This window comes from Myxine glutinosa, chromosome 5 (assembly GCF_964187855.1).
Source record: "Myxine glutinosa chromosome 5, kmMyxGlut1.1, whole genome shotgun sequence".
In the NCBI taxonomy this organism is placed as follows: Eukaryota; Metazoa; Chordata; class Myxini; order Myxiniformes; family Myxinidae; genus Myxine; species Myxine glutinosa.
The window spans coordinates 84,757,453-84,889,952 of record NC_136265.1 but is presented as its reverse complement, the minus strand read 5'-3'; the positions used below and the strand labels follow the sequence as shown (position 1 = coordinate 84,889,952).

Genomic DNA, 132,500 nt, shown 5'->3' with positions numbered 1-132,500 from the left:
TCAAGCTTGGTACAGATATGGAAAATGATGTAAAGATTAACTGGTTCGATTTTGGGGTCCCAAGCTCAAAAGCCAAATTTCAGATGTCATGTCAGGTAAAAATGTGATAACATGAGAACAGCTGAATGGATTTAAATCAATCTTTGTACAAGAATCTTTTTGATGTTATGATGTGGGCGCAGGCATATTGGTCGACGTCGTGACATCGAAGAGTGTCTGTAGTTTTTATTGCATTATTATCGTGCATTTCCTTTATTTGTCGTGTTTGCATGGTGTTGGTTTCGGAATAAACACACACAGAGACAGACAGACAGAGAGAGAGAGACAGAGAGAGACAGACACAGAGAGAGATAGAGACAGAGACAGAGAGAGACAGAGACTGACTTGACTTTTAAGGTCTTTTATTACAAAAGTATAAAAAAGCACAACAAACCAAGTAATTCAATCGCAGTCAACAAAATAATTAATTCAAGGAATTGAAAAACATGACATTAATGATAATTAGAGCAGCAAAAAAAGTTCATCTCCCTCCACCTTACACAGGATTTCAGCTTTGCACCATTTTTGAACAAAGTGATCAAGCCGAGAAGTCTCTCGGTAAAAATTAAATTCAATTTTAAGGCGGGCAGACACAAGGCCTTTAAAGGCTAACAAAATACTGCATTCCGGTGAGCTTGTCCCAGAGACCCGACTCTTCCGCGTAATATACATCGCGAGTTTCGCCACGGCAAGTAAAAAATTAACGATTTGAGAACCGACATTCTCGTTAGACACAGGCATGCAGTGCACAAAAAGATAAGAAGAAAAACAAAAACCGAAATTCTGGAAGACATATTTCAGGAGTTGAAAAAGTGGAGCCAGCCTTTGGCATCCGACATATGCATGGAAAGTGTCCTCGGAGTGATGGCAAAAAGGGCAGTCATCAGATATCACGAGGTTCAGTCGTTTAAGAAACGCGTTGGAAGGCAAAGAATAGTGTGCAAGCCTCCACTGTATATCACCGGCACGTTTAGACACAGGTAACGCGTACATCGACAACCAGGTAGGAGAGGATGGAGCCCCTGCAGGTAGAAGCTCTTTCGAGTGGGTGGTCAGAGGGCTATTGGGGTTAGCAGAGATGACAACATTAAGACATTGCACGTACAAAGTAGCCTTTGCACAGGCTTGTAGAGGCTTTGTGGAAGGAGCACCAGAAAAACAAAAATCAGGGAAGTCAGGGTGCATTGTTTTTGTGTTCTGAACATCATGCAGTAGAGGCCATGATAAATTAAAAGAGATGAACACTTTAACAATTGAACGAAGAAGTTGTCCAATTAGTCGGGCTGAGGTAACGTTGCATACTTCCGAAATCTGGTTGGGGGTCTGCCATCCAGAATAAGTATGATTAACAAAATCCTTGACAAGAAAAAAACCAAATTCGATAAAAGATTGAATTAGGGACCTACTTTGGCAATCATGGCAAAATAGGCTGTTGTAGAAAACGGGTTCACACATTAAATTCCAAAATTTATATGTATCCTTGTTTCGTACTGGAAGGAGGCACTGACCGGCATTAACGAGACTTCGATAAAAGGAGGGCAGCAAGGAGATGTCTATTCGCTGCAGATCGAGTAGAAAGAGCTCGGGGCCACACCTGAGCTTACCCGCTTGCTGCAACAAGCAAGAAGCCAGGGGCCGCCAAGACAGGACTTCCTTGTAGAGAAGTTGGCGCAAGGTGGTTAGTCGAAAAGCCAGTATTTTACTGGTAATGTCCACAAGTCCTTGACCTCCTTTATCCAAGGGGACACTTAGAAGATCAGCTCGGAGCCGGTGCATGCCGTTCCAGAAAAAATTAACAAGGATACGCTGCAAGTTAATGACTAGCGATTTGGGCGGTTGTAAGACAGTCATCCGATGCCAGAGTTTGGAAGCAGCCAAGTTATTAATTATCAGCACTCGACTTCTATAAGACAATAGGCTGGACAATCTTTTCCAACAATTAAGGATATGGGAGATGTGATCAACCATCTGATCCCAGTTCTTTAAGGAAAAGGTCTCATTTCCAAGAAACACACCGAGATGTTTAACACCATCATACCTCCACTGCAAAGCATTAGGCAGGGAAGGTGGGATAAATAACCCAGAAGGACCAAGACACAAGGCTTTACTCTTACTCCAATTGACAGTAGCAGAGGATGCCAAATTGAATTCACATAGAGCACTTGTGAGGGCAGCAATGTCAGACTGAGTGTTAACAATCACACACAAATCGTCAGCATACGCAAGCACCTTAACAGGTTTAGCAAGAGGTGTCACCAAGAACCCAGAAAGTTTGTGGCGTAAGTGAATCAGCAAGGGTTCAATGGAAAGTGAATACAGGTACCCGGAAAGAGGGCAGCCTTATCTAATACTTCGCTGAATAGGAAAAGGTGAACATAAACTGTTGTTGATGTTCACCAAACTAAAGTTGTTGTGATACAGCAGCTTGATACAAGAAATAAAGAAGCAACCAAACCCAAACCCCTTCAAAACTTCAAGTAAATACGAATGGTCAACACTATCAAAGGCCTTTTCCTGATCGAGAAAGATCAGCCCGGTGTTAACATTCTGACAATGACAGATCGAAATCGAATCACGAACAGAAAAAATATTGTCAAATATCGATCTGCCGGGAATACAATAAGACTGGTCGGGGGATACAATGTGCCCAATTAAGGTCTTTATGCGATTAGCGAGTAACTTAGACAGGATTTTGTAATCGGTACAAAGTAGAGAGATCGGGTGCCAGTTCTCAACAAGTTGAAGATCTCCCTTTTTAAGGATTAATGAAATGATGGCACGTCTGCAGCTCAAGGGAAGTTCACCAGTTTGTATGCTTTCTATGAAGACAATTAATAGACATGGTCCCAGCAAATCCCAAAAGGTGCTGTAGAATTCCATTGGCAACCCGTCTAAGCCAGGTGCCCTGCCGGTGGGCAAGGTCTTTAAAACACTAGCGAATTCATTCAATGTTATTTTGCCTTCAGCAGTCAAATTCTGGGCCTCAGTAAGTGTAGGCAGGGATGCGGTAAATGAATGTATATGGTTTGGGAAAGTGTGCTTGGAGGAGTAGAGGTGAGAAAAGAAAGTCTTAATAGTAAGTTGAATGTCACTTGGATCAGTCAAAATCCTTCCGTCAGCAGAACGCAAGGACAATATTTGTTTTTGTTTTTTTGAGGCAGTTTCCAGCTTGAAGAAAAGTCGGCTCGGGTTATTTAGTTGTTGCAAATGAGTCATTCTCATCCGAAGGAGTGCACCTTTTGCACGTTCGGCCAGTAATTCATTTAACAGGGCTTTCTTTTCATACAACACCTGCTGCTGCCCATTATTACTAGAGGAGGACACTTTGTTTTGCAAGTGAAGAATTTGTGTCTTCACCAAATCTATATTTACATCATGATCCCGAGTACTGTGTCGTGAAAATTTTTGACAAAAAACTCTAATTTGAGCTTTAGCGTTGTCCCACCACTGACGTAAACACGAGAACTCTTTGTCCATCGTGATGTAATGTGCCCAAAAGGTCCTAAAGGGTGCAACAAAGAATTCATTTTGAAGAAGTGTTGTGTTGAACTTCCAATAAGGGCTCACCACCTTAATGAGTAGCAACTGAAAATGCATAGTAATGATGTGGTGATCGGAAAACCCAGATGGGAGAATAGAGGTGTTTAAGACTAGGTTGAGGAAATGATCAGAAACATACAATTTATCAAGTCGAGCTAGCGACACTAAATTGTTAGAGCAGCGACACCAAGTAAATTGTTGCTGCATCGGATGTTGCAATCTCCAAATGTCTGTCAACTTGAATCTTGAGATTGAGCGAACGAGAGGTCTTGTACTGGCTGCATGTGGCTCAGCCCCATTCCTATCAAGGGAGGGGTTAAGTGTGCAATTGAAATCTCCTCCAAGACATAGACAGTGATCAGGGGGAACACCAGTCAGATACGAGTCGAGACAGTCAAAGAAGGAAGATCTTTCAGCATTTGTACTTGGTGCGTACACATTGATTATTGTGAAAAGCTGCTGACCAACAGAGAAAGTCAGCAAAGCTAAATATCCCTTCACAATTTCTTTAAAGGAAACCAAAGTCAAAGGAAGAGTTTGCCGAAAGAAGATGGCTATCCCAGCAATTGGGCTTGATAGATTGCTAAAGAACCAATGCCCTTTAAGAAACAACTCCCACTCAGCTGAAGAACCTTCAGTAGAATGAGTTTCCTGCAACAACAAGATGTCAACCTTGTTGCACTCAATTAGTTGTTTAACTTGCACTTTACGAAGAGACGTACGACCACCGTTGATATTTAGGCTGGCAATGCGTAGTTTCATTTGTGGTGAGACATCGGCAGGACATCAGCTATGGTCTTTGAGTTCGCTCCGAGCACGACTTAGAAATTTTCTTAACCGGTGACGTTGAGGGTCTGCAACGTTGTACCGAGCTGCTCTGGAAATCATCAGTCAAGCCACTTGAATGAAATCTTCTCGGACTAGAAAATGATCTTTAATCTCGACCCCCTTTTTGCGAAAACCTTTGTGTAAGAAGGCGTGAACGGCATCGGGAGATACTGAGGAATCAACCTCAAGGTTGTGAGGAGGAACATCGCTGCCTGTGTCACTTAAGGTCGAAGCAACAGAAGATGTTCCATCAGACTCGTAACCCATGCTGTCAACCACAAGTTCCCGCGGTTCTTCAGTAGCAATTTGTTCAGATGCTGCAGGTACAGCCACCTCCAGATTACAATCAATTTGTACATCCGGTGCATCGATTTTAACTGTGGCATCTGTGCATGGTGGGGGTTGGGAGAGGGTCTCATCAACTCCACGAGGGATCTCCGGTTCATCAAGCACAGTGGGAGTAACAGTTTCATGTGCACTCACAACAAGAGTACAAGGCTGCCCAGGAGGTGAGTCCGTGGGAATGGGTTCAGGTGATTGTTTGGCAGGTGTTTTTACTGCTTGCGCATAGGAAGGAGACCTCTTGGGTTTCACTTGATTGTCTAATTTGGTATCAATTGCCCGCTTCTGTGCTTTATTCTGGGTTACAACCGTGAAGTCATCACCTGCATCATTCGTCTCTCCTGGGTGAGCATTTTGTGAAGGAAGTGATTCCTGTCCCTTAGGTGAAGAAGAAGAATCCTGTCTTTCAGACGTAGGAAGAAATTCCTGTCCTTCAGGTGATGTGGTGTTCTGATTGGACGCTGAATTAGCATCAGGGAGATTATTCGGACAATCCCTTCGCAGGCGTCCATGCTGATTACAGGCATAGCACGTCAACACCTCTGTTGTTGCATACATTTGATAATTGTAGTTATCATGTTTTATCATGAATTTAACATCAAGGTCACGACGGTTCTCGTTCAAAATCAAAAACAATTAACGTCTAAAGGAATAAACGTGTTTATAACGATCGTCACGGCACCGTAAGGGAACCATTGAAATGCGGGACATGACTGTGCCAAAATTACGAAGAGCAAGCTCGACTTTTTCGTCCTCCAAAAATGGTGGAATGTTGGAAACCAGAACTTTTACTGATGGCGAATGAAACTGTGAAACTGGGATGAAAATATCGGTTTCGACAGATAAACCCGATTCCACAACACTCGCAACCATAGCTTGTTGTAACACGAAAACAACAACTTTCTTGTTCATCCTCGGAGCTGCGAGGACATTTTCAGCTCCGATAATTTCACCGACGGCGATAATAATCGCTTCGACCGCAACATGAGCTGCAGGGACACATGTGAGGCCATGCTTCCTGCTTAACGATCCGAACGCAGTACTGCGAGAATGGACGCTCATCATGCCGGGCCCGGGGCTGTGATGAGTATAGCGACGGCAAAGGGAAAAAGTAATTAATTCAAAAGAACAGTTCTCGTCACTTTACACGAAGCGATAAGAACATGCGGATGCAATGGAATGCAACAAACTCACTTACCATCACCCACCGCATGCGCTCTGTCTCTCTCTCGTCTCAAGGAAGGGAAGGGAGGGAAAAGATAATACAGGGGAAAGGTTCGAGCACAGGGGAGGAAACACGAATACTAATGAAGAAATGATGTGAGAACAACATGGGGGGTCGTGGGGGCGAGGGAAAGGTTGAAACAATGAGGGAAAACAGCCGGAACACTCGACAGCCAGAGCAACTCACACCTCGCTGAACTGCACAACCGCCACCTTGCCATGCCCAACACACGAACGGCCAGCAGAGGGCGAGAGAGAGACAGACACACAGAGAGAGACAGACACACAGAGAGAGAGAGAGACACACAGAGAGAGACACACATAGAGAGAGACAGAGAGAGAGACTTCGACTTTTGAAGCTCTTTTATGGTAAAGGTAAGAAAAACACACAGGTCATACAAATAATGGTAAAATCACTGCAATTCCAAACACGTGCAGCCCAACAACAACAAAAAGCCGTTTTGACACTAAAATAAAACATTTAGCACGCCATTATCAAATTTACAAAAACCACCCTTTACACACCATCTTTTCGCAAAGGTTTACAAATCATCTTTCATTTGACATCAGGAAAATTCCACACGTAACCTTGCCATGACAAGACCCTGAAAAACAATTACTACATCACATAAAATATCAGCATTTGCAAGGAACTTTGCTTTTCTTGTCTTATAGGTTGCCAATTTTCCAGTGGAAATCAAGAAATTAACATGAGCAGTCTCAGAGCTCTTTTGCCACAAAGTAGTATCCCAAATATAAAAAAACGTGTGGAGGAAGAAATGTTCAAACGATGAAATAACGGTGATTTTTAAAAAAGGGAGTGACTTGCGCAACCCACATATGCGTGAAAAAGGTCTTCAGAAAGCGCACCAAAAGGACGTTCCATTGAATTAGCGCCATTAAAACAATGTAATAAAACATTGGAGGGCAACAAAGGGAGAGTGACGGAGAGAGTGACGTGTGTGACAACACATGAGACACACATGACAACACATATGAGAGTGACAGATTTTTTTTGGGCCTTTTATAGTTGTAGATTTACATCAATATAATTTTTTTTTTCTGCTGTGGAACAAATCCGTGTTCATGCACATGTTTGGGTGCATTTGTCAGGGCATGTGAATCTGATTTCTTTCTGCAGGTCATGTGATGTTGTATTTACAGGTGAATCCACTGAATCTACAAGGGAGACTGCACCTACTTTGATGAACAGTGCAGACACACACCTGCAGGACTCGCCAACTGAAACAAAGAAGAGGACGTTTTACAAACAAGACAAACCGAATGAAGAAATGTCTTCACTGCATAATTGTCACTCAAAGAAAGATGAAAAATGCCGAAGCAAATGCCCAGTTTGTGGAAAATCTTTCAGTCATTCATCCAGCTTTACAACACACATGAGAATTCACAGTGGAGAGTGCCCATACATATGCAGGAGTTGTGGAAAATCTTTTAATCGGCCATCTCGCCTAAAATCACACATGGTAGTTCACAGTGGAGAACACCTGTACAAATGCACAAGTTGTGCAAAAACATTTAATCGGCCATCCACCCTTAAAACACACATGGTAATTCACAATGATGAACGCCCATACAAATGCACAAGTTGTGGAAAATCATTTAATCAGCCATCCACCCTTAAAACACACATGGTAATTCACAATGATGAACGCCCATACAAATGCACAAGTTGTGGAAAATCATTTAATCAGCCATCCACCCTTAAAACACACATGGTAATTCACAATGATGAACGCCCATACAAATGCACAAGTTGTGGAAAATCATTTAATCAGTCATCCAACCTTAAAACACACATGGTAATTCACAATGATGAACGCCCATACAAATGCACAAGTTGTGGAAAATCATTTAATCAGCCATCCACCCTTAAAACACACATGAGAATTCACAATGATGAACGCCCATACAAATGCACAAGTTGTGAAAAATCATTTAATCAGCCATCCACCCTTAAAACACACATGTTAATTCATAATGGTGAACGCCCATACAAATGCACAAGTTGTGGAAAATCATTTAATCAGCCATCCCACCTTAAAACACACATTAAAAGTCACAATGATGAACACCCGTACAAATGCATCAGTTGTGGAAAATCTTTTCATTGGTCATCCAAACTTAAAAGACACATGGTAGTTCACAGTGGAGAATGCCCACACAAATGCACAGTTTGTGGAAAATCATTTAATCAGCTATCCACCCTTAAAACACACATGGTAATTCACAATGATGAACGCCCACACAAATGCACAAGTTGTGGAAAATCATTTAATCATTCATCCACCCTTAAAACACACATGGTAATTCACAATGATGAACGCCCACACAAATGCACAAGTTGTGGAAAATCATTTAATCAGTCATCCAACCTTAAAACACACATGAGAATTCACAATGATGAACGCCCATACAAATGCACAAGTTGTGGAAAATCATTTAATCAGCCATCCACCCTTAAAACACACATGTTAATTCATAATGGTGAACGCCCATACAAATGCACAAGTTGTGGAAAATCATTTAATCAGCCATCCCACCTTAAAACACACATTAAAAGTCACAATGATGAACACCCGTACAAATGCATCAGTTGTGGAAAATCTTTTCATTGGTCATCCAAACTTAAAAGACACATGGTAGTTCACAGTGGAGAATGCCCACACAAATGCACAGTTTGTGGAAAATCATTTAATCAGCTATCCACCCTTAAAACACACATGGTAATTCACAATGATGAACGCCCACACAAATGCACAAGTTGTGGAAAATCATTTAATCATTCATCCACCCTTAAAACACACATGGTAATTCACAATGATGAACGCCCATGAAAAAAAAACCAACACGGGAACTTTGCACAAGTTGTGCAAAAACATTTAATCGGCCAACCACCCTTAAAACACACATGAGTATTCACAATGATGAACGCCCATACAAATGCACAAGTTGTGGAAAATCATTTAATCAGTCATGCACCCTTAAAACACACACGGTAATTCACAGTGGTGAACACCCATACAAATGCACAGTTTGTGGAAAGTCTTTTAATCAGTCATCCACCCTTAAAACACACATGATAATTCACAATGATGAACGCCCATACAAATGCACAAGTTGTGGAAAAACATTTAATCGGCCATCCACCCTTAAAACACACATGATAATTCACAATAATGGTGAACGGCCATACAAATGCACAAGTTGTGGAAAATGTTTTAATCGGCCAACTCACCTAAAATCACACATGATAATTCACAATGATGAACACCCATACAAATGCACAAGTTGTGGAAAAACATTTATTCGGCCATCCACCCTTAAAACACACATGATAATTCACAATAATGGTGAACGCCCGCACAAGTGCACAAGTTGTGGAAAATCTTTTAATCAGTCAACCAACCTTAAAACACACGTGAGAATTCACAATGATGGTGAACGCCCACACAAATGCACAATTTGTGGAAAAACATTTAATCTGCCATTTGTGCTTAAAAGACACATGATAGTTCACAGTGGAGAACACCCGTACAAATGCACAAGTTGTGGAAAATCCTTTCATCGGTCATCCGACCTTAAAAGCCACATGGTAGTTCACAGTGGAGAACGCCCATTCAAATGCATCAGTTGTGAAAAATCCTTTCATCGGTCATCCGACCTTAAACGACACATGGTAGTTCACAGTGGAGAACGCCCAAACAAATGCATCAGTTGTGGAAAAACATTTAATCGGCCATCCCACCTTAAAACACACATGGTAATTCACAATGATGAACGCCCAATCAAATGCACAAGTTGTGGAAAAACATTTAATCGGCCATCCCACCTTAAAACACACATGAGAATTCACAATGATGAACGCCCATTCAAATGCACAAGTCGTGGAAAAACATTTAATCGGCCATCCAACCTTAAAACTCACATGATAATTCACAATAATGGTGAACGCCCGTACAAATGCACAAGTTGTGGAAAATCTTTTAATCAGTCATCCAACCTCAAAACACACATGATAATTCACAATGATGGTGAACGCCCACACAAATGCACGATTTGTGGAAAAACATTGAATCTGCCATCTGTGGTTAAAACACACATGATAATTCACAATGATGTTGAACGCTCATACAAATGCACAATTTGTGGAAAAAACGTTTAATTTGCCATCCAGCCTTAAAAGACACATGTGAATTCACAATGGTGAATGCCCATACAAATGCACATGTTGTGGAAAATCTTTTAAACAATCATCCAACCAAAAAACACACCTGACAATTCACAATGGAAAACGCCTGGAGAAATGCACAATTTGTGGAAAGTCTTTCATTAATCCCTCCGCCCTCAAAATATACATGGGAATACACAATGGAGAACATTCATACAAACACACAGTTTGAGGAAATCATTCAATCATTCGTGCAACCTCAAAGTCCATTTAACAAGACCGATAGCCCAACAACGGTGTTGCCGGGCTTGGATCTGCCAAGTGGAAGACCAGACATGTGACCAGATCCTCAGCTTTGATTGGTGGACATTTGTGAATGACGTACAGTGGACGGCCGGCCAAACGCTGTTCCAGATGGCATTGCCCTGCGGGCTCCGCTGTAAAATGGCCACCAAACAACTTCACCGATGACATCATCACAAAAATTTTGTTGACCAATTTATCCCTACATCATGCTCAATAAATTTCGTGCTGATCGGATCAAGCATTCTACTTGTCGATTTATGATGTCATAATGAAGGAACCTATGACATCATTAACATATGTAATTCCCCATGGGGAGTACTTTACAATGAGACATCTTTCAATTTTTTTTCCATGTCGTGGTTTCAGAGATGTATAGGTGCAAAGTTTATCATTTTTTTCAGAGATTGCACCTGTACCACATGACTTATGATGTCATAATTATCATTCAAAAAAATTATACAGGGGGTACTCGTGTGGTGAAAGTGTTGTGTCAATCGGACCAATGTTTGCAGAGAAATCGAATTTTAAGGGGGAAAAAATCCACAAAATGCCAGCGGAACAACATACATTCATACTGTTATGAATTTTGGGGTAGGCATGCATAGATTTAGGTGGATCTGCATAGGTATCATGCTTCGTCTGTCGTGCTGGAGAATCTTGATGTAATAAGTTCTGTGTTTAGGCGGTTTGTCGGATTAAGTGTGTACCTGTGATCATATGTCGATGATCCGGTGATAGGTAGAATAAGGATTAGGCTAATTCCCACGTGTGTGAAACCTATGATCTTCCCTTTGTCCCGTATGGCAGCTCATCACATACATTAGCAAGATCCATTAGTGCACCACATTAATTAATTCCCCCGCCGCCACAGGATTTACAGGAAGAACAGGCAGGATGCTAGTTCGGGGCACCGCCGATGCAGCTGCAGCCAGTTGCATCACCACAAAGAAATACATCGACCAGGCCGGCTGAGAGCCACATCCAGGGAGGACTCGTGATTGGCCAGGGAAGAGGCAAACAAAGAGCAGGCCACCGATTGGCAGAGCAGGGAAGGACATGTGATTGGTCAGGGAAGGGACAAAAAGCTTCCCTGTGATTTGGGGTAAGGAAGGTGAAGGAGCAACACACTGATTGGCCACCGACCGATGACACCATGGCCAATCAGTGCGGAGGGCGCGAACGAACTACCAACAAGCTACGCACTGGTTGGAGGAGAAGCGCCGGTGAAGTAAAAAGGCACGAAAGGTGATGAGTAAACGAGGCACTGGTTAGTGGAGGGGGAGGACTGACGTCACACCACGCGTGACAAAAACGACTCGCTCGCCGGCATTTTCTTCCTCTCGCTTTGGCTTCTGCCCTTCCCAGACCTCCCTTCTGCCCTTGCCTTTCGCTCAGTTTGGACCCTTCTTTCTTTTGCGAACCACGAATTACCTGCTGGGCGACGGACGTTGGAGCGCCATCGATTCTCCTCCCTGGCGTTCACGTGCGAGCGAGGCTTGCAACTGGAGCGGGCGAACGGGGGCGCATCGAGGCCTTTCTTTGCGCCAACCGGAGCGGCGTTGGACGACTGACGCTACACATCCAGAGAGATAAGCATAGACGCGCAAACAATGGTTCTTTTGATTCATTCTCCCATCGTGTGTATTCGAAGTCTGTGTGAAAGAGCGCTCATTAGGGGATTTAGTTTCTGGCGCGTTCTTTGTTATCGGGTCCGTAATAAATATTTCTTGTTTGTACATTTTACCTCCGTCTCGGGCTGAGTTAATTTTCAGGTTGAAGACATCGGACCGACAGGTAAGCGCGGCATTCTCCCCCAACCCCCTTCTCGTATACGATCCGCCATCAATTGGGAAACGCCTCGTTAAGCTCGATTCCATCCGTGGCGTACTCACGGTTTAATGAGCCAGCCAAAGGACAATACATACATGCATACATGCATACACACATACACCGGACAGACTGACAAACGCTGTTCCAGATGACATTGCCCAACAGACTACTCCGTAACAAATCACAATGGAAAACACCCATAGAAATGTACATTGTGTGAAACTGAATTCGGTTCCACTCTTCGGACAGCTAGAAAAGAACATCTGTCCAACCTCAAGATGAACTGTCAACCTTATCTTCTTTCTTTAAAACCTGATGGCACCTTGTTAGTCTGCCTCCGGAATATGGTCCCCCTCCATCCCTCTCTTCAAATGACCCCACAGCCGATTCCGCTCATGAGAAGGCTGAATGCCTCAATTTTGTGTTTGCTTTCAAATCTTGTATCCCCAATGCATCACTCCTGGTTGGAAGGGGACCATCCCCATCCTTCCCTGCCGTATCAAACTGCTCCTGGACTCTGTGTCTTTTGCACTTGAGAAGGTGGAGAAGGTCTTCCAACCCTCGACTCTGACTCTGCTGTTGGACCGGACGGCGTCAGCTGACGTGTCCTAAAAACATGCTCTGCTGCTCTTGCGCATCCTCTCTCTGCCCTTTTCACCTTGTCATTTACAGTAGGTCAGGGTCGTTTCCCAAAAATAATCATTTATTCATTTCATTTGATGAAATCCCAAGAGTTTCATCTCTGTACATACATATATGCATACATTCTGTCAAGTCCGTGGCCGATGAACACCAGCCTGAGACTGATATAGCCGGTCGGTCTTACTCGGGGCGATCAAACCGAAAATTGGCGGTCAGTTTGGCGTGCCCGAGTGAAGGAACAAGGTTCTTACCTGCACAGAGGCCAGGGTATTTATACACGAACCCACAAACACAGAAATGAGACAAGGAAAATCAACAATACAACAAATGAAATGCAACACATAATGGTTTAATTAAATTAATCGATGCAAAGTAAAGGCTGAGGTAAAACAAATATTTGCAACTTTGAGGGACCCTCCACGCTGACACAAAAACACACAAGCAGAATGACAAAAAGAAAAGAAATGTTTTCTTGTAAACGGCCGGCCTTGTCTGTCTCGAAAGGGGTCTTCAGCGAGTGGTGGTGATGGCCAGGTTCCGCCCTCCCGTGCCTGAGCGAACAAGATGACACGGCCGACAAAGGCATGAGGCCTCTGTCGAGATACTGCCGGCACAGCAAAAGCTCCATTTCGCTCCTTCAAAATCGCTCCCAAAACCCAGCCGCATCCGAGAGCCAGAGACAAAAGGTGACCGCCTACACCGAAAGCCAGCATGAGAGAGAGAGCCTGCCTGATTCTTCCTCTTTTCCTGCCTGAACATTCTCACTCTGACGTCATCCCGACCAATCGCCGAGTTCCACCGAATCGCCCCATGGTCGGGCTCGACCAATGACGAACTTTGGGGCATTGCCTTTTTCCTTGCTCGATTGGTGGGCGGGGTTAATTGTCTATCGAGAACGTTCTACTCTGCTCGGGAATGTTTGGGTTTCTGTCGGCAGTTGTTGGTGTTGGTGGAACGAGGGTTTTTATTTCCGGCCTCGTTATAAAAATGTTGGGAAAAGCCACCTGGGGCAATCGCACACTGGGGGAAACTAATCATAACCCCTATCTACTTAACACAGCTTCACCCCCCGTGCGAAGACGCATAAACAATCTTAAGCTCCAGTTTCCCTGCTTAAATACATCAACATTGGCTTCCTATGTGCCCACGGTCCATGCTGTACCTATACGATCCTGCCTTTCCTATGGTATTACATCATCTACCCCTACAGACGTAACACAGTCCCACCCCCTCCCCCCAGAACCGTAGCTCCTGCAAGGTTCAATGCAGGCATTACCATTCCAGCCCTTCCACTTACCGACTCGTACCAAATTAGCCTCTGAAATAAATTAGGAGGGGCTGTGGGAAGGGAGCCGTAGCTAACTTACCTGTTCTGCTTCACATTATATGCCCCTTAAACCAACAATTCAAATATGTACAAAACTATTTTTGTTCCTCGCTCCTATCTCCTGGGACGGGATGTAAATGTTAGAAATCCCAACAACCTACCTTAACAGACAAAACCCTAACCAAAAATTCAATAATATTTGTACAACCCCCTGCTAAAGACCACATACCCCAATGAATGCCACAATACCCAACATTACTTGCAAAGCCATCCCAATTTACCTCGTCCAAATTTCTGTGGGCCCTGTCCTTCCAGTACAGTTAAGGGACTGGATCAGTGGAACTTCCCCCACACACTCATAAATAAACCCAATAATCCAAAGCACGCATTCCAACCTTGCAAGACCATGTCTTAAATGTCATTACTCACATGTGTGATCCTCAATTAGGCAGCGGGTAGGTACCGTACATCCAAGATGGGAGGGGCGCTTCAGGCTGTGGTGCCTGCAGTCCAAAAACAAGTCACTCGACTTCCGACTTCTTCACTCACCCCTCCTCCTCCCGCCCCCCCCCCCCTCCCTTGAACTATTCGGTCCCTGACAGCCAAACAGCTCCTTTGCTGTACGTCCTGCTGGGGAGGGTCTCTGCACTATCTAGGCTCTCGGCCTCTCCTGGGTCGCCAAGGTTCCCCCCGCCGTTGGTCACTCAACCAGACCCCCCTCCGACGGGTCGCCATTTCCATTCTCGACTGGCTGCCATGGACAAATTACCTCAAGGGGGGCCGCAGTCACCATTCCTCCAGAGGTTAATCCATTCCTGTGGACACACACACCTTCCCCACCCACAAAATCCAACGTGTCATTTCCTCCCCCGCTGTCATTCAATTCTCAAACACTGTAATGCAAAAATGGTGATTGTGTTCCTCCATTGCCATGGCCTGCATACATGTTATAATACACACATTCACTCCCCAAACACAACTCAATCCTTTTCACATAACAAACATCACACAAGACATTTTTGGTTCCTAAACCGATCCAGTTACTGACCTGGTCACTCTTGCTCGCTCCCATCCTAATTACCCATGTCCCAATTTATAAGCAAAACTGAACACCGAGGACAGTAAACATCAAGGCACCTTACCTTAAGTGCAGGTCATCACAGGTTGGTCGGGTCCATGAGTGTCATCCACCACTCCGAGTTTCCCTTTATCCCAATGGGCCAATCAATTTCCACCAAATTTTTGCTTTTATCAAGGTGGACTGGCAAGCATGTGGATCCGCCTCCTCCGGTGACTTCTACCACACTACTACACTTGCCTACGACAGCTCCGCCCCTTACCGTGCGGGGGCTATCGGATTCGTTGAACAGCCGGACATAGGCCCATGAGGATGTGACCCACCATCAATCCTTCAGCACCCTGTGAGGACCATGGCTCCACCAGCCCAAGCTGGGCAATGTGGTGAGCACCTGCTGCCAATTCTGCCATTACCGCGGTCTTGGACCTGGGAGGCATGGTCACAGTGTGTGGCACCTCCAGCCACGTCCCCTGCACCTCTATGTCTTTGGGGGCAGAGGGGAGGTCTCCTCTTGCAACCATGCAAGCCATAATTTTAGGCAACCAGGGCCCGTATTCATAAACGTTCTTATGTTAAGTACACTTAAACTCCAAGTGTGACATTTACCTCGGACTAAGACTTATGTCGGTATTCATATATGACCTTAAGTGTTACACCTCACTCAGTGTGACACCTAAATATAGGCATAACACCTAACCGTTTTGACTGGCCGTTGCTAGGGTTAATGATCACATTTCTTGCACGATTGTGTCAGTTGCTGTGGTTTGGCTGAGTGCCATGACATAAGGACGGGACTACATAACTGGGTTCAAAACCAAATGCTATTATTTAATGCTGTTGTAAGTCGCTAGGAAGACCTTAGGCATTCTTTGCACCCTTCATCATGGCAGGGAACACTACGTCTACGAAGCGAAAGAAAAATTTCACTGATGCTGAAAAATTTGGGCTGTGCGAAGAGTATGAAAAGCATATTGGTGTCATCGTATCAAAGTTTTCTGCCGCCGTTTCGAACAGAAAGAAGCATGACGCATGGGTTAAGATAACCGAGGCCATGAATAGAAGAAATCCTACCGTGGTAAGGAGTGACAAGAACTACCAGAAAAAATGGCAGAACATGTGCTCAGTTATGAAGGATGAATACCACACGCACAGAAAATAACTTGCTGGAACAGGTGAGAATGGTTTCAATCTTCTGTTATGCCATTTTTATTCAGTTGGTTTCTGTGTTGTAGTTGATTTTACATTAATTGCAAAATAATTTTTTATTGTTACAAAATCATTTTCCCTTTTATAGGAGGTGGACCAGCACCAGCGGAGCCGTCCCTAATATCGCAGAAGGTCGGCGCGATCCCAGGAAATGACGATCCAACTGTACACGGTATAGAAGGTGGTGTGGACAGTTAAAGAAAAGATGCAGGATATGCCTACCACGCCAAGTCACCAGATGTTCCCTTGACACCGAATTCTCCTTTGTCACTGGATGCTCCTTTGACATGGGATGCTCCTTCAAAATCGACATCGGCTGTTCCCAGTACCATTCAAAAGTGCCGGTGAGTGTTGATTTGTTTATTCTACAAATCCCCCCCCCCCCCCCCTTCCTTACTCGCTTTAGAGTGTGTTGCTGCCACTTGCCGGTTGTCCTCTTATTAGAAATTACAATATCCTTATATTAGGTATACTTATACAAGGTAGTTGTCCTATTTGGTGATATGTACAGTGGTAGAATGATGTAGGCTATATGATATACCATGGAATGTCCTATGATGATGGTCGAGTTGACATAAGGTATTTGTTTTACAGTCAATCAACAAACAGTGACACCTCCATGACATGTCTCACAGCAACGAGAAGCCGCAAACCGCCTGCAACATTGCTTGCCGAATCCATGCCCACCTTTGGCCGAGGAAACTGAAAAGAAAACGAAGCGCAAAGCTAATGAAGCCGGAGATATCACAGAGATGCACAAATATCTTTTGTCTCTTGAGAAGACTCGAGCAACATCAGAAATTGAAAAACTGCGATTGGAAAAGAACAAGCTGTCGTTAGAAATAGAGGTATTGCAATTGAAGAAGCAAAAATTAGCTTATCCCGGAAATTTCATGCCGGCGACCTATGGAAGTAATGATGTACCGCTTCTGCATGTCTTCACTAATGTTTGATTTAATACTGTAATGACGAAGGTGAACATGTGAAATACATGAATGAATGAGCATTATTAAATTTGTTTTATGCTTTTCATTTCACTTGCATCTATCAGAAGTGAGCATTGACAATTTGATCTCTTCTTGCAGCCCCATTGTTCCTGTCCGGTAAAACAATTTGATTTTCCGGGTCATCTTCGGGTTGCGGCCGCAGTGCGATTCAATAGTTTCATCGATGTGATTTTGTTGTTGTCAAACCTATGTTATGTCAGACTTTGTAGCGGCTACCGCTGGGTTTTCACAATCGCCTTGCACCTATCAAGGACGCGGAGCGATCACCATGCCGGGCTCGTCCAGGACGCCCGGGCAGGCCCGCGCTCAACTTGCCAGGCCTCGGTCGGGACGCCCGGGCATGCCCGGGCATGCCCGGGCAGGCTCGCCCTCAACTTGCCAGGACGCTGGGCCACGCCCCCTCTCGCCTTTCCTGGGCAAACGCTCCGGGATAATATGTATATATATTGCTGCCCGATAAACGGGCTTTTCAGAGTGCCTGAGTGTTTGGTTTGATTAAAGCAACTCGGATGAATTCCAGCTTTTTGTCGCGTCCATTCTTCCGATCGACGTGGGAGCCCCAGCTCCTTCAACAGGAACATTAAGATCTACTGTTGATAAACTGGTGGTAGCTTAACATGCTTTCTCGTAACCAAACTACAGCATTTCTTTTATTAACTGGTGGTGTGATAATTATGCCTCAAACTTGCCATTTATATGATACAAACACTGATGTGTTTGCCAGTCTCAAAGATAGATAAAGAGCTATAGTGATATGTGTCAGTTCTTGGCTTGACAATAAGTAAGAAAAGTCACTTTGTTTTCTGTAAGTTATCATAGAAGTACCCTTTTGTAACACCGAGCTTCGTAATTTTTCCTTGTTAAGTTTGTACTAATAAAGATTTTTTTTTTTTTAGGTGAGAGAGCCAACCCTGCGGCTGTGAACGTTTATTCGGGAGACAGCAAGCTCACAAGTATTTCAAAGCAATTACATTTCAGGGCTCCTGCATCCAGTTTTATTTTCGTCACCGAAAATGCCACCAAATATTGTTTGTAGTCACCAATTCCCCACCAAAGATCCAGATTCCATACACTCTTTTTTTTCTCTAAAAAAAAATCATATCCCCAGAATGTTGAGGTCACGAAATGAATAGTTTGTTTTTCTTGCGATTGGCAACTTCACGACGGATTTGCATGAGCCCCGCATTTGTATCATTGAATGTAAGTATGGTAAAGAATCCATACAGAAGTGAGTTGAACCAAAACAGGTGTATATAAATTACAACTTCAAGTCATAAATATTGGTATTGGCCTTATTTCATGTTTAAACTTCCTGAAAAGTCTAGGAATATTCCTTTAAAATTCTTTTATTTTTCTCAGAAATCCACATAAATTCCTTTAAATTCCTTTATTTTTCTGACAAAAAATTCCTTTAAATTCCTTAATTTTTTTGGGAGGGTGGTATGATGCCTGCGATTGGGTCTTCATCAAAATCAGGCAAAGCTGACGGCATCAGCCCACGGGTCCTAAAATCCTGTTCTTCCGCTCTTTCACTCCCTCTCTCTGTTCTCTTTACCCTCTCTTTTGCTCAAGGTCATCTTCCATCTGCTTGGAAATCTGCCCACATCACCGCTTTGCACAAAAAAGGTGCAAAAACAGATCCCAGCAACTACAGACCAATCAGCCTTCTCCCAATTATCAGCAAAGTCATGGAATCCATCATTGCTTCGGATATCAAATCCTTCCTCTTCTCCAATGGCTTGATCTCTGATCATCAATTTGGTTTCAGACCTAGTCACTCTACTCTGGACATGCTGCTTCTGCTTTCTCAACAATGGATGTAGGTCCTCAATGCCAAACAGGAAATTAGAGCAGTCTCCCTTGACATATCACGTGCCTTCGATACGGTCTGGCACCCCACATTGCTCACCAAACTCACCTCTTTTGGTATCCATGGAAATCTCCACGCATGGCTGGAGGACGTCCTCTCTAGTCATAGTCAACGTGTGGCCCTGAATGGGTTTCTCTCATCTCCTCTTCCTGTTCAGGCTGGAGTTCCCCAAGGCAGTGTTCTGGGCCCTGTGCTTTTTCTGGTCTTCATCAATGATCTCTCTGACTCTCTTGAAAATCCTCTCTATCTCTTTGCTGATGACTCTACTCTCTGTCGCTCCATTCTTCATGCCTCAGATCGGCAGTCTGCAGCCTCCTCACTTTCTGCAGACCTGGACAAAATCACAGACTGGGCAAACAAGTGGAACATGTCTTTCAATCCTGACAAATCTCACACTCTTACGATGTCTCTCCGAAAAGACCGATTGGACAACCCTCCCATCCACTTTCTGAATAATCCTCTCCAAGAAGTTCTGTCACTCAAGCTTTTGGGTCTCACTATCTGCCATGATCTTTCCTGGGAAAACCACATTTCAAATCTGGCCTCCAAAGCCAGTCGCCGACTGGGCATCCTCCGTCGTGCGAAGTCCTTCCTTGGCACACCTGAGCTCCTCACCACATACAAGGCTTTCATCCGCAGCTCAATGGAATACTGCTCTCCCCTCTGGGCTGGTGCTCCTGCCTCACACCGAGCTCGTCTTCACGCTGTTGAAACCAAAGCATTCAGAATCATTGGAATCTCCCGCGATGAAGCTAACTCCAAGGACCTCTCACTCACTCTCCGCAGGCAGGTTGGTGGTCTTTCCGTCTTCTACTGACTCCTCTCTGGCCTTGTCCCCCCCCCCCAGCTCTCTCTGGGCTCTGTCCCGCAAATATTCCTACAGGTCGCACAAGATCTGCCTGCAACCCTCTTATGGTTAAACTGCCAAAATCAAGACTCTCTGCTCACCTTCACTCCTTCATTCCTCTTTTCTCCCGCCTCTGGAACAAACTCCCTCACTCTCTTCAATCCCACTCCACCCTCCACGTCTTTAAAACAGCTGTTCACCACCATCTCTTATCTTCCCCCATCCAAAACCTTGATCTTTTCTACCCCCACTAATTTCACCCCAATTCCACTTTTTTGAAATACCAACTTCTGTCCTGGAAGTCCTTGGTGTCCTTGTGTTTTATACTTCTCCCTCCCCCCCCCCCCCCCCCATTCCCACGCCTCCTCCCCCCAAGCCCTCTCCCTTCCACACATCTCCCTGCTCTCAAATGTTGTGTTTGTGTGCTTCCCCTTCTCTCCCCATCTTGTCTTCCGCTCCCTCTTTTTATATATTTTGTTTGTCTGGTTGATTTGTTTGTGAAGTAAATGTTAGCTCTTTCACGAGCCTCGATTCAGTATCCCCCAAAAAAAAGAAAAAGCTCTGTCAATTGCAATATTGTGAAGAAATGCACCCTCTGCAATGATTTCACAAGATTTTTGTGGCGAGTATCTCAACATCCCGTGAAGACAATGAAAGGGTCTTTTCCACTGTCCCATTCCTCTTTCCACCAAACACCTTGTTTTCTTGTGAGCTCTATTGTATCTACGTTGCTGCGGCGTATTTGAGTTGAGAAATGGCGTCATTAACCATGGTCGCACTGGGTACCCACTGTCACCTAATAGCACTTCATCACCATTCAGTTCCTCGAATATTGTGGAAAGTCCACTTTCCCTCAGAATAACTGAGGCATGGGTACTTCCTGGCCACTTGGCAACGACATTGATGAATCGGTATCTTGCATCCATCACTACTTGACTGTTTATTGAATAATAGTTTTTCCGGTTAACATATCGCCAATCGTGCTGGGTGGGACTTAAAATCAAACGTGTGTCCTGGCATCGCGGCCAAGAACACCGGGAAAATTTGCAATTTCATGAAACTCTTCAACTATGGTGGGAAAGCCTCGATCCTTTGGAAATTTCACGACAGCCTGCAGTAAAGGAAGCAATGCATGGGTGACTTGAGAGACAACTCGACTCATCGTTGGTTGTGATACATGCACTGTATCTCCTGCTGTCAGCTGAAAGGCTCCGGTCGCATAGAAATGTATAGCTGCCAAAACCTTAAGTTCCCTTGGCAATGTGTGGTTTCGCAATGTCAATGGATCAAGATTATCACCAATAACATCCAAAATCGTTTGCCGGTCAAGGCGGTATCGTTGGTATAGTTCGACATCATCGTACTCATCTAGCGGATGAAGTCGGTCACGAAATACTCGTTCTCGACGAATTGCACGCCGTCGAACCAGCCGTTCTTGTGCTATCAGAAGCAATGCAGCCATTCCTCTTCGCTGTCTGGTCGAAAGTGGACAGAATCTACAGTGTAGCCAACTTACGTTCACTTAAGACACCCCTGGAGGTGTCTCAAATATAAGCATGAAGTTGAGTGTAATACATTAGGTAAGTTGCATATTGAATCCAACCTGTTCATAAAACCTAATTTAGGAGGTACTTAAGTGTTATACTTCGATGTAAGTATGTTTATGAATACGGCTACTGGGCTCCATGTCTTTTGTACCTGTGAAGGTGGAGAAGGTTCTTTCAACCCTCGACTCTGACTCTGCTGTTGGACCGGACGGCGTCAGCTCACGTGTCCCAAAAACATGCTTTGCTACTCTTGCACATCCTCTCTCTGCCCTTTTCACCTTGTCATTTGCAGTAGGTCAGGGTCGTTTCGCAAAAATAATCATTTATTCATTTTACTTGATGAAATCCCAAGAGTTTCATCTCAGTTCAAACATACATACTGTCGCGCAACTCCGATTAACACCAGAGTTGCGGATTGCCGATCACAAAGGCTTTAACTCCCGAAGCGGAAACTCAATGGCGGATTCCAAAACCTAAAACACCCAAGCGCACGGAATGGAGGGGAACGGCGAGAGCCCTGCAGCCTTATCGATTGAAATCAACCACCCGGTAAACTGGTTCAGATATATGTACAAAAATAATATAAGGGTTTATTCAGGAAAAGGCAAAGAGAGTAAAAGCATGCGCCGGTAATGAAATAAGGCACTAAATTGGGATCCCACACACACAGATATCAAACACAAACAGGGGGTGTGAATTAATAAAAAGAACATGTTATGTTAAATGTATACGCGGAGCTTGGCTTATCTGTCTTTGTCGTCTTCTTCTGCTGCTGTCCAACACCAGCCCGCTCGGCCCGACCGCACACCACGAGGTCTTGCTCCAAGCTCCGATCCTCTCGCCGCCCACGAGGTCCGTGCACCAAGCTCCAAGGCACCCAACGCAGGCCAGTGGCTCCACACGAGGTCAATCCCCACACGAAGCACGAAAAGACAGGAACGGAGAGAACGCAGGTGTGACTGCACGTCTCGTCCTTCCAACTCGCTTCTCAACTGCTCACCGCCAACTGCGCACTGCAAAACCAACTCTCGACCACTCGACTGCCGTGCACACAAACTCCTGCTCAACTGCGCACAGGAACTCTCGATCCAACTGCCAACTCTCGAACACTCAACTCTTGCTCAACTGCCAGCAAAGGCGTCCGGTGCTGTTCATATCTCTCGCCGATGACGTCAGCTTTGGCGCACTGTCCTGCCAATCAGAGCCTCCACCGACTTGCCGGCTCGTCCAGGGGCACGCCCACAACGCCACTCTCACTCCCGCTCCTGCTCCTTGTGTTCGTAGCACGTGTTATGCGAGGCGGGTAGGCCTCTCGGAGGTGCAAATGGTGGCGGCCATGTGGCAGTGTTCTGGCCTGATTTCTTCCTAAGTCATGTCAGGGGGGAAGGGCATCGTTAGTGTTGTGCTAAAGGGATCCCAACCAAGTGTTTAAGTGGTGTGCAGTGCCAAAATGGACAGAGGTTTGATTACCAGGTGAGACATACAAGGGCTCTACTCATTAACCCCTACACTACCTAACACACGAATCTCCTGGTAGATTCACAATCATACACCTGAACCAGACAAACGCCTACACATGACGTATTACAGGTAGATTCCCTATCGCGACAGTCGAAGCATGTTACCTACTCAGAACTACTCTGCTCTGCATAAAACACAACCCACATTCGGAACACAGCCCCCCCCCCCCCCCCCCCCTTGGAACCGTAGCTCCTGCAAGTTTCACTGCAGGCGGTACCATTCCAGCCTTAACACTTACTGTCACACACTTAATTAACCTGTGAAATAAATCAGGAAGGGCTGTGGGAAGTGAGTCGGATTACCTACCCACACTTCCTTAACAAGTAAACCCCTTAACAGCCATGCAAGTATGTACATTCATTGGTCTTCTTTCCATCGCTCCTGTGGTGGGAGGAATAAACAACACTCAAAAATCTAACAACGACAAACTTAACCAACCCAAATATTCCAAAACTCCACCCTTTGTACATACCCCGGTCTACAGACCACGTCCCCCGGTGGATGCCACAAGACACAACCTTACCTGCGGAGCCATCCCCAATGCGCCCCAAAATTTCCACTGGCCCTTTCCAGATGTTACAGGTGAGTGACATGGCTCGGTGGATTTCGCCCTCAGTCAAACAACACAAACCCCTTATCCACTCACTCTCATTCCATAAGTAATCACACTACACAAAAATCATTACCAAAGCATGGATTTCACCTCCCCTGCAGGACCATGGCATTTATGTCATATACCTGTGTGTATTCCTCAACTAGGCAGCGGGGAGGTACCGCACAAAAATATGGTGGGGGCGCTTCAGGCTATGGTGCCCGCAGTCCCAAAACAAGTCAACCGACTTTCAAGTTCATTTCCCCCCCCCCCCCCCTTTACTTCTTGGCCCCGTGACAGCCCAAGAGCCCCTTTCCGCCGTTACCTCGCCAGTGAGGGTCTCCACACACACCAGGCTCCTCCGCGGCCTCCTGCTCCAGCGCAGCAACACGGGTCACCAGGGAACTTCCTCACCCCGCGGCGCCCAACCAGACCCTCCACCGACTAGCTCCAATTTCCAGTTACCACCGGCTACCAGGGGTAATTGCAACAGAGGGGGGTCGCAGGCATCGCTCCTCAGAGCTCGATCCGTACCTGCGGACACACACACCTTCCCCACCCACAAGATCCCCAAAACACACTTCCTCCCCCGCTGCCATTCAATTCTCAACACAACACGGCACAATTCCATAGATGGTGTACAAGATGTTCCAAAGCTTTGCCATGGCCTGCCACATGTGAAATCCCATTCACATTTAAACCATTACACATTTCCATTTCCAAAACACATTTCAAAACTCAATAATCATCACTCGCTCATATTTCTCCAACCTCACGACCACATGAAAACACATCACCTCTACACATAAACACACGCCACCCACAAGACACTGTGTGGCCCCCATTCCATCCCCTCACCGGCCAAGTCATCACTCTCACCCGCCTCCCAACTCCAAATTACATGTCCCCAAAATTTCCACAAGCAAGTCCTGAAGCCTGGGACAGTACTCCTCAAAACACTCACCTCAAGTGCAGGTAACTACCGGTTGGTCAGGTCCAAAGTGCAATCCACCCATCACAATCCCAAAATTTATCATTGGTTTATTTTTTATCATCGCCTACCAAATTCTTCCAAATTTCACTTTTGTCCCCACTACACTGGCAGGTACGTGGATCCGCATCCAACGGTGATCAACACTACACAACTACCTGTGGCCACGACAGCTCTGCACCTCTACTGTGCAGAGGTCATCAGGACAAGGTGAGCAGTCAAAACGCCAACATGGCCCATGAGTGCCCATAAGGGTGCGACCCACCATCCATCCTTCGGCCCCCCTGCGAGGAACACAGCTGCACCAGCCCCAGCTGGCCAATGTGGTGAGAACTTGCTGCCACAACACACACTACCGCACACACAATCTCGGCCCTGGGGGAGACGTTCGCAGTGCGTGGCATTCCCCTCACGTCACCTACGCCGCCCTCTCGTCCCCCAGTCCACAGATCCGCAGCCCCCCAGTGCTCACCCACACTTGACCACACAAAGGTCCAGTCGACAGCCATGCTCCACCAGGAGACCCACCCAGAAGACATGGTCCACACACCTCAGACACGCCCAGCACCACGTTGACCCTCAGGCTACACAACTACATCCCCATGATCCCGCGTCCAAAATATCAGCACAGTCGCCCCCGCAACCAGTTGAAAGCTGTGGCTTGCTGCCCTATCAATTTTATCACATCCTCCAACACTTTGGTCTGCACACCTGGATCAATAACGGTGTCACTGTACAGTGTCCACCATTTCTCTTCACAAAATACACCCTTAAATTTACATCTAACCCACAGATTACCCATGCCAAACATTTTTCACATTTTACTAAACTCACCAAAGAAAGATGCTTTGCCATACACATGCCAGCCGAGCATGGCCCATATACTCGGCTCGTTACAAATTCCCGATCAACACTCCTATGGCTCTCTTCCCAATCCGAGAGTCCATAAATCATAACGGAGCATCTGTGGAAGGTCACTCTCACCATCATGTTCCACAGATGCCCCAATGGTTGTCCGGTAGGCTATCTCATTCCTGTCCATGCGGTTCGACCCGTGTCCATAGACCAACACGGCATGTCAGGTCACCACATGCCGGCTGTCCCAGAATCTCAGGAGGAGGGTGCCAGGCCGCATGCCTGGGTGGTCACCACATCAGGCCCAAGTTGGCCGTCCGCGGTGCCACCACCAAAGCGCGACCCACAACACCTCCCCCTAGTGGTCCTCAATATTTGCCATCCCAGGCTTGAGAAACCACCTCTGACCCCCGAAGGTCTTAACCCCCAACAGGGTCCGGTGACCCTGTCAGCTCGTGCCACACACCCGGACGGCGCCCCGACGGACAAGGGACACCACACTCCACCAGACCCCCCATGGGGCCCAGGTCGTATCATGCCACCCATGGCTGGACCCCACGTCCAAATCTCGCCAGCACAGCCTCCCAGCTGGCTGGCATCACCAAATTTTGAAAGGGGCAACTTTTGCCTGAGGCCATCACCATTGACCTCCCCTGGACCAAATCCCGCAGCCCGGGGACCAACTCTGTCCAAGGCTGCTCCAAATCCAACTCCCATTTAAATGTAATTTTCTTTTTTCTTTTAAAATTTCTCACCACCTGTTCCAAACCACAGCTGCAGATAACAACTCCTATCACAGGTTGTTCTGCCCCTCCCTGCAGCTGGTCCAAATTCCCTCCGGGGACCAAATCTTCGGAGGCTCTATCCCCCGATCCTCCAAGGTGCAAATCCAGCCCGTAGTCAAAACACTCCCCCAACTGGTTCTGTAATTTTGGAGCCTCTGTTACCAAATCGTAATGTACGGTGAGGGTCTCCACGGTCACCACAACCACCTCCTTGGACCGACTCACCTCATCACCCAGGCTCCTTTGGGCCCGGTCAACCTTGTCCTCCATGGGACTGTCCCAGGTCCCCAGCCGCTGAATCACATCATCCTCATCATCATCCCCCATCAATTCCGGCTCCGACAGGTCTTCCCCAATATCCCCAATAAATACCCGGTCCGGGTCTATTGCATGGACCCCCAATAACTCTACCCCCTCTTGCTCTGCACCATCGCCCTGGTGCTGCACCAATTCCAATTCATCCCCTTGTTGAGGTGTTGTGACATCCACCCGGTCCCGACAAACAACCAGGCCACCAGGTGGGAAACACTCCCGATTACAATTTTCACATTCGGTCTCCCCATCTACCTGAGCGCACTCCACGTCTACCTGTAGGCATTCCCCGTTTCCCTGTGGACACTCCATGTTTACCTGCAGGCATTCCCCATCTACCTGTTCACATTCCCCATCCACCTGTGGACATTCCCCATCCACCTCTGCACCTGCAGTCTCTCCATCTACCTGTGGGCACTCCACGCTCACCTGTACACATGCCACAATTGCCATTCCCGGTGCAATTCCCAATTTTGCCATTCCCGGCTCCTGAGCCCCGTGCACATCTGCATGGGCCGTACTCGCTGCCATTCCCAATTTGGCTTCCCCCCGTTCCGATTCAAATCCTGCCACATTTGGCTTCTCCTGTGCCCTACCGGCACCATTCGTTCGTCCTTCCCTCAATTTATTCGTACATTCATCAATTATATTTCGGGCTGAGCGGTCAGGCTGAGCGGGCTGGTGTTGGACAGCAGCAGAAGAAGACGACAAAGACAGATAAGCCGAGCTCCGCGTATACATTTAACATAACGTGTTCTTTTTATTAATTCACACCCCCTGTTTGCATTTGATATCTGTGTGTGTGGCCCTCTGTTTCACCAAAAGCTCCACCAAAAGCCAGCAGGTTCACAGAGAGAGGATGTGCAAGAGTAGCAAAGCATGTTTTTGGGACACATGAGCTGACGCCGTCCGGTCCAACAGCAGAGTCAGAGTCGAGGGTTGAAAGAACCTTCTCAACCTTCACAGGTACAAAAGATATGGAGCCCAGTACCCGTATTCATAAACATACTTACGTCGAAGTATAACACTTAAGTACCTCCTAAATTAGGTTTTACGAACAAGTTGGATTCAATATGCTACTTACCTAATGTATTACACTCAACTTCATGCTTATATTTGAGACACCTCCAGGGGTGTCTTAAGTGAACGTAAGTTGGCCACACTGTATATTCTGTCCACTTTCGACCAGACAGCGAAGAGGAATGGCTGCATTGCTTCTGATAGCACAAGAACGGCTGGTTCGACGGCATGCAATTCGTCGAGAACGAGTATTTCCTGACCGACTTCATCCGCTAGATGAGTACGATGATGTCGAACTATACCAACGATACCGCCTTGACCGGCAAACGATTTTGGATGTTATTGATGTTATTGGTGATAACCTTGATCCATTGACATTGCGAAACCACGCATTGCCAAGGGAACTTAAGGTTTTGGCAGCTATACATTTCTATGCGACCGGAGCTTTTCAGCTGACAGCAGGAGATACAGTGCATGTATCATTGTATCACAACCAAAGATGAGTCGAGTTGTCTCTCAAGTCACCCACGCATTGCTTCCTTTACTGCAGGCTGTCGTGAAATTTCCAAAGGATCGAGACATTCCCACCATAGTTGAAGAGTTTCATGAAATTGCAAATTTTCCCGGTGTTCTTGGCCGCGATGCCGGGACACACGTTTGGATTTTAAGTCCCACCCAGCACGATTGGCGATATGTTAACCGGAAAAACTATTATTCAGTAAACACTCAAGTAGTGATGGATGCAAGATACCGATTCATCAATGTCGTTGCCAAGTGACCGGGAAGTACCCATGACTCAGTTATTCTGAGGGAAAGTGGACTTTCCACAATATTCGAGGAACTGAATGGTGATGAAGTGCTATTAGGTGACAGTGGGTACCCAGTGCGACCATGGTTAATGACGCCATTTCTCAACCCAAATACGCCGCAGCAACGTAGATACAATAGAGCTCACAAGAAAACAAGGTGTTTGGTGGAAAGAGGAATGGGACCGTGGAAAAGACCCTTTCATTGTCTTCACGGGATGTTGAGATACTCGCCACAAAAATCTTGTGAAATCATTGCAGAGGGTGCACTTCTTCACAATATTGCAATTGACAGAGCTTTGCCTGATTTTGATGAAGAGCCAATCGCAGGCATCATACCACCCTCCCCAAAAATAAAGGAATTTAAAGGAATTTTTTTTCAGAAAAATAAAGGAATTAAAAGGAATTTACGTGGATTTCTGAGAAAAATAAAGGAATTTTAAAGGAATATTCCTCGACTTTTCAGGAAGTTTAAACATGAAACAAGCGTTACGCCTAGGTCCCCCGTCGGGGAAGTGATGTGAGTTGACAAAGTGGAACACGCAGAAAACATGCTATGATATGATATTTCGCTCACAAGGGTCAGACATACATGGACGCGGCCATCTTGGATTTTGATGTGGCGTCCCAATTTTCAATAGCGTTCTTCCTTATGCCTAGATACACCCACACACCAGAAGGTACTTCGCTTATCTTTCAAGATATTCTTCTCACAAGATTCAGACATACATGGCGGCTGCCATCTTGGATTTTGACGTGGCGACCCAATTTTAAACAGCGTTCTTCCGTGTGCCTAGATACACCCACACACCAGATTAGAAGTTGGTACTTTGCCTATTTTTCAAGATATTTCGCTCACAAGGTTCAGACATATATATGGTGGAGGCCATCTTGGATTTTGACGTGGCGACCCAATTTTCAATAGCGTTCTTCCTTATGGCGAGATACACCCACACACCGAATTAGAAGTTGGTACTTCGCTTATTTTTCAAGATATTCATCTCACAAGGTTCGGAGATGCATCGTGGTGGCCATCTTGGATTTTGACGTGGCGACCCAATAGATACACCCACACACCAGATTAGAACGCTGCTGCCAACTCTGCCGCTTTTGCTGCCTTTGCTAACCTTTCCTCCTCTTCTATTGCTGGCACCCTTCTTCCTAGGAAGAAGGGGTATCTCCCATCCTCCTTCGCCTTCTTCGATTCCGAATTCATCTGCCGCTCTCCCATGGTCAATGTAAGCAACATTTGGTAACCACCCCTATTTTTCCCCTTCTCTTCATCATTCATATTCAACCATTTCGTCTTATACTCCTCCAATAGCTCCTTCACCTTTGTCACTTTTGCTTCCTCCCTTACCCTTGCTACCCCATCCCCTTCCCCTCCCCCTACTGCCTTTGTTATTTTTCTTCCATTGTATTATCAATCCATGTTTTCACTCCTTCCCACCTCTCCTCTGCCCTCTTCTCCGCTTCTGCTTCCTTCATCTTCTCCAAGGCCCCCTTCATCTTCTCCAACTCATCCTTCATCTTCTCCAAGTCCTCCTTCATCTTGTCATCCTTCTCCTTTCCCTCCTTCTCCAACTTCTCCTCTCTCTTCATCCTCTCTTTTTGCTCTTAGAGCATCTCCCCAGAGTACACCATACATAAAATCATCTGGATTTTGAGCTAATCTAGTAGCTATAATTATTTTTCTCAAGATAGGGAACCAATAGGATTTCTTGACAGTTTCTAAAAGAGCTTTATATTTCATAACTTTGAGAAGCTCATTTTTATTTCGTATTTTAAACAAGTCTCTGTTTGTTGGTTTTGTGATGTCAGAATATGGCCAGTTTTTTATTACAAAATTTCCCTGTTTGTGCTCTAATTCATAGGGGATTAAAAAATTTACTCCTTTTTCTTGCAAATAGCCCTGAATACAAAAATTAAAATCATTTTGAAGCCGTTTTCTTGTCATTTTTAATACTAGGGCATGCCCGTACTATATATATATCTAAAATTATATCCCCCCCCTCTATTTACATGAAATGGTTTGGTCCAAAGCGAACGGCTTGCGAGTACGGTGACAATCCCCCCCCTCTATTTACATGAAATGGTTTGGTCCAAAGCGAACGGCTTGCGAGTACGGTGACAATCCCCCCCCTCTATTTACATGAAATGGTTTGGTCCAAAGCGAACGGCTTGCGGAGTTTGGTAAAGAAATCGCCATAGCGTGCACAAACGCGCAGGAAAGCGAAAGAATCGCAAATTAGTTTTAATTAGTTTTAAAACATAGTTGAACGCCAACATAGTTTGCCAACGTGAAATAAATGAATACGCTCTCAAATGTGCCATCCGAGGCAGAGTCTGTTCGGCACGTTCGGCACACGTGATAGCTCGCTGCTCTCTGATTGGTTGAATCGTTTTTTGGACATAGCTCGGTAACTACTTGTCCGATTAATATGAAACCTTGAAAAGGCACATCCTCGGGTCCCCAGCAATATACCTGGCAAGTTTAAAGTATATCGGACCCGTGGTTGTCGAGAAACAGCGGTCACAGACATACAGACATACATACACACAGAGATTACTGGAATTATAGACAGACTAGGGCATGCCCGTACTATATATATATCTAAAATTATATCCCCCCCCTCTATTTACATGAAATGGTTTGGTCCAAAGCGAACGGCTTGCGAGTACGGTGACAATCCCCCCCCCTCTATTTACATGAAATGGTTTGGTCCAAAGCGAACGGCTTGCGAGTACGGTGACAATCCCCCCCCCTCTATTTACATGAAATGGTTTGGTCCAAAGCGAACGGCTTGCGGAGTTTGGTAAAGAAATCGCCATAGCGTGCACAAACGCGCAGGAAAGCGAAAGAATCGCAAATTAGTTTTAATTAGTTTTAAAACATAGTTTAACACCAACATAGCGGAAACATAGTTTGCCAACGTGAAATAAATGAATACGCTCTCAAATGTGCCGTCCGAGGCAGAGTCTGTTCGCCACGTTCGGCACACGTGATAACTCGCTGCTCTCTGATTGGTTGAATCGTTTTTTGGACATAGCTCGGTAACTACTTGTCCGATTAATATGAAACCTTGAAAAGGCACATCCTCGGGTCCCCAGCAATATACCTGGCAAGTTTCAAGTATATCGGACCCGTGGTTGTCGAGAAACAGCGGTCACAGACATACAGACATACAGAGATTACTGGAATTATAGATAGATAAAATGTAAAAAAAATAATTAACGTGGTGTTGTCGGGTGGGAAAAAATTACTTCCCGAAAACTGAAGTCACTTTACAAGCAGTTGCACAATATTTCCCTGAAACGAGACACTTCCTCAAAACAGAAGCAGCTGTTTGGTGTTGACACAATGCTTTCACCGAAAACAGGCCAATACTTCCTCAAACCAGTCCGTAAAAGCCAGGGATTTTAAAACCTTCCACACTTGCTTTGGTGTAGCCCCCGGGTGAACATTTTGCTTTTGATGGTGGTGCACACCTCCTCTGGTGAAGAAGATTTTGACCTCTCTCAATATTGGTGAGTTCAGATAATGTTATACTTTTTTATTGAAAGTCTTGTCTATAATTGATGATTTAACTCATTATTTATTTTTCTTTTTTTATTCCAACATTTCACCTTTCCTCATAAGTGAAACAGATCATTGTGTCGACGATCTTCATGAAGAGTGGCTAGACTTAAATGCAGTGTTGGATGAATTCCATTTTGTTCGTCAAGCCCTTCATAATGATTTAAATTCCTGCATTTTACCTCCAATGTGGAAGCCGTTATCCCCAACGAAGTTACCCAATGATTCCACATTCTTACAAAACTTACTTGAAAGGTAATGAATGATAAGAGTGTTTGTCACCCCCCACAGTTTTACTGATGAAGTCCGTGTGGATGTGTCTCTTGTTCAGGACAGCAATCAAAGACCGTCCCAGGTAATTAATTATTCAACTCCCTGTTTATTCATATTCAACTCCCTGCACATGTGAATGACACTAAGTACACGTGAATTGAGATTTTTTAATTTATTACTAATACGATATAATCCTATGTGTGTGTGTTCATTGGAGGGAGACACGCTGCCGTTTCAAGACCCCTCCCCCTCTCACCCGCTGCCGTTTCAAGACCCCTCACCCTCTCACCTCCTCTCTCCCCCTTTCAAGCCCTCTTTCAAGGCCCCTCACTTTTCAAACAGCCATTATATCATGAAATATGTTGCAGATATGTGTAATAATACAATGTATGTTTTAAGTATGAATTATTTTGCCTTTTGTTACGGATTCGTCACTTCCGTCATTGTGGTTTTCATCCACTGTGAGCATTTTTGGTTCCATGTACTATTATTGTTATCGTTTAAGTGAAATGGAGATAACTGTTTGCAAAAGGTGAAAAATTTGTGTTTTAAAAGAAACCGGAAACCGGATCGGGAGAAAACCGGAAGAAGAGGAGGAGGAAGCAAGAAAGCGCAGCAAGGAGGTCGGGAGAGGACAAGCCGAGCTGCTTTGAGGTTTTGAGCAAACGCTGGTGAATGTGGGTCACGAGCGAACTTTGGTTTTCCCGGGAAAGGGATTCCTGTGACAGAGTTGTGATCGCTGTGACAGATAAACCTGCGTGACGGGTTTTGCGGTTGATTCCGGAGAGAATCGTTGTTAGAGAGCATGTACGCCTCCATTACGGGCCCGCCCGCCATTTCGCCTCGCTCCCGCCATTTCACATCGCTCCAGCTTTTTCACCTCGCTCCATCAATTTCACCGCACCCAGCCGTTAGCCTGGTTTGCGTGTGTAACGTGGATTTCGAGTGGGAATTTGTGGTTCTCCGTTTGGGAGCCGTTGAACATTCATACCCAAAGGTGTGATTTCCCAGTCGCCTTTTGGGTACACCTTTGCGCCTCTTTGGCAGCATTGACTGTCAGCCGACCTGGATTCTAGTCTCGATGCCACATTTTTCTTGCGATCACCGGAGCGTGGATCGACTTTGGCTTGGTGCCGGGACAGAGATTTTGGGGAATGTTGTTTTCGCTCACTTGGAGCACAGTGAGTTATTGAGTAAGAAACTGATGGTACCATCATAGGAATGATATAATATTTGTTGTACAATGATTAATATTGTACTTGTGCTGTTATTGTTGTGTGACATTAATACAATACTTGTTTATTGGTAACAATTGGTTGGTGTGGTTTCACCATTGGTCATTGACACACAGAATAACACATCTTTCTGCCGTGACTCCTTTCGGGGCTCGGAGGTACACCGTGACCGGGGTTTGGGGAGGAGCACGTAACATAAATTGGGGGCCTCGTCCGGGATAGAATTCCTGAACATTCACAAAATTCCCAAATTTGGAATTTTCTAACATTCCCAAATTTTTCAAAAATTTTAAATTTTTGTGTGAAGGTTACCAGGTGCTAACTAATAGTCACCATGGTGTTTGACGCAGAAAAGTTTGCAGCGTCCCCTAATGAGGCACAGTTCCAGGCATTAAAAAGATCGGAACTCATGATATTGGCCAAATATTGTAACTTGGAGGTCCGAGTTAGTATGAAGAAAGCAGAGATTCCGACATTGGTGGCAGAATCTCTAGTGGGACAAGGAACATGGGAAGAGGTAGCCTTGGATTGGTTACCAGAGGAAAAAGGAAATGTGGAGCTCTGGAAAATGGAGATGCAACTGCAGAGCCAGGAAAGGTTAAAAGAGTTGGAATGGAAAACGGAAAAGGAAAGAGCAGAACGGGAATGAGAACTCGAGGAGAGAAGAGCAGAGGAAAGGAGAGCAGAGGAAAGGAAAGCAGAAAAGGAAAGAGCAGAACAGGAACGAGAACTTAAGGAAAGAAGAGCAGAGGAAAGGAAAGCAGAAAAGGAAAGAGCAGAACAGGAATGAGAACTCGAGGAGAGAAGAGCAGAGGAAAGGAGAGCTGAAGAGGAAAGAAGAGCAGAGGAAAGAGCAGAAGAAAGGAGAGCCGAAAGGGAGTTAAAGGAACGGGACATGGAGTATCAGAAGGAACTTAAACTAAAGGAGCTGGAATTACTGGGGGAACGGAGGGAAGTAGTATCCATGCCGGCTAGTTCAACAACCAGTCAGAACTCTTGGGATGTTGGTAGGCATGTGAGGCTGGTTCCACCCTTCAATGAAAAGGAGGTAGCCAAGTTTTTTTTACACTTTGAGAAGGCGGCTCAAATGTTAAAATGGCCTGTGGGGTCCTGGACTATGTTAGTACAAAGTGTTCTGGTGGGTAAAGCTCAGGATATCTATTCGGCTTTTCCGATTGACCAATGTGCAGATTATGAGATAGTGAAGAAAGCCATTCTCAAAGCCTATGAATTGGTCCTTGAAGCTTACCGACAAAAATTCCGGAATGCCAGGAAGAGGGAGAGTGAGACCCATGTGGAGTTTGCCAGAATGAAGGAAACTATGTTTGATAGGTGGTGTGACTCGAAGGAGATTGGGAAAGACTTCAACCTTTTACAACAATTGATCTTGGTGGAGGAATTCAAACAGTGTGTCCACGTGGACATTAAAGTACATCTGGATGGAAAAAAGGTCCCGGAGTTGTATAAGGCAGCAACAGTGGCAGATGACTATGCCTTGACACACAGGATGGGGTTACACAAACCTAACTTCCCGCCTAGAGTTCGCCAGGGGAGTTATGGTAAATCAGGATCGGAGAACAAATTTTCATGGAGGCGGCCTAGAGAGGACTATAGGGACAAAACTGATACCGTGACTTTTAGGGATCAGAAGACTGCAGTTCCAAGACAGACCTATCTTCCGGGGGGCCCGAGGCAGACCATGAGTTTTTCCTCCGGGCCGACTTGCGCTTTTTGCAAGAAACCTGGGTATTTGATGTCCCAATGTTATGCCCTGAAAAGGAAAAATCAGGAGCGGAGTCAGACTAGTGCAACTCCGAATGCATTAGCCAATGCGAGAAATCGTCCTTGGAGGACAGTGCCTTGTGAAGGTTCCCGCGCCAAAGTTACGGCATCACAGAACGACCTTGTCCAAGAGGGTTACAAACCTTTTATTTCCGAGGGGTTTGTGTCACTGGATGGGGACTTAACGAACCAGAGACCTGTTAGGGTATTCAGAGACACAGGAGCACATCAATCTTTGATGCTTGAGGGCATGTTGCCATTGTCGGAGAAGACGGGAACTGGTGTTAGTGTTCTTTTACAGGGGGTTGGTGGCTATGTTAAAGCTCCTCTTCATGTCATCCATTTAGAGTCTGATTTGGTGTCAGGACCGGTCACTGTGGGGTTACAAGCCACTCTTCCTGTAGAGGGAATCTCTTTTATTATCGGGAATGATTTGGCCGGGGGTCGAGTTTCTAGTAATCCGATGTTGGTTGACAAGCCCAGTATGGAAAATAACACAACACAGTTAGAGCAGGAGAATCCGGGTATCTTTCCATCCTGTGCAGTGACTCGTGATATGGGTAGGAAGCGCTCTGAGGAGAAGGAGAAGGAAGGCGATGTGGATTTGGGTTCCTTAGAGGTATTGGAGGAAAATTCTGAAAGAGATAATAGGAAAGGGAGTGACATCAAGGAACCTAAGGACAAGGTGGCATCTGGACCAAAAGAGGAAATGGAGTGTCCGTCAGAGACATCTGGGAACGAGGCTGAACAAACGGTGCTTGTCCGAAAGAGACTTGTTGAAGAACATCACAGAGATTCGGAGCTCCGGAGTTTGATTGACAAAGCCATTACAGAGGAAGAGGCTATGAAGGTACCTGTTGATTACTTCATGAAAGGGGAAATACTCATGAGAAAATGGAGACCACCAGAGGTGCCAGCAAATGAGGAGTGGAAAGTTAATTACCAAATTGTGGTGCCACCGCCGTACCGGAAGGAGATATTGAGTTTGGCGCATGAGACACCTTTGGCCGGGCACCTTGGAGTGAACAAGGACAGAATATTGGTACATTTTTTCTGGCCAGGATTGCGATGTGATGTGGCGGAGTTCTGTAAATCTTGCCATTCTTGCCAGTTGGTGGGAAAACCTAATCAGAAAGTCCCATCTGCACCTTTGAAACCAATTCCAGCTTTTGAAAAGCCATTCAGCCGTGTCATTATTGACTGTGTCGGTCCTTTACCTAAAACTAAGGCTGGACATCAGTATTTGCTGACCATCATGTGCGCTTCCATGAGGTTCCCAGAAGCAGTGCCTCTTAGAAAAATTACTGCGGCAGTTATTGCGAAAGCCTTGATTAAATTTTTCACTTTGGTTGGCCTACCTAAGGTCATCCAGTCTGATCAGGGTTCCAATTTCATGTCAACACTTTTTCAGCAAGTGGTACACCTGTTGGGAGTGGAGCAAGTAAGATCAAGTACTTACCATCCCGAGAGCCAAGGGGCCTTGGAAAGGTTTCACCAGACATTGAAGAATATGATCAGAACGTATTGTTTTGAATGTGACAAGGATTGGGATGAGGGAATACCCTTATTGTTGTTTGCTACGAGGGAATCTGTTCAGGAGTCATTGGGATTCAGTCCTTTTGAACTTGTGTTTGGACACGCAGTGCGAGGACCATTGAAATTGGTGAAAGAACAGTGGCTGCAGGAGGAGTCACAGTCAACAGTGGTAGAGTATGTGGCAACGGTTAGGCACAGATTGGCAAAGGCTTGTGAAGTTGCGAGAAGAAACTTGAAAGTGACACAGGATAAAATGAAAGTGAGACATTACAAGAAATCTCAGATAAGAAATTTCAGTCCTGAGGACCGGGTGTTAGTGTTGCTTCCTGTTCCAGGTCAGCCACTACAGGCTAGATATTTTGGTCCCTATGCAATCGAAAGGAGGGTTAATGAAACAGATTACGTGGTGACAACTCCCGACCGACGGAAAAAGCGGCAGCTGTGTCATGTCAACCGACTGAAGAAATATTATGAGGAAGCCTGTGGAAAAAATGGTTCCTGTTTCACCTGTCGTGCCTGTAGTCGGGGTGCAAGAGAATACAGAGGTTGAGGCTGGTGTGAAGTTTGATAACATTGATGTCCAGGCTTGTCCCAGATTGACGAACACTGAAGTGTTGAGTCATTTAGATGAGAAATTAGGTCATTTGACGAGGGAACAACAAGGACAACTATGCAGCCTAATTTTTGAGTTTGCACATTTGTTCACAGATGTACCTGGTCGTACTGACTTGGTATATAATGATATTGAGGTGGGGGAAGCCACTCCTGTGAAGCAACACCCCTATCGGATGAACCCTGTGAAGATGGAGTATCTTCAGAAGGAGGTTCAGTATATATTGGAGAATGACATCATCGAACCAAGCAGCAGTGAATGGAGCTCACCATGTGTGTTGGTTCCAAAACCCGATGGCAGTTTTCGCTGTTGTACGGATTTAAAATGGGTTAATGCAGTGACCAAGACCAACTCATATCCCATCCCGAGGATTGATGACTGTATTGATAGAATAGGCCCAGCTAAATTTGTAACTAAGTTTGACTTGCTGAAAGGGTATTGGCAGATTCCTCTTACTGATAGAGCCAAGTAAATCTCGGCTTTAGTCACACCAAATGGGTTGTATCAGTACAAGGTTCTTCCCTTTGGATTGAAAAACGGGCCTGCTACATTTCAACGGCTGATTAATAAGCTTATTGCAGACCTTGAGGGGGGGGAGGCTTATCTGGATGATGTCATCATCCACACCATGACCATGGAAGATCATATGAAACAAATTCATGCATTTTTCAAGAAACTGACCGAGGCAGGGTTGACCATCAACTTATCTAAGAGTGAGTTTGTAAAAGTACAGGTGGTGTTCCTCGGCCATGTAGTCGGTCAGGGTCAGGTGCAACCGGTGACAGCCAAGATAGAAGCCATTGATCGCTTCCAAGTTCCAAAAGGGAAGAAGGAGCTTATGAGATTCTTGGGTATGGCTGGTTGGTACCGGCGGTTCTGCAGGAATTTTTCTGATGTGGTAGCCCCTTTAACGAATTTGCTGAGGAAAGAGACGAAGTTTGTTTGGGATGACAAATGCCAGGCGGCCTTTGCCCACGTCAAAGCAATATTAATGAGCTCTCCTGTCCTAGCAGCGCCACATTTTCAAGAACCTTTCAAGTTGGCCATTGATGCAAGTGATGTGGGGGCTGGGGCAGTTCTATTACAGGAAGATGATGATGGCATGGATCACCCGGTGTGCTACTATTCGAAAAAATTTAACAAACACCAGGCAAATTTTGCCACTGTGGAAAAAGAGACCCTTGCTCTCCTGCTAGCGCTTCAGCATTATGAGGTGTATCTGGGAACTACTACCTTCCCTAGAAAAGTCTTCACTGATCACAACCCCTTAACCTTCATTCAAAAAATGAAAAATAAAAATCAGAGGTTGATGAGATGGAGTTTGGCTTTGCAGGAGTTCAACTTGGAAATTGACCATGTAAAGGGCAGGGACAATGTCGTTGCTGATGCTTTGTCCAGAGTGAACTAACTTTGAAAATTCCTGTAGGGTGTTTTTTGTTTTTTTTGTTTTTTTTGTATACAAGATCGAGGCTCGTGAAAGAGCTAACATTAATCACACAGAAAGACAAACCGACACATAAAACATATAACATCGGGAGCGGTAGACAAGATGGGGAGAGAGTGGGAAGGACACAAACAACATTTGAGAGCAGGGACCGAGAGACATCGAGAGATCTGTGGGAGGGAGAGGGCTTTGGGGGGGGGGGAGGCATGGCAAGGGGGGTGGGAGAGGTATAAAACATATGGACACTGCCAGGACTCCCAGGAACGAAGTTGGAATTTCAAACAAGGTGGATCTGGTGTGAATTAGCAGGGGTAGAAAAGATCAAGGTTTTGGATGGGGGAAGATAAGAGATGGTGGTGAACAGCTGTTTTGAAGACCTGGAGGGAGGAGTGGGATTGAAGGGAGTGTGGGAGTTTGTTCCAGAGGCGGGAGAAAAGCGGACTGAAAGAGTGAAGGTGAGCAGAGAGCCGAGATTTCGGCAGTTTAACCATCAGAGGGTTGCTGGCAGATCTTGTGCGACCTGTAGGAATATTTGGGGGACAAAGCACAGACTGAGCTGGGGGAGCAAGGCCGGAGAGGAGTCGATAGAAGACAGAAAGACCACATACCTGCCTGCGGTGAGTGAGTGAAAAGCCCTCAGAGATAGCTTCATCACGGGAGATTCCAATGATTCTGAAAGCTTTGGTTTCAACAGCGTGAAGCCGAGCTAGGTGTGAAGCAGGAGCACCGGCACATATGGGAGAACAGTATTCCATTGAGCTGCGGATGAAAGCCTTGTATGTGGTGAGGAGCGCAGGTGTGCCTAGGAAGGAATTCGCACGACGGAGGATGCCCAGTCGGCGACTGGCTTTGGAGGCCAGCTTGGAAATGTGGTTTTCCCAGGAAAGATCATGGCAGATAGTGAGACCCAAAAGCTTGAGCGACAGAACTTCTTGGAGAGAATTGTTGAGAAAGTAGATGGGAGGGTTGTCCAGTCGATCTTTTCGGAGAGACAAAGTAAGAGAGAGATTTGTCAGGATTGAAAGACATGTTCCACTTGTTTGACCAGGCTGTGATTTTGTCCAGGTCTTCAGAGAGTGAAGAGGCTGCAGACTGCCGATCTGAGGGAAGAGGAATGGAACGGCAGAGAATGGAGTCATCAGCAAAGAGATAGAGAGGAATTTCCAGAGAGTCGGAGAGGTCATTGATAAAGACCAGAAAAAGCACAGGGCCCAGAACGCTGCCTTGGGGAACTCCAGCCTGAACAGGAAGAGGAGATGAGAGAAACCCATTCAGGGCCACACGTTGACTATGACTAGAGAGGACGTCCTCCAGCCATGCGTGGAGATTTCCATGGATAACATAGGAGGAGAGTTTGGTGAGCAGAGCAGGGTGCCAGACCGTATCGAAGGCACGTGATATGTCAAGGGAGACAGCTCTGATTTCCTGTTTGGCATTGAGGACCTCCATCCATTGTTGAGACAGCAGAAGCAGCATGTCCAGAGTAGAATGACCTGGTCTGAATCCAAATTGGTGATCAGAGATCAAGCCATTGGAGAAGAGGAAGGATTTGATATCCGAAGCAATGATGGATTCCATGACTTTGCTGATAATTGGGAGCAGGCTGATTTGTCTGTAGTTGCAAGGATCTGTTTTTGCACCTTTTTTGTGTAAAGCGGTAATGTTTGCTGATTTCCAGGATGCTGGCAGATGACCTTGAGCAAAAGAGAGGGTGAAAAGAACAGAGAGAGGGTGAGATAGAGCGACAGAGCAGGATTTTAGGACCCGTGGGCTGATGCCGTCTGGTCCAGTTGCAGAATCAGAGTCGAGGTTTGTCAAAAACTCCTCCACCTTGTCAGGAGAGAATGACACAGAGTCCAGGAGCAGTTGGGTTCGACTGGGTAAGGTGGGAACAGAGAGAGATGGGTTTGGGACACAAGATTTTGAGGCAAACACAGAGTTGAGGCATTCGGCTTTGTCACATGCGGTGTCAACTGTGTAGCCATTTGAGGTAAGGGAGGGGATGGAGGGCGAACAAACACCAGAAACGGATTTGACCAGACGCCACCAGGATTTGGAGGAAGGAGACAGGTTTGAGAGTTCATTCTTGAGTGTGGAGAGATAGTGCTTCCTGGCTCTCCTGAGGGTGGACACACACTTGTTTCGGGCTTTGTGAAATCAAATGAGATTTCCTTCTGTTGGATTTGCTTTCCAGGAGATGAAGGCAAGTTGTTTCTGGGCAACTGCCTCACCACAAGATGGACGGGAGGAAGGGTATGACAACTGAAGACGAGATGGGATAAATCTGTGCATGAGAGAGAGCAATTTACTTTGGAAGTATTCCCAGGAAGAGTTGATATCAGAGGCGATAGAGATGGGAGACCAGTCCAGATGATTGCTGGCTGCTTGAAGACCGTGCCAGTTGGCCTGAGTGAAATGCCAGACTCGTTGACGCTGAGGAGGCTCCCTGAGAATGGTCAGAGAGATGTCCACTTTAACAAGCACATGATCAGATGAGCCGATTGGAGCAGAAGAAGAGCAGCAGACATTTTCAGGGAAGTTAGTCAGAACCAAGTCCAGAAGAGAAGATGCTCCATTGACTGAGACCCGGGTTGGGAAATTGACAGATTGTGTCAGTCCCAGTGAGTCGCAGAAGTCCTTTGCTGAGGAGCCATGGCTGGTGAGAGAGGTACCCACACCCAGCCAACTGGCATGGTGACAATTGAAATCACCACATATGAGGAAGAGAGAGTTGGGATGAGGCGATAGAAGTTGGTCCATATTATCAGACAGCGGGATGTAGATGGAGTCATCACTGTTTGGTGGACGGTACATCACACATATGAACAAAAGGTGGGAGCGAATGGGAAGCCGTAGCCAGAGGTATTCCTCGGGGTGAGGTGGAGAGAGGGCAGTGCAGGGCGAGTGAGAAAGAGAGTTTTTGATAAAGATAGCAACCCCACCTCCAGGACGAGGCTCCGGTCTATCATACCGGAGGAGGGAGTAACCCGGGAGGGATACTAAGGAATCAGAGACATCATGAAGGAGGAAAGTTTCTGTTGAGCAGATCACGTCTGGTTTGTCAGAAGCAACCTGTATGGAGAGATCAGTTAAGTTTGAACGAAGGCCCCGGATGTTTGAGGTCCATACCGTTAATGAAGAGGAAGGGGGAGCATCTGATACAGAACAGGAGGAGGGAGGGGTAGGGTAAGATGTGGAAGAGGAGGAAGAGGTAGGGAGAGCTGTTGAAGGTGTGTCAGAGATTTCAGAATAGCTCGGAGAAAGGGAAGGATGCGGCGCCGGGGCGGACAAAAGGTTTGATGGTGATTAGGTGAGGCACAGTGAGGTGTTATTTGAGGAGGAGGAAGAGCGAGGCAGAAGGTTGGGGGAGATGGAGGTGAGAGTTGGAAGGGGGAATAACCGGGGAGGACGCTTTGAGGATGAGGGGTGAGAGGGGGGAAATGGAGAAGAAATTAGGGTGGGGAGATTTGAAGGGGAGGAGCGAGTGGGGAGTTTATGACGGGAGGGGTTATGGGGGAGTTTAGGAGGGAAGGGACAAGGGGAGGGATTTGAAAGGGATGGGAGATGGGGGAGATTTGGAGGGGAGGGGTGAGGAGGGAGTCTCGGAGGGGAGGGGCGAGGGGGATTCTAGGAGTGGAGCGGTGTGGGAGAGTTTAGGAGGGAAGGGGCAAGGGGGGAGATTTGAAAAGGATGGGTGATGGGGAGGATTTGAGGGGGGAGGGGCAAGGAGGAAGATTTGAAAGGGATGGGTGATGGGGAAGATTTGGAGGGGAGGGGTCATGGGGAAGTTTTGGAGGGGAGGGGTGATTGGGAAGATTTGGAGGGAAGGGGTGAGATTGGATTTTGGAAAGTGTACGATTAATGGGAAACGAACATTTATTGCAAAATTAGTTTCTTGTGACCTTCGAGTCAAAAATACGTTTCAGGACGCTGGAGTGGGGGTGGAGTGCAGGTGAGTTTCGGGAATATATGAAAGAGGCACTGTAAGAGCTGGAATTTTTTTTTTTGGAATGAATAGATTTGGTGAGCAAATCGAAAGCAACCTTTTAAAGAAGAAGAAGGTGTTATAATATATGACAGAGTACAGTACTTCAGGGGAAAGTTTAAACATTTTAAAGTTTAACAGTGAAAACTATCTGGGGAAATGGGGAAGAAACACGTGGTCGAAGAACGAATGAACGAATAAGAACAACGAATAAACAAATAAGAACAGAGAAGGAAATGTTTTTTTTTATTTGTTTTTTTTTTGAGTTGAGATTTTAAACAAGGAAGTATGGGGTGAAAAGACTGGGAAAAACAGAGAACGAAAGTTATTGGAACCCAATCGACGGACCACTGAGAGAAAAACAAAGCCTCAAGGTCGGACACGGTACAAGGCCTCAAAAGACACGACACTAATTAACACGATTTTCTATACAGGTATGAAAGATTGACACCGAGAATTGTCAATTGAGATGACAATGGTCTCTAACCTTTGGTCCCCCAGTATTTTCCTTCCCATCAATTTTCTTCCCACAGATATGACAGATACAATTTGGTTGGTTAAATTCTGTTTTTTCTTGTTTTGTTAGGGGGTTCATCGGTTTATTGATTAATCTTATTATCCTTCTTAAGCGACGACAGTCCTCTTCTAATCGTTTTATCAATTCAGAAGCCGCATCTTCTCCTCTATAAAGTTCTTGTTTGTTGTATTTGTCGCAAACAGATGATTTGATATAATAACAGAAACCACAAGGAGTGTGTTTTTGATATTTATTCGTGGATGTTAAGTTTGGTTTTGAAGAAGTGTCGTTTATCTTTTCAAGAATACATTCAAAGTCGGCATATATCACGAATGGGTGTTTTATAGTTTTATCAAAATCTTTGAATTTTATGTTTGAACCTTCTACCGGCATATTAATTACGGTGGATTTATGTTTAACACAGAATTCTAAGTGTTTATCTAATCTTTCTTGACTATTAAAGAAGTTGAGACATCAATCACAGATGTGTTTTTTAACATGATGTTTACTTGCTCGTGAAGAAACTAATTTTGATAAATTTTTAATGTAAACGTAATGTGAATTTTCACCTGAGTTAAAGAGGAGAAGATTAATATGAGTTTCTTTATTTTTATAGTTATCAGAAATTTGCAAAGGATAAACATTGTTTATATCCGTTAGTCCATAAACATTAACAGATAGATTATTCATTTTCTCAAATTTAGGAATATCTTTCAATGGCATTGGAAATGTTAACCCGGTAACATTTAACTCATTTTCAAATTTCTCATAATGTGATACCCTTTCAGCATTCCATTCAGGAGGATGTAAGTGTGCAAGAACACCCCACAGGAAACATTTTGTATCTTTGTTTTGAATATTAATGATCGCCTTTTTAAGTTTTATCTCTCTTGGTAAATTGATGTGAGAAGAAGCTTTTCGGGGGTCTGATTTTAAAACGTGTATATCGATGTATAATATTTTATTAATTTCATATCCATAATTCTTATCTTCTTCATTCTCTTCCTCTTCTTGTTCTATAAGTTTATCATAAACGTTCGTTGATAAGAACCCCTGGAGTGATGTGATAAAGTAAGGTTTTGTTCTCATATAGAGGTTTTTAATAAGAGCCTCTTTTTCAGTGTTCGATTTTTTCCAATTCCATTTTTACTCCCATATAAAATTTAAGGGGTTTAATCTCAGCCAACGTATTCTTTTCATCGCTTTCAATGGCGGGTTTGACTGTTTCAACCGCCTCAGCTATTGATTTTGGTTCTGGGGGTTTTAAATAAAACATCCTTACTCTAATTTACTGACTTACTGCGTCGAGCTTGCTCGGCATTCCATGACACGTTTCTTCCATTCATCTCTGTCACTCATGGCATTAGGTAGTTCGTTAACCAGACACCCAGTATCATTTGTCAGCTGATCGATATATGTTTTCGCAGGTCTCCCTGGTGCCTGTTTGCCTTGAGTTGGTAACCAAAGTAAAACATTGCTTGCGAGCTCATCTTTGTTTCTCCAGCAGTGCCCAGCGAATCTTAATCTACGTTGACGTATGGTTGCACTGATTGGTGGGATTTTTGCATACAATTCATATTTTGTGGGGTGCTCTTTCCATGAGATGTTAAGGGCTGCTCTGAGCATGCGAGTGTATGCACCATCCAGGGCCTTTTCTAGTGATGATGTCAAGGTCCATGTAATTGCCCCATATACAAGAACTGATTCAACAGCTGCTCTAAAGAAGTTTCGTTTCAGCTCTATTGGAAGCGCAGATTTCCAAATCTTGCCTAGACTGTTTAAAGCTCCCCAAGCCTTTCCAAGTCTGATGTCAACATCTCTTATTGTGGAGGCGATGTTGCTTCCCAGGTATGTGAATTCGTCAACCTTTTTGATGTTTTCACCAGTGAGTGATTTTATGTCTACAAGTTGATCTTGATTAAGACTGATGTACTCTGTCTTCGAGGCATTTATGTAGAGACCAATTTGGCTGGCTACTTCTTCAATCTTGTGTAGTAGTGTCGCTGCATCCTTGTTATAGTCTGCTAGAACCGCAAGATCATCTGCATAATCTGCATCTGTAATCTTCTGGGATGGGTATCGCCGACTTTTCCGTTTACTTAGGGTAAATCCAAGTTCATTGTTGGTGTCTATTGCTTTGCGTAGCACATAATCGAGACATATTATGAATAAGTAGGGAGCGAGGGTATCACCCTGTAAAACTCCTGCCATGATGTCAAAACAGTCTGTATCGCCGTCAGGTGATCGGACTATTGCATGCGAGTTCTTATACAGCATCATGATGGCATTAACTGTCTCCTGAGGTATCCCGAATGCTAGCAGTATCTCTTTCATCTTACCTCGATGGATGGAATCGAAAGCTTTCGAGAAATCAATAAATAGGAAAACAGCAGGAAGATTTTTAGCTTTAACGCCTTCAAGAAGACGTCTAATAGTAAGGATTTGCCCGGAGATCGATCTACTAGTACGAAAGCCATTTTGATTTTTTTCGCAGAACTGGTTCTATACGCGGTCTGATTCTGTTTAATAACATCAGGTTGTATATTTTGGCCGCTATTGATGTTAGAGTGATTCCTCGATAGTTTTTTGTAAGCCCTAGGTCGCCTTTTTTCTGGAAAGGCAATATACATCCTTCTGTTCATCTATCTATTGGATTTTTATGGTATACAGCATTACATAAATTCAGTAAAATCTCATCGAATTCACCTAGTTTCCAAATCTCGGCTGGAATGTCATCTAGACCACAGGCTTTCCCGTTTTGAATGTTTTTAAGAGCTTTATGGAGTTCATCTATGGTGAAGGGACCTTTTTTGATTTCGAGTTCATCTGAAATCACAGGAGTTATTACTTCATCCTTGATTGTAGGTGGCTTCCCTAATAAGCTTTGGAAATGCTCTTGCCAGAGTTTCAATCGTTCTTCTTGGCTGGATGCTTTTAGTTTGGATTTGTTTACGCATTTCCGTCCGCTTATCTCGTTTACAGTTTTCCAGGCCACAGCAGATTGCTTGTTACTCGTAGCATTATTTATCATATCAATTTTTCTCTGGAGATAGTCAATCTGTTCTCTCTCATAAGAATCGGTAAGTGCAGTTCGTGCTTCGTTGTAATTCCTGATGTTTTCCATTGAAGGTGCAGAGTTTTTAATTTCTGACATTTCCGTACATTTTGTTGCTACATTATGGGATTTCTGATTACATGGATGCACACTCTCAGGACATTTTCAGGCTGCTGTTAACAATCCACTACGATAAATTAATTCCTTTACCCACAATCAAATAATTAGTACAAATTGAGGATATTATCCCTATCACATTCTTTTATAGATTCATTATGTTGGATCTAATTTTTCCCAATAATTTTCCACTGCTGTAAGGAAGAACAATAGCTCTCATAAGTCTTAGTAATATCGTACTTAATTTGCCCAGCATCGAATAATTTATTTACTTTCCTTTCTCATCTGTTAACCAGTGACTTTGTTTGAACTCCAGAACTGAAAACCCACAATAGTTCAAACCAGCAAAATTTTCTTTACTATTTTCCCATATCATCTATGCCTAAACCACATCCATACATACAGCACAATTTATATGCTGATAAAATTCAAGTTTATATATATAAAAATCCATGAGCAGAGTACTCTGGGAAGTCAGTGTAAGACCTCTCCAAAATTTGGCTAATTTTGTACTCCCACATTTTTATGAAGCTCATATCCATAAATAGCTTTGATTCTCATATAAATTCGATCACAATGGAATCCCAAGATTACTTCCAATTTTTTTTATTAATGAATAGCTGCTCATAACTCAGCAAATCAAATCTTTATTCTCCATATCCCTTGACAAAGTGATAATTTTCATAATCAAATTATATTTCTATTTTTTTTAATGAATTCTCTCGATATGCGATCCCATCCCCATGGAACTATCTATTTTTCAGACAAGGCACACTGTCGGTGTCAACAATCTTGTAAGATTGATACACAAAAAATAAACAACAAACACAAACATTGATACATAAAACACCCACACACGCATGCATTATGCATATTTGTTTGCATTGGAACCATTATTTACAGATCAGGTTGGGTGTCCGTTTTGTTTCATTTTCATAAAATTTGTCCTTCAATTTTATAAATGCTAATACGCAAATGGCCCAAAAAGTTTTTTTTTTTTTTTTTTTTTTTTTTAAACCCCTATGATGTCACATTGAAATTACCCTTTCAGTTCCCACCATAATTTATCCAAATTTGACTACCCACCCATTTGCATGTCAGTCGACCACTGACCTATCAATCATGCGGAACACTAGTCCGAAATTCCCACCTGATCATCATGTGACCCTTGTCACTTGGTTTCAAAAATTTGCAAAGCAATTGTTCCAACTTTGTAAATTTAAAATTGTGTGCCCAACATAAAAGATCCAATTTCGGCATTTGATCAATTAATTACTAATTTGCTTACAAGCAAAAGAAAAAATGAATAATTCTTGCTCCGAAAACTTTTCAGACCCAAGAATCATCGACAGTTATTCATGTTTGTCCAGTAATCTAATTTGTTGAGGCCAATCGTCATTTGGGATTTGTCGCAATGAAGGCCTAATCATTGTCTGAGGTATCGGTCAGCACTGGTACCCTTGATCTTGGTTTACCCTATTAACTTGTCTTCCTTTTGGTATACGGACATCCTTTTTTCCAATGTCCCATCCGTCCCCACTTGAAACACCGGTTTCTGTCGTTGCCTGGTCTGTGCACCTGTGCACTTGTATTGCTGGGCTGCATCTCTACATCCCTGAGTTGCCACTGCAATCTCTCGTTATCTCCTGAAACACGAAAAAATTCTCTGTACCGTCCTTTTTGGGGAGACAACTGGAAATCAGATGGGACAACTGTCACTTTCATTCCTAATTTCGAGGGCAGTTGTGCATTTGTCTCCTCCACTGTATCCTGTATCCTTTTTATTTTAAGTTCTAGATCCGTTATCCGTTCTTGCTGTTCCCGTTGTCTGGATTCACCATCCCAAAGATGGAATGCAAGCCAGTCTACCGTTAGATTCTGTCTCTTCCTGGCTTTCAATCTTTGTTCCAATCTTTCCAATCGACTTCGCTCAAATGTACCATCTCTTGGAAACTCCTCATCATGTCCCTTTGTCCACAAATACCAATTCTCGACCTGCCTTATAGCTTCGGCACCATAACGGTCGTACATATGATGTGTACAAGTACCTTTTTTGTGGAATCTCTGGTTGTCCTTGTGTGTTCTTGCAGGCTCCATTTCCCATTCTGCCTTTTATCAAAGTAGCGTTGGATGTGTTGTAGTTGGTTCCTCTAAAGCTTCACTCGTACCTCCAGGAAGGATCTCTCCACCTGTTCAAATGGTGATTTCCAGAGAATCTCCCTCACCTGTGGCTTTTGCACAATCCAATCTCACAGATCAGTATTTGCAGATGAGCCGGAGGGTCAGTATGAAATGGGTGAATCCTCAGGTGTCCGCTCTGTTGACGGGGAAATCACACAATGGTAACCACACATATATATCTGTATATAAACTCACCACCTTGCTCGATTTTCCAAGGTTGTCTTCACATTGATAATATCTCACAAAGATATCAAAGCTTCTTTCTTGAGACCGCATTTTCATCCATCAAACAATCAATATATTCAATTCAATTTATTCAGTTCAATTTATTCAGTTAAATTTATTCAATTAAATTCAATCAATTAGATTCAATCAATCAACAATTCAATCAATTATTCAATTTCAATTAATTCATCAATATTCATCAATAAATCAAATTAATCATTTTGGATGACTCCTTGCATAAGCCCTTTCCCCAATGATGTCAGGACAGGTCCATCCATTGACTGAGATCGAATCTCATCGGTCGTCACCTCTGGTTCGTACCTCATGTCAATTGATGAATCACCGTCCTGTCCTAGGGTCATATCTGACATATTTCCCCATTTTGCCTGGTCTCCACAAATTTTCTTTGCAACCACTAAAGGCAACTCATCCTTCATTCGTGAGACAGCCAAAATGGATGGCAGATATTAAAGTTCATTGGGAAAAATATCTCATCATTTTTTCTTTTAATAGTACCCAAATCTCTTGGCAATATAAATTTCGTAAAACTCCTGAAATAAGACTGTAAAATTCCTTCAATCATGCTAAATTTTGAAACTCCATCGCTTGTAACACCCACTTTATCCCATAGGGCTTGAAAGTTCTTTCCCAAGTTCATGCAATCATTCTGCATTTGAACCCTATGATATCATTCATAATAATCATCATGATTTTATAGTCATGGTCCTATCATAATCATCTATTTAAAACGAACATTTCCTTTATCACCACAGCTATGTGGTATAATCAACAATAGAATAAAACTGTACATAGCAACAGGCTACCTCATGGCCACTTAGTATACCTATTGACAATAAGTCATAACAATATCGAATAATCATTGAACAATTCAAAAATCGCTTCCACTGCTCCAGCCACAGCATTCGTCATTTTGTCTGCTCATCCGCATGACCAAAACGAAATAAAGGGAGCTCAACCATTACACAGCGCTTTTAATGGCGCATGCCATAGGACCTCAACGCAATTTCGACTCGGCCAGAAAACGAGCAAATTTTGCAGGATGTTAACTGGAATTAGTCGTGAAAATATATCCAAAATACACAAAAATACACACCCACAAAAATAAACAACAAACCCAAACAAACCCAAGGTCGACCCTCTTACACAGTAAATTACATCATTTCAGCATCGTATTGATTGCTGAAATATTCCAGGGTTTATACACACCTTAAAAGAGGTATGCGTGGTGTTGCCCCCTCCCACGTTTATTCCAGGGTTTATACACACCTTAAAAGAGGTATGCGTGGTGTTGCCCCCTCCCACTTTTAATTCCTCATTAAATTCCTCATTAAATTCCTCATTAAATTACTTATTAAATTACTTATTAAATTACTCATTAAATTACTCATTAAATTACTCATTAAATTACTTATTAAATTACTCATTAAATTACTTATTAAATTACTCATTAAATTACTCATTAAATTACTCATTAAATAACTCATCAAATTACTTATTAAATTACTCATTAAATTACTTATTAAATTACTCATTAAATTACTCATTAAATTACTCATTAAATTACTCATTAAATAACTCATCAAATTACTTATTAAATTACTCATTAAATTACTCATTAAATTACTCATTAAATTACTTATTAAATTACTCATTAAGTTACTCATTAAATTACTCATTAACTTAACTTACATAGTTTCAGCATTGTATTGATTGCTGAAATATTCCAGGGTTTATACACACCTTAAAAGAGGTATGCGTGGTGTTGCCCCCTCCCACTTTTAATTACTCATTACATCATTTCCATTAAAAACATCGCTTCGACTGCTCCAGCCGCAGCATTCGTCACTTTGTCTGCTCATCCGCATGACCAAAACGAAATAAAGGGAGCTCAACCATTAAACAGCGCTTTTAATGGCGCATGCCATAGGAACTCAACGCAATTTCGACTCGGCCAGCAAACGAGCAAATTTTGCAGGATGTTAACTGGAATTAGTCGTGAAAATATATCCAAAATACACAAAAATACACACCCACACAAATAAACAACATTTATTCCGTTCAACAGAACAAACATTTCCTCTATCATGACATGCATGTCTTCAAAATTATATGACCAAGAGAAAAAAGTAAAACTAATTAACACTGCGGGCAGTGATGATCCGGGGACCATACCGCTCCATCCTGATTGGACGAGTGCGTGCTAGAGTCGTTAACAACGACAGTCCAGATCCGATTGTTCAAAATTTCAACTCAATCGATCGAAAAATGAACGCAGAATTGCATTTTAAAGGTGCAGTGGCACTAACTGAGTTGCCACGAATATGGCCACGAAATTGCCAATATGGCCATCACAAAATATTTTCCTTAATCAATTGGCTCATAGCATAACCAATCTGCAAGTATCTCATCCGAAGATGTATCTCTGAGGAATTTTAATTAAATAAGTCATTTATAAATCAACGAGTTAATTTATTAAACTAGGGCATGCCCGTACTATATATATATCTAAAATTATATCCCCCCCCTCTATTTACATGAAATGGTTTGGTCCAAAGCGAACGGCTTGCGAGTACGGTGACAATCCCCCCCCTCTATTTACATGAAATGGTTTGGTCCAAAGCGAACGGCTTGCGAGTACGGTGACAATCCCCCCCCTCTATTTACATGAAATGGTTTGGTCCAAAGCGAACGGCTTGCGGAGTTTGGTAAAGAAATCGCCATAGCGTGCACAAACGCGCAGGAAAGCGAAAGAATCGCAAATTAGTTTTAATTAGTTTTAAAACATAGTTGAACGCCAACATAGTTTGCCAACGGGAAATAAATGAATACGCTCTCAAATGTGCCGTCCGAGGCAGAGTCTGTTCGCCACGTTCGGCACACGTGATAGCTCGCTGCTCTCTGATTGGTTGAATCGTTTTTTGGACATAGCTCGGTAACTACTTGTCCGATTAATATGAAACCTTGAAAAGGCACATCCTCGGGTCCCCAGCAATATACCTGGCAAGTTTAAAGTATATCGGACCCGTGGTTGTCGAGAAACAGCGGTCACAGACATACAGACATACAAACATACAAACATACACACAGAGATTACTGGAATTATAGATAGATGATTAATCAATAAATCAAAATTTTTCTTGACAGCCACATCACTTGGTCAGTGTCATGTCCAAATATCAGCTTCCTTACTCAAAAGGTGCCTGAGTTAATGTAATGTAATTACTGTAATAAGATTACTGCAATTACTGTAATGATTACTGTAATTACCAGAACTGTAATTACTGTAATTACCTCAGGTAATTACTGTAATGTAATTACTGTAATGTAATACGAAATGTAATTAATTAAATAAGTACTTCCTTAATCGCTAATAATTAAATAACTCGTGAATTCTTATCCGATTTACTTAACATTTGAGTGTCCCCAAAACGTTGGAGCAAAACGTTGCAACAACGAAAGTGAAACGTTGTAGCGACGTTGTGGAAACGTCAGCAAAACCCAACATTTAAATGTTCCCAAAACGTTGGAGCAAAACGTTGCAACAACGAAAGTGAAACGTGGCGACGTTGTGGAAACGTCAGCAAAACCCAACATTTAAATGTTCCCAAAACGTTGGAGCAAAACGTTGCAACAACGAAAGTGAAACGTTGTGGCGACGTTGTGGAAACGTCAGCAAAACCCAACATTTAAATGTTCCCAAAACGTTGGAGCAAAACGTTGCAACAACGAAAGTGAAACGTTGTGGCGACGTTGTGGAAACGTCAGCAAAACCCAACATTTAAATGTTCCCAAAACGTTGGAGCAAAACGTTGCAACAACGAAAGTGAAACGTTGTGGCGACGTTGTGGAAACGTCAGCAAAACCCAACATTTAAATGTTCCCAAAACGTTGGAGCAAAACGTTGCAACAACGAAAGTGAAATGTTGTGGCGACGTTGTGGAAACGTCAGCAAACCACAACATTTGAATGTTCCCAAAACGTTCCAACAACAAATGATCACAAGTAATTATCACATTGCAATGACCTCTAAACATTCCTAAACCAATAAGCTAGTCTGGCGATGCCAAATACCCCACACCCCTGTCATCCCAGAAGTCACTGTTTGCCACAACCATTATTTGGAAGTCTTTTGCTGTCAAAACTCAATTTCTCTGCTGTCAAAGGCCCAAAACCCGGCCTCTGTGACTTCTCCGCCAATTGTCACTTTCTCTTGACAAAAACAAACATCTTCTATATTTATCCCATTAAAATCCCATTAAAATCCCATTAAAATCCCATATCTTGTCACCCTTTGCATTGTTGAAAGCAATTAATTCCATAACTCAATATTACCTCACATCGTTACATCCTTACATCCTTACATGTAGGGATGGGTTCTTTTTAGGATCATGTTGCATCGAGCATTATTTTCCAAAACAGTGTGAGCATTAAACTACACCATTACCTCTGGCATCCCACAATTAACATTAGCTTTCCCATGATGTCGCGATATGACCTTATAATCCCATAAAACTCTTTAATACTTCAAATTTTCCATTCCTTCCCTTCCTGATCCTTAGATGTAGGGATGGGTTCTTTTTAGGATCATGTTGCATCGAGCATTATTTTCCAAAACAGTGTGAACATTAAACTACACCATTACCTCTGGCATCCCACAATTAACATTAGCTTTCCCATGATGTCGCAATATGACCTTATAATCCCATAAAACTCTTTAATACTTCAAATTTTCCATTCCTTCCCTTCCTGATCCTTAGATGTAGGGATGGGTTCTTTTTAGGATCATGTTGCATCGAGCATTATTTTCCAAAACAGTGTGAACATTAAACTACACCATTACCTCTGGCATCCCACAATTAACATTAGCTTTCCCATGATGTCGCGATATGACCTTATAATCCCATAAAACTCTTTAATACTTCAAATTTTCCATTCCTTCCCTTCCTGATCCTTAGATGTAGGGATGGGTTCTTTTTAGGATCATGTTGCATCGAGCATTATTTTCCAAAACAGTGTGAACATTAAACTACACCATTACCTCTGGCATCCCACAATTAACATTAGCTTTCCCATGATGTCGCGATATGACCTTATAATCCCATAAAACTCTTTAATACTTCAAATTTTCCATTCCTTCCCTTCCTGATCCTTAGATGTAGGGATGGGTTCTTTTTAGGATCATGTTGCATCGAGCATTATTTTCCAAAACAGTGTGAACATTAAACTACACCATTACCTCTGGCATCCCACAATTAACATTAGCTTTCCCATGATGTCGCGATATGACCTTATAATCCCATAAAACTCTTTAATACTTCAAATTTTCCATTCCTGATCCTTAGATGTAGGGATGGGTTCTTTTTATTTTTATTTTTTTTGAAGCTTAATCGCAGATAAATCTTTCACCTTTCAATAAAATATTTGTACCAACCAAATCTGCGAGCATGGGGCGCAGAGAAAATACACAAAAAAAACAATAACCCTGCAGTAACAACTTCAACCTAGGTTGAGGTTGTGGTTTCACACAAACGCTTTGCTCCTCGCAAAGCGTCCGCCAATGGGAACTAAAGGGAGGGAGAAGGAGCGGGAGCAAGAGACAGGGTGCGGGAATGGACATGAGGGACAATGAGGGACAGTGAGGGAGTGTTGGTATGCAATTTTCATCCAATCGCCATCTTTCACAATAATTCTGGACCGGCATGAGGTGGCGTTGTCTGTCATGAATTTATTTGTTGATCGAACGAGTTTTAGACATGGCGGGAAAACTGAAAAAAAATATTTATTTAAAACGGGTGTACACGATTGTACACGTGTACGGACCTTACCGAACCTTACCGAACCGGCAAACAAATCGCCTCATGGTGCACTTCATGAGCCGATTTGCCTGCAGACCAGAGCAAGGCTTTTAATACCCAGCGTATAATGTCCTCGCAAGCTCACGAATAAATAGAATCATTTAAAACGTTCCATCCTTGGATTACCTATGGACAATCACAAGTCCCACACACCAAATCCTCCATGTATATACACATAACTATTCCCAAGTTCGTAAATCATACTGGACAAAAACAAGACACACTCACCTTTAAAGGTCTTGTATGTGTCCAATTGATCTCAGCGGTGCCTCCAAATTGTAGGGGAAATGGTGGGGGAGACTCAAGACTCCAATGACCGGACACAGGTTTTACAAAAGGTCATGACTTTATTATTAACTGGTTGTTCACTTTCATTCCAATACCAAATAACTACCGTTTAACTCAATGGACCAGGTCACTCTATCCGCATGGTCCTTCTCGTTCGGCCGATGTTCCTCCGCCATTCCCGTCGGGCAGAGGTTCTGAGTATGAGTGCTCTCTCTCAGCGCTGTTCACAGGGTTCCGTTACGTAGGTCAGAGCTTCTGGTCACAAGTCTCCTGACTCATCGTTTGCTCTGGTTTTTATGGGCCTTGCCGCGCTAATCCTTTCTCCGCTAATGCCCCGAGGTCATGCATGCACCGAGTCCTGGCATCAGCTCGCTCCCCTCCTGCTGCGAGTTCCGTTTACCAAACGATAGGGGGGTGCTCCAGCCTGGGGCTGTGACCAGGTGGACAAGAGATTACCATGTTCGTGCACATTCTTGGCATCCATTTACGAAATCGTTACCAGTCTTTAATCAATGAGTTACCAGTGCCAATCAATAAGTTACACTGAGTTACACTTCCACAGTGGCATGACACTAACTTTCAGTGGTGCACACAAGGTTACAGTCGACCGAAAGGTAACTGCAATGGCATCGGATGCCATTTACAGCGGCACTCATGGTACCGTAAAACCACATGGTACCGATGTCAGCATCGACCTCATGGTACCACAGCTCATCGTTGTTGCCAAAGATTAAATACATCAGGTTCTATCTTTTTTTTTCTTTTTTTTATCTCTACAATCAATGAGTAGAAGTGTTTTGTTTTCATGTTTAAAACATTGATAGCATTTTCAGTTGACATTTCTATAAATTGTTCCCCTGACTAATCCATACCTGTTTCAGCAGTGTGCAATTTATCCAACCATGATATCGGAAACGCTTTCTTTAATATTACGAACTTAAAGGGAAATAATAGTTTCGGCAACATGTTACATTAAACAGATAACGTCAGCGTCTTTACAATACCCACGACAAATGACGTGTTATACCTTACAAATCCCTGCTTTTCCCATGACTTGAAATAAAACATCTGATTTTCAAAAGTTATGTTGCTGTTATTCCATAGTATTTTATTCTCAATTTTATTCTCATCAGGTTAACTCTCGAGCTGATCTAGCTCAGTTTTGGGGTGGTGGCATTGGGGTGTCTGGCGGGCACACCCCACCACTGAAACTTGTCTGGCAGTGGTCATTCATGATATCTGGGACTATGCCGAACATTTTCCAGTAGGTTTCACCGGGTTAACTCACGAGCTGATCTAGCTCAATTTTGGAGTACCGGTTATGTAAGTCTGGCGGGCACACCCCACCATTGAAAATGTCTGGCAGTGGCCATTCATGATATCTGGGACTATGCCGAACTATTTCCTGTAGGTTTCACCGGGTTAACTTATGAGCTGATCTAGCTCAATTTTGGGGGTGGAGGCATTCATGGGGTGTCTGGCAGGCATAACCCACCACTGAAAATGTCTGGCAGTGGTCATTCATGATATCTGGGACGATGCCGAACATTTTCCAGTAGGTTTCACCGGGTTAACTTACGAGCTGATCTAGCTCAATTTTTGGGGTGGAGGCATTCAGGGGTGTCTGGCAGGCATAACCCACCACTGAAAATGTCTGGCAGTGGCCATTCATGATATCTGGGACTATGCCGAACTATTTCCTGTAGGTTTCACCGGGTTAACTTACGAGCTGATCTAGCTCAATTTTGGGGGTGGATTCATTCGGGGGTGTCTGGCGGGCACAACCCACCACTGAAAATGTCTGGCAGTGGTCATTCATGATATCTGGGACTATGCCGAACATTTTCCAGTAGGTTTCACCGGGTTAACTTACGAGCTGATCTAGCTCAATTTTTTGGGTGGAGTCATTCAGGGGTGTCTGGCAGGCATAACCCACCACTGAAACTGTCTGGCAGTGGTCATTCATGATATCGGGGACTATGCCGAACATTTTCCAGTAGGTTTCACTGGGTTAACTCATGAGCTGATCTTGCTCAATTTTGGGGTACCGGTTATGTAAGTCTGGTAGGCACAACCCACCACTGAAACTGTCTGGCAGTGGTCATTCATGATATCTGGGACTATGTCAAACTATTTCATGTAGGTTTGATCAGGTTAATTCACAGAGCTGATCTAGCTCAATTTTGGGGTCCCTTTCTAATGGCCCTTTTGACCACACCCACCAGAATGTGCCCGGCAGACGTCCATTTCCTTATATGGACATGCACATGGACCATTGCTATATACATGAAAATTGGTTAACTTTCCAGCTAGGCTGACCCCCCTGGGCTCCCGGTATAAGTGGTCATTGGGTTCTTGGTCATCTCCCTGACCAAGCTCCTTCTTGCCCGGTCGCTCAGTTTGGTCAGATGGCCAGCTCTCGGAAGAATCTGGGTCGTTCCATTTTCTTTCCATTTCCTAATGATGGAGCTCAATGTGCTCTTGGGAACTTTCAACACTAGAAATTGTTTTATACCCTTTCCCAGATCTATTCCTCCTCACAATGTTTTCTGGGAGTCCTACGACCAGTTCCTTGGACTTCATGGTTGGGTTTGTGCTCTTACATGCACTTTCAACTGTGGGACCTTATATAGAAAGGTGTTTTTCTTTGTAAATCATGTCCAATCAATTGAGTGGGCCACAGATGAACTCCAATCAGATTGTAGGAGGATCAAAGCAGGATGAAAGGAAATTGGATGCACCTGAACTTAATTTGGAGTGTCACAGCAAAGGGGTTGAATACTTATTGACTCAAGACATTTCACCTTTTCATTTTTTATTACTTTAGAAAAATCTGAAAAATAAAAATTCCACTTTGACATTATGGGGTATTATGTGCAGACCAGTGACAAAAAAAATCGCAGTTTAATCGATGTTAAATTCAGGCTGTAACACAAAATGTGAAAAAAGGCCAAGGGGTGTGATTACTTTCTGAAGGCACTGTATGTATGTATCTATAAAATATCTCTACTGTATCTGTAAAAGGAGCCATGTGTGTGTGCGTGCATATGGGTTCCATGCATTGGTTGGACAGTTCACCTGACTCAACCCACAATTTCTGTACTTGGGCCGCCATGTTGTTGATGCGAGGTCAAAGTCGTCACATTCACAATCGCCATGCCCTCCTGATAAGCCTTCCCTTCAGTGTAGAATGACGTGACATTTAAAAGGATTTTGAGCCGCTCGGTGTCATGGGCCTTGTGAAGATAGGCCTCAGCGATCAAGGCAGTCTTCTGTTATTTATACACCGCCCAAATAACTCTGTGGCATTCTCTCAAGCAGCATTTTTAACGCAGAGGTGATATGGGTCCTTGCTATTATTAACATTATTTTGTCTTAAAATTGCGAGTTTTCTGTGAAGTCGGTGATAGTATGATAGGGGAGCAGAAAGTGTTAAATATTCCGCTGTTTCGATGTAGGAATGCCCATTTTGATTTTATGAGCGTGAGTATAGGATGAGAATCGATAGACATGAGAGGGGGTGGGGGGGGGGGGGGGAGTAAACATAGGACAGATTTGGAAGGGGGAGTTGAGGAGTTGTGGTGGGGGAGAGGTTTGAAGGCTTGAAGTGGAGAGGGGATTGATGCCTTCGGGTTGGGAGTGGGAGGATGTGTGTGTGCTTGTGTGTTTTAGAGTGGGATGATTGCGTGAATGACTTTTCGCAAATTGCGCATCAGTGTGGACAATTGTCTTGTGTGAATTATCAAGTAATTTTTCACATGCTTCTTCAGTTGGGATGACCGATTAAAAGATTGTCTAAAAATTTTATTCTGGGTCCAGTCCTATTCCTGAGCTTCAGAAATTTATCTCTCTTCTATATCTATCTTGTCCACCCTATGCATCCTCTCCTGCCTATCATTCATCCCCACACCCATTGTTTGTCCTCGTCTGCCTCTATCTCTTCTGCAAGCCTCGACTACGTATAAAAAAGCAAAATGAAAAAAAAAAATGGTTTCATGAGCTCACATGATTTAATGAAGGTCTTTCCACAAATTTTACATTTGCATGGACATTCTCATTGTTGGTAATCTCCTTGTTCTCTGTTGTGCATTTCCACGTGCTTTTTCAGGTGGCATGACCGATCAAAATATTCTCTACAAACTGCATTTGTACAGGCAACCATGTTGGTTGTTATCCCCATATGTGGGTTTTAGGAGGTGGGAGGAAGTTCTCCCAGAACTCAAAATCTCCACCTCCTTTTTCGGTAAAGGAGCATTATTCATGAACCAGATTGTGAAACTTCGTTCTCATAGCTTTGTTCCAAGGACTCTTTTTAGAATCTTCACTGAACCTCTGACAGCCTCCACCTGCAGCTCCTTTGTTCCCCGGAATGCTTTTTAAGTGATTGGTAAGGGTTTTCTTGATCATCCCTGTTGCTCCGACTATCATTGGTACAATTTCAGCTTTCTTCAATTTCCAAGACCTCTTGACTTCGTTTTTCAGATCCTGGTATTTGAGCATATTCTTGGTTTCTGAAACTTTCAGTTCAAAGTCATTGGGAACCAAAACCTCAATCAACAGTGCTGCCTTTCCTTTTTGTGTTTGAGCTCAATGTCCAGACACAATGTCTACACTTGATGGAATCATCTTGGCATGCGTGAGCACTCTGTTCATTTTTAAGGATCAAGTTTGGTTTGTGTTTCCATGATTGTTCTGGAACCAGAATATTGAAATGTTTACAGATGTGCCAGTGGATTACTCTGCAGATGCCATCATGTCTTTCTGTGTACAACTGTTCTGATATTAGCTTCTTTTTTTTATCCTGAAAGGAGGTGACTGGTACTTTCTGTTTCTACTCCACAAAACTCCACAAAGTCAGAATGGCTCAATCGCACAATTTTCTGAAAGCCATTGATGTCATGTCCCTGATCTTGGGCATTTACGACTTGTTCTCCATCCCAATTAATTTGACTTCTTCTTAGCCATTCCAACGAGCATTCCTTGTTGATCCATTTTCTGTCAAACTCTTTTTTGAATCTTCCTGCTCTTTTCTCATTCTCCCATTTGTCAACGTATATCTGCTGATATTTCTTTTTGTAATTTTCCTTTTTCTTCTTTGCGATCATTGGGGCTGTATTTGTTTCTGTTTCGTTTTCGTGTGTAGTATCCTGCACTTGCACGTGTTTTTGAAAGTTTGTAGCTAAATGGATTAAGGATCCCTTTTCTGATTTGGTGTTTTCGTGCTCGTGCACAAATCTCAATCGATAGTCTGTTGAGCTTTTCACATACTTCGCCAGTCCTACACATGCTGTTCTGTGCACTTTCTTACGCTACATCAGACCGCCTTCTCATTCACGTCTCGGCAAGTAAAACCTCAGATTGTATTGGTTTTTGTAGAATATCTTGTGAATAGTTAGAAGTTTCGTTGTTTTGGTGTCTAAGTTGTTGATCTCCAATTGTGGCCAGTTTATAATTGTACAGCTATACTGGAATACCGGTATTGCAAGTTCGTTTATAGCTTTGATTTTGTTCATTGGACAGAGGAATGACTTCAGAATTAGTCTTTGTGTTGTGTTGTGTTGTACCTGTGGACCTTCTTCTATTCCGAGCTATTTGTATGATACTTCGTTTTCCATTTCCTGTATTGTTGTACTTTCATCGATTGAGATATTGTGTGTTCTTTTTGTTTTACCAGATAGAAATGTGTATTTGGTGCATTTGTCAAGACCAATTTCCATTTGAATGTCCTCCAAGTACAACTTAACAAGTTTGAGTTGATCTGCCAATTTGTTATCATTCGGTGCAGTTTTAGATCGTCCTTTCTGTTGCATGTTAGATTGTATCCATGTCCTTGTTCATCGAGGTTATCCAGTTGGTCCAGTGCCAGACAAAACAGGAAGGCTGTCACCTTGTAAGATACCACGTCATATTTTAACCACTGGGATTTCAATCTTTCCTTCAAAGTGGATTATCTATTCTCTATTGCGAATTATCATGGGTGTTTTAAAGTTTGGCTGCCTGACTATAAGATTTTCCAGAAATTCAGCATTTGTATTGGAGCTCACCATTGTGAATTCTCATGTGTGTTTTAAGGTGGATGACAGATTAAAAGATTTTCCACAAACTGTGCATTTCTATGGGCGTTCACCATTGTGAATTCTCACGTGTATTTTAAGAGTGGATGATCGATTAAAAGATTTTCCACAACTTGTGCATTTGTATGGGCGTTCACCATTGTGAATTGTCATGTGTGGCCTAAGGTGGGATGACTGATTAAAAGATTTTCCACAACATGTGCATTTGTATGGGCGTTCACCATTGTGAATTCTCATGTGTGTTTTAAGAGTGGATGATCGATTAAAAGATTTTCCACAACTTGAGCATTTGTATGGGCATTCACCATTGTGAATTGTCATGTGTGGCCTAAGGTGGGATGCCTGATTAAAAGATTTTCCACAACTTGTGCATTTGTATGGGCGTTCATCATTGTGAATTTTCATGTGCCTGGTAAGGCTGGATGATCGATTAAAAGATTTTCCACAACTTCTACATTTGTATGGGCGTTCGCCATTGTGAACTGTCATGTGCCTAGTAAGGCTGGATGATCGATTAAAAGATTTTCCACAACTTCTACATTTGTATGGGCGTTCATCATTGTGAATTTTCACGTGCCAAGTAAGGCTGGATGATCGATTGAATGATTTTCCACAAATTTTGCATTTGTATGGGCGTTCATCTTTCTCTCCCTTGTGAGTCTGGTGTGAATTATTACGTGCAAACAATTCATTTTTCGTTTTGTTGTGTTTGTAAAAGGTTCTCTCGTGTGTTTCAGTTGGCGAGTCCTGTGGGCGTGAGTCTGCACTGTTCATGAAAGTTGGTTCAGTCTCACTTGTAGATTCAATGGATCCACCTGTAAATACAACATTACATGACCAACAAAAAATGTGATTTTATTCCATACTCATGATATCATTCTGACAAACACACACAAACAAAAAATATTCTTGATGGAAATATAAAGTTTGGATTTTTCCCAAGATATTCATACTTTAGGTTGAATTTATCCAATTTTTATCAGCGATAGGTCATTTGTGTTTGTAACTGTAAATTGATTTATTTTGCAAATGCACGTGGAACAAATTGCTTAAGTAAACGAGAGTTCATAGAACATGATACCCCATGCAGTGTTGAACGACACACTTAAATTTGAATAAAATTTTGATTTTAAATATCGTTTAAAAAAATCCCAAAGTTTCACTAAAAAAAAAAATCCCCCCAAAAATCCCAAAGTCGTATGCACCACCCTTATACATCAACCTATTTAACATGTCCAAGTACTACAAAACTGTATGATCTTGGAAGTATTAAGAAGGCAATTTGTGTTCCACATTGCTCAAGGCTATAAATCAATTTAATTAAAATAAAGATCGTATAAAGATTGTAAAATATGAAGAAATAAATTAATTCCATGTATATCACCCTATCTTACACATTGCATGAGCTATTCATGCCTGTTGTTTGTTTCCTTAATAAGGTCCTTCAAAACAGTAAGCTTCCTGTTTAGAATGATTTTCAATTTTGTTTGACTGACAAACAGGCAGAGTAAAAATATTGTTACGTTTGTGGGGGTAGATGATGAGATACCATAGTGCAGGTAGGATTGTATAGTATTAGCATGGACCATGGACGCATCGGAGACATCTCAATGTATTAAGTAGGGAAACTGGAGCTTAAGATTTTTTATGTCTTCACACGGGGGGTGGAGCTATGTTAACTAGGTAGGGATTAAAGTTAGTCTTCCCCCAGTTTGTGATTGCCTCCTGTGGCTTTTCCGTACTTTTTTTTTTTTTTTTTACAACTACAAGGCCGGCCATAAAACCCTCGTTACAACAACAACCTCCCATTAACCAACAATAACCGACATAACTGCCGACAGATCCACAGAACATTCCTGATCGGGCTAAACCCCGCCTCCCAGGGATCGTAACTGCCAGGCCGCGCCCCGAGCTTCATCATTGGTCAAGTAAGACCATGGGATGTTTCGAGAGAGCTCGGCGATGGGACAGACTGACGTCAAAGCTTGAAGGTTCGAGAGCAGGAAGAAGAAGAAGACTCTCTCTCTCAGTCTGGCTTTTGTCCCTGGCGGTCGCTTTTTGGTCTCGTGTGCTCCCTTGAGGACACTTTCTGTAGCTCTTGTGGATTTTTTGCGGGGCTCTTGGCGCTTCAGACGGAGAGAGGGCGCAAAAAGAGGACCGCCTTCACAGCTCGCTCGACAGCTCTGTGTGCATCGCCGTCGTCGGCTTGGCGCCATATTGAGAGCTCAGGCACGGGAAGCGTTGGACTTGGCCACCCTGTACTGCCGTCTTCATTCAACGATCTCATTGAGCAAGCTGAGTGCTGGCCGACTAAAAGAAACCATTTATTAGGTTTCCTCTACATGTAATGTAGAGGAATACCTATTGGTCAAGTTCACTATGTTAACAAATATAATTTCGTTCAAAATTTTGGGAGATTAGCAAACCTATACATTTTTGGAATCATCAGAGCATGGAGAATCCGAAAATCAATGTTGGCATTTGCACAGACACAGATTTTGGATTTTCAAAATGGCCACCATAAAATACATATTTTGCGCGATCTCGGCTTCTAGTCAACCTAGAAACTTAATTAAATATGCTAATCCTATGTTTTCTGGGTCAAGGAATCAAATAAAGGCCTCAAAATAGTGCTCAGGATTATAGAAAAGCAACACACAAAGGTAATTGAAAACCATTGTCTTTATATTTGTGATATAACTGTATTACATAATACATGATATTGCAAGAGCTTTGAAGTTATAGCTATGGGTTTATAAAGCAAGAAAGCAGCCTTGTTAGTATCAGATTGAACTATAAGTCCTATACACAGGATCTACGAGGTCTATACCGTTCAGGAATATGCTTTTACAGATCTTCATCACTGTCCTGAGTGTTATTTTCGCAAAGGTGTCTACGCAAATGCCAACATTAATTTTTGGATTCCTCATGCTGTGTATATTCCAAAAATGTATAGTTTTGCTAATCTCCAAAAATTTTGAACGAAAAAACATAGTGAACCTGACTATACTATTATTTCAAGAGTTTTTCTTATTCTTGTTCTTCCACCCTATTTTTCACGTCTGTAAACTTTAAAATCAAAGTTCTCAGCAACCATTCGTCCGATTGACACAAAATTTTTGCCAAGTGATTGGCCAGACATGCAGAATTTTTTTTTTACTGCTAATTAGGACGTCATAGGTCACGTGGTATGGGTGCCATCTTGGAAAATACCTTCAACTTTGGCCCTCTATATCTCCAAAATGGCTAAATGGGAAAAATTGAGTCATGGCTCATTCTAAAGAACTCTGCAATGGGACCAAAATGTGCTCATTTAGGATATTAAAAGTGATAATGTTATGAGGTTAGAATTCAACAAATAGATCCCTTGCTCCCACTAATATGATTTTTTTTTACCTAGCCATAGTTTACAAAAAATTTGGTTCAAAAAAATGTCGACGTCATACGTCACTTGGTTCGGCCACCATATTGTTTTTCGTGAAAAACACAAACCCATTTTTCTCCACATGAAAAACACAAACCCAACAACGGCTGAACAGATCGAGCCCAAACTTTGCATGCACAATCGCATGCCCCATGACAAACAAAAGGTTCGCACATGATGACGTCGTATGTCGCATCGTTTCGGAGTTATGACATTTAAGCATAAAATTTAAATCCTATCTCCTCCCTTATTTTTGAAGATATCGAGTGGAAGCTTTACACAAATGTTCCTCATGTGGCGACGTTAAAACGTTACTTGGGAGGTTTTGATAAGTCACATGGTTTGGCCACAATAAGTAATCGAACGAAAATCTTAAAAAGCTTATATGTCTTGAACCGCTGCATTGATTGACGTGAAACGTTAATGTAATGTCGCTCTCATCAACTGGAATAAGTTTTTAAAATATCAACAGGATTGGTTGTACGGTCTGGAAGCTAGAAGTCGTTATTGTTGAAAGAAGAAGAAATGCAACACTTTTCTTTCTCAGGCCATGTAACCGATTGGTTTCCTGCATCATAGCTTCACATACCCTTGGTGATTTTGATGGATAAGAACACGAGGAGAAGAATAGGGTAAGTTGGAAGTTTGTAGGATTTGTAGTTTTAAAGTTATCGTCGAATAAAGAAATTGCACCTTTGCCGAGAGCCGTGCCTTAATTTTCACTTGGCGCGATTCGTGCACGCTGGCCGTACGGGCTTGTTTCGGCTCTGATTTGAATTCGATTTTCAGATTCGATAGTCGCAAGAGTGTGTTAACACCCGGCTACCACAAACTCGGTGCAAATCGGATGAATTTTGACCGAGTTACCACAGGCGCGAGTGGGTCTTTGATTTAATTTTCACGTGGTGCGATTCATGCAGGCTGGCCATACGGGCTTGTTTCAGCTCGGATTTGAATTCGGTTTTCGGATTTGGTAGTGGCTTGGGGGTGTTAACCTGATCACCACAAACCCGGTGCAAATCGGATAAATTTTGACTGTGTTACCTCAGGTTGTGAGTGGTTATTTATTTAATTTTCACTTGGAGCGATTCGTGCAGGCTGGCCGTACGGGTTTGTTTCAACTCGGATTTGAATTCGGTTTTTGGATTTGGGAGTTGCAAGAGAGTGTTAACACCCAGCACCAAAAAAGCGGTGCAAATCGGATAACATTTGACTGAGTTACCTCAGGTGGCGTGTGGGTAATTATTTAATTTTTCACTTGGCGCAATTTGTGCAGGCTGGCCATATGTGCTTGTCTTAACTCGGATTTGAATTCTATTTTCACTTTTCATGGAATGTTGGGGGTTTTGCAGCCGCTGATGACTTTTAATTGGTCAAACAGCCACTGAAATACCCCGACAGTACTAAAACCATGCATGCTATGTGCTGTGAATAACGATGTGTGCAGGAAATGTCCACCAATGCGATATATATCGCTGCATGCTATTGTTGGTTGTTGGAATGTATAATGAGGTTGTGGCTGGCCTGCTAACGCGAGTGTGCTGATTATTACAGCAGGTAGGCTAAGGCAAGCTGTGTACCAAATGTCCTCACACCCTCATCTCAGCTACAATCTCATATCCATGGGTATTTTGTGAAGTCGCTTATATAGCTTTAGACTCAACGGTGACAAAATCCGGCAAAATCCGTTAACTTTTAATAAAGTTGGCTGGCTTTGCGTTTGTGGGGTCGGATAGTGCCTGGGGCCTAGGGTGAAAGCGGGGTTGTATCAAAGCAGGGTTGTATCAAAGCATGTCTGATGAAAGCATGTCTGATGAAAGCTGGGTTGTATCAAAGCGGGGTTGGATGAAAGCTTGTCCAATGAAAGCATGTCCAATGAAAGCGTGTCCAATGAAAGCGTGTCCAAAGAAAGCATGTCCAATGAAAGCGTGTTCAATGAAAGCGTGTTCAATGAAAGCGTGTCCAATGAAAGTGGGGTTGTATCAGAGTGGGGTTGTATGAAAGCGAGGTTGTAACAAAGCGGAGTTGTATCAAAGCATGTCCAATGAAAGCGGGGTTGTATCAAAGTGTGTCCAATGAAAGCAGGGTTGTAGCCAAGTGGAGTTGTATCAAAGTGTGTCTGATGAAAGTGGGGTTGTTTGAAAGCGTGTCCAATGAAAGCGGGGTTATATTAAAGCGGGGTTGTATCAAAGTGAGGTTGTTTCAAAGCGAGGTTATATCAAAGCGGGGTTGTATCAAAGTAAGGTTGTATCAAAGTGGGGTTGTATGAAAGCGAGGTTGTAACAAATCGGCGTTGTACCAAAGCGTGTCCAATGAAAGCAGGGTTGTATCAAAGCGGGGTGGTTGTATGAAAGTGGGGTTGTAGCAAAGTGTGTCTGATGAAAGCGGGGTTTATCAAAGCTGGGTTGCATCAAAGCGTGGTTGCATCAAAGCGTGGTTTCATCAAAGCGGGGTTTTTTTTTTTTTGTTTTTTTTTTTTTTCTATACTGAATCGAGGCTCGTGAAAGAGCTGACAACCGCGAGGGAAAGACAAAGACAGTACATGGGGACCGCGAGGGAAAGACAGTACATGGGGACCGCGAGGGAAAGACAAAAACAGCACATGGGGACCGCGAGGGAAAGACAAAGACAGCACATAGGGACCGCGAGGGAAAGACAAAGACAGTACATGGGGACCGCGAGGGAAAGACAAAGACAGTACATGGGGACCGCGAGGGAAAGACAGTACATGGGGACCGCGAGGGAAAGACAAAAACAGCACATGGGGACCGCGAGGGAAAGACAAAGGAAAAAAAAAAAAAAAAAATGAAAGCGTGTTCAATGAAATTGCATCAAAGCGGGGTTGCATCAAAGCGGGGTTGTAGCGGGGTTGCATCAAAGCGGGGTTGCATCAAAGCGGGGTTGTATCCAAGCTGGGTTGCATCAAAGCGGGGTTGCATCCAAGCGGGGTTGCATCCAAGCGGGGTTGCATCCAAGCGGGGTTGTATGAAAGTGGGGTTGTAGCAAAGTGTGTCTGATGAAAGCGGGGTTTATCAAAGCTGGGTTGCATCAAAGCGTGGTTGCATCAAAGCGTGGTTGCATCAAAGCGTGGTTTCATCAAAGCGGGGTTGCATCAAAGCGGGGTTGCATCAAAGCGGGGTTGCATCAAAGCGGGGTTGCATCAAAGCGGGGTTGCATCAAAGCAGGGTTGTATCTAAGTGGGTATAACAGTATCCGAAAGCCCGAGAATGATCGAGAGACATGCATGCAGTGAGCAGGCATGATGGAACTACTTTATTATACATACGTCACAGGAACATGTCATCAGTCCCTCATTTGCATATGTATGAGCTTTACTTCCACAACATCTCCCCCAACAAATAAGCCTGAAAGACTTCAAACCTCCAATTACTCATAATCAGAACAAAGCAAAACAAAATGTTTCATAAACGGTTATTTCTGAAGTATCAAATTAGAACACATATCAGAACAACAAAAACCGAACCAAACTTTAAAGCAAACTGAGCAACACCATCAGGGTGAGCATCAGTGAAACTGAGCAACACCCGACTTTAGTATGTGGTATAAATGATCGGCACTATTCTGGCCCAGAGCCTCTTTCTCGCTTTAATTAAAGATCAAGTCTTTCAACTGCCGAGTTTTATACTCGACATATTTCTCAGAGCCTTTGTAAGGGATTTCATTCGAATCTCAGGCTAATGGGGGGGTGGGGCAATATGACCCATTTGGCTCACTAGTGTCTGGCTGTCTGGTTATGAGAAGCTGTGGAAAAACATCCTTGTTTGACCTTGTGTTAACATTCCTTCCTCATGAGCCCCCTGCCGGCCATCCTTCTCCCAAGCAACAGTCTGTGAAATTGTGGAAATGTTTTGAGGTCCTTGATCTCTGAAGTATATAAAATGGAACACGGGTTGAAACGAACGAGATGTTGTTGGTTTCTGGCTGTATGAGAACCAAAATGTGCTACTAGCTTAAGCGCCCATATCTCCCATGCATGTTAATAATCTTATCTAGATCAATAAATCTCTTGTACACTTGGTCCGAGTCATTGAGAAGGTGCTTATTCCTGGGAGAAGGGATTAGGGAATCCACGACAACTTGGCAACGAGGGTGCGATTCACTCGGAGGAGCGAGAACCGGTGTCGCTGCTCCGTGACGGCAAGTCGTCTGGGCGCCGACTAGAAGGTGAGAATTTTCCCTGTAAATCATGTTACTTTCCGGCATCGAGTGAAAGATCCTGTCTTGGTGTGACCTCCGGCACGGATTTGAATGTAAAGTGAACCGAACGGACAAGGTGCGGAGATTTGTTGAGGATAAAATTGTGTACACGTGACTTTGGGCCCGAAGCAATTGTGAGCAATGGAAGGACCCTTACTCCCTATTCAAAAGCATTTGAAATATGTGACGCGAGATTGGATTTATGCGCAGGAGCGCAGGATTTATGCGCAGGAGCACAGAATTTATGCGCAGGAGCGCAGGATTTATGCGCAGCCGCTGACCAATGTCAAGCTAGGGTGGAACGCAAGGTCGAGGTAAAAGAAGAAATGTTACAGATGTTGATACAGGAGCGAATGGGGGGGAGGTTGGGCCCCCAAATATTGGCAAAGACAGCAGGAGGACTCAGATAGTGATGATACAGAGACCCTAGGGTGTCAGCCGGGGGGTATGGGCCAGGAATGGACAGGTGGGACAGGCGGTAGGTTGGCCCCACGTAATAAGGCCAGGAGAGGATACCCCGAGCTGCCCCTGCAGTGGGGGGCGCAGGTACCAGGGCAAGTGATGCCCTCCGTGCCACCTGTGCCATTCGGAGCATGCTTCCTGTGTGGACAGGTGGGACATTGGTAACGAAACTGCCCAAGGAGAAAACAGGGTGGCCAGAGGCAGAGGAGGGGAGGTATGCAGAAAAAGGGCATCTTGTGCCCCCCTGGTCCACAACAATGTTGACTGGAGCAGGGCGGCGTCTCCCTCCCCATCTGCTCCCTGCTGACAAAGGTCCCTTCAGATGAGCCGACCTATAATCTAAAGATCAATGGCAAGCCAATGCAATTTTTAGTAGATACCGGAGCGACGCGCTCGACCATCAGAGCAGATGCCCTACCTGGCGTGCCAAGATCAGGTAAGGAGATAAAAAAAATAATTGGGGTGTCCGGGCACAGCGAAAATGTTCCGTTATCTGAGGAACTAAAAATACAATGTGGGTCTTCAGAGGAGAGACACGCCTTCCTCTTGGCTGCAAATACTCCGGTAAATCTGTCAGGACTAGATTTGCTGTGCAAATTGGGCTGTGTAGTGCACTGTTCCCAAGATGGTGTGTATTGAGAGATGCCTTATGAGAATAGGTCATAGGTTTTATGCATGCTAATGCGGTCCGCCCCAGAGATATGGTGGTGGAGAATAATTTATCCTGATGTCAGAGAAATAATTGAACATGCAGTACAGCAGGTAATGGAGATTGACAGGATTCGAGAATGGATGGAAAAACAGCAAATTGATCTTGCGCAAATATCTGATCCATTGCATTGCACAGCATGTTATGACTCGGATGGAACGAACGAGGACTATGCAGGCAAAATGGAGGGAGAGTTAGGGTGTCAGTCCAATTTGACCCTGGAAAACGTGTGGATTGGACAAGAAGGGATTGGGGTCGAGGTGGAGCTTACATCATCGCAATTGGAATTAACACAACTTCGAAATCATTCGGTGCCACATGTTTCAATAATAAATGTGATGGGCCATCGACCGGAACAGGATAGGGCCGATGATCCCTAGATTAAAACAAGATTGGACAGGTGAAACCACATTTGCCGATTGGGGAACTCTCACTAAGTTGGTAAACCAGCAAGGGTATTGCTGGGCGGGAAAATGGCCGAGAATAATGGGAGTGTTTGAGCAGGTCACGTTGCAGTCCTTTGAGAAAAAGGTACCGCAAGACTCCACAGATGGAAAATGGGAGCGGTTGAAACAGGTGCATTCGCGACTGTGGAGAACGCATGATAATGACGTCGGGAGAATCCACCAAGCTGCGCCCGTTCGAGTCACCATTGGTAGGGCTGGACCCTACCCTAAGGTACGCCAATACCCCCATGAGACCAAAGGCCTCAAAGGGTATTGCCCCGTTAATTGCCGACTTACTGAAGTCGCTTGTGGCGTTTTGTTCAAGATCTTAGAGCAGTGAATAAATTCAATGAAGGAATCGCCGCTATAGTCCCAAAACCAGCCACTATTCTTACTACAGTGCCTTTGGAGGCAGAATGGTTTTCAGTGATCGATCTGTGTGCCGCTTTCTTTAGTGTCCCGGTCCATCCAGACTCTCAATTTTTGTTTGCATTCACGTGTGAGGGTCAATAATATACGTGGACCGCCTTGCCCCAAGGATTTGCGACAGTCCAACATTGTTTTCCCGGGCGTTGCAGCAAGACTTGGCGGATGTGGTACTGCCGGCACACTCGACGTTAATTCAGTACATCGACGACTTGTTGATCTGCTCAACCACCAAGGAGGGATGTTTGACAGACACAATCGCCTTATTAATGGCGCTTGGGGAGAAGGGCCACAAAGTTAAGATGGATAAATTACAGTTCTGTGAGCCCAGTGTAATTTATCTGGGCCACACTTTGAGAAAAAGAGAGAGGGAACTCACCAAAGAACACACCAAAGTGATTCAGGACATCCCGAAACCGCGGACGAAGTGTCAGATGCGTCAGTTTCTTGGGACAGTGGGATATTTCCGGGAATGGATAGCCGACTTTGCACCTGTCTTGCGATTCTTGCAAGATGCGGTGCTTAAGGACGCACCAGTACAGGTGGGGTGGAGTGAAAAACAATTACATAGTTTTGAGTACCTCAAAAAGGCTTTGGCAAATGCTGCAGCGTTGGGCCTACCGGACTTCTTTTTTTTTTTTCTTTTTTTTTTTTTGTATACAAGATCGAGGCTCGTGAAAGAGCTAACATTAATCACACAAAAAGTCAAACCGACACATAAAACACAAAATAAGGGGAGCGGTAGACAAGTTGGGGAGAGAGGGGAAGGACACAAACACAACATTTGAGAGCAGGGACATCGAGAGAACTGTGGGAGGGAGAGGGCTTGGGGGGAGGTGGGAGAGGTATAAAACATATGGACACTGCAAGGACTTCCAGGAAAGAAGTTGGAATTTCAAAAAAGTGTATCTGGGGTGAATTAGCGGGGGTAGAAAAGATCAAGGTTTTGGATGGGGGAAGATAAGAGATGGTGGTGAACAGCTGTTTTAAAGACCTGGAGGGAGGAGTGGGATTGAAGGGAGTGGGGGAGTTTGTTCCAGAGGCGGGAGAAAAGGGGAATGAAAGAGTGAAGGTGAGCATAGAGCCTAGATTTTGGCAGTTTAACCATAAGAGGGTTGCTGGCAGATCTAGTGCGACCCGTAGGAATATTTGGGGGACAGAGCACAGAGAGAGCTGGGGGAGCAAGGCCGGAGAGGAGTCGGTAGAAGACAGAAAGACCACCAACCTGCCTGCGGTGAGTGAGTGAAAGGCCCTCGGAGTTAGCTTCATCACAGGAGATTCCTCATGGGGAGGGTTGTGCCAGGATTCCTCATGGGGAGGGTTGTGCCAGGCAGCCGGGGAGTTGCGCTGGCAGGATTTTGGATGTGGGGTCCGACCACAAGTGCTGTGGCATGACCCGGGCCTCATGGGGTGTCTGGTGGAGTGTGGCATCCCTGATCCATCGGGGTGCCGCCTGAGAGAGTGTCTTGGGCCGGCAGGGTCACCGGACCCTGGAGGAGGTTGAGACCTCCGGGGGAGTCCGAGGTGGTTCCTCACTGGCACCCACCATGGTGCACCATGAGGACCACTAGGTGGAGGTATTATGGGTCACGCTTTGGTGGCGGCACCACGGAGGGCCAATAAAGGCCTGATGTGGTGACCGCCCAAGCATGCGGCCTGGCAGCCTCTCCCTGAGACTCTGGGGCAGCCATCATGTGATGACCTACCATGCTGTGCTGGTCAATGGACGCGGGTCGGACCGCATGGGCTGGGTGGGTATGAGTAAAGCCCACTGGACAACCATTGGAGCATCTGTGGAACATGATGGTGTGATTGGGAAATGCCTGGTGAGAGTCGCATGATCTTCCACAGATGGTCCGTCATGATTTATCGGCTCTCGGTTTTGGAAGAGAGCCCTGGGTTTGATAGGAATGGGAGATATGAGGTTGACTGTTGCAGGCACCCTGATTGAGCGTGCACCCCAGTGGAATTGTATTTGTGTTAAATTTACCTTTCCCCATTGTCACGATTCACCATGCTTTGTGTTTGGGAGTATGCAGGTGAGTTGGCGAATTGGTATGGGTAACGGGCAAGAGTGGCCATGAGAGCCAAGCATGTGGATTGAGTGGAAAGGGTTAAAAAATTAAGTGTGTGGTTGATAAAGAATTGTGGTTTGTGAGTGTGCAAATGATTGGTGTGTAAATGAGCAACATGTATACAGGCCATGGCAGTGTAGGAACACAATCACCATCGTTGCATTACAGCGGTTGAGAATTGAATGGCAGTGGGAGAGGAAATGACTTTGTGGGTGGAGAAGGTGTGTGTGTCCGCATGAATGGATCAATCTCAGGAGGAACGGGGTGACTGTGGCTCCCCTGAGGTAATTTGTCCCTGGCAGCCGGTGGTGTCTGGAAATGGGGTCGAGTTGAAGGGGTGTCTGGTTTGGCAACCAGAGGGTATCGAGACCCCTGGCGACCCGGAAGAGGCCATGGGAGCCTGAGGCCAAGGGAGCCTGGATGGTGCGGAGACTCTCCCTGGCGGGACATACAGCAAAGGAGCTGTTTAGCTGTCAGTAACCGAATAGTTGAAAAGGGCGGGGGCGAATAAGTCATAAAGTAGAGTGACTTGTTTTGGACTGCGGGCACCACAGCCTGAAGCACCCCCACTATCTTGGTTGTACAGGTACCTCCCCGCTGCCTAATTGAGGATCACACGGTGTGTAATAAGAGTTAAGCCATGGTCTTGCAGGGAATATGAGGATTATTGTAATAATTGTGTGGTGATTGTTGTTGAATATGGGTGAATGAGGGAATGTTCCACTCGGTCCCATGCAACTTGAAATGTGCTATGGATAGGTAGACTCAGAATTGGGTATTTGGGCTCAGCTGACAGCTGGAGGAGATGACATCCAATGGGGCACGTGGTCAATCGTGGTAATTGTAAATTGAATAACTTCATTGTCTGCTAAGGTAGGCCTGCATGTTTTTGACCATTTTTCTACCCGCCCCAGGTGTTAGGAGCGAGGAACCAAGTATTGTACATCTTCGACTTGTTGGTTTAAGGGGTGCAGAACGTTAAGGAGAACCGGTAAGTTAGCTACGGCTCACTTCCCACAGCCCCTCCTAATTTATTTAATGGGCTAATTAAGGGGGTGAGGGGGAGGCTGTATTACGTTTGTGGGGGAAGATGATGAGATACCATAGTGGAGGTAGGATTGTGTAGTATTAGCATGGATCGTGGATGCATAGGAGACATCTCGATGTATTAAGTAAGGAAACTGGAGCTTAAGATTGTTTATGTGTCTTCACACGGGTGGTGGAGCTATGTTAATTAGGTAAGAATTAAAATTAATTTTCCTCCAGTTTGTGATTGCCTCCTGTGGCTTTTCCCGAAGTTTTTTTACAACTACAACAAGAAAGAACAATCAAAGATTGCAGACGCTCGCCAGGACGTATTTTCAGTGTTATTTAATGCTTTTGTGTTAAAACAAATATGGCAGCCGAACCACATGACCAATGACGTCATCGTTTCTTTTTTTTTCTCCACCAATTTATCCCGAGATGATGCTCAAAAAATTTCATCTTGATCGGATAATGGAGGCACCTATGACATCATCATTAACATATGTTATTCCCCATGGAGAGCTTTTTACAATGAGCCATGTCTCAATTTTTTCTATGCAGTGCTTTCAGAGATATAGAGGTGCAAAGTTTTTTGTTTTTTCCAAGATGGCGGTAATACCACGTGACCTATGACGTCATTATTTTTTATTTTTTTTTAACTCTAAAGGTGGAGTTGCACCTATGGTGAAAATTTCCTGCAATCGGACCAACGGTTGCAGAGAAAATCATATTTATTCTGTGCGGACAAACAAACAGACAAATGAAAAATCAGTCAGAGACCGAGGACTTGCCGGAATGTACTTTTTTTTAATCGGCCATTTTGGATCAAAATAATAATACATAAGGACCTGGGTTGAATTCCTGCTTGAGAGAATGCCAACCCACTCCCCGCCATCATGGTCGTCTCTCCAATTCACAATCCCACGAGATATGCGGAAAGGACAACCCAAAAGCAATTATCTTCTTTTTGATTTGTATATAAACATCATTAAAAGTAAATCATGACCTCTGCCAAAGTTCAAACGACGTGGGTTTAATCTCTATGTGAGAGAATTCCACATAGCTATTTGGGCGGTGTATACACTAACAGAGCTGTCTCCATCGATCTTGCCAAGGCCGTAACACCTATCGGCTCAAAATCCTTTTAACTGTTGACTTGGTAGTTTTTACAATGAAGGAAACACGTATCGGGAGTACATACGACATAGCGATTGTGAATGTGACAGCTCTGAGGCGTGTTTCGCTTCGCATCGCAGTGACGGCGAGCACCAACATGGCAGCTGTAAGATTAAAATCTGGCTTCAAGCCCCCTCACCACCCAAAATCTATTCCGGCAAATATATTCCGGCAAGTAACAAACGGACAAACAGACAGAGGTGAAAACATAACCTCCATCCACCTTTGGTGGCGGAGGTAACAAAATCAGGATAATGGTCCCAATGAAAATCCGCCTCATCGCGGCTTCATTTAAACTATCAAATCCTTCTGCTGTATCACTCCGCCTCGCCCCGGCTTTACGCTGCGGTCACGATTTTCACGTTTTGGGTGACCTTGAGCTTGACCTTGGGCCTAGAGAGTTAAAAATTGGGCACAGTCTATTCCAGGGCAAGGCAAATATGTGTGTAAAGTATGGCGATGCTATGTGCAACGATGTAGACGTAGTACTGTGCACAAACAGACAGACAGACAAACAGACAAACCAACCAACCAACATACTTGCCGGAATCTATTCCAGCGAGTAACAAACGGACTCAAATGCAATACCCTCTCCTCTGGCGAGGGTAACAAGGCTGGCCATAAAACCCTCGTTACAACAACAACCTCCCTTTAACCAACAATAACCGACATAACTGCCAACAGAACTACAGAACATTCCTGGTCGGGCTAAACCCCGCCTCCCAGGGATCGTAACCAACAGGCCGCGCCCCAAGCTTCGTCATTGGTCAAGCAAGACCATGGGGTGTTTCAAGAGAGCTCAGCGATTGGGCAGAGTGGCGTCAGAGCTAGAAGGTTCGAGAGCAGGAAGAAGAAGAAGACTCTCTCTCTCTCAATCTGGCTTTTGTCCCTGGCGGTCGCTTTTTGGTCTCGTGCGCGCCTATGAGGAGAATTTCCGGAGCTTTTGTAGACCTTTTGCGATCATGAAGAGGAGCAATAAGGCGGTGGTTTGCGGGGCTCTTCGTGCTTCGGACAGAGAGAGGGAGCAAAAAGAGGGCAGTCTTCACAGCTCACTCGATGGCTCTGTGAGTATCGCAGTTGGCGGCTTGGCGCCACATTGGGCTCAGGCGTGGGAAGCGTTGGACTTGGCCACCCTGTACTGCCGACTTCATTCAATGACCTCGTTGAGCAAGCTGAGTGCCGGCCGACTAAAATAAACCATTTATTTTATTTTATCTTTCCCCTTGTGTGTTTTTGTGTCTGCATGGAGGGTCCCTCAAAGTAGCGAAATAGCAGTCCCTCCCGTGCGTGCCATGAAGACAACCGCCATTATTCGGCCGTTTGCCTTGGAAAGTAAAGACCGTCCGGCTATCTGTCCAAGGCTGGTGTTCATCGGCCACGGACGCGACAATATTATTTAACTCCTCTCTGCACATGTGCAATTGGATTATTTAAAACTCGAAGTATGTTAAAATGAAAGACCTGCCTTCCTATTCATGTTCAAAATTCCTATTAATGTTCAAAATTCCTATTAATGTTAAAAATATAACATTACATTGAAATAAGTTGTTCCTCAATCATAAACCGATGATCATAAGATGAACAGACGGACACAAACCAATTGCTTAACACCGATTTTAGCTTCACGTGCGCGGGGTAATAACTTGAAAGAGAAATCACATTGCAGACCATTACCAGGACTTATTTTATTGTATTTTGTGTGGCAAATAAATGGAAGGATTTACGAAATGAAAGTTCATCGATTACAAAAGAAAGCTCTACTTGGTCTAAAGGGTAAAGGTCTGATGTAATGGTCAAAATGTGTAAAGGCCAAAAAGTCTGAAAAGGTCTAAAGAGGTTTAAAGTGTATAAAGGGTTTTAAAGGTCTATGGGGTCTCAAGGGTGTAATTTAAAGTCTAAAGGGTCTCGATTGTCTAAAAATAAAATTTTTAAAAACCGTTTAGAGGCCATTTTTCCCCGCAAAGCGGGGGTTGGCCTTTTCGGGGACCGTGGTTGTTGTTGTTTTTTTGGTCCCCTTTTTGAAGCAATGTTTTACGGCCGGATGCCCTTCCTGCCGCCAACCCTGTTTGTCGCCTTTTTACGATAAACAGGGAATTACCAGTGTACTGGTACTCAATTCGCCGACCTCGGAAGGATGACAGGCTGAGTCAACCCCCCTGGCGTTAATTCAGCGATCGACCGGGATTCGAACCCAGGATCCTTGGATCCTAAGCTGGCACCCTAGCCGCTAGCCCAACACCAGGGATTGTCTGAAGGGGTCTGAAGGGTTTTAAAACTTCTAAAAAGGGTTGAAAGGTCAAAGGGGTCTTAAGTGTCAAAAGGGTATTAAAAGGTCTGAAAAAGACTATTAATTGACTGGATTAAAAAAGATCCTTCAGACCTCATTAGACTGTCAAGACCCTTTGCTATGAGTCTAACTTTTTAAATACTTGAGATGAACCATTCGAATACACCAGGCATGCCAAGTCACAGAGAATGTTTCTTATAACTCAGCGTGCCTTCACTGAGACTAAACATCATTACAACACGTCACATTTCGTGGTTTCATAGTTTTCTACAGTAGTACTATTGCTTTCATGGTTTTGTACAGTAATACTATTGATTTCATGATCCACTCACTATCCTGTGTGGTCCCATATATGTAATAATATGTAATGTTACGTGGCATATCGGCCAGGTGAGGCCGTGGCATATCGGCCAGGTGAGGTATTATGGCACAAACAGATTATTTTATTCTTTGGACCACAGTTTGTATTACATTAATTAGCAACGGTACCTGCCCTATGGGCGGGGCTTCAGTTGGGAGGCCCAAATAAAAAGGCAAAATATCAGAAATTGAAGGCTGTTTTTTTTATTTTAAACGATTTATATAAATATCCATTAAATCATATCACACGCAAATCATCAAAATATCAACAGTATTTGTAGAATTTCAATAAAAGCCACATCACTGTTCATGTTGGTAAATATTATTCCATTGTGTTTGGAAAAATTTGAAAATTGGAAAAATTGGAAATTGGAAAAATTGGGAAAAACAATATAGCCTATTTTACTCCACGGGGTCCCAGGATTACCCACCCAAAATTTTGTTGCGATCGGTTCAGCCGTTTTTGCGGTACCTGGGAACAGACGGACAGACAGACAGACAGACAGACATTTGTTGAATTATAGTAAGATAACAGAAGAGATTGCCCATTAGAAGACCGTATTATCAGTTTATCATCAAGTTCTCCGACCCAGTTGAGCTGATCTCTTAGCCATTCTAATGAGCCTTCTTGGCCTATCCCCACTCTATCCAATTATTTTTTGTACCTCCCTACATTCTCAGGATGCACTGCTTTTTGTAAAACATTTGGTGGATGGTAAGGAGTTTTCTTGTTTTGATGTCTAACTTATTGATTTCTGATTGGGGCCAGTTTGTGACCTGACCCTGGTGGACGACGTGACGTCGAAGAGTGCCGTTGTGGTTTACTCTCCGTAACCTTATTTTTCCACGAGCCAAGATTATACATAAACATGTAAAATAAATCAATAACAACTATGCAAGTTCATCATCAAACTGTTCGAATCAAAATGTATTGACATTGACAGAAACCTTCATGGGGATGGTTCTTGAGGAAAGAAGCTTCAGCATCATTGGCTTTGGGTCGATTGAGGTGAACATCAATGTCGTGCTCAGTTTTCACTTCCTCTTTCACAAATAAATCTGGAAAAGCAACTTTTATTGAATGCAGGCATCGTGTGTCACGTGCAGAGCCGTTTTCATACTCTTAAAATAAATAAATAAATATTGCATTAAAATCATTGATGTGAGGTCTTTCTTGAAGAGAGAAAATAAAACATTTCCACACGGGAATAGTGTAGTATCTAAACATTACAATATCAAAGCATTACGTTGTGTACAAACTGCCTCGATGTTCCGAGATGCTTCCTACGGGACCACAACTTCAATGGAACTTTCAACATCAACCAAAATCACAACCAACAAAATAGAGAAGCTAAGAAAAATGTAAAGAAGGCGAAATAGAGAAGGTTTTCTCCATCAAAATGATTTTAGGTTGTCAAAATACATACAATTGCGATCGAACATGTAACTAGTTGATTTATCGTCTCAAAATAATCCTCACGTAAAACCAAATGGCAGAGTGTGGCGGATTATCAGATTGACAAATGCAGAGAGAGAATGGAATGAATAGGCCAAAGCCATGACATGTGAACATATGATAAGGAAAGTGTAAAAGATAAAAAGAGTCAGAAAGTGGAGAAAAGCTCAGGAGTGGTTTGGAAAAATCATGTAATGATGATAAATTGTGTTGAAGGACTGGACTGGCAAGATACCTTCGAACTATGCACACATGTCCTTGAGCTTCTTTTTCGTGTTTCTCAACTAAATCATTTGATTCCCTCTTCCTCTTGTGGAATTATAAAGGACATGTATAGGCGAGTTATTGCCAACAGTTAAAATTGTATTAAAGACAGAATGTGCTTTCAAAGTGTGCAGTCTGAGCAAAGCAGTGAATATAGAACCAAGACGACAATCGGCTATCTGTAAAATAACCTTTGCCCTTCAGTGGAGAGGCCCAAGGGCAGAGTGTTGACTCAGCCCGGGTTTGAATGCATTCGTCAATTAGTGAGATTTAACAGGTCAAAGAAGATTGACCTGTAGCGGCTCGAACAATGGTTTCTTCTCCGGCTGTATGTGATAGTTATCTATGGTAAACTTCTTAGTCGCTTCATGATGGAACCCAGATGGGCTCTGGCACCAAGAAGATTGACCTGGCCAAGCTTTGTGGTGACCCCGAAATACCAACTGAACAAGATCAAAGCAGCCGGGACTTATTTAAACGGAACACGCCGAGGCTTCGAGAGAGAATTCTTTCCACGGAACGACGCGTCGTATTCTGTCTGTATTTTGTGTAAAGTCCTCTCCACAATATCTGAATAAATCTCGGTTTGAACTGAGCGAGTCTGAGTCCCGTTGAGTCTGAGCCTCGCTAAGAAAAGTGTCTGAAAAGAAGCCACAACACTGTCAAGGCTGGATTGCCCCATGGCAGTGTGCTGGGCCCAGTTCTATTCTTCATCAACAATCTTTCTGACTGTTTGGAAAATCCTCTTCATCTCTTTGTTGATGACTCCACCCTCTGCTGTGACATGCATCATTCTTCAGAAGCAGGCAGCAAACACTTGGAATATGTCTTTCCTGACAAATCACGCGCTCTCACCCGCTCTGTCCGAAAGGACCATCTGGCAAACCCTTCCATCTCCTTTCTCAACAATCCTCAAAAAGAAGTTCAGTTACTGAAACTTTTGGGTTGCAGTATCAGCTAGGATCTTTCTTGGGGAACCACATTTCTGAGTGGCCCTCCAAACCCAATTGGCCATCCTCCATTGTGTAAAGTCCTTCCTCAACACATCTGAAGTTTTACCACCAACAAGGCCTTCATCGACAGCTTTATGGAGTGCTGCTCTCCCCTATATGGGCTGGCACCTCTGCCTTGCACCTTGCTCAGCTGGACACTGTGAAAACAAAGCCTCAATATAGTAGAAATCTCCTGTGATAAAACGGAGTCTATGGGAACAACTTCCACATTCCCCTCAATCTCATTCTTCCCTCCAAGTCCTCATCACAATCTCAGATCATCCTCCATCCAACCATGATCTTTTCCACCCCAAATGACCCAATTCCAAAGCATTCCCTTTTGCCAGGTCATTGTGATATTCCCCTCTCACCTCTTTTCACCTCAATCTTTTTCTCACCTCAATCTCTTTCTCACCTCTTTTCTTTTTGTCTTTCTTTTTCACCTCACCTCTTTTTGTTTGTTTGTTGGTTGATTTGTTACTTTTGTGTTTCATCCCGACTTTCCCCTTCCTCTTCTTCCTGTGTTTCCTCCGACTTGTGTGCAGCTTGTTCACCCCCATGTGTCCTTCACTACCCCCCCTTCATCTCACTCTCATCTATGCTTTCCATTTTATTCCCTTCCATTCTGCTCTTGGTCTTCCACCAGCCTCTATCAAGTACACAAACAATAGATATAAAAAGACTCGGCACTAAACAAACATAGATCTCATCAGAAGTGATGTCACACACCTCACCATTCAGCTGGTCGCTTTGCTCCTCCTGCAGACCAACGGAGTTCACATCCTCTATTTTTATCTGCAGAATCTCAGGAAATCCTTCCAGCTCCTCAATCTTCATTCCACACACCAGCACTGTCGGCTGTTCCGGTTCCGGCTGCACATCACAGGAATCCTTCTCACAGCCAACTTGAGCGTACATGGTGGGTGAACCTTCAGAGAGGAGGGAAACATACCACTCTTCCTGATGTTTGCTCCACCCTAAGGACTTTAATCCAACACAGTACCTACATGTGAAGTACCTCTGTACTTGAAACGTTAAATCTCTTCTTAAATTAGTTATAATACATTAAACTTTCACCACACACCATGTGACCCCCACCCCAAAAATAAATTGTACATGTTGCATGTTCTTAAGACAATACAGTAATTGTATTACATGATGATGTAAATGCTGATTTGGCCACATATAAAACATACAAAAGTGTTTTATGTTGACATAAAATCTGGGCCTGTTCAGCAATTTTATGATGGACATTCAATGGTGAGAAGGCCTTACACACAAGCACAGGGGATGTGTATGAAGGAGTATTTGTGCTCAGATGTAATCCATGCCACAGGTGTGCTGATATGCAGACAATTTCCCCACATCAATAACTTTCAGGTGATAAATAAGAAACCACTTTACATAAAATCGGATGGAACAACAACATTCCTGGAACATGTCCGTGGGAATTCAGTTCATGTTCATCACACTGGGAAGTAGGACTGAATCACCTGTATTAAAGAGTTAAAGGAAGACCATTTGTATCATTAGAGAGTTTGAACACTGGGAAAGTGAAGTTTCTTTGGAAATTACATGAGCGTATTTACACAGGAAAGAGGAAGAAGAATCACCAAAACACAAAATTTAAAATGTTCAGCAACAGACAAATGGGCAGCACGATAGGGTTTTTATACTTGCCTGCGTACCCAAATACCCCTCAGACCCCCCTTTATACATCTGTATAACCAAGGGTCTGTCGTAGGACAACATACATACAGAAGGTGACAATGTCACACAAGCGCAGCTTTCAGGCTACTCAATGTAAATAGTTGAGGATTTCACATACCTTGGAAGCAACATCACAAATGGCGGTGCGCTGAGAACGGAAGTGTTGTGCAGCATTGCTAAAGCTGCAACAACCTTTGGATGTTTGAAAAAGCCCATTTTTCAGAAGAGAAATCTGTCCATAGCAACCAAGTGGGCAGTTTGTCGTGATGGGTTCTTAACACTTCTGGTTTATCAAGGGTGGTGCAATACGCCCCTTATATATGGGACGGTTACTCTGTATGAAACTTTAACATAGGGACTGAGAATCGTTTCTCAGCTTCTACTGGAGGAAATCGGCTGCAAGTTTCAAAAGTAAATGCTTTGTACGTTGAGGTAATATGTTCCAATTTCAGCAACTTCCGTTTCTGCATTCTTGAGTTTTATTAAGTAAACCCTCAAATTCATGTTGGTGTCCGTCCGCCCAAAATGTGTTGGCGCTCATATCTCAAGGGCTACACATTGAAACTAGCTGAAACTTGGAATATACATCGTTCAATAGGTCAGGTTAATGGCTTTCAAAACAAATTCCACCGAAGTGCCATAGTTTTTGCTTTAAAATAAAATATATATAAATATATATACATATGTATATATAAATATTGTTATGGTGTCTGGACGTTTGAAATCCTATTCCTGAACACCAAATATGTTACGGCCCGTGGTTCGGGTCTACTACGAGGTGGTTAGCCTCCGTTCCCTCCTGAACTTACCGGACCTGAGGCTGCCGCACACGAATAACTTCGTACTTCGGCTGAGGTTGCGAACCAGCAACTACGAACGCCAATTGGTCCGTCACGCGATAGCGTGACTCCGCTTACCTGCACCACGTGACGGTTTCAATCGGGGAACGTACCTTACCGCCAGTGGTGCACCACTTTAGACGGCCGAGCAACCGTTGATACCTGCTGGGCTAATGCTAATTTTGTTACAGCCAATCTTTACTCTGGGTGCGAACTGTGTGTTACTGAAACTGAACGAAACTGTCAGCTGAAGGAGAAAAAGAATGTCATTCTCCAACACGAATGGTATATTAAATTGCAGAAGCATAGCCTGGTAGTTTGGAAGCAGTTTGTGAGTGTAACTTCCATGGGATAGGGTGTCACTCCACTGCATCATAGTTCACTGCACCTGCAATCTATTTTTAAAATTCCCTCTAGATGATGGACCCGGATTGCGTATATCATATTCCCATCAGAAAGTGACTCATTGTTGACTCAATGTGAGGTACTTTTGCTAGTAAACACTACATGGGCCGAGTACACATTCATGGGGGAGGGGAGGGGAAAACAAACATTGGAAACCCATTAGCACAAAGGCCATGATGTTCCAGCTGCCTCTCCTCGCTTGGCCTTTGTCTCGGCTCCACCAACGAACACCTGGCCGGCAAACGGCATCACCAACACGAGCAGGTAATGGCGATCTCCGCACCGACAGGCAGGTGAAGGTCGATCGTCAGCACGGACTTGGGCAAGTGAGGTCGATCGTCAGCACGGACTTGGGCAGGTGAGGTCGATCGTCAGCATGAACTTGGGCAGGTGAGGTCGATCGTCAGCACGGACTTGGGCAAGTGAGGTCGATCGTCAGCATGGACTTGGGCAGGTGAGGTCGATCGTCAGCACGGACTTGGGCAGGTGAGGTCGATCGTCAGCACGGACTTGGGCAGGTGAGGTCGATCGTCAGCACGGACTTGGGCAGGTGAGGTCGATCGTCAGCACGGACTTGGGCAGGTGAGGTTGATCGTTAGCACGGACTTGGGCAGGTGAGGTCGATCGTCAGCCCGGACTTGGGTCGGTGTGTTCGTGCACACGTGCACCGAGAGGGAGTCCGGCAGTCAGCAGAGAGCAATGAATATGTGTAGATCGAGCAAAGTCCAAGGCGAAGAGGATAATGTAGGCACATACTGAGTGAGGCCGGCAAGAGAAAGAGAGTCATGCAGGCACGTGCTAGGTCAACAATGTCCAAAAACCAAGAGCCAGAATAATGCAGGCAAGTGCTAGGTGAACCCGGCAGAGAGAGAGAGAGAGAGTAGTGCAGCCATGTGCTGAGTGAGGCCGGCAGAGAGAGAGAATAATGCACGTGTGCAAGGCCTTTTGTCAGGGCCCTGGCAAGGGATGGGGCTGCTGTTCAAAGGGTGTCTGGGTTCCCGATTGGTGGAGCCCGTTACTCCACCCCACAAGCTCCCCCGAAGTTCCTCAGGCCCTGATTGGTGCATATCCCTTATGATAGGAGTACCTGTCTTTCCCTTTCCCCAATGCATAACATGCAAACTCGAAATAAGGGGAAGGGCTAAGATAATGCTCTGCTATGAAATAACTATTCTAAGCGACCTGTATGATGGTTGCCATTACTTTTTAGTGGTTTCCCAAAACCGCAACACTACCCCCTCTCCTCTTCAGACTTGCCCTGAGTCGTTCACACATGTGAAACGCAAGGTGAGTTGGGCCATTTATCATTACCTTTAACAAAAACTAAAAAAAACATGGTGTGGCAGGTGTTTATCCCCTAACTACTACCTTTGACTCTTAACCTTATCCTTCGTGTGTGCGACAATTTAAACTAGATATGTCATACCTAATGCATTGGGGACTAACTAACAGACTCACACGACAACCTTACAACAAAAAAACCGGAATTGCCGCAATTTTTGAAACTACAACACATAACCGGTGGGCATACATGATCAATCAACTTATTTACAAATACCGACCCAGGACCTGCAAAGAAAATTCTGTAAGAAGGCACCTTCTGAACATCCACCCTTAACACCGCAGGCCGTATGCCGTACACCAGGGGTTCCCTAACTGGGGTGCATGAACCCCCAGGGGGTGCGTGAGTCCATCCCAGGGGGTTCGTGAGACGTTTCTGAAAGTCAAAACTAGAGTACTTTTTGTTGAAATAAAATCTGATATATCATATAATTTATATCAACATCATATATATATATATATATATTTTTCACAATTTCAGACCGCAATCCATGATGTCTAAGAAGCGCAAATACGATGATTCGTACATCAAGTGGGGGTTCATGAAGTTTGTGGAGAAGGATGGGACTGAACGTCCGCAATGCGTTCTGTGTTACAAAGTGCTGGCGGAGGCGTCGATGAAGCCATCGAAGCTAAAAGCCCACCTCGCCAGCACCCATCCGACTCATCAGAATGACTCTGAAGACGTGTTCCGAAGCAAGAAAGCTCGCTTCATGGCGAAGCTCCAGGTCACTCTACTCTGGACATGCTGCTTCTGCTGTCTCAACAATGGATGGAGGTCCTCAATGCCAAACAGGAAATCAGAGCTGTCTCCCTTGACATATCACATGCCTTCGATACGGTCTGGCACCCAGCTCTGCTCACCAAACTCTCCTCCTATGGTATCCATGGAAATCTCCATGCATGGCTTGCGGACTTCCTCTCTGGTCGTAGTCAACGTGTGGCCCTGAATGGATTTCTCTCATCTCCCCTTCCCGTTCAGGCTGGAGTTCCCCAAGGCAGTGTGCTGGGCCCTGTGCTTTTTCTGGTCTTTATCAATGATCTCTCCGACTCTCTGGAAAATCCTCTGTATCTCTTTGCTGATGACTCCACTCTCTGCCGCTCCATTCCTCTTCCCTCAGATCGGCAGTCTGCAGCCTCCTCACTCTCTGAAGACCTGGACAAAATCACAGACTGGTCAAACATGTGGAACATGTCTTTCAATCCTGACAAATCTCACACTCTTACTATGTCTCTCCGAAAAGATCGACTGGACAACCCTCGCATCTACTTTCTCAACAATCCTCTCCAAGAAGTTTTGTCGCTCAAGCTTTTGGGTCTCACCATCTGCCATGATCTTTCTTGGGAAAACAACATTTCCAAGCTGGCCTCCAAAGCCAGTCGCCGACTGGGCATCCTCCGTCGTGTGAAGTCCTTCCTAGGCACACCTGAGCTCCTCACCACATACAAGGCTTTCATCCGCAGCTCAATGGAATACTGTTCTCCCCTATGGGCTGGTGCTCCTGCCTCACACCTGGCTCGGCTTCACGCTGTTGAATCCAAAGCTTTCAGAATCATTGGAATCTCCCGCGATGAAGCTATCTCTGAGGGCCTTTCACTCACTCACCGCAGGCAGGTAGGTGGTCTTTCTGTCTTCTACCGACTCCTCTCCGGCCTTGCTCCCCCAGCTCTCTCTGTGCTCTGTCCCCCAAATATTCCTACAGGTCGCACAAGATCTGCCAGCCACCCTCTGATGGTTAAACTGCCGAAATCTCGGCTCTCTGCTCACCTTCACTCTTTCATTCCTCTTTTCTCCCGCCTCTGGAACAAACTCCCACACTCACTTCAATCACACTCCTCCCTCCAGGTCTTCAAAACAGCTGTTCACCACCATCTCTTATCTTCCCCCATCCAAAACCTTGATCTTTTCTACCCCCACTAATTCACCCCAGATCCACCTTGTTTGAAATTCCAACTTCTTTCCTGGAAGTCTTGGCAGTGTCCATATGTTTTATACCTCTCCCACCCCCCCCCCCTTCCCATGCCTTCCCCCCAAAGCCCTCTCCCTCCCACAGTTCTCTCGATGTCTCCATGTCTCTCGGTCCCTGCTCTCAAATGTTGTGTTTGTGTCCTTCCCCCTCTCTCCCCATCTTGTCTACCGCTCCCGATGTTATTTGTTTTGTGTGTCTGTTTGTCTTTCTGTGTGATTAATGTTCGCTCTTTCACGAGCCTCGATCTTGTATACAAAAAAAAAGAAAAAAAAAAGGGTAGCTTGACTCGGCACGGGTTCCAATCGTCGACGAAGCCTATCCTTGAAGCCTCCTACGAAGTAGCGCTCCTCATTGCAAAAGACAAAAAGGCTCATACGATTGGCGAAACGCTTGGAAAGCCCTGCGCCGTGGTGATGGCAAACTTGGTTTGCGGACCCGAGGAGGCCAATAAACTCAAGAGTGTTCCCCTGTGCAACAACACCATCAAGCGCAGAATTGAAGACATGTCAAAGGATATTGTGGCTCAGGTCACACAAGAACTCCGGGAATCGCGCTGCCATTTCAGCTTGCAACTCGACAAATCCACCGACGTAGCGAGCTGCAGTCAATTGCTGGTTTTTGCACGCTACTTGGCGGGATTTGCTGTGAAGGAAGAGTTCCTGTTCTGTTCTCTCAAAACAACAACCAAATCGGTGGACATTATGAATATCGTGAACCATTTCATGGAAGAAAACGGCATTGAGTGGACGAAGCTCTGATCGTTGTGTACGGATGGGGCCCCGGCGATGATGGGAAAGCGATCCGGGTTCGTTGCGCTGGTGAAAGACAAGTGCCCCGACGTCATCGTGACACGCTGTGTGCTCCATCGCCACGCCCTTGCGACCAAGACGCTCCCCAAGGAGCTCGGTGATGCAATGGCTGTCGTTGTCACAGCAGTGAACTTCATCCGCGCTCGGGCTCTCAACCACCGCCTCTTCCAGGTCTTCTGTGAAGACATCGGTGCTGCATACACTCATCTTCTGTACTACACCGAGGTGCGTTGGCTATCCCGGGGCCAAATTCTGAACCGCGTCCTCCAGCTGCGTCAGGAGATTGAAATTTTCCTGCGTGAGAAAGGCAACGACTCGGCGGACTACTTCGGCGACCCTGTCTTCATCGCGAGGCTTGCGTACATCAGCGACATTTTCGGGCACCTTAACGCTCTCAACATATCACGTCAAGGGACCAGCCTCACGATCGTCGAAGCAGCGGAACGGATCAACTCGCTTCGAGAAAAGCTGCGGCTTTGGAGCAACCGCATGGAGAAGCGGTCATTCATCAACTTCCCGGAGCTCGCTCAAATCCTCGCGGATGACGATGCTCAGAATGATTTCTGCTCCACGCTTGTCGTCGACATCAAGGGTCATCTGAAGTCTCTGTCTGACAGTTTTGATGGATACTTTCCGAATCTGTCGGTCGATCCGTGGATACAGGATCCTTTCACGATTCTAATGGACGACATCGACGACGACAACGAGCTCAAGGATGATCTGATCGAGCTGAAGGCCTCTGGCCGCCTGAAGATGCAGTTCTCCACCGTCGCCAGTCCCTCGGAGTTTTGGGCAAGCAACTACGAGGCCTTCCCCAATCTAGCGGCGAAAGCGCTCCGAATGACACTGCCTTTCGTCACGACCTACCTCTGCGAAGCCAGGTTCTCCGCGTTGGTCGTCATGAAAACAAAGCTGCGGGCACGCCTTGACGTCGGCCCTGACATGAGGGTGACCCTCTCCAAGACAGCTTCGAGGATCAAACGCCTCGTAGAGGAAAAACAGGAACATCCGTCTCATCGTGTGTGATGGGTGATCGATGCGTGATACAATTCGTGATCTGATCTTGAAGTTTCTGAATAAATATTTGTTCATCTCTTGGTTTTTTCATTACAATATTACACTATGAACTTGATCTTTTACGAAGCACTGTTATGCGTATTATAGTATAATAATAACTCAGATCGTGTCTCGAAAAGTTGGGGGTTCGTGGACACCTCTGACATCCACAGGGGGTTCGTGGGGGGATAAAGTTAGGGAAACACTGGCGTACACAGACCATTTGAATTGGCCAAAAATGGCAGCAAGGCTGCGGCATGGTTGTTGGTATGCAGCAAGATGGGTGGTATGCAAGAAAAAACAAAAACAAAAACACTGGTCCTGGTCAGTCCATGCGCTGGCGCAGCATGGGGCAATCCATAAACATGCGTGTGTCCTGGGGTGTCGCATGACAAGGTGGCAGCAGAAGGCAAGGCAAACAGGCAAAGGCATTGCGAAAACATGGCAAACCAGGCAGACCAGCAAACTAGGCCGGCAGATGATGGTGTCCGGCTTCATGGTGGTCTTGTACTTGTCATGGGAGCAGGAACGTGCAGGCAGTGGATCAGGCGGCCGGTTGTGGCCCTAACCTAATCCTAACTATCCGCCCTTAATCCCGCTAACTACCTCTACCCCCTTTTTGTCTCTTTAACCTAACCCTACTCTATCTGAGCCCTTTAACCATTCAAACTAAACCATTCCTCCCGGGGTTCATTAATCCCCCCCTAACTACACCTACCCCCTGGGAGAACAACAAAATGCACACGGTGCCAAATAAATGAGGTGGTGTGGCACCACTAGGCTCGCCGGTGGGGCAGCCCAATGGGGGGCATGCTTTACCCCGACTAAACAATTTGGGACACAACGGGTCCTTGCAAAGGCCAATTAATCAACCCCGTTATCCCGGTGGCCGCAAACACACACAATGGTACCAAGGGGATGCATCCCTACTCTATCCTAGAATTTCCAAAATGAATTTCTCTTTTAACATTACACCCCCCCCCCCCTCCCCCTCTACAGTGGTTCTATGCAACCAATTTACCCGTCGTCCCACACGTTGGTGCTCTTACAAATTTGGGCCCGGCACACAATTTTTCATGCCTGTGCCATCGCACAATATCATGGCTGGGTAGTGTGGCTCTACTGGCAGGCTTGCCTACCTGAATACTCACCTATGGCACCCCTGCGACGTTGGAGCCGCCTCCGAGCTCACCTGCTCCTCGCTAACTCTGGGGGAACTCTGGGGGAAGCCCTCACTGGGTGTCACCTCCTCAATGCCTACCATGACATCCGGCGCCCCAGGCCCCTTCCCTTGGGTACCTGTGCCCACTACACCACTCTCTCTTTTGCACTCTCTCTTTCACACTCTCTCTTTCGCACTCTCTCTTTCACACTCACTCGTACCGGCCTGCACGTGGCACACCTGCAGGCTGCACCCTCACAATCAGGCACGCACACACCCCCATGGAGAATCCCTATAGAATTCCCGCACTCCCCATTGACACCATTGATGAGTGTGTCCGTGCATCTGGTCTCGGCGGAAAACGCCACCTCCGCCCCGTGATCGGACTCCTCCTCTGACTCTACCAGCACGGAAGCGCACACCTGTGGGGCCACGCACTCCCTGCACGTATATTCCACCGCACGTGCTTCGACATCCTCCCTTCCCGTTTCTGTCATAAATAAATGATCATTCCATCATCCCGGATGTCCATCCGCCATTTTGTGCTGCATTGTGGACGAGGGTGGGAGTTATTGTCCGTATAGAGCACCTGTCTTGTTCCTTGGTCCTGGATCGTTAATTCCTGATCCATATTCACATGGCTAAGGCCCACCGGGATCTGTCCACGTTGGTCCGCCATTTTTTGCACCAATAAAGAAAACTTTTCCCATCGGCTCGTAATTTTCGAGGTACGTGAAGCTCACCTCGGGTCCAATCCCACTCGTGACATCAATTACGTTACAGTGTCCGGACGTTCGAAATCCCGCTCCTGGAGACCAAAAATGTTACTGCCCGGGGTTCGGGTCAATACGAGGAGGTTATAGCCTCCGTTCCCTCCCGAACTTAGACCTGAGGCTGCTGCGCACAAATAACTTCGTTTGGGATGGATTAATGGGGGTAGAAAAGATCAAGGTTTTGGATGGGGGAAGATATGAGATGGTGGTGACCAGCTATTTTAAAGACCTGGAGGGAGGAGTGGGATTGAAGAGAGTGTGGGAGTTTGTTCCAGAGGCGGGAGAAAAGAGGAATGAAAGGGTGAAGGTGAGCAGAGAGTCTTGATTTTGGCAGTTTAACCATAAGAGGGTTGCTGGCAGATCTTGTGCGAGCTGTAGGAATATTTGGGGGACAGAGCACAGATAGGGCTGGGGGAGCAAGGCCAGAGAGGAGTCGGTAGAAGACAGAAAGACCACCAACCTGCCTGCGGTGAGTGAGTGAAAGGCCCTCAGAGTTAGCTTCATCACGGGAGATTCCAATGATTCTGAACGTTTTGGTTTCAACAGCGTGAAGCCGAGCTAGGTGTGAGGCAGGAGCACCGGCCCAGAGGGGAGAGCAGTATTCCATTGAGCTGCGGATGAAAGCCTTGTATGTGGTGAGGAGCTCAGGTGTGCCAAGAAAGGACTTAGCACGACGGAGGATGCCCAGTCGGCGACTGGCTTTGGAGGCCAGATTTGAAAGGTGTTTTTCCCAGGAAAGATCATGGCAGATAGTGAGACCCAAAAGCTTGAGTGACAGAACGTCTTGGAGAGGATTGTTAAAAAAGTGGATGGCAGGGGTGGGGTGATACTTTGCCAGACACTACTTTCGGAGAAAGAGGGGGATTTGTCAGGATTGAAGGACGTATTCCAAGTTTTTTTTCCAGCTTGTGATTTTTTTTTCATTTAATTTATTAAACACAATCTCCCTTTAGCAAATGCACATCAGGTTCTTCATGTCTTCCCCAAGCAGTCTCCAATACCTTCCCTCTGGCTCTGGGTTGGAAAGGTCAATGTTCTCCAAGGCTGTCCAATCACGTTCATGGAGCGTTTTTATCGTTATCCCATAATGCCGTGCACGCCGCCATGTTGGTTGTATATTTCACTTCCCTGGCATCGATAGCATCAATACCTCTATAATCCAGCACGTTTATCTAGTTATTCTGACTTTCTGCAAGGGATGGTTACACTAATTATTTGGCCTCGTTTACCTTTTTTCGCTGGTTTAGCTTGCCAACCAATATGGCGCCCACGCACTGCATCATGGGTACTGAAGTCCTTCTCTAAGTACTAGATGGTATTCATAGAATACTTACCCTGCTCAGTCAACTTGGTGTGAGCCAACTCTTATGTTTTTGAACGTTTTTTTTTCTTCTTTGATCCAATATGGCTGCCAGACCACGTGAGTGATGACATCATAAATTTATATTCTCTAATATAATTGTTGCATAGATCACGCTCAATACATTTCAAACTGATCAGACTAAGCGTTTTCCCTGTCGAATTATGACGTCATAATTATGGCACCAATGACGTCATCGTTAACAACACCTATTCCCCATATGGATTTCTTTACAATGAGCCACATTTCAATTTTTTCCATAGAGCGGTTTTGGAGATATAGAGGTGCAATGTTTTTCGGTTTTTCCAAGATGGCGCCTGTACCACATGACCTATGACATCATGATTATCCAAATATTCTAAAGTAGGAGGCGCTCCTATGGTGAAAATTTCGTGTCCATCAGACCAACAGTTGCTGAATTTTTTAAAATAATGATTGGATGGATGTGTTGTATTTGTCGAATTATGACGTCATAACGAAGGCACCGATGACGTCATCATTAACATATCTTATTCCCCAAGCGGAGTACTTGACAATGAGCCATGTTTCAATTTTTTCCAAGGAGGGGTTTCGGAGATATAGAGGTGCAACTTTTTTTCGATTCTTCCAAGATGGCGCCTGTACCACGTGACCTATGACGTCATAATTATCATTGAGAAAATTATACAGGAGGAGCCGCTCATATTCTGAAAATTTTGTGTCAATTGGACTTATAAAGACAGTTGCAGAGAACGTTTTGTTTTCATACTGATCAGATCAAGCATTGTTCTTGTCAAATTATGACGTCATAATGAGGGCACAGATGACATCATTAACATATCTTATTCCCCCATGGGGAGTACTTCACAATGAGCCTTGTTTCAATTTTTTTTACATTGAGCGGTTTGGGAAATATGGAGGTGTAACCGTCTTCCAAGATGGCGTCCTTACCACGTGACCTATAATAATAATAATAATAATTCATTTATTTTGTATAGCGCTTTTCCAGAAGCCCAAAGGCGCTTTGACAGAGTGGAAAACATAATGCATAACAATACATGAAAACAACAATTGCAAAAAGACAAGAATCAAGAAAACAAACAGCAGCGATATACGGCATATATATAAGACAAGAATCAAAAAGACAAGACAAGAATCAATAGGGAAATATTTAAAGCAAAAGGAGGGAGAAGGAGAAGAGATAGTCAGGGGTTAAATGCTGTGGGTTGAATGTTGAATGCAGCGTTGAACAGGTGGGTCTTTAGTGATGTTTTGAATGTGGTGAGTGAGGAGGAGTCTCTGATGGTGTGAGGTAGTGAGTTCCAGAGGGTGGGAGCAGCGATGGAGAAGGCCCTGTCCCCCCAGGATCTGAATTTGGTCCGGATGGAGGGGGTCAGGAGGTTGGTACCAGCAGAGCGGAGGTTGCGGGTGGGAGTGTGTCTGGAGAGGAGGTCAGCCAGGTAGGATGGGGCCAGGTTATGGAGGGCTTTGTATGTCAAGAGGAGGATTTTGTACTGGATTCTCTGGGGGATGGGGAGCCAGTGAAGCTTGTAAAGGACGGGGGTGATGTGGTCACGGGTCCGGGAATGAGTGAGTAGACGGGCAGCGGAGTTCTGAATGTATTGGAGTTTATTGGTGATTTTTGAGGGTGAACCATAGAGGAGGCTATTGCAGTAGTCCAGACGGGAGGTGATGAAGGCGTGGATGAGGGTTTCTGCAGCCGTGGAGGAGAGGGATGAGCGGAGACGGGCAATGTTTTTCAGGTGAAAGCAGGCTGACTTTGTGATCTGTTTAGTGTATTTGTCGAAGGAAAGGGTTTGGTCAAAGATGACGCCAAGATTCCGGATGTGAGGGGAGGTGGATACTGGGATACCGTCGATGTTGAGGGCAAAGTTATGGGTGGATTTTGTGAGCGTTTTTGGGCCAATGATGATTATTTCAGATTTATCACAGTTAAGCTTGAGGAAGTTGATTTGAAGCCAGGATTTTATTTCAGTGATGCAGTTTGTCAGGATAGAGTGGGTGTCGGTGGAGACGGACTTGGTGGAGATGAAAAGCTGGATGTCATCGGCGAAGCAGTGGAATTGGAGACCATGACGGCGGATTAAGTGACCGAGCGGGGACAGGTAAAGGATGAAGAGGAGGGGGCCAAGAACTGAACCTTGGGGGACACCTTGGGGGAGGGGAGCAGTGGGGGATTTGCAGTTATTGATGGAGATGAACTGGCATCTGTCAGAGAGGTATGATTTAATCCAAGAGAGGGCAGTGCCGGTGACGTTAAAGGTGGATTCAAGTCGGGTGAGGAGGATAGTGTGATCGATGGTGTCAAAGGCAGCGCTGAGGTCGAGGAGGACGAGAATGTTGAGGTTGCCAGCGTCAGAGGAGAGGAGAAGGTCGTTGGTGATTTTGAGGAGAGCAGTTTCAGTACTGTGGTTGGAGCGGAATCCGGATTGGAATGTTTCATACAAGTTATTGGCAGAGAGATGATGTTTGAGTTGAGTGGCTACAGCGCGTTCCAAAACTTTTGACAGAAAGGGTAGGTTGGAGATGGGTCTGAAGTTGTTTAGGGTGTCAGGGTTTAGACCAGGTTTTTTTAGAATGGGGGTAACAGCAGCAATTTTGAGGGAAGGTGGGACGATGCCTGTAGACAGGGAGGAGTTTATTGTTGCAATGATAAGTGGAGAGAGAGCAGGGAGGGAGGCTTTGACAAAGCTGGAGGGGATGGGGTCAAGAGTGCAGGTGGCAGTTTTCATTCCTATGAGGAGTTCAGAGAGGTCAGTAGGAGAGATTGGGGAGAACCGAGACAGGGGATGGCAGGACAAGGGGGGGCAGGTGGTTGGAGGGGGAGCGGGTGCGGCGGTGGTCAAGCTGTTGTAGATGTTGTCAATTTTGCGTTGGAAGAAAGAGAGGAAGGAGATGCAGTTGTCTACTGTGAATGACTGGGTGGTGGTGTTCAGGGGGCGGAGGAGTTTGTTTATTGTCGAGAAGAGTGCTTTTGGGTTTCCGGAGCCAGAGTGGATAATTTGAGAGTAGTAGGCAGAGCGGGCGCGGGAGAGGGCATCTTTGTAGTGTTGTATGTGGTCCTTGTAGGCTTGGGAGTGAACTGTGAGACCCGTTTTATTGCGGAGTCTTTCAAGTTGGCGAGCACGAGTTTTCATCAGGTGGAGTTCAGGGGTAAACCAGGGAGCAGAATGGGTGAAAGAAACTGTTTTGGTTTTTACAGGCGCAAGCTGGTCAAGGCAGGAGGAGAGAGTGTGGTTGTAGTAGTCAGTGAGGTCGGAAGGGGTGTGGAGGTCAATGAAGGGAGAAGTGGACATTTTTTCAGAGAGGGTGGATGAGAATGAGGTAGGTGAAAGAGCGTTTAGCTTACGGAAGTTGATTGTGCGATAATGCCTTGGTGTTGGGGCGGGGATGTTGATGGTCAGAGTGATGGCTAAGTGGTCAGAGAGGGTGAGGTCGGAGCCATAGAGATGGTGCAAATTTAATCCAGTGGAGCAGACAAGGTCCAAAATGTGACCACGGATATGGGTAGGAAAGTCGACATGTTGAGTGAGGTTAAAGCAGGTGAGTAAATCAGTGAAGTCAGTGGTTATTGTGGAGTCAGTGGAGTCCATGTGGATATTGAAATCACCAAGGAGGAGGATTGAGGGGGAGAGGGAACATAGCTGGGTCAGAAAGTAGGAGAAGTCAGACAGGAATGATGGGTGTGGTTTGGGAGGGCGGTAGACGACAGCCATGACTGACTGCGTGTGACCAGAGAGTTTTAAAGCCAGGTGTTCAAATGATGGAGCAGATGAGATAATGACGTCATAATTATGAATAAAATTTTTCTACAGGCGGAGGCGTTCCTATGGTAAAATCTCGTGTCAATCGGACCAAGGGTTGCCGCAAAAATGAATTTTAAAAATGCAGACACGTACGTACGACACACTCCACACGTCCGCACGTATGTAATCGCATGCTTAACCGCATGTACGTACCCGCATGCTTAACCTTGCTTTTCGCTTTGTGAGCGCAGGGTAATAAGAACCTTGTGAGGAACGCGTCTTCACATCTACCATATAAAACACAATGTGTTTGTGTGTGTGTGTGTGTGTGTGTGTGTGTGTGTGTGTGTGTGTCTGTTTGTCCCCCTTCATAAGGCAAGGTTTTAATTAAAGGCTTTGAGTAGTGCTTTAGGAGGGATTTGAGTGGGGAGGGGCAATCTTTGAATACGACTGTCTGTCCACCGGTTAAAAGACCTAAAAGACTCTGAGGACCCAAAAGACTCTGAGGACCCAAAAGACCCCCAAGAACCCAGAAGACCCCAAAGACCCAATGGACCCCAAACACTCAAAATATCCAAAATACCCTGCAGAGTGTAGACTGTTGAAGACACAAAAGATAATGAAAACCGAGAAGACCCCAAGGACCCAAAATACCCCAAAGACCCAAAATACTGAAAAGAACCAATGGACCCCAAAGACCCTAAAGACCACATGGATCCAAAAGACCCAAACAACCCCAAGGACCCAAATGACAAAAAGGACCCAACAGACCCCAAGGACTCAGAAGAACGCCAAGTACTCTGAAGATCCAAAATACCCCAAAAACCCAAAAGACCAAAAAGACCCAATGAACCCCAAACACCAAAAATATGCCAAAGACCCAAAAGACTGAAAAGACCCTGAAGACCCAAATGGACCCCAAAGACACAAAATACCCCAAAGACCCAAAATACGCATAAGATCCAAAAGACCCTGAAGACCCAATGGACCCCAAAGACCAAAATTTCTGGTAAGACCCAAAAGACCCAAAATATCTCAGGGACCCAGAAGACCCAATACACCCCAAACACCCAAAATACCTGAAGACCCAAAATACCCTGTGGACTGTTAAAGACACAAACTATAATGAAGACCTAGAAGACCCCAAGGACCCAGAAGACCCCAAGGACTTTGAAGACCCAAAATACCCCAAAAACCCAAAATACCTCAAAGACCCAAAATACCCCAAAGACCCAAAATACTCCAAAGACCCAAATTACCCCAAAGACCCAAAGGACCCCAAAGACCCAAAAGACTGAAAAAACACTGAAGACCCAATGGATTCCAAAGACCCAAAAGACCCCGAGGATCCAAAAGACCCAAACAATCCCAAGGACCCAAATGACAAAGAGGACCCAAAAGACCCCAATGACTCAGAAGACCCCAAGGACTCTGAAGACTCAAAATACCCCAAAGACCCAAAATACCCCAAAGACCCAAAATACCCCAAAGACCCAAAATACCCCAAAAGACTGAAAATACCCTGGAGACCCAATGGACCCCAAAGACCCAAACAACCCCAATGACCCAAATGACAAAGAGGACCCAAAAGACCCCAATGACTCAGAAGACCCCAAGGCCTCAGAAGACCCCAAGGACTCTGAAAATCCAAAATACCCCAAAGACCAAAAAACCCAATGGGCCCCAAACACCCAAAATACCCCAAAGACCCAAAAGTCCCCAAAGACCCAAAATACACCAAATACCATTAAAGACCCAAAAGACCACTAAGACACAAAAGACCCCAAAGACCAAAATACACCAAATACCATTAAAGACCCAAAATACCACAAAGATGCAAAAGACCCCCAAAAGACCCTTAAATACCCAAATGACCACGAACATCCAAAAAACCCTGAAGACCCAAAAAAAACCAAAGACCCTTAAATATCCAGAAGACCCAACATACCCAAAATACCTCAAAGACCCTTAAATATCCAGAAGACCCAAAATACCCCAAAGACCACAAGACCCTTAAAGACCCTTAAAGACCCAAAAGACAACAAAAACCCAAAATGGCCTGAAGACCCAAAATTCCCCAAAGACCCATAAAGACACCAAAGACCCAAAACACTGAAAAGACCCCAAGACCATTAGATACCCAAAAGACCACCAATACCCAAAATACCCTGAAGATCCAAAGACCCTTAAATACCCAGAAGACCCAAAAGACCATGAAAACTAAAAATACCCCGAAGATCCAAAAGACCCAGAAGACCCTTAAATACCACAAGGACCCAAAATATCTCAAAGACCCTTAAAGACCCAGAACACCGAAAATACCCCAAAGACCAAAAAGACCCAAAACGCCAGAGACCAAAAATATCCCAAAGACCCCAAAAAATCGAAAAGACCCAGAAGACCAAAAAGTCCCTGAAAACCCAAAATACCCCAAAGACCCTTCACGACCCCACAGAACCAAACAATCCAAAACAACAAAAAGACCCTGAGGACCCAGTGGAACCCAAAGACCCAAATTACCCCAAAGACTCAAAATACCTTGATGACTGAAAAGACCCAAGGACCCCAAAGAGACAGAGGACTCAAATGACCTAAAAGACCCCGAAGACCCAAATTAATCAGAAGATCCCAAGGATGCAAAAGAGCTTGAGCACCCAAAAGACCCAAATTAACCAGAGGACTCAAAAGACTCTCAGGACTCTGAAGCCCCAAAAGAAGAGTAATTATGTCTCTTACATTGGAATTGTAGACGGTGGCTTCTAAACCGGGCCTCAAGGTCGGTGTATGGAAGCGGTTTTTAAAATTACAATTAATATACGGTATCGAAAAAAAAAGGTTAACCACGGAAACATCGAAAAGCGCACTGTGTGCACAACACCGCCTTTACCATGAGTTCAATGCTCCTCACGAAGATGTTTAAAACCCGAAATCTCCACAACTCTTCCTCTACTCACAAAGATGTTTGAAACCCGAAATCTCCATAACTCTTCCCCTACTCACGACTCACTTTGTAAAACGTTTCTGTCGCTGCGTGTCCCAGGAACCGGATCCACGTGTGACTTCCTCTTCCTCTTCTTCTTCTTCTTCTTCTCATCTCGATCGTTGACTCGTTGTACGATAACTGTTGAAACGTCAGGCCATGGCTGGCGAACTCTCGCGAGATCTCCCAAAATCCCGTTCGAGTCACGACCACGGACCATCACAAAGCATTGAACCAAACCCGAACGTGGAGCAGGAGCAGCGTCACATGACATCTTCTCTCCTTCAGAATGAAAATCAATTTAAAGATTCCGTTTGTCCAGATGTTTTACAACACGGCCTGAGGGAGTCGTATGGGCAATATGCTCCTGTAGCTGTTCATGAACCACAACAGTGGGGGGCAATGGAGAAAATGCTGATCACCATCGGTGGCAAGAGAAGGAGAGGAAGAATATCAATTATGCTCATCATCGTCCGATCTTGCAATATCTGGTTCACACACAGCTTGTGTGATTGGCCATCTTCCTTGAAGATCGGAGATGTTGGAGATTCCTGCGGAACAAACCGTTCCCTGCTCTGAGCAAGTATGACCTGGAGTCCGAGACAACTTGTGGTTTTGTACAATCTCCCCAGGAATCCATTTGCTCGTACCTGGCGCTGGCAGTAGCTCCGTGCGGATCATGGAGGATCATGGAGGACCTGCTGACCCTGAACTAAAGATGGCCGCTCTCGCGCTACCTGATCATGATAGAACTTCTGCTTGGTCTTCTCCATGTTAAAAAGTCGTTTGACATCATGAAATGAATGAATGAATGATGCGCTTTGCAGGCGGCTTGTCACGTGCTCTTATACCCATCAACAACTGTGCAGGGGACAAGGGTTGTCCTTCTCGGGGAGTGATGCGGTCGTCTAACAAAGCCAGATGTTTGTCCTCCACTTACTTCCACATTTTTTTTTCCCAGTCGGCACTGCTCTTTCAGCTTCACCATTAGCACGAGCAAATCTAGGCTTGGAAGTAGTTTGGTGAATGCCATAATCAAAACTGAACAATTTGACCACTCTGGACACCAACAAGGATGCATTGTCGCTCTTAAGACCCTCAGGTATACCATGTCTGGTAGAGATGGACTTCAGAGCATCAATAGTTGTGTGGGTTCTCCTATCCTTGAGCAAATATACCTCCACAAATTTCGAATAATAATCAACAACTAATATGCACAGCTTTCACTCAAACTCGAATAGGTCCACAGCTACCTGCTTGAAGGGTAAATCTGGAGTCTGCATCGGCATGAGCTGTTCCGGTGGAAGCGTATTCTGGGAATCTGCACACGTAGTGCAGTTTTTTTTACTGCATCTTCGATCTGCTGGTGCATTTCTGGCCAACACAGCACTTCCCGAGGTCACTGTTTGCACTTACAACACCAAGGTGAGAGCTGTGTATGGTGGAGAGCATGTGCTGACGGAGACTAGGTGGCACTACTATCCGCACACCTTTGTAGATAATTCCATCGGAGACACCTTACTCACTCCATGAGTCCCAGCATGGTCTCAATGGAATGGGCACTTCAATCCGAGAGCTAGGCCATCCAGCGTGGATCATGTCCAACAGGTGTCGCAACTCATTACCTCCGCCACCGAAGGTGGATGGAGGTTATGTTTTCACCGCTGTCGGTCTGTTTGTCTGTTTGTGAACAAGATATCTCCAAAAGTTGTGGACGGTTTCGGACAAAATTTGGCAGAGAGGTAGTGTATGTGACAAGGACGAAATGATTAGATTTTGGTGAAGAACAGGATTCGGATCCGGCCACTAGAATTGTTTAGGGAATTCTTCACCATTGAGTGATATGGCTAAAAACGATTCATAGCAGGATTTCTCAAAAAGATATTGACAGATTTGGATGAAACTCGGTTGACCAGTTGGGTGTGTGACAAGGACGAATCGATACGATTTTGGTGAAGATCTGAATATGGATTCGGATACGAGAGTTATTTAATTTTTAAGTGATTCTTCACCATCGAGTGATTCTTCACCTCTCCAAGAAGTTCTGTCACTCAAGCTTTTGGGTCTCGCTATCTGCAATGATCTTTCCTGGGAAAACCACATTTCCAAACTGGCCTCCAAAGCCAGTCGCCGACTGGGCATCCTCCGTCGTGCGAAGTCCTTCCTTGGCACACCTGAGCTCCTCACCACATACAAGGCTTTCATCCGCAGCTCAATGGAATACTGCTCTCCCCTCTGGGCCGGTGCTCCTGCCTCACACCTAGCTCGGCTTCACCCTGTTGAAACCAAAGCTTTCAGAATCATTGAAATCTCCCGTGATGAAGCTAATTCTGAGGACCTTTCACTCGCTCACCGCAGGCAGGTTGGTGGTCTTTCTGTCTTCTACCGACTCCTCTCCCGCCTAGCTCCCCCAGCTCTGTCTGTGCTCTGTCCCCCAAATATTCCTTCAGGTCGCACAAGATCTGCCAGCAACCCTCTTATGGTTAAACTGCCAAAATCAAGACTCTCTGTTCACCTTCCTCTTTCATTCCTCTTTTCTCCCACCTCTGGAACAAACTCCCTCACTCCCTTCAATCCCACTCCTCCCTCCAGGTCTTTAAAACAGCTGTTCACCACCATCTCTTATCTTCCCCCATCCAAAACCTTGATATTTTCTACCCCCATTAATTCACCCCAGATCCACCTTTTTGAAATACCGACCTCTTTCCTGGAAGCCCTAGCAGTGTCCATATGTGTTATACCTCTCCCACCTTGTCTGACCCACAAGTTGAACCCTGTTCTCCTAATCCAGGTTGACCCCATCCCACGCCTCCTCCCCCCAAGCCCTCTCCCCCCCACAGATCTCCCTGTTCTCTATTGTTGTGCTTGTGTGCTTCCCTCTCTCTCCCCATCTTGTTCCCCGCTCCCTTTATTACATGTTTTATGTGACCCTTTATGTTTTTTGTGGTTAATGTTAGCTCTTACACGAGCCTCCATCTTGTCTACAAAAAAAAAGAAGTGATTCTTCACCATCGAGAGATCGGGCGAAAAGCGATATAGGATATAAGATGATATTTTAAAAAGTTATGGAGGAGTTATAACTAAACTTGGTGGACACGTTGCTTCGGTGACAAGAGGAAGCTGATTAGATTTTGGTTCAGGTACGAATCCAGGTCTGGCCTATCAGTGAGATAGAAACCATAAACTGTCCACCCTGGCGGAGGTGGTATGCGCTCTTCCGAGTGCCGTTCTAGTTGGGTCTGTTCTTGCAGCTGGGCATACCTCTCCATGGTGATGGAGATGAAGTCTAAAATGGAGACCGACCTGCTGCAGATTGACTTGTTGTCCCGACAACAGGTGGGTCAGACAAGCACGAGACAGTGTATCTGGGAGTTCCATGTCCTTTCCTCTTTTATACACGACTTCGAGATTGGACCATTGCAGACATAACATCATCCTCAGACATAACAGACATAACATGAAGTGGCTTGAGCTCCGTAAATAGTCACTGTCTTGCCACATATGTAGCGGTGGAGGATTGCAAGCATTTCTTTTACAATCTGGGCATACCGTTGTTCCACCTTTGAGAGGAATCGTGTGAAGTATGTTCAACAGCCATCCCTCCTGTATCAAGAGTGCACCGAGACCACTTTGACTTGCATCCGCATGGATCCTTACCGGTGCATTCATGTCGTAGCTGTTGACAGCAGAAGTCTAATAGTTTATGGAAAGCTTGCTTGGTCCTGTGCGGGTTGCCAGTTTTTTTTTTTTTTGTGTATACAAGGTCGAGGCTCGTGTAAGAGCTAACATTGATCACAAAAAAGACAAACCGACACATAAAACATATGATAAAGGGAGCGGGAGAACAAGATGGAGAGCAGGGACATCAGGAGATCTGTGGGAGGGAGAGGGCTTGGGGGGGGGGTGAGAGGCATGGGAAGGGGGAGGGGGGGGGGGGGAGAGGTTAAAAAAAAACAAGTGGACACTGCTAGGACTTCCAGGAAAGAAGTCGGGATTTCAAAAAAGTGGAATTGGGGTGAATTTACGGGGGTAGAAAAGATCAAGGTTTTGAATGGGGGAAGATAATAGATGGTGGTGAACAGCTGTTTTAAAGACCCGGAGGGAGGAGTGGGATTGAAGAGAGTGGGGGAGTTTGTTCCAGAGGCGGGAGAAAAGAGGAATGAAGGAGGAAGGTGAGCAGAGAGTCTTGATTTTGGCAGTTTAACCATAAGAGGTTTGCTGGTAGATCTTGTGCGTCCTGTAGGAATATTTCGGGGACAAAGCCCCGAGAGAGCTGGGGGAGCAAGGCCGGAGAGGAGTCGATAGAAGACAGAAAGATCACCAACCTGCCTGCGGCGAGAGAGTGAAAGACCCTCGGAGTTAGCTTCATCGCAGGAGATTCCAATGATTCTGAAGTTCGATTCCAACTTGCGAGTTTAAAACACTATCAGCTCTCAGTAAAGCTCGGAGTGGTGCGTTGACTTCACTCAGTTTGGGAATAATTTTGCCAGATAATGAATCCAAGGAAACGCCGCAGGTCCTCTTAATTCCGTAGAATTGGCGTATCATGGAGAGCTTCAATTGTTGAGGGGTCAGCCTCGAGTCCTTCTGCAGTAAGTAGATGCCTGACATACTGAACCTCCTTTTGGCAAACCTTGCATTTTTGCATCTTCAACTCGATATTGTAGGATGTAGCCCTCTCCATGACTTGCTTTAAAACGCTGTCGTGATTAAAATGCTCTATCTCGTCCTGCAATCAGGATATTGTCCATTATAACTGTCATCCAACATCTGATCCATGATATGCTGAATATTTCTGGGGCACATTTCGATCCAAACGGTAACCTCAGCCAACGAAAACGACATATCAGTGTATTGAAGGTCATCAGTGTCACGTCGTCGCCACCAAGAGCCAGAAACCAGCGTGATTACGGGTCACCACTATCGCTGACGGTGCTCGTTTAATCAGCCATATTAGAACCTCCCCCTTCCGGTTGTTGTTTCACAGCATCGTAACAGTACAGTAGAGTAACATCTATTTTAAAGCATCCAAACTCAATACAAACCATTATCATGACAATCAGTTGTGACGACACCTCATCCAGAAGAATCTGCAGAAACCCACTCTTTGCATCCAATACGGAGAATAACTTGGCTTCTGGTATGTTGGAGATCATCTCTTCAACCGTCTTCATGGGATAGTGTTCACGTTAATGGCCTTGTTGAGACCTCTAGGATCTCCAACATGTTCTCAGCTTACCTTTGTGAACTGCAGCTACCATTGAACTGACCCACTTGGTTGGCTCCTCCACTGGAGTTATGAAACCCTAATCTACCACACTGTTTATTTCCTTGATGATTCTGGGAATCAGTGCTGCGGGTTGCCGGCATGCAGCATGTACAACACCATTGTCGGCCGGGTCTATTTTGATTAGGTAGACCCCAGGTAGGGTACCTGAAGTACCAATGATATTGGGTAAGTCTCGTAGCTCTAGTGGGAACCAGTTCACCATCCGCTGACTGGACCCCCACCAAGGAACTCAGCCGAGCAATGAGGCCAAGGTTCTCAGCAGTCTTCCCTGATATCACGTTCTCCTGATCCAGGTTGACCAGGTCGCATGAAGCTGTTACTATTAGTATTACGGACCTATCTTTGAATTCCAGGGAAAGATCTGTGGAAGCAACCTGCTGAATTATATGGTTGGAGAAGGTTGTCAGGGTTCATTTAGACTTGCGAAGTTCAGTGTCAACTGGTAGTCTTTGAAAAGCCCTGAAAGTGAGTACATTGCACCTTGCACCTGTATCAATACGGAAGGTAATGCCTGCAGTGCCACCAACATGGACAGTCTGAGACCATTTGTCATCTGCCAGGGTGCCAATGTTGTCAACCTTGTATATCCCAAGAACCTCTGGATTGTTTTCCTGTAGGTGTTCCTTGTTTTCTCCAGCATGGATTTGGTGCGTTTTTCCCAATTGTGGTCGCCTACGGCACACCAACTTCCAGTGGTTCGGGCGCGTGACACGTAATCCAACGTCTATGAAATAGGACATTATCACGTGACACGTAATCCAACGTCTATGATATAGGACATTATCACGTGACACTTGACTTTGGACTTGCCCTCAAGAGGTGCGTGCGATTTGCACTTCTGGAAGAAGAAGAGCTCTCTTCCGGTCGTTTGATTTGGACTCTTCTCTGCTCGGAAGCTCTTCTGCCTCTTCCCGTTATCCAGCAGAAGAGGTGCGGGCTCTTCGAAAACAAAATGGCCTCGCCGATTACTTTGAAAGAACTTTGTCATATATGACACGTTGATATTACAGCTGTGTGGCAAGTTTGCTTAACAGGCTTAACTCACTTAATCACGAGTTCTATTTTACTTATTTGTTGTTTTCTTGGTAATTAGTGAGTGATATGGGAGTGATATATATACGCCGTTTTCACCCATAATTTCAGTCACGGAGAAACACTGCTGGTTATACTTAAGGGCCTATCTCATTGGCCTGGAGACTAGGTGGCGACCTGGTGGCGACTCGAGTCTCCGCTGGTTGCGGAGACGTCTCCGCGACGTCTTCTGGAGACTAGCCGGGTCTCCGGGAAGTCGCGGGAAATTCAAACATGTTCGATTTTTCGGCGACGTCGCGGAGACTAATTTTGTCCGCGACTGGGGAGACGTCTCCGCGACCTGCTGGAGACCAGGGAGACTGAGGAGGCGTTGCGGCGACGTTGCGGCGACGTCTCCGCAACGCTGCTTGACCCACTTTAGAGACCACGTGACTGAGCGCATGCTGGCATCATCGAGATGCCTTCACTCCTGGTCCAAGTCAGGTACAGGATCCGGTCAAGGTCTTCATCATTTGGTACTTGTTCCTGCTACTGCTGCTGCTCCTTGTACTGCCTTGGAAGAGGCCCCACCATCTTGTCTTGCCAGGGGACAGCTCCAACTCCAGAGTAGTACTGTCCTTCCACCATGCCACTCAAGGGCAGTGGGGGCCGGAAGGGCAAGAAGAAGGAGGAAGAAGCAGTTGTAGCAGCTTCAGCGCAGTTTGTGGATGCTGAGGCAGCAGTTGATGCTAGAGAAGATGAGGAACATGGTTCCAGCGGCGATCCGACTAGAAAACAATATGATTGGAAAGAGGGGCATCAAGAGGCAATGGCTGACTTCTGGGAGGATCATCCGGAATTTTACGATAAATCGTATGCAAGATACAAAGATAACCAATACAAGAAAGCAGCGGTTGATACCAACCTTGTTGATATGCAGAACATCTTCGAGGAGATCAAGAAGCCCCTACCTACATGTGTGTATATTTAAATTGCATTGAATTTATATTTAATTGCATTAAAATAAATACATGCAAAAATATGTAAAAAATGTAGCGAAAGGAGTAGTGATGAATATCATCGCCCTGGCATAGACGTCGCCCTGGCGTCGCCTTGGTGAGAGCGCAAGCCATTTTTTGGTCTCGCGAGTCGCCTGAGTTGCCCGAGTTGCCACGACTGATCAGTCGCGGCAGTCGCGGCGACGTCTCCGCCAATGAGATAGGCCCTTTAGGCAGCAAAACTTGCAAGTGAAAACATAATCTGGATATTTGCATCAACTTATGATGTAGTGTCGTCTTTGTCTAATTCTTCCATCATGAGCGCGAGTAATACATGTTTGGCCGCCATCTTGCTTCTCTTCTGCCTGTTCGGCGCAAAGCAATCTTCCGGAACAAGCTTCTGTCTTCGGAAGAGACCAAATCACACGCGCCTAAAGACTTGAGACTTGGCTCAGGTGACTTATTCACATTTCTGCCACCCTCTGGCGTGACATATCTCTCTGTTGTATAACAATGACAGCCCACATGCAGGTTCTTCAGCTCAAACCTTTAATTAATGGCGTCTCCTTCCCCCACTCCTCACCACAGCAGCACAGCTCGTACACGTCACTACCGGTTACGCCTCATCCTTCCCGGTCATCATGCAATCTATATACTGTATATAAAACACAGTTTGTGTGTGTGTGTGTGTGTGTGTGTGTGTGTGTGTGTGTGTGTGTGTGCGTGCGTGTGTGTGCGTGTGTGTGTGTAATGTTACCGATAGACTCCTAAACGGAGAGGCTTACGTGCATGATATTTGGCAAAGACATGGCCATTGAGCCTGGGACGAACATGGCCGAATTCAAAATATTTGACGATCCATATTTTTTATTCATATTTACCTCAGCGCATTTCAGCGCACGGAATCACCGGAATCAGAGCAGGTGGGCGCTGATTCGCTCAGAGCGATCACGTGATGACGCTATGAACACTATGACGCTATGAACACTATGACGCTATGAAAAAAAAAATCGCTATGACGCCATGAAACGCTATGAACGCGATGACGCTGTGAACGCTATGAACGATATGACGCTATGAAACGCTATGAAGCTATGAACGCTATATCTATGAAATATATGAAAATATTTCTATGAAAAAAAATCTATGAAAAAAAAAATCGCTGTGACGCTATGAAACGCTATGAACGCGATGACGCTATTGAAGCGCGGTGCTGCGCGCGCTAAGGCTTACGTTACGAAAGGAGCAAGCGGACAACGCGGTTCATACAAAAGAGTGTTTATTCAAAGCACTCAAACTGCAGCACTGAGCTGCTCGGCCGCTCGGGGCTGCGCGCCCCGTGTATATCCTGAGGCCACGCCTCTCTTCCCGGCGTGGCCCACCCCCACTTGGTGTGCGGGGTGATGTCACCACGTCAGTGCTTTCGTGTCCGCCACACTATGACGCTATGAAACGCTATGAAGCTATGACCGATATGACGCTATGAAAAAAAAAATCGCTATGACGCTATGAGACGCTATGAACGATATGAACGCTATGACGATATGACGCTATGACGCTATGAAAAAAAAAATCGCTATGACGCTATGAAACGCTATGACGCTATGAACGCTATGACGCTATGACGCTATGAAAAAAAAAATCGCTCGCTTTACCAAGGGGCTCGCTCTCCCCCCGTTCCCCTCCCCTCCCCTTCCCCTCCCCTCCCCCGTGACGTGACGTGAAGGTGACGAATCGCTTATACCCTCCCCCTCCCCCGCCCGGCAATGCCGGGTACTTCTGCTAGTCATTAATATTCATGTTACTCCCAATACCTACCACACCCTCATCCTTCAGACAGGCAAACTGCAGCCTCTTCCCTCTCTTCAGACGTTGACAAAAATCACAAGCTGCTCAAACACTTGGAATATGTCTTTCAATCCTGACAAATCTCCAACCATTTATCCCACTGACAGTTCTACCTCGCTCTTCAATGAGCAGATATCGTCAATATTGAAAGAGAGCAAATTTGCATTTTAAGCGGTGTATAGGTACCCCGTCGGACTTTAAATTAACCATCTATCCATATCTTTTTTACATCTTCATGTGGAGACCGTTGCTGTCGCTAATTTCCTCCTCAGAAGTGAATACTTCTCTCGCATTTGGTGTGTCTGAATGTTAATTTTTTTTTTTTAATCGAAAATTGCAACATCGATGAACGATGAAGCAATCTCAACCCGGAAGAAGCGCGATTCTCAGTGTGGTTCTGCTTGGTGATGTTCGGGACGTTTACAAGTCAAGTTTGTACATACATGTGTATGTTCTGTGAATGTATACTTGTCTTTTTGCACGCACAGTACAGAATGTAAGAATATTTGGATCGAATGTATGTTTTAACGTGTGAAGGCGATCGAATGTTTGGTTATTTGGGGTCGTACACAAAATACGTCAGGCTTTTGGGAGGCTAGGTGGGTGTTTACAGAAATGACCGTGTACGACCCCTTGTGTACTAAATAACCCTCAGCTGGTTTAAGTATTTTTTTTTGGATGAGTATTTTTTTTTAACTAACCGACGGGAGCAGTAGGAAGGACCATGTTATTCTCTGTGGGTTATATAGATTACAGTAGATCTACATTACGGTAGCTCAAATGCTTCAAGAACGTCGGGTTGCCTCCCTTTAAGTTTTGTGTTGAACAGCAGTAGCTACTTTACAAGGATAATCATCCGTGTTCGTGGTTTATTAAATATATATATATTTATACATATATTTATATATATATTTATATGCATATTTATATATACAGTTTATATATTTATATATGTATTTATATATATATTTTTATATATGTATTTATATATATATTTATATATATATATTTATATATATATATATATATATTTATATATGTATTTATATATATATATTTGTATATACAGTATATATATTTATATATGTATTTATATATATATATATTTGTATATACAGTATATATATTTATATATGTATTCACATATATATTTATATATGTATTCACATATATATTTATATATGTATTTATACCTTGCCCTCCGCTTGGCCAATGAGGAAAAACCCCTTTGGGAGGGAGATATTATTAGTATTAATATTGTTTTGTGATAACGTTCATATGCTATTATCACAAATGTTGTTATTACTTTTGTAATTGGAACCGAACTCGGTAGAGCGCAAACCTCCGCCAGGCTGAACAGTTTACGTTTTGTATCCCAATGATGGGCCGGATCTGGATGCGGACCTGAACCAAAATCTAATCTGTATGTTCTTGGCACCTAACCAACCTGTACCCCAAGTTTAGTCATAACTCGTCCATAACTTTTTAAAATATCATGTTATATAATCACTTTTAGCCCGATCTCTCGATGGTGACGAATCGCTTAAAATTAAATAATCCTCATATCCGAATCCATATTCAGATTTTCACCATAATTGAATCGATTAGTCCTTGTCACACACCCAACCTGTCCAACAAGTTTAGTCCAAATCCATCCATAACTTTTTGAGATATCCTGCTATATATAATTTTTGACCATATCTTCCAATGGTGAACAATCACTTAAAAAATTATACTAGTTGGATCCGAATCCGGACCTTCTCCAAAATCTGGTCATTTCGTCCTTGTCAGGTACGCTACTTCTCTGCCAAATTTCGTCCGAAACCATCCACAACTTTTTGAGATATTTTGTTCACAGACAAATAAAAAACAAACAGACAGACAGACAGACAGACAGGGGTGAAAACATAACTTCCATCGTGTAATGGCGGAGGGCGGAGGTAATTAGAAGCAGCCTTGGAAAAATGCCATGATTAGCTATTTTAACACGGATATACACCTTAACACGGATTTCACCCAAGACGGGAAACCCCCTTGGGAAGGGGGGCAATGAAGTCGCTACAACCTCCATCGTGTGAACCTTGGTCCTCCTGTCAAGTTTGGTTGAGATTGGATAAGTAACAACCAAATGTATTGCGGTCAGACAGACAGACACCAAATTGCGTATTTTAGTACGATAATCATGCTGAACCTTACAATGTGAATGTTCTTCGTTTGGGGGGAATTATTTCCTTTTGTTAATAACTGTGCAGAATAGCATTGCGTGCCTGCAACATTCTTGTTTTTTGTAACGTGTCCCAGGACAAAATTGATCTTTAGCTGTTCTGCAGGGAAGGCTGTGGAGGTGTACGCAGCTTGAGGATTTCTCATTGATGAAAACCAAGACCCAAGCTCCTGTGAATTTGAATATATGATGATGGGAGTTTCACGAATTCTCTGCTGATGAATCTCAAGTGCAAGGTGAGTCTGTGTTGACGTGTGGTGCATAGATCGGTGTGGTATGTTCCTATCGGGTCCACACCACCAGGCTCTATAATATATACTCGATATAAAAAGTAAACAAAGATGTCACATGGCATCGCAAGGAAGAAAGCGGCGAGGTGGGGTACACAACTGGGGTAGTACCTAGCATGTACTCACATATTACCCAGACTTCTCACAAAGGATTGTCTGCACACATTGGTGTGACGTTAACACGTTGTGCACCATTCTTTACTTTTCCTTTTCCCCAGCTTCCCACCCCATCTCCTCTCTCTTAGCGTCCTGACCCTCTCCTCTCCCCCAGCTTGCCACCCCCATCTCTTCCCCCCAGCTTTCCACCCCATCTCCTCTCCCCCAGCTTCCCACCTCATCTCCTCTCCCTTAGCGTCCCAATCCTCTCCTCTCCCCCAGCATCCTGTCCCCTCTCCTCTCCCCCAGCCTCCCCCCCATCTCTTCTCCCTCAGCGTCCTGCTCCTCTCCTCTCCCTTCGCATTCTGACCCTCTCCTCTCCCCCAGCTTGCCACCCCATCTCCTCTCCCCCAGCTTCCCACCTCATCTCCTCTCCCTTAGCATCCTAACCCTCTCCTCTCCCCCAGCATCCTGTCCCCTCTCCTCTCCCCCAGCTTCCCACCCCATCCCTTCTTCTCCAACGTCCCGCCCCCTCTCCTCTCCCTTAGCGTCCTGACGCTCCCCTCTCCTCTCCCCCTGTGTCCTGCCCCCACTCCTCTCCCCTAGGGTCTCGCCCCTTCTCCTCTCCCCCAGCATGCTGATGCTCCCCTCTCCTCTCCCCCAGCATCCTAACACTCCCCTCTCCTCTCCCCCAGCATCCTGAGGCTCCCCTCTCCTCTCCCCCAGCGTCCTGAGGCTCCCCTCTCCTCTCCCCCAGCGTCCTGACGCTCCCTTCTCCTCTCCCCCAGCGTCCTGAGGCTCCCCTCTCCTCTCCCCCAGCGTCCTGACGCTCCCTTCTCCTCTCCCCCAGCGTCCTGACGCTCCCTTCTCCTCTCCCCCAGCGTCCTGAAGCTCCCCTCTCCTCTCCCCTAGTGTTCTGACGCTCCCTTCTCCTCTCCCCCAGCGTCCTGAAGCTCCCCTCTCCTCTCCCCTAGTGTTCTGACGCTCCCTTCCCCTCTCCCCCAGCGTCCTGACGCTCCCTTCTCCTCTCCCCAGCGTCCTAACGCTCCCCTCTCCTCTTCCCCCAGCGTCCTGACGCTCCCTTCTCCTCTCCCTCAGCATCCTGACGCTCCCTTCTCCTCTCCCTCAGCATCCTGACACTTCCTTCTCATCTCCCCCAGCATTCTGCCCCCTCTCCTTGCCCTTAGCGTCCCACCCCCTCGCCTCTCCCCCAGCTCCCCCGTCCCCCATCTCTTCTCCTCCAGCGTCCTGCCCCTCTCCTCTCCCTTAGCGCCATGACCCTCTCGTCTCCCCTAGCTTCCCACCGCATCTCTTCTTCCCTAATGTCCTGCCCCCTCTCCTCTCCCCCAGCATCCTGACGCTCCCGTCTCCTCTCCCTCAGCATCCTGACGCTTCCTTCTCATCTCCCCCAGCATTCTGCCCCCTCTCCTTGCCCTTAGCGTCCCACCCCCTCGCCTCTCCCCCAGCTCCCCCGTCCCCCATCTCTTCTCCTCCAGCGTCCTGCCCCTCTCCTCTCCCTTAGCGCCATGACCCTCTCCTCTCCCCCAGCTTCCCACCCCATCTCTTCTTCCCTAATGTCCTGCCTCCTCTCCTCTCCCCCAGCTTCCCACCCCATCTCTTCTTCCCCAATGTCCTGCCCCCTCACCTCTCCCTCAGCTCTCCACTTCATCTCTTCTCCCACAACGTCCCGCCCCTCCCCTCTCCCTTAGTGTCCTGACACTCTCCTCTCCCCCAGCGTCTCACCCCTTCTCCTCTCCCTTAGCGTCATAACGCTCTCCTCTCCCCCAGCGTCTCACCCCTTCTCCTCTCCCTTAGCGTCATGACGCTCTCTTCTCCCCCAGCGTCCCATCCCCTCTCCTCTCCCTTGGCATCCTGACACTCTCCTCTCCCTTTGCGTCCTGACGCTCTCCTCTCCCCCAGTGTCCCGCCCCCTCTCCTCTCCCTTGGCATCCCAACACCCTCTTCTCCCTTAACGTCCTGACGCTTTGCTCTCCCCCAGCAATGCCACCCCTTCTCCAATTGGTGGGTTTGCAACAAATCTGGAATGATATATATGTATGTATATATTGTCGCGATCCCGTCTGTGAGATGTGTCCCAGCACGGAATACGGACGTGAATGTCCGGGCTTCAAGTAGTCCACGGAGTGGACAGAGAGAACTCAATAAACACCGTTGTGTTTTAATCGGCCTTCTAGGGGTAAGGCACGATGCTTTATTGGCTCGATCACAAAACCATGAAAGGTAACAAAATGGAATAAACTGCACAAAGCCTGCAGGAACTGTCGGCAACAGACGCTCCAAACAGGACGCAGGTAAGATCACTCGCGGCTCCAATCGACGATCTCCGGGACTCGGAGGGTAACAGGATGGAATTCACCGCACAAGGCCGGCAGGAACGGTCGGCCAGCAGCTCCAACACGAAGCAGGCAATCACTCGCGGTTCCAATCGACGATCTCCGGGACTCGGAGGGTAACAGGATGGAATTCACCGCACAAGGCCGGCAGGAACGGTCGGCCAGCAGCTCCAACACGAAGCAGGCAATCACTCGCGGTTCCAATCTACGAGATCCGGGAATCACTCGTTCTCTTCCGGAGTTACTCGCTCGTAAAATACCGAACTGTAATCGACCAGCCCAACTCGGCTGTCGTGAGGATTCAAGGAAAGCCCTTTTGAGATTTCCCACTCGGAGCCTTCGAGCCGCGTCCGTTGCACAAGATGGCGACCGCGCTCTCTGGACTCTCCACCAATCACGTGCCGAATCGCCTCCCGATCGCGTGAGGCTCCAAGGAGGCCACGTCACGCGGTGGGCGGGGCACCAAATCTGGGTGAGAACAGGTGGTTTCACCGGTGGTTTCTCACAATATACATATGTATATGTATATGTATAAATATGTATATATGTGTATATATGTATGTATATATACTCAACATCAAAATAAACTAATCAAATCTTTAGAAGGACACTCATTTAAATCCTCCACGCAAAAATGAAAAATATTTGAACACAGAGGTAAAGTTCAGCCATCTTTACGAAACACATGTCAATAAACAAGAGGTTGCCTCAATCACAAAAAACACATGGTATTCATAGAATACTTACCCTGCGCAGTCAACTTGTTGTGAGCCAACTCTTCTGTTTTTGAACATTTTTTTTCTTTGATCCAATATGGCTGCCAGACCACGTGAGTGATGACATCATAAATGTATATTCTCTAAAATAATTGTTGCATAGATCACGCTCAATACAAACTGATCAGACGAAGCGTTGTCCCTGTCGAATTATGACGTCATAATTATAGCACCAATGACGTCATCGTTAACAACACCTATTCCCCATATGGGGTTCTTTACAATGAGCTATGTTTCAATTTTTTCCATCCAGCAGTTTTGGAGATACAGAGGTGCAACATTTTTCGGCTTTTCCAAGATGGCGCCTGTACCACGTGACCTATGACATCATAGTAATCATTAAAATATTCTACAGGAAGAGGCGCTCCAATGGTAAAAATTTCGTGTCAATCGGACCAAGAATTGCAGAGGAAAAAAAAAACATACTGATCAAATAAAGCGTTGTTCTTGTCGAATTATGACGTCTTAATTTAAGTACAGATGACTTCATCATTAACATATCTTATTCCCCAAGCGGAGTACTTGACAATGAGCCATGTTTCAGTTTTTTTTCCACGGAGCGGTTTCGGAGATAGAGGTGCAACCTCTTTTCGATTTTTTTTCCAAGATGGCGCCTGTACCACGTGACCTATGACATAATTATCATTTTAAAAATTCCACAGGAGGAGCCGCTCATATTCTGAAAATTTAGTGGCAATCAGACTAACAGTTGCAGAGGAATTATTTATTTTTTCATACTGATCAGATCAAGCGTTGCACTTGTCGAATTATGACGTCGTATGTAACTGAATGCCCAACCCTGCTTTTCGCTTCGCAAGCGCAGGGTAAAAAGCATGACCATCACAAGGGCTGGTGCAACAAAAGTCACAGCACTGCAACACAAAGGCACGCACCTGAATACAGTCAAAACAAAATGACACAGGAATGGACACAATGCTCCTAACAGTCAAGGACAGAATGACAGCAGTCCTCGATATCGTGTGTGTCCTCCCTGAGCTGTGATGCAGGCTGTACACCTTTGACGCATGCTCTGTACCAGGCGTCTGATGCGGTCCTGGGGAAGTCTGTCCCACTCCTCCTGCAAGCCTTGAATGAGCATTTGCCGATTGACCGTCGTTGATCTCCTCGATGCAAGACCTCAACCAAGCTCATCCCATAAATGCTCAATGGGATTGAGGTCAGGGGAATAAGACATCCAAGGCAACACTTCAACACCCTGTTCCTGGAGGAAGTTGGTGGTCAGGCGAGCAGCATGGAGTCAAGCATTGTCCTGCTGGAAAACTGCGATGTCAGGATGAGCCTGGAGATATGGCAGCAGCTGAGGTCTCAAAAATTTGTTGACATAACGCTGACTAGTGAGATTGCCTTCGATGACGACCAGAGGTGTCCTGAAACTGGTGGAAATGCCAGCCCATACCATCACACTGGGTCCTCCCCAATGATTTATCTGACGAATACAGCATGATGCATACCTTTCCCCACCTCTGTGCCATGCCCGTTGATGCCCATCAGCAGCATGGAGGCAAAATCTGGACTCGTCACTGAACAAGACTGCACTCCACTGTTGCTTTTTCCAGCGGCGATGCTGCAGACACCATCTTAGTCTGCTCCCCCGATGCACTGCGTTCAACACTGGACCTCTGCAAGGATGTCTTGCCACCAGGCCCCGACTTCTGAAGCGCCTCGCACAGTAGAGACACTGATGCGGTTGTTGTGGCGACCTTTTGTCACTGCAGCTGTTTGCGTCGCAGGGCGGAAACGATCACGAAGATGATGCAGCACAATCCAGCGGTCTTGGTTTGGGGGTGGTTACCCGTGGTATTCCTCTTCGTGGTCCATCATTCATAGATCCAGTTTCACCATAACGCCTGGCCAGGTTGGAAATTGCAGGCTGTGAGCAACCAAGACGTTGGGCAATTGTTCGCTGGCTTACACCAGCCTCAACCATCCCAATTGCCCTGAACGTTATTCAGATGTCAGGTGTGGCATCTGAATTTTCTTGTTGTTTTCCCTGTCCCTCTCGAGTGACTATTGACAGCAGTAAATGAATGTCTAACCACGAGAACTGAAGGATTTCATTATGAGGGTCATTATTTAAAGGGAAAGATCCCCATACAAAACCACTCAAACATGCCATTGTTGATCAACCAGGTGATTGATGTGAAGTTCCTGTTACATAATCAGCCATTACAATTGAAGAAACGTGTTTGTAAAGCTGCACATTTCAAAAAATGAAAGTGATAAGTTTATTTTGATGTTGAGTTTATATATGTATTGTTGCGGATCTCAAACGTCGGCCTTTTCCCCTTACCAAGAGGGGGTTAATCCCCTTGTCTGTTACTGACCTACGTGATCCTGAAGTTACCCCGTTCCTTCCGGTCGGTATTAGCTAGGGTTGCTGGTCAATTTGGTCCTGTTACCTAATTACCAACACCGACCGTGAAGCAAGGAGATAACCTCCCACCCGAGCCGCAGCGTTAGTGGATATGCCGAGCAAAGCGAGCCGCGACTCGGGCCGTTAACAATGACTAAACCCGATTCTAGCGGTTCCAATCGTGCCATGTTTACCCAATGGAAGAAAGGACGGATGCGATCGGATTAGGGGAAACCAAGAAAGAACAAGGCGATTTATTCACAAATGTACAGAAGAAGAGGAAACAAAAGGATGTACAAGAGAGGAAGAGGAAGAAGCAGAACACAGGGCAGTCTTAACACAGTCTTATGCTTAATACCCCAGACAAATGTACACACTCACGGGGATTTGTAGATGGTTGATGGCCAGGTAGAGGGTCCGGCGATGGGGTCCAGGCTCCAGTCGGCCCCAGTCCAACGGGCGAAACCCGGCAGGCAGCTCCGCGTATGGTTGAACGCGACCGGACAGTTTATATCACGGGGGAGGCTGGGACGCTGCGTATGTAATTCGTGCACACTTGTGCCAAGCGCTCTCTCTCTCTCAAGTCCTCCTTTGATAAGGTGCGCTCTCCCAAGTAGTTCTGTGATCAATGCCGTGCGCATGCAAGTCCCATGGTGAAGGTGAGCTCTCTCCCGCAGTAAGTCTGAGTCCTTCCGAGTCCTTTTACAATGCAATCAGCGCGCTCTCCCGACAAAAGTCCGTGAAAGGGCTTTGCGTTCGCGCTTATATAATGCGCCACGCGATCACTCCGCGCTCCCCAAAGCCACGCCCGTCGGTGATGTTCCTTCAGCCCTGGTTGGCTGGTGGGGGCTTACCGGCCACGCCTTTGATGACTGGATGACGTGGCCACACCTTCTTCTCGGCGTTCCGCCCCCTTTCTCGGGCCTAACCGCATGGCTTATGGCGGCGCTTGAGCGAATGCTAAGGCAGCGAATGCTGCTGGCAGAGGCGCGTAATGGCGTCGCTTGGAGAGAGGTTGGCAAAAATGGACGGAATGGGCCTACTCTTATTTGATCGACGCAACGCAGATTCAACTATTGGAAACACGGCCTTATCTAAAACACATACTAATGAAATAACTGAGTTCCTATGGTGGCCTACGTGTTGCTTGTGGCCTAACTAGGAGTGCTACCTTTAACCTTTTAATGATGAGATATTTACAAGAGTTTATATACAAGTGTGGGTTCTAAAACCCCTTTTTCCAGGCTCGGCCCGAGCCGAAACAAAAGGGCTATCTTTTAAATTAATGTGGCACTTAGGTATGGTTACCCTCTACTTTTAACCTCACCCTGAGTGCGACAGTTTTTAACACTAGATATGTCCCCCCTGCTGTGTTGCATCCTATCTAACTGACTCACACCCACAATGAACCGAATTACGGAATGGTCTTCAAACTACACATAAAGCCGGTGGGGAGCATTATTTACATTACATTACTAATTAATTACACTGTAACCCAGGACCTGTCTTTTGTGGGAAAAGAAGAACTTTTGAAAAGAGGAAATGCCATTGCCATGCACTGCACCGACACACCATACCATGTGTACCAATATGCACCATAATAAACAAATGCACCAAAATGCACAAAAATGCACCAAAATGCACAAAAAAAACATTTTAAAATAATAAAAATGATGTCTTCTTCTTGCGCTTGCTCTGCCTGGCTGATGTTTCTGGCTGTCTTCTTGCTTGATGTTTTTATTAATAAAAAGGGCACACACCGCGTCCGCTTTTTATTTGTGGCCAGCCGGGCCAACTCAGGTGGTCCACTGCTGGGCATAGATGCCACTTAAAACAGTGGTCTGCAAGCCAGATACCGCTGGCAACAATGGTCGGTCCCAGCAGAGGTGCCAGGCCACAGAACGTGTGGTCCATCAGTGGTGCCAGGCCACAGAACGTGTGGTCCATAAGTGGTGCCAGGCCACAGAACGTGTGGTCCATATGTGGTGCCAAGCCACACAACGTGTGGTCCATAAGTGGTGCCAGGCCACAGAACGTGTGGTCCATATGATGCATCAGTGCAGGCAGGAGGCAGCAAGGGTACGGGCGCACAATCCACGGTACCTGCACACTCCCCTCGGGCACAAAAGAACATAGTCCATGAGTGGGGAAGGAAGACAAGCAGAGGTTAGCAGGGGGAAAGGGCGCAAGGGTACACATAAATACAAGGCAATGCAAGATGAGGGGCGCGGGAGAGCGAGCTGAGAAAGCTCGTCCCTAGTGTTCGTCACCCCCCATGTCACCTACTCTACCCTTGCCCCTACCCCGTATTTACACCATTTACAAATTCGTCTCTACGTCTTGTCTTTCCCATCCCCTAATACCAAATTCGTCATCAATCCCTCCTATGGAGGAAGAGATGGAATAAACACAATGTCTCACCCACGTCAAGATGCGTCTTTCATTCCAAACATTTGCCAAAATCTGGTGTGGAGTGCTGTCACCTTAGTGGGTGGATGCGGATGGTGCGAAGAGATTTTCTCCTAACTATTCTCTAATTGACATTATCACAGTTACACTACCCAGGGTCTTGCCCTGCCAATCCATTGGCCACTTTACACTATGTGGTTCTAGAAACCAATTCCCATTGCACATACTGTGGCGCGCTCCCAATTTTGGGGTCTCACTCCCCCGATTTTCCTACCTGTGCCCTCGCACAATTTCCGGGCTGGGTCGTGTGGCTCCCCTAGCAGGTCCGCTCACCTGCACACCTCCGCCACTGTAGTTGCCACCCGAGCTTACCTAGCTCCTCACCCTAACCCGGGGAAGGCCCTCTGGCTCCCTTACCCCACTAATGCCCCCTCTGGCATCGGGCTGCCCGGGTCCTCTCTCGGGATCCACGGGCCCCACTGAACTCTACTACCTGGCTCCCAGAGCCTACCTGCGGCCTCACCTGGCCGACAGACTACCAGTGGCGGAGTGCCCATTTAACCATTCTCACTAACAGGCCACACGCCCAGCCATTTCACTTTACTCATGCACCAAACCAAGCAATACCTTGCTACTTTCAGCACCACAGATGTCAATATCCAACCAAATTTTACCTACTCCCTCTACGTAACTTTAAACTACCCTCCCCGGCTACTCGTGAAGGGGTCCATCCTTCCCCCATTCACTCCTTCGCACCATACACTCCACTCCACTCTTCCCACAATACTCACTCCACACCATTTATTCCATACACCTGTTTCCATACACCCCAAATCTCCACTTGCATCCTATGCAAGTCATTCACTCAACACACAATGACACACATCCTCAATACTCCATTCATACACTTTTACTCACACACACACACACACACACACACACACACACACACACACACACACACACACACACACACACACACACACATCCTTCCCGAGCATTGCCTCATCCGCTCAGATTTTCCCACGCTCAATTCCTCATTTCACCAGCACTACCAAGAACTTGCATACGCAATGCCTCATTTCATCCGAAACTTAAAGCTCATACACAATTTCTTCACACACACAGCATCATCTGGCTATCTATTTCCCCTAATATTAGTGCTCTCCCTGTCATCCCTTATACTATGCACATCCCACGTCGTTATCATCCAACTACTCTACTCTACGTCCCCATTACCTGCACAATGTCACTACTTAAATCTCGGTCACCTATGGTCATTTTTCTAAATTCCTAACATTATCCTAACCCTCCCGGGCTAGTTTGTACTGCCACCCCATCATCTATTGCTCCTCTGCCCAAAAAATGAGAGATGGTAGAGCTACCACCCCTCTACATCACTATCGCCATTACTACTACTACTACCAGTTGTCCATTAAACTTGAGCCTTTCGGTGCGGGAAATACATTCTTACTGCTCGGCTTCGAAAAACCGAGCAATGCGTGCGGATGGTCTGTCTCCTGTAGGTTGGGTCCGTCCGGCATTCGGATTCAGGGGAGGAGGTTTTGTCAGGCCAAGGCTCCAGGCACCATCTCGGCGCAACGCTCTGCGCTCCCAAGCGCGATGGCCCAGCCTTCCCCGGCCGGAGCGCCGCCACCCCAAGGGGGCGCCGCTCCTAACCCTCCTACCTCCCCTCGAACCGGGCCGGTCACCTTGCCTGGCAAAACGCGGCACCGACCGTGCAGGGCGGGGCCCGGCCCGAATCGTGCATGGCGCTCCTTGCAGGAGCGACGCGGCAACGATCCCCGCCGGCCCCCGCAGCACACAAAGAGCACCATGCCCCGAGAGCTCACGTCGGCCATACGTCGGCCTAAACGCTGCCCCGGTCAGCGTCGATGCTCGACTCGCATTCTCACACCACGCGTTCCTTTTCCCACTCGCACATCCCATACACTCCGTGCACTCTATTATTGCATTCTCTCTTCGTGCACTCTCTTCCATTCCACACTCAGGTGCACACCACTCATGCGCACTCTCACCCGTTACATCCTCTGTAACACTCACCATGGGTGTGCACTTTTGCACACCCCATGACGTGCTCTGGTGTGCTCTCCCGCACACTCTCACACTCTCTCTGTCGCATTCATCACACATACACTCCGATGTGCACTCGCTCTCGCACTCAGTATCACACTCTTGCTCCGGCGCACACTTTTCTCTCACACGCGCGCCATTTTCTCTCGTACATCTCACTTTTACACAGTGCACAAAGGACCTTCCATGAACGCCCGGGTGCCGTCTGGATCCCAAGCGCGCGAAAAATCCTTTCGCGCCAAACCTTTTCGCGCCATATACAGCCCTACTCACCTTGGCGCTTCCTCTTCTTCGCCCCTCCACCACCTGAAAACTTTCATTTTGGTGATTAAGCACGGCATCACGATGCGAATACAGACTTTGCATGCATTCCATCTCAATCTCCGATATAGTCCGGCAGCTAAGCTAAATATAGCATAACAATTGTGCATTTTGTGAGGAAAGCACCAAATTTGGCACACTAGTAGACTATCATATTATGAAAAGATCTGGATATTGGGCCATCTCAGATTCAGAGATTTGATTTTTGCAAGATTTGCAGATTTTGCAGATTTGCAAGCTGAGATTGCAACGCCAGGGACGGCCGACTCCTTCCTGCGAGCTGCCCACGTCACCCGCACAAGAAGAGCTCATCAAATCACTGCAGCAGCACTGCACATCCTGCAACACCGTGCGTATGAACGCCACTGTATGACATATGCTGATGATGCATAAGACCCGCCTGAGTTCGAAGACTGGTGTCACCAGAGAGGAGAAGACATTCCCAACTTTCAGTACTGGGCAACTGTGCTGGAACTAGAGATGTTGGTACTGGTCTACGTGCGTTCTCTGCAGCAGGCTTCATTCACGATGTACCTTGATGCCCTGACAGAACTGGTCCCATGGTTCCATGCATTAGACCACACACACTATGCCAGGTGGGTCCCTGTTCACCTGAGGGACATGGTTGCACTCCCAATGAAGCACCCAGATGTAGCCAGTGAATTCAGGGCTGGCAACTTCACTGTACAGAAGAAGAAGAAGGTGTTCTCTTCTATCCCAATCGAATCGAAATCTTGCAAAAATCAAATCTCTGAATCTGAGATGGCCCAATATCCAGATCTTTTCACAATATGATAGTCTACTAGTGTGCCAAATTTCGGTGCTTTCCTCACAAAATGCACAATTGTTATGCTAAGTTGCCCCACTAATATATCCTCCATACCTGCTGTCTCTCCAACCCCAATTTCCACTATCACCATTACATTCTCTTTGTCCTCGACGACCGCCGGCACATATGAATTTGCCCTGTCCAATTCGGCGGCTGTCAGGTTTTTCACACCCCGAGTCGCGATTTCTACCCCGGTCCACGTATCTGCGCTTTGCTCAGCCTCGCTTAACCCGCGCTCCTCAAGCCACGCTACCCCGTCGCAAACCCCCGCAACCTTTCCGCCCGATCTGTGGTCTCTGTCCTTCCCCATCTGTCTTATCTCATACTGGGCTTCCTCCCTCGCTAACCCCTCGTTTATTTCCTTAATTTGGCTACCCACGTCCTCCAATTGACCCCGTAATTTGTTCTCTAATCCCCCCAATTTATTTTCTAACCCCCCAATTTTGCTGTCTAATCCCCCAATTTGACTTCCCATTTGCTCCCCCATTCCATCCATTTTTGCATCCAGTTGGGTCAGGAACAATCTGAGGTCAAACCCGATTTGCACAGCGGCCCCAGCCGCCACCGCGGGCTCGGCTTCCGCCGCCATGTGCGCGGCGCCGCCACTTTGTGCGCCTGCAACCCCCACTACCGCACCTTTTTCATTTTCCTCCTCCATCTCTCCCAATTGTCCCCTGGGGTCCTGGGTTGCCTCTAACTCCTCTTCTATTTCCTCCACCGGCATCCGATCGCCTTGGTTATCCATGGCATGACTCAAAATTTAGATGGTAATAAAATTTCGGCCACTCGTAATTTTGACCAAAAACTTTTTTTCAAAAGATAAAAAATTTGGTTCGGGTCCAAATCCCGCGCCCAGACACCAATTGTTACGGCCAATAGCACAATTGGTGTCCAAAATTTTGTCTAACAAATTTAGTCCCAGGTTCCAAATCCCCACTCCTGACTACCAATTGTTACGGATCTCGGTCGTCGGCGCTCCCCTTATCAAGAGGGGGGGGGGGGGGTTAATCCCCTTGTCTTGTTATCTGGCCGACCCGAGCCCAGGGGGTTATAACGTCCTTCCCGGCGTGGCGTTAGGTAGGGTTTGTTAGGCCTAGGGGTTCACTATTACCTATGTACTAACGCCGGCCGGAAATGAGGGAATAACTCCCGCTCGAACCACGGATATGTTGGAAAATGCCGAGCGAATAGCAATCCGCGATCCGAGCTATTAACAGAGACTAAACCCGATTCTGAGCGGTTCCAATCGTGCCACGTTTACCCAATGGAAGAAAGGACGGATGCGATCGGATTAGGGGAAACCAAGAAAGAACCAGGCGATTTATTCACAAATGTACAGAAGAAGAGGAAACAAAAGGATGTACAAGAGAGGAAGAGGAAGAAGCAGAACACAGGGCAGGCTTAACACAGTCTTCTGCTTAATAACCCAGACAAACGTACACGCTCACACAGGGATTTGTAGATGGTTGATGGCCAGGTAGAGGGTCCGGCGATGGGGTCCAGGCTCCAGTCGGCTCCAGTCCAGCGGGCGAAACCCAGCAGGCAGCTCCGCGTATGGTTGAACGCGACCAGACAGTTTATATCACGGGGGAGGCTGGGACGCTGCGTATGTAATTTGTGCACACTTGTGCCAAGCGCTCTCTCTCTCTCAAGTCCTCCTTTGATAAGGTGCGCTCTCCCAATTAGTTCTGTGATCAATGCCGTGCGCATGCAAGTCCCGTGGTGAAGGTGAGCTCTCTCCCGCAGTCAGTCGGAGTCCTTCCGAGTCCTTTTACAATGCAATCAGCGCGCTCTCCCGACAAAAGTTCGTGAAAGGGCTTTGCGTTCGCGCTTATATAATGCGCCACGCGCTCCCCAAAGCCACGCCCGTCGGTGATGTTCCTTCAGCCCTGATTGGCTGGTGGGGGCTTACCGGCCACGCCTTTGATGACTGGATGACGTGGACACACCTTCTTCTCGGCGTTCCGCCCCCTTTCTCGGGCCTAACCGCATGGCTTATGGCGGCGCTTGAGCGAACGCTAAGGCAGCGAACGCTGCTGGCAGAGGCGCGTAATGGCGTCGCTTGGAGACAGGTTGGCAAAAATGGACGGAATGGGCCTACTCTTATTTGATCGACGCAACGCAGATTCAACTATTGGAAACACGGCCTTATCTAAAACACATACTAATGAAATAACTGAGTTCCTATGGTGGCCTACATGTTGCTTGTGGCCTAACTAGGGGTGCTACCTTTAACCTTTTAATGATGAGATATTTACAAGAGTTTATATACAAGTGTGGGTTCTAAAACCGCAACAGTATGTATGCATGCATACAGTCATGTGAAAAAGTAAGTACACCCCATGTAAAGTTTTGACTTTTTCAACATATTTCAACATACAGCTATTTGATCTTCATTTCAACAATATTGACAGATAAAGGTGATATAATATAACAAATATCATGAAACATTTACATTTTGTAGTCCATTGTATAATTTAAAAAAACATAAATGCAAATTTTGCATGTGGAAAAAGTAAATACACCCCTCCATTTATCACGACTTCAAATACCTAAAATTAGAATCAGGTGCACCAGCTCAGGTGCAAATGATTAGAACATCGTCAGAGAGGATCTTGGAGGAACCTGCCTTGTTTAAACCTCAGACATTTCGTCTGGTTTGCTCTTTGTTGTTGAAGTGTGTGGCGTCACCATGCCTAGATCAAAAGAGCTCTCTGAGGCCTTCAGAAAGAAGGATGTAGATGCCTACGAGTCTGGGAAGGGATTTAAAAAGATCTCCAAACAATTTGAAATCAATCATTCGACTGTCCGTAAGATCATCTACAAGTGGAGAAGATTCCAAACAACTGCCAACTTGTTCAGGCCAGGCCGCCCCAGCAAGTTCAGCCCGAGAGCAGACCGCAAGATGCTGAAAGAAGTCTCCAAGAATCCCAGAATGTCATCACGGGACCTACAGGTAGCTCTTGCCACTGTTGATGTCAAAGTGCACGAGTCTACCATTATAAAGAGGCTGCACAAATTTGATCAACATGGGAGGTGTGCCAGGAGGAAACCTTTGCTGTCCAGAAAGAACATCAGGGCAAGACTAAAGTTTGCCAATGAACACCTAGGCAAAGACCAGCACTTCTGGAACAATGAGCTCTGGACAGATGAGTCAAAGGTAGAGCTATTTGGCCACAGTACCAGAAGACATGTTTGGCGAAAACCAAAGACAGCATTTGACCACAAGAACCTGATACCAACTGTAAAGCATGGTGGTGGAAATATTATGGTTTGGGGCAGCTTTGCTGCATCAGGGCCTGGGCAGCTCACCATCATATAATCCACGATGAATTCTTCATTGTACCAAATGGTGCTTGAGGATAATGTGAGGCCATCTGTCGAAAAGTTGAAGCTCAACCGAAGGTGGCCCTTGCAACATGACAATGACCCTAAACATACCAGTAAATCCACCAAGGAATTGCTGAAAAGAAAGAAATGGAGGGTTCTGGAATGGCCAAGTCAAAGCCAGGATCTAAATCCCATCGAGATGTTGTGGGGGGATTTGAAACGAGCTGTTCATGCAAGAAACCCTTCAAACATCGCACATCTGAAAGAATTCTGCATGGAGGATTGGGCAAAAATTTCTCCCAGTCGATGTCAGAGACTGGTAGACAGTTATAAGAAACGCCTACTTGATGTTTCTGTCAAAGGGGGCAATACCACCGATTGGAGCCAAGGGTGTACTTACTTTTTCCACATGTGAAATTTACATTTATGTTTATTTAAATTATACAATGGACTACAAAATGTAAATATTTCATGATATTTGTTATATTATATTGTAGCGGCTACCGCTGGGTTTACACAATCGCCTTGCACCTACCAAGGACGCGGAGCGATCACCATGCCGGGCTCGTCCAGGACGCCCGGGCAGGCCCGCTCTCGACTTGCCAGGCCGCGTCCGGGACGCCCTGGCATGCCCGGGCATGCCCGCCCTCGACTTGCCAAGCCGCGGCCAGGACGCCCGGCCACGCCCCCTCTCGCCTTTCCCGGGCAAACGCTCCGGGATAATGTGTGTATATATATTGCTGCCCGATAAACGGGCTTTTCAGAGTACCCGAGTTGTTTTGTGACAATAAAGAAACTCGGACGAATTCCAGCTTTTTGTCGCGTCCATTCTTCCGATTACGTGGGAGCACAGCTCCTTCAATATCACCTTTATCTATCAATATTGTTGAAATGAAGATCAAATAGCTGTATGTTGAAATATGTTGAAAAAGTCAAAACTTTACATGGGGTGTATGTACTTTTTCACGTGACTGTATATATATATATTGTTACTGACACGACTTTGATGTTAAGGTGGGCCGAGCGGAATGGCCGTCGTGTCCGCACAAATTACCCGATTGTACTCGAACGTCGACGAAGCCGCGCTACGCTGGCTCAATAGGAAAGAGAAGACACCCGGCTGGGTTATAATGACACAATACGACACCAGGGGTTCAGTTCTCAAGACCTCCGGAGGAGGTTATATTCGTGCGGAAGGTCAGATTACAGGGACGAGAGGTACATCATAGGAAGACAGGCACTTAGACACAACCTTATATTATTCCCGACAGACCACAGAGAAACAGGACAAAAACTGACTCACACGGGGATTGATGACAAGGAAAGCGGGTATTCGATGGCCAGCACAAGGTGCACCTTGTGCTCAGGGACAGGATGGCGCGGCCCAAAAGATGCAGGAGGTCTCTCAGCGCTCGAGGTGGCGTCTTGTCGTCTCAAGCTGGGGGCGCATCTGACGTCACGTCCGGCAAGCGGCTGCGTATATCCGGCGGGGAGTGACACGCCCTCGGCTCGTTAGCTCCGCCCAGATGGAATCGGTCCGCCCTTCTTATTGGGTGCGGGGGGGGGTTTACCAGGCTCCGCCCTTGACGAGGAGCTGACAGCCAGCCCCTTCGTGGTAACCCCGTGGGGCGCATGGATAATGGCGGCTAACCGAGCCGGAGGGAGGACGCACACTCCCCGCGCGCGCCGTTGTTGTAGTTGTTGTTGTAGCTGTAGTTGTTGTTGTTGTTGCTGTAGTTGTTGTTGTTGTTGCTGTAGTTGTAGTTGTTGTTGTTGTTGTTGTTTGGGGAAGAAGATGGGAGGAGGTATGGGAAGGTCCTAAACTCACTACTGGTGCCATATAATCACATTCTGGTGCAACGAAGAGTCATAATTAATGGAAACGAGGCCTTAACTGACATAGATTAAGAATAACTAGGAAGATGTCCGAAAGTTGTCTACGTGTGGTGCGGTGGACCTGGGCACGACATTTAATGGGGGAATAAGGGGAAGGTCGGCTCTACTGATTGTTATTTACATGCAATGGGACTAGGGAATGGGGGACTGGGGAAAGTTGGGGAGTATTGGAGAAAATAGGGGAATATTTACAAGCGGATATGGAGGCCAAATTCCATATTCGCAACATTGCACCCTTCTCTACCCTCGGGGCGTCCCGACCCGATAAATTTTTACCTACTTTAGTGTGGCACGCAATGTAGTTCCCTCTACTATTAACTCTACCCTGAGTGCGACAGTTTTACAGATATTCACAAATGAGTAAATATGTCCCCCTGCGACGTTGCACCCTTCTCCTCACAGAAACACACCCACAGGATAACCGAATCCGGAAAGAATTCTCAAACTAAACATACAGCCGGTAGGGAGCATTATTTACAAGATTACGCTGATATCTACACTACGATCCAGGACCTGTTTTTGGAGGAACACATGCAGATGTTATGCATAGAGAGAGCGCGCTTGCCAACATCGATACACCAACCCACGAGTGCTCTGTGGCCGACGGCCTTTAATAACGTGCAGAGCACCCTTTCCCAGCATCAAAAGCACCACCCCACCACACAGTCAGCACCATCCGGTGCAGTCACCATTGTTCATTGGTATAAAAATAAATTCGACAACCCCTAACCCTGCAGGTGTCTCTTGCTCTTCTTGTGGTGCACTTGGTGGTAACTAAAAGTGGTTCACCTGTATGGCATAGGTGCCACGTTGACCCATAGGTCCATCCCCGGGTGGTGCTTGGCCGCAAACGAACTGCGGTCCATTGTGGGTGGCCACAAACATTGCGGTCCATATGGTGTATCGATCCCGGCAGCAAACAGCGAAAGTGCAGGCCCACAACTGCGCAGCCAGCACCTCTCTCCCCTCTCTCTCTACCCCAAAGCCAGATCCTCGGAGGTGGGAGACAAAAGAAGAAACAAGTGAGTAAGGTGGTAAGGGCGCAAAAGTGCACGCAATGTAAGGTGATGCACACTGGGGGCACATGGGAACCAGGTGAGACAGGTACGTTCCTATCGTACGCCCCCCCCCCCACCAGGTAACCTACATGGCCCCTCCCTTACCCCTTACTGCATCCACAAAACACAACACTACCCATAAACATCTACTTTACAAATCGACAAACATCCCTACTGTCTTCCCCGTTCCTCCCATAAACCAAATTCGTCTTCTCTCCCTCCTAACCAATCAAATTTGCCATTTTCAACTCAACATCAAAATTTGCCATCACCAATTCATCATCAGTCCCTCCTAGGGAGGGAGAGATGGAATCACCCCAATGTCTCATCCACGTCGTGATGCGTCTCACAAATCCAACAGCAATTCTCATTTCTGCAACACAAACAAAGAAAACACAGGTGTGGAGTCATCATCATCACCACAGGTAAGTGGCTGCGTATGGTGCGACAGGTTCATCAATCCTAACTATTTCCTAAATGACTTTAACAACTTTACACTACCCGGGGTCTCTCTCCGGCCAAACCATTGGCCCTCTTACACTATGGGTTCTAAAAACCAATTCCCATTGGCCAAACTGTGGTGCTCTTCAATTTGGGGTCTCACTCCCCCGATTCATCTCCCGGTGCCCTCGCACAATTTCTGGGCTGCGGCGTGTACCTCTCCCAGTGGGTCTACCCACCTGCACACCTCCACCACTGCAGTTGCCTCCGAGCTTACCTGCTCCTTACCCTAACCTAACTACCTGGGGAAGGCCCTCTGGCACTCTCCCCACTCGGTGCCCTCTCTGGCACTGGGCTACCCGGGTCCGTCCTCCGGATCCTCGGGCCCCATTCACAACTACCGGCTCCCAGAGCCCACCTGCGGCCTCACCTGGCCGACATCCTCACAGTGGTGGAGTGCCCAACCAACTACACACACTAACAGGCTACACGCCCAGCCATTTCCACAACACTAATGCACCCATCCACAACACCATTCTGCCACCGCACCACAAATGCCAATATCCAACCACAATTTACCTGCACCCTCTACCTAACACTTACCCTACCCGCCCCGGGTACTCGTGAAAGGGGCCCACTCTTCCCCCATCCACACCTTCGCACCATGCACACCACTCCGTACCACTTACTCCAACTCTCTCCACACACCTGTACTTGCACACCTGTGCTCTCACACTTGGTGCCACCTGCACCCTTCTCTCCCCAAGCGCATTCGCGCCGATCCACAACACTCACTACTCATACACTGCTCCACACACCTGTCCAGTTGCACACCTGTGCAATCACACCTGTTCAATTCTCACACACACAGCATCATCTCAGCTAACTACTCCCTTCTGAAACTTGCGCTTCCCAGTCGTCCCTTTAAACTATTGCGCTCCCACGTCATTATCATCCATACTAATCTACCTGCGTCCCCACTACAGGTATCAGTCACTAACTAAACTTAACGTTACCTAAGGTCATCTTCTCTAGATCCCTACACACAATATCCTAACCCACCCGGGCTAGTTTTCACTGCCATACACCCCATAAGCTATTGCTCCTTTGCCCCCACATGGGAAGGATGGTGGATTTGCCATCCCACCACATCGGGGGTCTCTCACTACCAATTTTGCACATCAAATTTCAACAAATTAAAAATTTGCCAATCACTACCCATCATCTGCCAATCACTACTGCCAATCCTTTGCCAATCATCAAATTTTGTTTTTCTCTAATTTTGGGTCCAAAACACTAACCTCATCACCCAGTCGACTCACTAATACCTCTCGGTGCGCCAATCCCTGTCCAAAGCCCGGCTTCGTAAAGCCAAGCAATGGATGCTGGTTGTTTTGTGCCAGCGGCTGGATACGTCCGGCACTCGGTGCAGGGACGGGGGCTTACCCGTGCCGAGATCCCACACACCACCTCGGCGTGGAGCCATCCAATGCCCCGATCTAGACCTGCCGGCACGTCTCACCAAAAAGTGGTCGCCATGACGACCCTTTCTATTGGGCTGCCAGCTCCGCCTAGTGGAGCACGGACGCGGCCGTTCAAAGCGAGGCCCAGCACGCACCGAGGGCCCGATTCGGCTATAAGTCGTTCTAAACTCTATCCCGTCTAACGTCGATGCTTCACCTGCATGCTTACATCCCGCAGCCCGTTCCTTGCTCACACATCCAGCCGTTTCCATGCCCCTCGTACCTTTCCTTACACACCCAGGTACACCCATTCCACTCACAGCCTTGGTCACACACCTGACCACCGAACATTTTGGCACACATTCGTTGCTCGCACACCTCACCAAAACACCGCTTCGCGCCCCCTCCTCGGTCACCTCCTCTGTGACAATCACAGGTGTGCTCTCATTCGCACACCCAACCACGTGCCTCACCACCAACTCCAGCGTGCATTCCCACTCACGCTCTACCATTCCAGGTGTGCATCCTTCCATCCCAGGTGTACATCCTCGCTCACCTGTCACAACTAACTCACGCTCCATGTCACTCTCACTACTTTCACCTCCATTCCTGACAGCGCACTCACCCTTACTCTTGACAGCGCACTCTTTCCTCATGTACCTGTCCATCACACACCTTTCTCGCGCACACTCTCCCGTTACACCCTCTGTAACACTCACCACAGGTGTGCATTCTTCCTTGCCTTTGACAGCGCACTCTTTCCTCATGTACCTGTCCATCACACACCTTTCTCGCGCACACTCTCCCGTTACACCCTCTGTAACACTCACCACAGGTGTGCATTCTTCCTTGCCTTTGACAGCGCACTCTTTCCTCATGTACCTGTCCATCACACACCTTTCTCGCGCACACTCTCCCGTTACACCCTCTGTAACACTCACCACACCGCGCTTCCATGTGCTCCCTCGCACACACGCTACGACCGACTCATTCTCGCCAACACCCTCACTCCTTGGCACACACTTTTTCCTCGCACACCCCAGAGTCGGACTTTCTCGCACACCTCCTCTTTCGCACACCAGACCTGTCACACACCTCACCAACGGCCTTTCACGAACACCCGGATCCAAACCAATCCCCAAGCTTCTTAAATCCCCTGGCGCATCATACGCACGACCATATTGGTCACCACTTACACCGGGTCCTCTTCCTCTTCGCTTCTCCTCCATCACCTGCGAATCCCTCATCCGGTTAATGAGCACATCACGATCCAAACACAGACTTTGGACCAATTCTTTTATCTCCTCTTTTATCTCCTTGTTATCTCCTCTCCGTCGCTTCTTAATTTCGCTCACCCCTTCTTCCACTTCTTCTAATTTGTGCCTCACCTCTTTTATTCCCCGGTACGTCTCCTCAAGCTCGTCCTCCAAGGCTACCTTGACCGTTTCCATGTGCGTCCTCACCTGCCGGTCCTTCGTCTCCATTACCTCTATCACCTCGTCCAACCTCGTTGTCAGTCCCTCACGTACTATCTGACATTCCCTCTTTGTCGCTATCAAGTCATCTTTTAGTTCTTTCTGTGTCGCCTTTAAACCTCCTAATACCGCAGTGTGCCTTTGAACCTGCTCCACTAACTCCGTCTGTCCCACCGTCAGCTGCTCCACCTCCTGCGTCAGGTCCTCTATGCCCCCTTGTAACTTTACAGTCCCCTTTCTCACCTCCTTTTCCATGTGCTCCTCACAGTGCCTCACCTCCTCGCGCACTCCTCCGACCTCCTCACTCACTCCTCTTCTGATCTCCTCTCCCATCACTTGCATCTCCTGCCCAGATGCCACCCTCATCTGCTCCATTTCCTCCCTGTGAGCATCCAGTTTGGCTTCTACCCCCATTCTGACCCCCTCTATCTGCTGCCCCATTTGGTTAACTTCCCTTTCCGCTTGGTCCCTCATGTCCCTCAATTTGCCTTCCATGGTGTTTTCTAACCCCTCTAACCCATTTTTCACTCCCTCTATTTGATTCTCTTGAGCGGCCATTCTGTTTTCTACCCCCGTTAACCCATTTTTCACTTCTTTTATCCCGTTGTCTAACCCCTCAAAATTATTGTCTAACTTCCCAATTTTCTTGTCTAACTCCTCAAAATTATTGTCTAACTTCCCAATTTTCTTGTCTAACTCCTCAAAATTATTGTCTAACTTCTCACCGGTACCCCTCATTTGGCCCTCCAATCGCTCACCCTGAGCATCCATCCGGTTTCCCAACCGCTCACCCAATCGCTCATTATTAGCCCTCGTTTCCTCCCTCATTTTCTCGCTATTCTGGGCCATAAGGGCCTTCATTTGTATGAAAAAAAGGCCCCAATCCATCGGGGGCGCTGCCACGGTCGCTGGCGCGGTGATCAGCGAGGCGCCATTTTGCGCGCCCGCTTCTTCGTGCGTGACGGCGCT

The 132,500-nt window shown here is 45.7% G+C and overlaps 3 protein-coding genes and 1 long non-coding RNA gene across 4 annotated transcripts in view; 3 read left to right on the top strand and 1 right to left on the bottom strand.

Annotated features, from left to right (window-relative positions):
- Positions 1-12,211, top strand: part of LOC137427390 (uncharacterized) — a 171,247-nt gene extending 159,036 nt beyond the window's left edge. Inside the window, 2 exon segments of the mRNA XM_078778316.1 lie at positions 7,138-8,825; positions 8,828-12,211. Coding sequence (XP_078634442.1) covers positions 7,138-8,825; positions 8,828-10,156 — 3,017 coding nt within the window. The 3' untranslated portion in view covers positions 10,157-12,211.
- A 19,892-nt stretch (positions 12,212-32,103) lies between these two features.
- LOC144892328 (uncharacterized) lies at positions 32,104-33,866 on the top strand. The gene is made up of 3 exons (XR_013623518.1): positions 32,104-32,232; positions 32,573-32,636; positions 33,110-33,866. It is a non-coding gene; the product is annotated as an uncharacterized LOC144892328 (long non-coding RNA).
- Positions 33,867-58,293: 24,427 nt separating this feature from the next.
- Positions 58,294-99,079, bottom strand: LOC137427397 (uncharacterized). Its single transcript, XM_078778313.1, has 4 exons — positions 98,982-99,079; positions 81,538-81,732; positions 79,040-79,150; positions 58,294-62,297 (listed from the first exon to the last, which is right to left on the bottom strand). The coding sequence occupies exons 2-4, from the start codon at positions 81,719-81,721 to the stop codon at positions 61,522-61,524; spliced, it is 1,071 nt and encodes a 356-aa protein (XP_078634439.1). The 5' UTR covers positions 81,722-81,732; positions 98,982-99,079; the 3' UTR covers positions 58,294-61,521.
- Positions 99,080-108,458: 9,379 nt separating this feature from the next.
- The window catches only part of IPMK (inositol polyphosphate multikinase), a 49,069-nt gene continuing 25,027 nt past the window's right edge, over positions 108,459-132,500 (top strand). Inside the window, exons 1-2 of the mRNA XM_078778243.1 lie at positions 108,459-108,548; positions 110,432-110,561. The gene's annotated coding sequence lies outside the window, so the exon portion shown is untranslated. The remainder of the gene's footprint in view (positions 108,549-110,431; positions 110,562-132,500) is intronic.

Bases quoted from the DNA above. Each gene is read 5' to 3' on its own strand.
- LOC137427397 (XM_078778313.1), bottom strand. From the start codon at position 81,721: ATGTACGCTCAAGTTGGCTGTGAGAAGGATTCCTGTGATGTGCAGCCG. The intron at 79,151-81,537 runs GTGAGGTGTGTG...TTGCTTTTCCAG, and splicing joins GCAAAGCGACCAGCTGAATG to ATTTATTTGTGAAAGAGGAA. The intron at 62,298-79,039 runs GTTTCTGTCAAT...TTGTATTTACAG, and splicing joins CAAGAACCATCCCCATGAAG to GTGGATCCATTGAATCTACA.